This window comes from Eucalyptus grandis, chromosome 7, assembly GCF_016545825.1.
Source record: "Eucalyptus grandis isolate ANBG69807.140 chromosome 7, ASM1654582v1, whole genome shotgun sequence".
Lineage (NCBI taxonomy): Eukaryota > Viridiplantae > Streptophyta > Magnoliopsida > Myrtales > Myrtaceae > Eucalyptus > Eucalyptus grandis.
Genome location: NC_052618.1, coordinates 44,577,565 through 44,687,894, shown reverse-complemented (window position 1 = coordinate 44,687,894; position 110,330 = coordinate 44,577,565). Strand labels below are relative to the sequence as shown.

General features: G+C 39.1%; 8 protein-coding genes, 1 non-coding gene and 1 pseudogene across 10 annotated transcripts; 7 read left to right on the top strand and 3 right to left on the bottom strand.

Moving 5' to 3' along the window:
* Positions 1-4,602: 4,602 nt before the first annotated feature.
* LOC104453654 (hypothetical protein) lies at positions 4,603-5,585 on the bottom strand. The gene is made up of 2 exons (XM_010068264.3): positions 5,184-5,585; positions 4,603-4,950 (listed from the first exon to the last, which is right to left on the bottom strand). The coding sequence occupies exons 1-2, from the start codon at positions 5,526-5,528 to the stop codon at positions 4,771-4,773; spliced, it is 525 nt and encodes a 174-aa protein (XP_010066566.2). The 5' UTR covers positions 5,529-5,585; the 3' UTR covers positions 4,603-4,770.
* Positions 5,586-7,193: 1,608 nt separating this feature from the next.
* On the top strand, positions 7,194-15,983 carry LOC104453652 (two-component response regulator ORR21). Of its 2 annotated transcripts, XM_010068263.3 has the most exons (7): positions 7,645-7,780; positions 8,297-8,445; positions 10,294-10,446; positions 10,524-10,919; positions 11,106-11,182; positions 13,568-14,782; positions 15,534-15,983. In XM_010068263.3, the coding sequence occupies exons 3-6, from the start codon at positions 10,380-10,382 to the stop codon at positions 14,780-14,782; spliced, it is 1,755 nt and encodes a 584-aa protein (XP_010066565.2). In that variant the 5' UTR covers positions 7,645-7,780; positions 8,297-8,445; positions 10,294-10,379; the 3' UTR covers positions 15,534-15,983. The 2 variants fall into 2 exon arrangements, with proteins under 2 accessions (XP_010066564.2, XP_010066565.2); XM_010068262.3 differs by lacking the exon at positions 8,297-8,445 and having other exon boundaries at positions 7,194-7,780.
* Positions 15,984-21,236: 5,253 nt separating this feature from the next.
* On the top strand, positions 21,237-30,072 carry LOC104453651. The gene is made up of 4 exons (XR_005552811.1): positions 21,237-22,448; positions 24,284-26,176; positions 26,920-27,069; positions 28,822-30,072. It is a non-coding gene; the product is annotated as an RNA-dependent RNA polymerase 1 (transcript).
* A 5,827-nt stretch (positions 30,073-35,899) lies between these two features.
* LOC104453649 (RNA-dependent RNA polymerase 1) lies at positions 35,900-46,889 on the top strand. The gene is given in 8 exon segments (XM_039316733.1): positions 35,900-36,158; positions 38,108-38,755; positions 41,049-41,480; positions 41,529-42,495; positions 42,498-42,990; positions 43,712-43,862; positions 45,825-45,924; positions 45,927-46,889. Coding segments are annotated over 7 exon segments (3,387 nt in total). The 5' UTR covers positions 35,900-36,158; positions 38,108-38,239; the 3' UTR covers positions 46,655-46,889.
* A 597-nt stretch (positions 46,890-47,486) lies between these two features.
* LOC120295522 (loganic acid O-methyltransferase-like) lies at positions 47,487-49,529 on the bottom strand. The gene is made up of 3 exons (XM_039316735.1): positions 49,311-49,529; positions 48,423-49,082; positions 47,487-48,130 (listed from the first exon to the last, which is right to left on the bottom strand). Exons 1-3 carry the CDS (start codon positions 49,407-49,409, stop codon positions 47,792-47,794), a joined length of 1,098 nt encoding a protein of 365 aa, XP_039172669.1. The 5' UTR covers positions 49,410-49,529; the 3' UTR covers positions 47,487-47,791.
* Positions 49,530-51,833: 2,304 nt separating this feature from the next.
* LOC104455626 lies at positions 51,834-56,276 on the top strand (annotated as a pseudogene).
* Positions 56,277-59,818: 3,542 nt separating this feature from the next.
* On the top strand, positions 59,819-68,230 carry LOC104430467 (RNA-dependent RNA polymerase 1). Its single transcript, XM_039316662.1, has 5 exons — positions 59,819-59,966; positions 60,527-61,126; positions 62,743-64,640; positions 65,375-65,525; positions 67,265-68,230. The coding sequence occupies exons 2-5, from the start codon at positions 60,614-60,616 to the stop codon at positions 68,141-68,143; spliced, it is 3,441 nt and encodes a 1,146-aa protein (XP_039172596.1). The 5' UTR covers positions 59,819-59,966; positions 60,527-60,613; the 3' UTR covers positions 68,144-68,230.
* Positions 68,231-69,728: 1,498 nt separating this feature from the next.
* Positions 69,729-70,226, top strand: LOC120296168. Its single transcript, XM_039317846.1, has one exon. It carries the CDS (start codon positions 69,729-69,731, stop codon positions 70,224-70,226), a length of 498 nt encoding a protein of 165 aa, XP_039173780.1.
* Positions 70,227-79,043: 8,817 nt separating this feature from the next.
* On the top strand, positions 79,044-89,772 carry LOC104455627 (RNA-dependent RNA polymerase 1). The gene is given in 7 exon segments (XM_039317129.1): positions 79,044-79,213; positions 81,154-81,801; positions 84,056-85,950; positions 86,699-86,849; positions 88,796-89,066; positions 89,069-89,218; positions 89,221-89,772. Coding segments are annotated over 6 exon segments (3,387 nt in total). The 5' UTR covers positions 79,044-79,213; positions 81,154-81,285; the 3' UTR covers positions 89,625-89,772.
* Positions 89,773-90,466: 694 nt separating this feature from the next.
* Positions 90,467-92,414, bottom strand: LOC104453650 (loganic acid O-methyltransferase). The gene is made up of 3 exons (XM_010068260.3): positions 92,256-92,414; positions 91,371-92,030; positions 90,467-91,078 (listed from the first exon to the last, which is right to left on the bottom strand). Exons 1-3 carry the CDS (start codon positions 92,352-92,354, stop codon positions 90,740-90,742), a joined length of 1,098 nt encoding a protein of 365 aa, XP_010066562.2. The 5' UTR covers positions 92,355-92,414; the 3' UTR covers positions 90,467-90,739.
* Between the last annotated feature and the right edge of the window lie 17,916 nt (positions 92,415-110,330).

The window sequence follows — 110,330 nt, the reverse complement described above, 5'->3', positions numbered from 1 at the left end:
AATTTGGGTTATAAATCGCTAATGTAGACGTGAGGTCGTCCTGTGCAACATGGCCCTTGCAAGCCCTTTGCCTTAGGCCAGCAATTGATTAGAGGAGGAAGAAAGGAAGAAAAATGAAAAAAAAATTAATTGAAAAATATAATTAAAAATTATTCATGTCAATACCAATCGTATTATATAGGATGATCGGTATTTATGGTAACGATTTCTAATTAAAATTGACTGAATAAATTTTATTAGGAAAATATGAAAATGTATAGGACTCAATTGACAAAAAATACAATAAATTTAGGATTTTTCAGACAACTTTCCCAAATCAAATTATTAGAGAACTCTAAACGTTACAAGATGAAGCCCGAGCTAGTCGTTTTTTCTTGGTATAACATGTACCTGGTTTTTCGTACAGATGCACGACTTTTGCGCATTGAGAAAAATAAGGACAAACATTCATTTTTCCACCTGGAAGGAAATAAATTGTACACAATAGGGTTTTTATTAATCTAATAATGCTTGCATACCATACTAGGGGGAGAATAACGTAGAAGTCAACCAAACAAATTGCTCCCTATGTGGGCGTAATACATCAATTTTTTATTTTTTTTTATGCTTAGGCATGTAAAAATACTCTAACTATTCCGACAAAGCCAGCTATGACTATCCTAGGTTTCGGTAGAGGTGACAAAATTGATTTAAAATTCATATTATAATCTATATTTAATGGTGCGGGTCATAAATGGGTTGCATATTCTAACCTATATTTAGTAGTGTGGGTCATAAATGGGTTACTTTGAGTTTTGAAGACTGAAGTCGGTTATATGGATTAGTTAACAGTTTATTGAGTTTCTAATGGGTTAGTTATCTAATAAATTTAAGTGGGTCATGGATAAATAAGTCATTTTTTATAATTCTTTTAATATTATAAATTTTCATAATTTTATTTTTTTCTTTTCCTTTTTTTAGCAAATTTGGCAAAGGTTGCTAGCTAGTCGCCGATTGTCAGTCACTGCCTGACGCCATCAATGGCTACTGCCGATCACCAATCACTATTGGGTGTCAATATTCGATTGTTTAGTCGGTCATTGGTCACTGCCACTGTTGCGGATTATCGGTCATCGGACATACAATTAAAAGAAAAATGAAAAGAAAGAAAAATATATAAAATATAAAAAATCATTGTCTTTTATAAAATTATAAAAATTGTCATAGTGTTTAAAAATTTATAAGAAACAAGTTTTTCTAAATTGTATTTAATATTGAAGTCTTTTAACAATATGAGTAACTAGATTGTATTGTATAAAAATTGGTTAAAATGGATTAAATGGGTCAACATGGGTCGGATCATTTTCGACCCAACTTGACCCGGCCCACTTGTTTGACAAGTCTAGTTTTGGGTATTATGTTTTTTTTTAGGATAAGTATACTAGAAGTTTTAAAACTTGTCACAAAAGTTTAATGGGTTAATACTTGAAAAATTCAAAACTATTGCACCTGTGATAAATTTATCAAAAATTAATTTTTTACTAAAAGCCCCAAACTACTATACCTTGACAAATTTACTCTAAACTGATACACTTATGACAAATTTATCTTTTGTTAGTTTTCGTTGAATTTTACTCTCATATTGCTAAGTTTGATGATACGTGACAATTAAATGGTGTATCGGTTTGAGATATTACTCTCCACTTGTCATAATTGTACTAGTTTCGTATTTTTTGTAATACTAATTCAATTTAACGAAGACTATATTTGTCATAAATGTACTAGTTTGTGATTTTTAACGGTCAAAAAAATTATTTTGAGGTAAATTTGTCACAATTGTACTAATTTAGTTTTTTTTTTTGTCATTTGGAATAACTTTATCACAGGCATACCAATTTGGAGTTTTTGGTGGTCAAAAAATTAATTTTGAGTAAATTTGTCATAGTATACTAGTTTAGGGTTTCTCGTGGTATTAAATCAAGTTTAATTAAGTTTTAAAACTTTCAAAGCATGTAATTAAATCTTAAAAGTTATTATAAAAGTACAATTGAGTTTTAAAATTTTCAAAAAGTGCAATTAAATCTTAAAATTCTTCAAGCTAACACTTTTAAACTAGTGTAATTAAGTCTTAAAACATGTTGGTATTTCTCATTTGTTAAGTTGGATGGAGTTAATGAAATGACTTGGTTGCACTAACTTGACAAGTTTTATCATTTGATTGTACTTTTTAAAAATTTTAAGATTCAATTACACCTTCATGACCAATTTTAGGACTTTGAGTACATTTATCCTGTCTTTTTCAATAACTTAACTAGTCATAAAAACTTTGAGAATCAATGTAACTGCATCATAAATTTAGCAATAGAATTGTGTCGGGGTAGGAACAAGTAAGGGTACAAACTTTTGTATACACTTAATGTATATACAATGAATTATTGTATCTTTTAGTTTGATGGATCTCATGTTTAGCATGATTTGCCAAATAACTGCTCTTCTTTGAACAACACATCGAATATTTTGGATTGGCCACATACCTGCATGATTTGTGTAATGACTCTAAAGTTCACCGTAAAATAAAGAACTTTCAAATTAGTTCTAGTGGAGTCAAATGTTTGTTTTTGTTAGGTTTAGAGCTCCCAATCACATAACTTATTTATACTTCTATTCACTTTATTCTAAAACAACTTCACAAAGTTTAGAGTAAAGTTGATGGTCATAGTCCATTATAAAAGAATGTGACAAGTGTATTAAAAGCCTTTAAACTTATCATAAAAATGCAGTTAAGTCCTAAAATTTATTACGAAAATGCAATTGAGTCTTAATTTTTTTTTTAAAAACAATCAATTCCTAAAAATTGTCAAATTGATCCAATCAAGTCCTTCTATTTAGTACTTTTTTTGAAAGTTTTAAGATTTGGTTGCACTTTCATAATAAGTTTTAGGATTTCATTGATCTTTGAAAGTTTTAGGATCCGAATGCACTTTTACGACAAGTTTTAGGATTTAATTGTACTATTTGAAATTTTTAGGACTCCATTGTTTTTTTATGATAAGTTTTGCATTTTCATAATAAGTTTTAGGACTTCTAGTATAGTTATCCTTAAAAAAATTTATATTTACAAAAAACTTGCTTCAATTAGGCTAATCCTTGATCTTGCTTGATTATAACTTTTAAGCCACATAATATATATATATATATATATATATATATATTATATTATAATTGTATTCGTTTTGATCATAAAAAGATTTTCACAAAGGTTGAAGTACAAGGTGATATTCATTGTCTTTTGAATTAGGCATCTTTCGTATTTGTGGAATACATGAGTCATATCATCACAAAACTCTATTCCCACAATCTTTAAATAAGTTAGGAAAAAAATAATAAGGAAATACTCACCCCGTCAGTTCTAACATAAAATGTATTCAAGATGATAGTTTAATAGCTATCCCTATATCAAATATTCTTATCACATAAAAAGGTCTTGCAGAATAGGATCGTCCAATTGACCATAATTGCCTAATTAACGAAGAAAGAAAGACAACAATACATTAAAATTTGCACGGATTGCTCTCGAGTGGATACCTACATGCACGGAAGTGCAGTAGCAATAAAGTCACTATGAACAAGAAAATAACGAGCTTGGAACTATGTCACTCTCAATCTCGAGCCTTGATTACCGAAAATGAATCCCGACTCATTGTTTCACACCATCTCCCACAGTGTTATCCTCTCAAATCTCACAAAGAGCAATCCTAGAAACACTCTCAAGAGGCTGTTGTGTGTAATGTATGTAAAACCCTCGAAAAACAGGCTTTTGAACCGGTCCTTGTCGAATTTACGTCGTCTCTCGAGCACCTGGCCGAGTTTGGCCGGACTTTTGCTTTATGGCCATTGCGCTTGGGCTTATCCAAGCACCTGGCCAACTGCCCAGGCCCTTGTGCCCAGGTGCCTGGCCGTCCTTGCCTCCTTTAGGATCCTAGCCAAACGTCTTTGGGCAAGTCCACATATTCGAGCTTCAATCATCCCTCGAATCATTGGCCGAAGCTCGAGACGAACTCAACAAATCTTCTCCTTGGCTCGAGTTTGCAGCCAAGTCTCGGTCTTGAATTGTCACACCGTATTACCAATCATTTTAGGGTCAAGTTGCTGGCCAGCCTCACAGGCGCATGGCCAACCTTGTGAGTGCGCTAGTCATGAACGGTAGGTGGGGCCGAAAAGCAGGAGCCTTGCCAGGAGCTCAGGAGATGCCGTAAACTTAGTCTCGTTTTAAAGCTTATGTTTCGAGGGTTTAACATATACTGCACATCAAAGCATCTTTTCTTTTAGGGTTTCTCTTTGTGAGTTTGGAGAAGAAAATGTTGTTAGATTATGTGAAACATCGAATCCATTGAGAATTTCCCTTTTCAAAAAGAATTAAACTAGCTCAAAGATGGCCGAATGACTAGCCAAGATGAATGATTATGAGGTTGATTCAATGCTTTCAGATTTATAAGTGAGCCTACACTCTATTGTAGTACTTATCGTGGTACACTCAAGTACAAACTCTTCCTCTTTTACTTTTAGTAGGACTTGTTTTCAAATGTCTTTAACATTAGAAAGAATACCAACATACCCCGTATCTCAAGTGAATACTCCGTACTTTTATATCATGTTTTTCTTTGTAGGATACGGAAATCTATGCTATGTAATATATGGTAATTTTTTTGATCAGCAAAACAGAAGGGAGAGAAAATCCCAAAAGATGCCCATAAAACAAGAAAACAAAGAAATGACATTGGAAGAGTATTTTCATTTGGGTGCGAGAAATTGCTCGAAATTTTCCCATGTCAATCCTTTCTCGATATACTCAATGTTAGAAGGGTCGAAAGGTCCCTTGATTCTATCAATCCACTTGATCTGTGCCTTTGCCGGAAGAACACTTTTTGATGGGTCCGGCGCTGTTCCATAGCTCAAGCTTGAAGAAAATCCCTGAAAATTAGTTGTGCAATATAAATTTTACATATAGCAACCAAGCAAGAATGATTTTATTAAGTATATGCACCACCCCCCCCCACCCAAAAAAAACCCAAAAAAAATATCTCCTAGAAATTTTGCCAAAGGGTGCAATAACACTGCTCTACGCCTATAATTTTCAGAGTGAAATTTATACCTAGCATTATACCTTTTCCTAAAAATTTCTCAGAAATTTTCGATGGACTGACCTTATAGATGAGGACTTCCACTTCCTCTCCGCCCACATCGGCATGCACCACAAGAGCTTCGCCTCTTGCGGACTGGCTGTACAGCTCCAGCATCGCGATCTCCTTGTTGGGGCCGTACTCTTCCCCGTCGCCTTCAGCCTCCTCCTCCTCCTCCTCGGCGCTGCCGCCGTACCGCACTGACCTCCTCCTCGCGGCGCACCGGATGGCCGTGCCGTGGGGACAGCTCTTGTGTCGCTTTCGAGCTTGGAGTGCCGTGGATGCGCAAGGTTGCTCGTGAGTGGTTGGGAGGCGAGGGAGATTGGGCGGCGAAGGAAGGGCCGCCCATTTGCCCAAGTTGTGAAGCATTTCCGTGTGTGTTGAGCGTTTATGGTCAAACGTTGTGGCTCTGAGGATAAGGTCATGTCGTTCGTGACCTAATAGTTGAAGTTGGGGAAGAACCACAACCTACTCTAATTTGACTTTTTATCATCATAATTATTATTATTATTATTTTTTATTATTATTATTATTATTATTATTAGTTTTTTAATTATTTTTCTCCCAAAATTTATAATTTACAAAAATCTCATGACTTTTATAATATCTGAGAGATGAGCTTATATGATTTGAAATGGGAGAATGATATGACATTTATCATGATTCCCGATGAATTAGGTGAGCTTTCATAATTGATGGGGTGCATCTACATAAGATGGGATTGATATCTCATGCCTTGTGTGAGATCTTAACATTATAACCGACTTAAATTAGCCATTGCCCAAATCTAGAAAGTGGCATCATCGAATCAATAACATAACGTTGCAAGTTCTCGACATAGACACTCATTGCCACAATCATGGAATAAGTTTGATCTTTATTTTTTCACACTTTAACCTGATGGCTAAGGCCCTGCTTATAAGCAAATTTAGTTTAGACAAGAATGGAGACCACGCAAACTAGGATTTGCAACTAAAGTAAATTGTCATGAATTTTTCAAGATTTAGTTAAGAGCGTTGCTGTTGTAATAATAATAATAATAATAATAATAATAAATCACCCTTTAGATTTGCCTTTGGCCAATCGAGCCTAGGCCACTGGAGGGCTTGGGAGGTGGATAACGCATTTCTCATGCAAGGCCCAACTTCATAAGTTTATCCAAGCGCAAGCATCAGACCAGCCCGTGGGGTTTTGCTCGGAGTGATTCGATCCAACTGCAGACTTGCACCCCTCACGGAGCAAGCTTCACCCCCTCATAAATGCAAAAGTCCCACAATGAAGTAGGTATGTTACCATAATCTCGATATACGTTGGCTCTCTTTTGTTTCATCAGGTGCATACTATATCGAAAGGTTCTTTTTGAGATCGAAGTCGAGAAGACTTCTCCGTCTCGTGATGAACAGGACAAACCCGCCCCTCGTGGAGTCCGGCGTCGCTAGGAACATATCCAAAAAAAAAGCCATGCGTCAACTTGTATATCCTAGGACCCTAAGATTGTATCAAAAAATGGGGTGCTTTGCCGTCGGTACGGGGCTACTTAGCTGCTCCGAAAACGGCGCCGTAGAGCCGAATTCAAAGACGCAGCAGATTAAAACCGCACGCGAGTGGGCTGCCGCGCGTGGGACTGGACGGCGGGGCCACGATATCCCATCGACTGCCGCGCCCCCCCAATTATTGGCGCCTTTCTCTCTCTCTCTCGCGCAGCCGCGTCAACTCTCCTCAGCCACCTGTCACGTCTTAATTCTTTAATTAATCAAAAAAAATCACAAGCTCGAATCGCGGCAGCAGAATATTAATAATAAAAAAACAAAAAAGAATAAAATACCTTCTCCATGCTGGAAAATAGCCGACTCCGATGACGTCACAAATCGCGACGACGGCGCGTGAGGCGCAAGGAACAAGGAGCTCGCGGCGGCGCGTCGGCCTTCGTTTTCGCTTCAAGAAGAATTAATCGAATGGAATTGAAAAAAGCGCTCCACCGGAAGACCGGAAGAGTCAGTCAGCAGTGATTATTAGTAGTATTTTATCGTCATCGTCGCCGCCGTCGTCGTCGTCCCTCTTCATTACCTCATCATCACCGTCATCTCCTCCCTCCGCTCCTCAATCATCGCGCCGCTTCTGAAGTCCCCGCCGACCGACCGACCGACCGACCGACCGACCTCTCCGATTCCAGCGGCGGCGGCGGCCGGCGTCCCGCCCCCCCTCTCTCTTCTCCGGCTCGCCTCGCTTCGCCGCTCGGAATCCTAGGGTTCCCCGCCTCAGATCCGGCGGTGCTCGGCTTCGCCGTCGGCCTCCGGTTTCCCCTCCTCTGACGATCGCGGGAGCAAAAGAAGAAATGGCGCTCCCTAGCTTCGCGGACACCGGCACGCACTAGAGCTCGGCGGTTCTTTTGGGGTTTTTCGAGCTGGGGGGCGGGGGGTTTACGGCGATGGATGCGTTGCAGAGGGCGGTTCAGCCGCCGGGGGCGGGCGGATACGGCCCGCACGCCTCGGGCAGGGGCGGCGGCGGCGATTTGGCGGTGCCCGATCAGTTCCCGGTGGGTCTGAGGGTTCTCGTGGTGGACGACGACCTCATTTGCTTGAAAGTGCTGGAGCAGATGCTTCGCCGCTGCGCGTATAATGGTAGATTGCTTGATTACTTGCCCCAATTTGTGAATTTTCAATTTTGCTGTCGTCTTGGTGAGTCGTTTTCTGTGAGGGTGATGGCTCCTAGTTCTCAAGTAACCAATTCATGCTCGACTGTGGAGTCCAACTTCCAAGTGCTTGAGTAGGGATCGATAGGGTAATTGATCTCCATGGGAGTGGGTGATTGGGAAAGTTGGCATGCTTTTCAATTTCGCGAAGCAATTGCTTCTAGGGCAGGTCAAGCAATATTTCTAAGTACGTTTGCTAGTTGTAATAGAATTACAGAGTGAGAACAGATGATGGATTGCTTAATCTTAGGTGGACAGCTTCTCTTGATGGATCGAGGTTGAAACTGTGTAGGGAATCTGAGGTGGTGGAGTTATGTGTTGAATAAGTGTGACCAAGAATATTTAGATTTTCATTGGTGATGGCATTTTGTTGGTAACTTCATTTGTTACTACTTATTGTCGGGATTTAGGGATGATATCAGCTCCTTTTTCATATGCTGTGAAGTGCTAGGGCATTTTTGCTGTATGACCAAGAACCATACGATAAAGAAAATGAAACTATTTGAGGAAATGGACCAATCTGAAGCTGTTCTGTGGGCCGCAGGGATCAACTTTCTTACCACTAATTGTTGAATACCAACAATCTCAGCAAATGTGAGAGTTAAAATTCTGTAACTGTTATTGCTAGACTTCTGTAGTTCCATGTATATGTGAAGTTCACTGCATTCATCTATTAGAGTAAATTTGATGACTAAAACAGCCGAAATGTACAGTTATTGTCCCTCATGTTCTGCATAGGTACAAAGAGGAATCATACTGTGATGACAACTGTGGAATAATAAAAGAGTTTGCAATAAAACAAATGGATTTGAAATTGTGATTGGAAATTGTGATTGAGAAGAAAGGGCTATTGTCAAGATAGGAAGTGGGCATTTTGTCAAGGCCTTTTGTTTTCTAGAACTTCCAGAAATTGCATACATGCAATTAGCATTGTAGATGAATTGCAGCCTAGTTAGTGTCTCTTTTTTCATTTGGCAGATTGTGGAAAATTGAGGGAAAGGCGAGATGGATGACAAATGAATAATTGAAATAGTATTATAACCGACAGTATCTTTGGTTGGGGAGATTTGGTGGGAACAGAAGAGATTTGGGGGAGGGACTTGCAGAGTGCATTGTTTAGTTGGTTTAACTTGAAGGAGTTGAATGTATATGGAGAGATTCTTCCTTGCTCTCTTGTTAGTTTTAAGTAACTCGTGAATCCCTCCAAGTCTGTCCAAAAGTGGGATGATTGGGATGGATTGGATTGTTACTTATCATTTAGGTCACATTTGTTTGATCTACGTTTATTTCCTTTGTTGCCATTTTGATTTCTTGATCTCATCCAAACTACTAGAAACTTAAATTAATTCTTTTGTGTTCTCTTCTTTTCTCTAGTTTTTTTTTTTTTTCTCTTGTTTCCAAATCATGGCATCCAAACATATTGTAGGAATCCATAAGTGGTTGATGCAGAATGTTTGAAAGCATCCAAGAATGGAAACAAGTCATGTAGGAAAATGCGAGGAGCATGTTTGGTAATGGTCAGGGCTGGTGGCATGTAGCATTTAATCATCCATTGAATTTGGTTCTTGGTAAGGTGAAGTGCCAAAAAAAAAAAAAAAAAAAAAGAGTCACTTCCTGAAAGTTGCATTGCGTTGGTTGACATTTTGTTACAAATATTTCTTTTAAGGAAGCATTTGAAATTGGAGACTGGAAAACTTATTTGTGGTAATTCACACCTTGAATGTTAATTTTATTTTATTTTATTTAAAAAGATGAAGGTAATTGGTTCCAGACAAGCAATTGAAGGAAAGTAGAATAAGCATGGATATATTCATCTCTTGTTCTTCTACTTGGTAGTGAAATGAGAAAGAGCAAAAGAAATAATGGAAGAATACCTGGTCTAGAAGCAATGATGTTTTGATGGTGGATATACAAGGTATCGAAGCATACAAAGCTTTTCAAAGTTGAGGTTATGATTTTGAGGTGCTTCCCTCGTTACAGTCTATTTAAGAGTTTTTACATCTACAGTACTATGCAGTCATTAAGTTTTGAATGAATTAAATTTAAACCTCCTTTTTGTGGAAACCAATTTGTATCCTAAATATCATGTAAAGAATGGGAGAATTGCTGTATCATAATCTCTACACCACCCTACACCACCTATATCACATCATGGAAGTACTCACTGGGGCATCTTACATGTTTTCTTTTTCCTAATACTGTAGTTAGATGCCCTTTTAACAGACATTGCTTGGAAAAAAAACTATTGTCAAAGAAGTGGTGCTTGGTGCCACAATCCGCAGTACATTCCTTTTTTCTCCTTGATTTTGGCTTGGCATAGCCAAAATCTTCTGGCTGACAATTTATATGATAAATATGCAACTAGTTCACAATTTAGAGGTAGCTGAGATCTTGGTGCTTAAACTCCGGCGAACTCTTTTGATGACCTTTTTTTGGCTGCAGTTACAACTTGCGCCCAGGCAACTGTGGCATTGAATCTGCTCCGAGAGAAGAAAGGTTGTTTTGACATTGTTTTAAGTGATGTTCACATGCCTGATATGGATGGTTATAAACTCCTTGAACATGTTGGGCTTGAGATGGACCTTCCTGTTATTAGTAAGTATATTTTGTTTGCTCGAGATATGGATTTCCCTCTTGTTATGAAAGCCAAATTTGACAGGATCCTATTGCAGTGATGTCTGGTGATGGAAGCACGAATGCTGTTATGAGAGGAATTAGACATGGAGCATGTGATTATCTTATTAAACCTATTCGCCCCGAAGAGCTTCAGAATATATGGCAACATGTCGTTAGGAAAAAATGGAATGGAAATAAGGAGATTGAACATTCAGGAAGCCTAGAAGATAATGATCGGCATAAGCGAGGAAGTGATGATGCTGATGGTTCTGCTGTTAATGAAGGGGGGGAAGGCTTGCTGAAAAACCAGAAAAAGCGCAGCATTACTAAAGAAGAAGACGAACCTGAATTAGATAGTGATGATCCTACTACATCAAAGAAACCACGTGTAGTGTGGTCGGTGGAGCTCCATCAACAATTTGTCAGTGCTGTAAACCAACTTGGAATTGACAGTATGGTCCTAGACCGTAATTTTGTGCTTTGTTTTCTTTGTGTGCTGGTTTTATCGTGATATGAAGGTACTTAAAGTAGAAATAGTAAAGGAGGTATCCTCATTATAGTTTTCAGGACATAAGCATCATCAAAGTTGTAGCCACTGTTTGCTACCTCTGAAATGGTTCCTTTGGTTTCTTTCTCAGAGGCTGTGCCTAAACGAATCCTAGAATTGATGAATGTTCCTGGCTTAACTAGGGAGAATGTTGCAAGTCATCTGCAGGTTTGTTTACTTCTCCTTCCTCACATGCTGGTTGGTTTCCATTGGCCATATATTGTTTCTTCTATGTTGATAGCTTTATCAGGGAATGGTGACTGATATACTCTTATGAGAAACATCAAGGTCTTCCTGTGAAAAATTTAGGGGCCCAAGTAGTCGATGTGTAATACCAAGTTATTTTTCTTCTTATGTCAAAAGAAATTCTTATCCTTTGGCACTTTAAAACAGACTCTAGGTGAAACTGCTAGAAATAAGGCAGGCTTCCAGATAAGCGTTGCATAGGGATAAAGTTGAACTTTGTCTAATCAGTAGGATTTTTGGCTGTTGTAGCTGAAAATCCTTGATGGCAGAGCTGTTTTGCTGATGTTCCTTGTAGCTTCAATGAAATTTTAGAGCCTTTTTTTGACATACCACTTGAGTATTTCTGGCTGCTTGTAGTTCCCTATTGAATTTGTTGCTGAAATGCTTGTAAATTGAAGAGAGGCAGCTTTTGAAAATTTTGATGCTGAAGAACTTGATTTTATGGATTTTAGGTCAGTGTAGGTTTCACTTGGATGAGTCTTTAATTTCTTTGGATATTTTTGATAAGTGAAAGGAACCTATTGCTGAACGTTGCATTGCTGCATTAGATCATAATCTCAGGTTAGCTTTCATTTGCTTGCTGAAGTCTAAATTGGATGGAGATATCTGGGGAAGTTCCTTTTTTCTGAATACAGTAGCTGAACAGACTTGATGTGAGGATTCTATACAGTTCAGAATGTTTTCAATGCAGACGCTTTTTAATAGCTCAACTATTTTTATTTTCTGAAAAAGGACCATTAAATTCCATGTTATCTCTTAGCTGTTCCTCGGTTTTATAAGAATTGTTATCAAGCCATTCAAGCCATTCGGTCCTTGGTTGAGTATTAGTGGTTGGTTCTTGATGAGAAGTTACCATCAGATGAGCTTTCATTTAGTGACTATTCAGTTTAGAAGGAAAAAAGGTGGCATAGAGGCAAGCAAGAATGGTTGTGAACTTGTGAAAGGGGTTGGTGTCGTTGCAGTGATGTGCAACTTACATTATTGGTCAATCACTAAAAAAACTTCGAATTAATTAACTTGTTATTATGCTCGCGATTATTTATTTTAAGGGATAAATGATACAAATCGTCCCTCTCAATATACAATGTGGTCCCTGAACTTTAATTTTGTTCAATGTGTTTTTGAACTTTAGCCCAATGTGTAATGCCCTTCCTAAATTATTAATTTGTTCAATACAATTTCTGGACTTTTGTTACATGTTCAATTTTAGGTCCGTTTGGTTTGGTTTTGGGAATGGGCTTTGGGACTCTAAAGTTCCTTGACCATATGCAAACGTGTTTGGTTCGATTTTTTGGGCGATTTTGGCAAGATGTAATTGTATCCAAAGGACTCTAAGGGTCCTTAGTTCAAAGCAAGTCTAGAGGTTCTTTGGGAACTTGCATTTTCGGAATGCAAGTTCTGGTTATTGTTCATCTTCTCTGGTGGAGAAGTCGATTGGAGGTCGATGACCGCCGGCCAAGGGGTCATGCGCGCCGGCGATCGCCGCCTGAGGGTCGCCCGACCCCGGTGACTGTTGCCAGACCTTAGACAACGCTTGGGTCGCGCGACCCAGGTGGCCGCTTGAGGTCGCGTGACCCCAGGCGACGGTTGCCGGGGTCGGGTGACCCTAGGCGACGGCTGCCTAAGGTCGGGCGACCCCGGTGACGGCCGCTTGGGTTGTGCGACCCAGGCAGTGTCGCCTGGGGTCGCCCGACCCCGGGGGCTAGATTCGGCTGCACAGGGTCGCTCGGTCGCCCGACCCCCGGGGGCTAGATCCGGCAGTCCGGCCGCCAGATTCGGTGGCTAGACTTAAAAAAAAAAAAATACAATTTTTTTTTGTTTTTTTAATTTAATAAAGTCCTTTACAAATGCAAATTTTACCAAATGGTATTTTGGCCAAAGTTATTTCTCAATGCAAATTTTATCAAACGTTATTTGCATTTCGGAAAACCCCCTTCACCAAAGTATTTGCATTTTTGCAAATGCATTCCCCAAAACCGAACCAAATGGGCCTTGAGTCCTTGGAGTCGGGACCACATTGAACAAATTTAAAGTTTAGGAACCACATTGTTTATTGGACCAAAGTTCAGAGACCATTTGTGTTATTTACCCTTTTCTTTTAAACTTCTTTTGATGCTGATGTGGCTTGAATAAGTAATTATTTGTAGAATTCAATGGTTTTGCAGAAACTGCTTACTGTTGTAGCTGTTGTTGAACTGAATATGATATCATCTTTTGTCACTTGCACAGAATGTCTAGTTGATCTAGTTTGCATATGATCATCTTGTCTGGGTACTGAGTTTTGCTGGCTGTGTCAAACAATTTCAGAAATTTAGGTTGTATTTGAAGAGATTAAGTGGAGTAGCTCAGCAGCAAGGTGGGATATCTAGTTCATTCTGTGGAACTGTAGAATCAAATATCAAGTTGGGTCCCCTGGGAAGATATGATATCCAAGCTTTGGCAGCCTCTGGTCAGATTTCTCCGCAGGCATTAGCAGCACTGCAATCTGAGCTTTTGGGTCGACCAACAAGCAACCTAGTGTTACCGTCATTTGATCAGCCAACTCTCTTGCAAGCTTCCCTGCAGGGATCCAAGTGTCTTCCTGTTGAACATGGTGTGGCCTTTGGTCAGCCTCTGATTAAATGCCCATCTAATGTCTCCAAGCAGTATCAACAGTCCATTCTATCGAGTCAGGATGCACCTTCAGGATTTGGACCGTGGCAAGCTACTAGCCTTAGTACAGTAGGAAACAATAACATTGTTGCAGGGTCGAATATTCAGAGTAATAACACTTTGATGGATATATTTCAAAGACAACAGCAGTATCAGCAAAAGCAGCAATTACAGCAGCAGCAGCAGCAACAGCAACAGCAACAACTGCCACAACAGCCTCTCCTAGAGCCTAGCCGTTTAATTAATGTGCAACCATCTTGCCTTGTTGTTCCCCACTCATCAGCTGGTTTTCAAGCAGCGGGTAGTCCTACTTCTGTGAACCAGAGTTCCACCTACAATAGAAGTGCCGTCATTGACTACAGTCTTCCATCATATCAAGGCAATACTGCTTTAAATACTGGTCTGGCCTCGGATAAAGATCTCAAAACCTCTGGCGTACTTGGTGGCTACTCTGTACAAGGTTCCATTTCACCGACTTTGTCGTCTAGTTCAGCGAATGCTGACAGTAGCAATTGCTGTCCACTTCGGAATCCATCTGCAAAATATAACATCATTGGACAAGCACCAGGTGTTGTTTCTGATTTTTCCAATATCCAGGGTTCTTATGATGCTAAGTCAGGTGAAGCCATTGATCAAGGACTGCTAAAGAATCTAGGATTTGTTAGTAAGGGATCGGGCACCCCAAGCCTTTTCACAGTTGATGAATTTGGACCACCGTTGAAACAAATATACAGTGGAAAAGTCCATCTGGAAAGTAGTGCAGGTAGAGTCAAACAAGAACCGAGCTTTGACTTTGTGGATGCAAAAGTGTCTATCCCAGTATTGGAGCAACTTTCGTCGAATGATCTTATGAGCGTTTTCACTGAATAGGTAAAGTTTTTTTCTATTTTGTTATTCTTCTGTCCATTTTCCTATGTGCATAATATTGTAAGAAATCACGACTTCTATTATGTTCTGTAGTTGTGTCTTTACTATTGTTCTGGTATCTCCACCTTCCCCTTCGATGTAGGACCTTGATCAATTTTGTTGCTATGTTATAGACAGCCTTCCAAGAATGTAAGCTGTCTCTGTGGGTGTTCCTGCATCCCTTTGTACTAATATCCACCGTCTCCCTGGACATAGGACCATGTCACCTTGATGGGTTTTTGTTAACAAATTGTGGTTGATAACTTTGTCAAATATGGTCAGCGGTGAACTGGTTATGAGGTGGCAGTAAAATTGAACGAGTGTGCAAAATGATTGACCTTTTCAACAATTTTCTTAAAACAATGTTTTTCCAGCACGGTATGTATGAGAAACTGTGAGGGCTGTTCTCTGCATCTCTGCAGGCACTTGTTAAACTGTGACTGCTGAATCACGGCATGTCCAAGGAATTTCACACAGCAGTAGTTTCTTCATTGTGCTCCTACTTTAGTACAATTGGCATTATGTCTACTATATGCAAGTTGGGACTTGAAAGTCTACCTGTCATTTAATTCAGTTGTATGAATTTGCAGTCAGTATTAGTTGAAACTTAATGCACATGATGGTCATTCATAATTATCTGATGACCTAAGCCTTGACCCTCTTTTACGATAACCGTAGTTACATGCAATTGCCTAACAAATTGCCCTTTCCACAGGATGCCTATGCTGTTTGATTGGTTTGGAGGCTCTGTTCCATTTGATCGAGAAGCACAGATTTATCCACTTCTCGGGGTGGGACGGATTCTGGTTCGAAACTGTAATGTTTTCTTCTAGAGACTTACTAATTGTTGCTGAACCGCGTGTATAAATGCATTTCATTAAACTTATGCACAGTTCCGAGGCGAAAATAAGCTGTATGTAATATTTAGGGGCTTGGTTTCACTTCTCGGACTCACATTTGACTGATGTGTAGTCATTTGGACTAGGATGTTGATATCCATTTATTCATTATCACCACCTTCTTAAGCTGTGATACCGAAGCTGCTGCTGTCTTTCCTCAAGATGCAGAAAACTGTTTGTAACCTTTTGGTGCCTAGGCTGCTTTTGCCGCTGCGACACTCTGATGTGTAGTCATTTGGAATAGGATGTTGATATTTATTTATTGATTTCTCACTCGTTTTCCCCCGAGGAAGGGCGATTTTCTTCCTACTCTGAACTGAGGACATATTTGGTATGTGTGGGAAAATAAAGTGGAATAGGAACTTATATTCAGCATGTTTAGTTACTTCCCTCATATATAATAACTAATTACATGACCGAATTACTAGCTATATAAATACTTCAATGGTTATTATTTTCTAGGGAAAAAGCCAAAGAAAAAAAAATCATACTATGCAAGTGACATTTATTCTTGACTTTTTTTGGTGATACCAAAAATTCCAAATTTATATCTATGGGGCCTAATTTGCCCTCCGTCTAAATTTTAAAAATTTGTCTACATGGATGTCTGATGATTTAAAATTTTTGACGGAAATATCGTTTGATGGAACTTTAAAGGATGGTAAATGTGTTAGATAGGTACAAATTTAAATTTAAGGTAAATGTGTCATAGTGGATATAGTTGGGGTTTTTTGTGGGATTTTTTTTTCTCTTTTTTCTATTGAATCTTATACTTGTGTAGTGAAATCTTTGTAGCACTTATGGAGAAGTTACTGGCAATCTATATATGTGAAGTTGCTTTTCTCTAAATTACGTAAGCGTTGCTTATTAAAGATAAATAGACTTTCAATATTTCTGTCAAAACTTTACTAGGATGTGATTAGGTAGTAGTTCCGCAACTTTTCATTAGGAAAAATAAAGCATCGATAATTGAGTACGCCATTCTTATTTTTGTGCGTGACTAGTAAGGAGAAGGGTATGCATATGTCAAAAACTCATAATTATTTTCGCGAGATTAGTGATTTATCATGGGGACAAATAACTTTCATTCTCTAAATAGTTGACAACTTATTCATAGGAATTGGTGACTTTATGTGCTTGAAGAGTTAGTATGCATCGGTCGCTACTGATATTTTCATGGTCGGTAGATTTTCAATTAGACGAGTATCTTTGACACCATTTTTCATACGATAAAAGTACCAATATGTCATGTTGCCGATTAACTTGTTACATGATCAGTAACTTTTCCATAAATTGATTAGTTTTTGTTGAGAATATATGTCAAGTTTGAGTACGCAAAGAATGTTGATTTTCTAAGGCTTCGTTTGTTTCGTGGAAAATGTGATGTTTCTGGAAAATATTTTCCAAAAAGTCATTTTCCAAGAAAATGTAATTATTTTTCGGTGTTTGGATGAAACCTAAAAATGAAATGGAAAATATTTTTCGTTGTTTAGTAAGGAAAATATTTTCTTACATATACTCTTTTTCATTTATTTTATTTTTTAAAATGGGTTTTTCATATTTTTTAAAAATTGATTTTTAATTTTTAAAATCTTTTATTAATTTTTTTTTCATTTTTCTTTGTTTTCCATCTCCTTCTTTCTTGGCCAGTTGCCGACCATGGCAATGGCCCGAGACCGTTCACCGGCGAGTCTCAAGCTCACCGACAAGCACAAGGCTTGCCGCTCATCAGATTGGCAAGCGCGAGCATCGAGTTCGAGGCTCACCCAGTTGACGAGTGCGAGCTTGAGATCGATGAGCTCGAGGTTTGTCGGTGATGGCCAACGACTAGCTAAGAAATATGAAGATGGGAAACAAAGAAAAGAAAAAAAAAGAAATAGAAAAGAAAAAAGGAAAATAAATAACTCGAATTAAAAAAGAAAAAGAAATTAAAAAATAATTCAAATAAAAAAAAAAAAGAAGAAGAAAAGGGAAGAAAGGGAGGATTTGTAGAGTTGTGAGATAAGAGAGATCAAGTGAGGAAAATATTTTTCATTTTTCAAAAATGGAAAATGTTTTCTCCTAATTTAGAAGACTTTTTTTTTTTTTTTCATGGAAAAAATTTTCCCGAGGGAATTCATTTTCCGTGAAACGAATGCCGAGAGAAAATTCGGAAAACATTTTTCCAAAAATTGTTTTCCGCGAAACAACAGAGCCTTAATTTGGTTAGGTTTTCTAGCTTTAGTAGTGTCTCTTATTTTGGAAAGAAATATCATGATATATATATATATATATATATATATATATATATATATATATATATATTTTTTTTTATGTACATTTTTGAGTGAATTTTCCATACGAGATTACGATATGATACTTGAGGCTTCACTTTGTTCACAATTAATGCTTGGGAAACACTTAAGTAATTGAAAGACGGTAAAATCTATTCTCCCTAGATTCATAGTAGATTTTATGGTAGTTAATTTTCTCACAGGTAGGTATTGACACTTGAAATGAACCATGTAAATCTTTGGTGACTAAGAGCACGTTTGGTAACATTTTTGTTTAAAAATTGTTCAGGGGAATAGAAATAGAAAAAAGTGTTTACGTTAGGGGAACAATTTTGAATAAAAACGCGTTTGGTAAACTTGTTCGGGAATAAAAAAATGAACGAGAAACATGTTTGGTAAATTTGGGCGCGTTTGGTAACGTTTCGTTTAAAAATTGTTTCGAGGAACAGAAATAAAAAAAAGTGTTTATGTTCCGAGGAACAATTTTTGACCAGAAACACGCGTTTGGTAAACTTGTTAGGGAACAATTCTTTTTTTGTTTCTTTTAATTTTTAATATTTTTTTTTTCCTTTCTTTTTCTTTTCTTTTTTTCTTCTTTTGGTCGGTCGCGGCCTCCGGCGATCGGCCGATGGGGTCGGCAGCCCGGCGAGGCCGAGCCTCGCCGGCGTGGCGAGCCTCGCCCGCCTTGGCCGGGCGAGCCGGGCCTTGCCCGATTCGGCGAGGCCGAGGCGTCGCCGACCCCCGGCGAGGCTCGGCCTCGGCCATTTGGGCGAGCTCGAGCTCGCCCGGATCCGGCGAGGCCGAGCTCGCCCGGCCGGCGAGGCCGAGCCCGGCCACCGCCGGGTCGGCGACGCGACGCCGAGCCTCGCCGGCCGGCGGGCGAGCTCGGCCTCGCCGGATTTGGGCGAGCTCGAGCTTGCCCGGCCAAGGTGAGGCCGAGCCTCGCCCCAGCCCGGCCGGTCGCCGGCCATGGCCAAGGCCGGTGACCGGCTAAAGAAAAAAAAAAAAGAAAAAAAAGAAGAAGAAGAAAAAGAAAAGTGTTTCTAGATTTTGTTTGAAACAAGAAACAACTTTTTTGTTTTTTGTTTACATTCCAAATGTGTTTCTAGGAACAAAAAAATAGTTTTGGAACAAAAACGCACACAAACGCGTTTTTGTTCCTTTTTTGTTCCCAAGAACAAAAAAACAGAAATTTTGTTCCTGGGAACATAAACAAGTGGCGAGCCAAACGCAGCCTTTATGTTATTTTTGTTTCTTTTAATTTTTTAATATTTTTATTTTTATTTTCTTTATTTATTTTTTTTTTTCTTTTTTTCTTCTTTTGGCCGGTCGCCGGCCTCGGCCATGGCCGGCGATGAGGGTGGCGGCCTCGTCCAACGACGGCGAGGCTCGGCCTCGCCGTGGCCGGGCGAGCTCGGGCTCGCCCGGATCTAGCCTCGCCGGTGGTTGGTCAAGCTCAAGCTCGCCGGATTTGGGCGAGCCCGAGCTCGCCCGGCCTTGCCCCGTCTTTGGCGAGGCTTGGCCTCGCCGGAGGCCGGTTCGGTGAGGTCGCCGGCCCTCGGGCCGGTCGCCGGCCACGGGCGAGGCTGGTGATCGGCCAAAGAAAAAAAGAAAAAGCAAAAAAAGAGAGAAGAAAATGAGGGGAGAGAGAAAATTTATTCTTAAAAATTGTTCAAGAATTCTTGTTTCTTGTTTTTGTTCCAAATGTGTTCTGGGAACAAAAAAATATATTTGGAACAAAACGCAAACAAATGTTTCTGTACTTTTTTGTTCCATGGAACAAAAAAACAAAAAATTTGTTTATAAACGAAACAAAGAACATTAACAAACATGCCCTAATTGTTCACTTGTTAATTTCTATGGTAATTTTTTGTTCCTCCAAGTGCAAGATCCGTTAGTTTCACAACATTTTTCTTAAGAATAAGTAACTTTCGACTCATCAATAATTAGTAACTAACTTTTCATATAGAACACTTTTAACCCATTATGAATTGCACACTTTGTGTAGTATTATTATTTATATTTATTTATTATAGTTTGAAATTTTTCATAAATATGTAGTTCGATAACTTAAAAACTTATCTACCAATAAAAATCTGAAAACAAAAACTCTTGTATGGTATAATATGAGATTCGAATTGCTACCGCTCAATGAGAAGGATAGGAGGGTCGACCCTTGCCCGCACACAGGCGAGCGGAAGTTGTGTCAATGGTGGAGGGGTGACATGGTCCCTACACATGCCATCCTCCTGAAATCTTCTTTCGATCATCTTAAATTGATCCCACATTATCTCAAGATGTTAAGAGTAAGTTGTAAAAGTGTTATCTAACAAATTATATAAGTTAAAATTCTTCAATGATAGAACGGGATGAAAGATCTTGAGCTTGATCTGAAGTGTCGAAATTTAGAGAAACTAGTCAATTGGTCTTGATTAGAGTCTAATTAACCTCACTGGTTCATCAAACAAGGCAACAGGGTTTTGGTATTGTTAATAAGTTCTATTGCAAATTTAATTTAGGAGGACCTCGTTAGGATACATACGTGAGTTATATTAGAGAAATTCCATCTCAGAAAACTAATATGGTATAGGATAGTTAATATATCTTAATTGGCTCATAACTTATTAATTTAAATTTTTGAGTGAATATCGATCCAATTAAATATATGGATGAGCTTGCACTTGAGCTCTTTTATGGTAATTTCTCTAAGTGAAGGTATTGGGTTTGTGCCGTGCGTACTCAACAAATGGTATTAAATCCTACGGTTGCAGTTTTTGGGTAGGTAATGCGTTGTGGCGTAGGAAGTTGATGCAGGAAGGGAAGCATCGAGTCCACGTCGGAATGTCACCAATGGTGGAAAGGGCAACAAAAAAAAATGAGAAAAAGAGGGTATTTCTCGGAGAACCAGTGGCCTACCGACACGCGGCCGGTACGGTATACTCTATCGTCGTGGGTCCCGAGGCCAATTGCTTCCTTAACTTGACGAGCACGTTGGCTCATGCAGAGCCGTCGCCACCTTCCCCGCGAAGCGATGGGAATCCTGGCTTTTCTCTCTCTCTCTCTCTCTCTCTCTCTCCCTCCAATCGTTACGGAGCAGTGACGGAGAGAATGACTGAGACCAGTGCAATGCAGTGGCATCTTGCAGTGGGGGGTTGTTGACTGAGAGAGGTTGACACGGAGTTGACGACGAAGGAGACGCTCTCCCTTCTCTCCGCCGCTCTCCTTTTCTACTCCCTCTCCCTTTCTCTCTCTCTCTCTCGAGCACCGCTGAGACAGACCATTCCTTCCCCGCTGTGCCAGCTCTTCCGGGTAACCGCGCTTCTTCTTCTACTACTTCTACTTATTCTTGTCAGTCAAGCTTGGGCTTTCGATGATCGCCGTTCTCTCCCGCTGTGACTTGACATCATGTTCGAGAGTGCGAACTCCGTGCGGCTGTCTCTTACGATCGTGCGTGGATCTCGCGGTTTTCCGTGACTGCTTCACGGGGTGAGATGGTGCACGTTTAGAAGGGGTCTTAAGTACCGTGAAGGATTCGTGATTATTAGCACGTGACGTGAGTCTCTTTAGGAAGTCAACTTCATTATCTGGAATTAGAATCCATCGCTGTCGTACGTCCGGTATGGTTGCCTGAACTTGTAGGCTGTTCTGATGTTTTTTTCCGGGTGCCGGTCGCTCTTTTCCTTAACGTGTACGACGCTGATTGATCCCATTGCGCCTCTATATAGTTTTTCTGAGTGCTTTTCAAATAGCAGTGATCAAGCCTTCATTTTGATAATCAATCACGAAGATGATCCGTGGTAGTTTGAGGCAACCATTACTTTATGTAAGTTCTCTTGTTTCCTGTCTCATGGTCCAACTTGTTTTTGAAGGACCACGCTGCTCTGTCACTGCTGGTGACCTCCTCGTTACGGTGTAACAGAGCGCTATAAAGTTCTTGTTAGTAGAATGGGTAAGACTATACGCGTACGCGGATTCTCTTCATTAGTGACGAATGATTTAGTCAGGAAATTCCTGGAGCAAAAGACCGGGAAAGATACTGTTGACGCCATCAAGGTTAGACCAAACAAACGTGGGAATGGATCCCATGCTTATGTCCAGTTTATCGACCCTGAATATGCTGAGTCGATTATTTCATCGGCTAGTCAAGGTTTGTGGTATCAGTGTTCTTGTTTGACTGTTTGCAAGGCTGATTACGATATCGTGCAGAAGCCAAGAACCCTCTGGCATTCGATGGAAGGTATAGCTCTGCATTTTGGCTGCCAGGTATCAGCTAAAAGGTTCTCTAGACTGTGGACAGGGGAGAATGTCACTGTGAATTTCGGAACGAAGCGGAGAAAATTCTGCTTTTTTGTGTCTCATCTCGATGCGGAGTATAAGCTTGAGTTATCCTACGAAAACATCTGGCAGATGAAGCTACACCGTCCGAGAGGCCGTAGGACAATGCATCTCGTGATTCAGGTGAGTGAACTTCATTCAGATCACGGGACTAATTTACACCAATATCGTGATTTATCCTCCGATGCATAATTGGTTTTTACATTTGATCAGACACCGCCTTGTAATGCAAAAACCTCCTAATTCTAATTTTCCAGAACGTTAAAATTCTGATTTTCGGCTCTCTGAATGAAGGGTTGTTTCAGAGCTACTTACAACCTGCAAGGAATTACTTAAAGATTGGACCAGTGTAGTTACTTTTTGTTTAAATTTTGGTTGAATTTTTTTTTATTTTCCAGACGATAACTTAACAGAGAAATGGCAGGCAAACTCAAAATTTTTATTTTTGTAATAGAAAAATAATATGAATGCAAACATTTTTTTGGTGGGCTCTGGTTGGGACTAGGAAAAGGGTTCTAAATTTAGTTGACGTTTGGCCTCGTCTTATCAATTGGGATTCAGCTCCAGGGGTCATTGGGATGGCCATGGTTGCTCAATCAGAAATCGTATTTTTTTTTTTTTTAATTCTTAAAATTTGTGTATTCAATGAATCAAGTTCTGAACATGAAAAGGTAGAGGTATTTTGATTTTTTGACCACAATCAAATTTTAGCCAATTTGTTAATGGGGAAAAAGTTCATCAGAAATCGTAAAATATTCCAGTCACGTTTCAATCAAATTTTCATTTTGAAAAATACATACTCTGATAGCTTGGGATAGGCTGCCAAATAAGAGAAATAAAGAACGTTATAGCTAGGAGTACTTGATTGCGCCAATTGAAAAGTTTATCACCTGGTTACATTTTGTACACAAGATTTATGACTTTCAATACCATTTTCCGTAAATGACAGTGTTGTGGAAGCAAGCAATCGAATAGTAAAATAGATAGAATTGAAAAATAAATAGGACGCTAGATTTATGTGGTTCAGTTAGGTAATCTACATCCATGGTGAGAGTAGCAAAAAATTACATTATAGATTAAATGATATAGCAGAGAAAACAACCATACTCGAGTTGTTCAAACACATTCAATATTTTTAGTTGTCAATTACACCTAATAACTCATACAATGTTTAGTCATACAATTTCTCATGATATAAACTCTTGAATTAGGAAAGTTTCCTTTTAGCTTCAAACTTGAGACATATTTTCAATAAATAATTTCCTAATTAAAACTCTCAGCATATTAAGGACTTACTAACGCACTGTTAAAATCACGAGAAGACACGATAGTGTTTTTGTAAACTTCTTAAAGAATAAAGCTTGGAGGTTCATGGTCAAAATCTTTCATGAGGCTGTTGTTTCTTGATTTTGGGAATCCTGCATCTTGTTATATTAAAAAGTTCCAATCTTCTAAGGCTACGAGTTAATGCTAGATGAAGACTCTTGTCTGATCCGTGTATTATTAGTTGATCTTAACAAACTTCGGGGTCATGGCAAGGTTGGTTAAGCAGGAGGCTAAGCAGGGTACAGAAGTTCCCTCCGGTAATAGAGATTAAAATTCATCTATGCTGATCTTATTCTGGCATCTGGCTAATTTGGAACTTACAAACGTTTTAGAGCCTCTGCAAAGTTAGAGTTTATAACTTTATACTTTTGGCGTAGTGGAAAATTTTCCATGGACGTTCACATACTGATAGACATCATGAATTTTCCTTTATGTAGAGCCAGCTTTCAGGGCTTCAGCCCTTTTTGGATTCTGTATAAGAAAACTTTCACTTTCACTGAGATAAAGAGACCCGGTCCTCATCTTTTTTCTTATGCTTGCACAACCATGCATGCTTTTCTACATGGTATATGCTTCTTATGATAGAGGAGGACCTGATAAATTTCTGTAACTTTTGTTCTCGTGGATGTTAGCTGTATGGGGCTCCTTGTATTCATAAAAAAGTTCAGCATTCGGAATCAGAGAATATCTGGGGCAGTCCTCTCTACAACTTTTTCAAAGATGGTTCTGATGACCAGTGGGTTAGAGCGACTGATTTTACTTCATTGGCTTGCATTGGACAGTCATGTGCTGTCTGTTTAGAGATTCCTCGGGAATGCACGGTTCCAGATTTTCATGAAAACTTTGTCAATTATAAGGAAACCGATGGAACATTGTATATGGAAGTTGGTTCTCCTTTCTCCTCCAGTGCGGATCTGGTTCCAATCGTAGGCCCTCCCAGGGGACTTGACTTGCCGTATGAGATTGTCTTTAAGATCAATTTGTTAGTTCAGAATGGCTGTCTAGCAGGACCTTGTCTTGATTCTTTATTTTATCGAATGGTTGATACACGGAGGATAGACATGGACATGATCCTAGATGCCTTAGACAAACTGTTCCATATGAAAGAATGTTGTTATGAACCCTCAAAGTGGCTGATTAAGCAGTACAAGAAATATCTCACCTCCCGGCATTCTACGAAACTGTCTTCAATAACGTTAGATGCTGGCTTGGTTTATGTACATAGGGTGCAAATAACACCCTGCAGGGTGTATTTTTTTGGTCCAGAAATTAATGTCTCAAATCATGTATTGCGGAGGTATTCTAAGTACATTGACAATTTTATCCGCATTTCTTTTGTGGATGAGGACTTGGAAAAAATGCATTCAACTGATTTATCTCCTCGCACTGATTCGAGACATGGAAGGACGGATATATATGAAAGGATCCTTTCTATACTCAAGAATGGCATAAGAATAGGTGATAAGGAGTTTGAATTTCTTGCCTTCTCATCCAGTCAGTTACGCGAAAATTCTGCTTGGATGTTTGCTCCAACAAATGGTACAACTGCTGCAACTATCAGGGAAAAGATGGGTGAATTCAGAAAAATAAGAAATGTCGCAAGATATGCCGCAAGACTTGGCCAATCCTTTGGTTCATCTACTGAAACTCTCAATGTAGATAGACATGAAGTTGAAGTCATTCCGGATGTTAAAGTCAAATCACATGTTGAGGATAAATATTATAACTTCTCTGACGGAATCGGAAAATATCTGAAAATTTCGCTCGGAAAGTTGCAAGAAAATGTGGCTTCAACGGCTATACTCCTTCAGCATTTCAAATTCGCTATGGCGGATACAAAGGTGTTGTAGCTGTTGATCCGACATCCTCTGTTAAACTGTCACTCAGAGAGAGCATGTCCAAGTATGAATCGAATGAGACAAAGCTAAATGTCTTGGCGTGGAGCAAATATCAGCCTCTCTTTCTGAATCGCCAGTTAATCACTCTTCTCTCAACGCTTGGCGTTCCAGATCACGTGTTTGAGAAAAACAAAGAAATGCTGTAGATCAGCTAAATGCTATTTTAGTTGATCCCTTACGAGCACAAGAGGCTCTAGATTTAATGTCCCCTGGCGAGAATGGTAACATTCTCAAAGAAATGCTAAAGTGTGGTTATGAGCCTGATGCTGAGCCATTTCTATCGATGATGCTGCGAACATTCAGAGATGCAAAATTGTTTCTTTTACGGACAAAAACAAAGATATTTCTTCCTGAAGGAAGATACATGATGGGATGCCTTGATGAGACCCGAAATTTACAATATGGTCAGGTGTTTGTGCAGTATTCTGGTAGAAGGAAAAAACAGATGTGGGATGAGTCAATCATGTTCAGAAGTTCTGACTCAGATCAAACTGTTGTACAGGGAAATGTAGTTGTTGCGAGGAATCCTTGCTTACATCCCGGTGATGTTCGAGTTCTAACTGCCGTAGATGTGCCAGCTTTACGTCATATGGTGGATTGTGTTGTTTTTCCACAAAAAGGAAAAAGGTATGACTCGAACGTGCCTTGTTATTGGCTTACAATGATACAATGACCGTAGTTGCACTGGCACTTGTCAAGGATCTATCCTGGGCTTGTTTTTGCTTTTGGTTGTGGATCTTTGACTATTGTTTTGATTTGGGTTCGATCATAGTAATAAGGTCTAAAATTTCTGATATTATGTTTGTATTAGGTCTGAAATATATGGTCGGATGTGTAACCCAATTTAATCTTTTCCTCATTTTCCATAGCCAAGGATGATTTTGACAGTTCTTTAGGAATAGTTTTGGGCCTTCTTTTCTATCACCTCTGAGTTTTGAGAATAAATACTCAAATGTTTATCCAGTGGGACTTGATGGCTAGATTTGAACTCTTGTTAATCTTTCTCCTGGTGTCTCTTTCTTGAATGTGGTTTGAGTTCAGTGATCCGAGGCTGATGAGTAAATTTTGTGTCCAACCTTGCTAAGAAGCATGCTCTATGTTGTCTATGCTTCTGATAGTTCTGGTTCTGGATAAATCCCTTTAGTTTTTCCCCTTAATTCTACTAGCTATAAAAGTAGAGGCAAGAAATTCCTTCCCCATAATTTGGGTTAACTTTTCTACTTTTAATCCTCCCTAACACACTGTTAGTTGATAAAAGTAGAAAGCAAAACATGATATTGATCTGCACTTATTTTGATTCTCATCTCAGACAATTTCTCTTTCTTAATGCATACTCTCTTAATGCATCTTACACTTTTTGCACAAAATAGGCCGCATCCCAGTGAGTGTTCAGGGGTGATTTGGATGGAGATGGTTACTTCATCTCCTGGGACTCAGAATTAGTTCCACCTCTCCAGAGCGAACCTATGGATTACACACCTGCCCCGATTGAACAGTTGGATCACGATGTCACTATTGAGGTAATGCTTTTCCTGAGCATTTTCAGGGAATTCTATACCCTGTAATAACTTTTTCTGGTACCATGAAACTTATATAACAGATTACAGTTATAGTAGGAAATACATCTAGCATCCATTATCTTCACATTGTCTTTCTTTTCATTCGACTTGGCTTGTCCAACATGATGCTTGGATTGCATTTCATCCTCGCGGAGGAATTAGGCGTGTGAGCATCATGTCATGTCAACCCTGCTATGTTCTTTTGTTTTCTCGCTGGTTCCTTCTGCTTCTAAATTTGTGTGCTTCTCTTTCTTCCTACCCTGGGTTGGAAGAACCCCTAAGTTTGCACCTTTGGCAAGCAGATGATAGCTTAAAAGAAAGATTACTTACTAATCATACAGTTGAGTATAACTGGGCTCATTGATTCAACCATTACGTTGATAGGATTCATAAAGCCAAACCATACATCTTCTGTCCTAAAAGCTATACGCCAAATTTTCTGTCACAACTTCAGACGCCACTTTAAACAAAGTGATAAACATTTGTAGGGAAACAAAAAGCGATTATGGTAAGTAAATAATGAAGCTTTAGATGCTGTGGTGTTATCTAGATGGCTAGGCAACAACGGAAATATCGATCATCTAAAATTGGAGGTACCGTACATCGGTCCATTCAATTTCCTTATTGCGAAGAAACTCTTCCAGAGAACAGAGATTCATCATGATAACTCATCCTTGCTTTTGGGGGAAAAGGGCTGGGGCTCATACTTTGGTGTTGGCTATTTGCTTGTTTTAACTGTGGCTTCACTTAATTTGGGTTTGTTTGGAGGTTATCATTTACGATGGTGATGTATGGGTTTGTATGGAAAAGAATCTTTAGATCTTTATAATAAGATTTTGTTCCAGTGCAAATCTACAAGTAAAATTTCGGGATAATTACCCATCAGTTCTAAATCTATTATATTTTGCCAATGTAGTCCCAAACCTTTGCACAAAATTTCAATATAGTTCCTTTGGCCAATTGTTGCTAGAAATTGCTAAGGTGGAGTCCAATCATCACCGGTTTTCCTATATAACATGCTAACGTGGACAATTTGTGAATCGTGACATCAGCTATTTTGGGCGGCAATTGGCCATAAGGAATAAAAGTGTGATTTTGCACAAATGTTTAGAACTACATCGACAAAGTTGAAAAATTTAAAATTGAATCAAAATCCATACATTAGGTTTAGGATTTAATTGGTAATTATTCCTAGAACTTGGCCTTGATACTTGATTGTACCTTCTTGATGTTGGATTTGGGACCTGCTCTTCACTGCTGTTGAGAATTTCCTTTTTTTTTTTTTTTTTTTGTTCAAGTGTAGTCATTATTAGGCTATACTTTCCCATGCATATTCGCTTTTACTAAGATGGTTGTATGCATTGTTCTGTTGCTATGCGGAACATTTCCTTTTCATGATGATGAAATGAACGGATTATTGGGAAACATTGGGAATGCTGGAACAGGAAATGGTCAACATGTACCTTGAATTACTTACGAGAAGAGTATATCCCAGCGTACCTTTGTTTTCATAAGGTAATCGATGATCAAATACGTGGGAGATCGATAAGTTTGCCTGTCTACCTTTATTTTGTAAGGTAATCGATAATCGATTATGCGGGAGATGAATGAGTTGCATCCAGTTTGAAATTCACCCCTTGATTTCTCTAGTAATGCTTCGTGGATGTAGGGGTTAATTCAACTCTTTTTGTGGTGGTGTTGTTGCTTAAACAGGAAGTGGAAGAGTATTTTGTAAAATTCATGCTTAATGACAGCCTTGGAATTATTGCCGACTCCCACACCGCGTTTGCAGATAGTAAGCCTGGAAAGGCCATGAGCCCTGAATGTTTAGAGCTTGCCAGACTTTTCTCTATTGCTGTCGACTTTCCGAAAACTGGTGTACCTGCTGTGATACCTCCTAATCTGTATGCCAAAGAATGCCCAGACTTCATGGAGAAGCCTGACAAGTCCAGCTACCCATCCAATAACGTGATCGGAAAGCTTTTCCGGGAAGTCAAAGAGCTAGCATATGCATCGAGCTCTATTCGGAAGTTCACGCCGGAAATGGCGAGGCAATCTTATGACCCAGAGATGGAAGTGGACGGATTTGAGGAATATGTCGATGACGCTTTCTATCACAAGGGTAATTATGATTACAAGCTGGGTAATATGATGGAGTACTATGGGATTAACACAGAGGCCGAAATACTTAGTGGCTGCATAATGAAAATGTCCAAATCTTTCACCAAGAAGAGGGACTCTGACAGCATTACCAGGGCTGTAAAATCCCTGAGAAAGGAAGCTCGGAACTGGTTTAATGATAAGGGAAGTGGTTCAGATTCTGAGGCTGTCGATGAATATGCAAAAGCATCTGCTTGGTATCATGTCACATATCACCCGAGTTATTGGGGTTGCTATAACGAGGGTCTGAATCGAGATCATTATCTTAGCTTTCCTTGGTGTGTATATGATAAACTGATCCAAATTAAGAAGAAAAAACGAGGTAGGATAACTGATAATATGTCCACTCTTGAAGACCACTTAACCCGTGGATTGTTCCTGACAAATCCTACTCAGATATTTTATTAGTTGGAGGGAGCGGAGTTATTGTGTTTTTGTGCCTTCTGCAATGTGCAGGCAACGTTCCTCCTAGACTCCTGCTTTTATTTAGCAAAGCTTGAATACTGGCTGCTGTTCGTGCATGCATTACATCTTTTACTACATGATGGTAATGCCTGACGGCTGTTCACAGTTTACAGTCTCTCTGAACGGGACTTTCCATGGTGTCACAATAAACGTTGTGTACCCCGTAAATTTCCGTGAATGACAGTTATTCTTCCATGACATAGGTTCCTCCGATTCCTAATGCTGGGGGATTTGAACGTTATAACATTTCTGTAATTTCAGATGACAGCTCTAGTCCAGATGATGCTGCATCAGATTTAGTTTGTCGTGGACTTTGAGAATAATATTATGCTCTTGCAATGTGTGATGTTGGAAAATTTTGCAGCAGTTTGTGATCACGGGAACGGTACACTATGTAGCAGCACATAGGAGATTTTTGTTTTCTTTTGGTCGAAACAGCACATAGGGGATTCTTACCAAAAAAAAAAAAAAAAAAAAAAAACAGCACATAGGGGATTAGCATTGCACGGAAATCTGCAGTTCGAAAAACAGCTTCTGGTGAAGTAATCATTTAGGCACGCAAGTGTCGGTTTCACAATACAATGCACCTAGTTTCACAAATCTACTTAAAGAACTGGGATCATCTATCGAAGCTACCCCCAGCATGAGGACGAGCAACCTAATGCCTTTTGACTTTAATTTCTTGAAGAAGCACCACATTGATACTGGTCATTGTAAAGGTGATGACTTCTTGCTTATCGAAGCCCCAAGAGTACCAAAAGGTCAATACGTTCAAACTTCTTGAACAAAAGCAATACGAGTACTGTAAAGATCAGACCAGGAAAGATGCTGATCTCCTCACTGTATTCAAATTTTGAGTACATTTTACGCGACATATGAATTAAAATTAGGGAAAAGAAATGTGGAACTCACTCTCAAGGGCGCATTATTTACACTTTAGTATCTCTACTAATTGGCTTCCTTGAACGTAGACTTGAGGATAAGCCGAAACACTATATATTGTTGTGTGCTACTTTCTATCTATTCATTATTGCTTTAACCGCCTGATAGAAGTATCAGCTTACTTATAGTTGTTAATCTATTCTTGCTACTGTCAAAGTACATCATGTTATCTTCCGTGAGAAAAATTGTTTAAGTTTTTAATAGACCTATTCACTCTCTCTAAGTTGTATTGCTAGCCTCAACAATTGGTATCAGATCTTTTTTGTTTGTTATTTGAAGTAAAATCTTATCTATGTTTAACATCATTATTGGTTTTGGTGCTCCTCATGGACAAGCTCCCAGTAAGCTAGCTTACTTTGATGATACAGACGACAACTACTGGAAACAAAAAATTAAAGTGTTTCTTCCAGCTACAGAGATTCCTATGTGGGACGTAATTGAGAATGGATTGGTAATTCCTCCACCAGCAGGACCTCCTATTCCACCAGCTAGAGAAGAACATCCACTAGCTCCACTTGCTGCTAATCGTGACGAAATTAAACTTGCACTAAATGCTAAAACTATTCATCTCATATAATATGTATGTCTCCATCTATATTTAATAGAATTTCTTCTTGTACTACAACAAAAGAAATCTAAGATCAACTCCTAATTACATTTGAACGAACCTTGAATGAAAAGCAGTATATTAACTCTTCAAGTACATAAAGTCACCAATTCCTAAGGGAAATTACCAAAAAAGTCCTAAATTTATTATACCCGTGCTAATTCAGTTTTAAACATTTTAATTTGATCAATTTAGTTCAAATTCCGTTGTAGTTGCACCAATTTAGTCAGAAACATTTCTATCATTTTGCCAAATTAATCATAAATATTTTGACGATTTATTAATTTAGTCATATAAGCTAACTTTAGCTAGAGATTGCTAATGTGATAGTGCAGTCAATGCTACTTATCCTAAGCAACATGGCAGCATTGGCATGGATGATATATCCAACTAAGTTTTAACAGATAACAAAAGTATATTTACCTTTAATTAGCAACGCTTTCACCATCACTACACATGTGATTGATATCCAATAATATTCCATAAGTGACTACAACGTATTTATTGCAAAAGTAACTTATACTAATGGACCGAAAACAAAAAAAAACACAATAGCAAAAGTGAAAAGACGTCTCAAGAGTCGAGATATGCTCGTTTGATGCAATTCCGTCGGAGGGTCATGGTAATATTTCCTACTTGGGCCTCTAAATTTTTAACGCAAAGCCCTAGATGTTTCTCAAAATTGAAAACTCTCTTCCTAATGGGATGAGCTATATGATTCTCGACCTTATCTCCACGCTTTTGCTTTCAGCATTTTTTTCTTCTTTTCAAACTTGCTATTCTTCCTTTTGGTCTAGTGAACTTCTGGTTTGACATGATCAGGTTTCCTGCATTCATAGCCAACTGCATCCTGACATTTATTCTCATTTTATATTTGGAGAACTTCATTATCTTCAGAGGATCCCATTAGTCTCTTGCCTTTGAAGCTCCTTCCCCTTTTCTCATGATGCTCTTGAATTTCCTTGTGAGTAGCGCCATGTCCTCGTCAAATATCAACATGTTGCTGATTAACTTGTCACGTGATTAGTAAGCTTATGTTAAGAATATGACTTAAATTTGAGTCCAATCTAAATAGGTTTCTTAGTTTATGTAGGTTTCCTAATTTGAGTAGTTTCAACAAGTTTCCTAAAAGTTTTTATTTTGGATACAGGCATCAGGTATATACAGTAGGTGGAATCAAATTGGTTAACACTCTAGAGCAAACAAAAAAAGTTTTAAGAGTTTTTCTGAAATTTTTTTAAGTGAATTCTGTGTAAGAGGTTAGTGCTTGGGAAACACTTGACCAATCGAAAGATTGATAAATCTGTACCATGTGGATTCATAGTAAATCTCCTAGTGGCTGGCTTAGGTTCTGAAGCAAATTAGGTATCATTCATTGTTAATTTCTCTTAAAATTTCTTCTTCTCACATGACATTAGAATTGCAAAATTCATTAGTTTTTGACCACTTTCCACGGAGGATAAGTAGCTTCCAACTCATTATGAAAACACAACGGTGCAAATTTTTAATTATTATGAGTTTTTAATCAATATGGGTGATTGGTTCTCAATTGATCAATCCATGGCCTAGAACCGAGAATCAATCTTGTGCCTACCAATTCTGAAGATTGGAATTAGGAACCGGACCAAGTGGTTCTGGAATTGAGAAAAGGTTTTCGGTTTCGATTTGGTTTAATTCTTGATTTTACTCAAGAAATGAACTGAGTAAAATACAGCTGTTCGCAACTATATTTACTATACTCTTTTTAAATAAATCATTAATTTAGCCAAAAAATTGAAAAGACAGGTACTTTACTACTTTTTATTTTGAGTCCTCGTGGGACCAAAGCAACATTTACCTAAGAAAGTGTGCACAGAGGGAATTGACAAGCTACTAGGGAAATATTTTTATGGATGTCCCTTTTCCTTTTATTATTAAAACAGCCGCATCTCTCTCTTTATACTTTCCCTCTACTCTCTCTCGTCGCATCAAGCATCCAAGGGTTTCCACACGAGGAGCTTCGCTGTGATGGTGGTTGCTCGAGACCATGGTGGTGGTTGCACGAAAGAGAGGTGAGCAGCTCAGAGCGGTGAGAAGCTTTGGTCTAAAAGAGAGAGAAAGAGCTCTAATTTTAACTTAGGGTTACCTCTACCTGGTTTTGATGTTTTGGTTCGGTCTAGTTTTACATAAGGGACCAAACACTAGTTTAGTTCCCGATTCCAAAATTGGATCGATTATTCCCAATTTCACATTTTTAGAACTAGGAATTAGACCGATTCTCGTGGAAACCACCCATAATTAATTGATTCAATCCAATCCAATCCAATCTGATTCTTGGATTGGATTGGACCGATATACATTTCTATTAACTAGTACTCAAGTATCATAACTTTCATATGGCTCTTAATACCAAAATTTTTTAAGAGATCACTTGGGTGTCACTTTGGGAAAAAACAATCACTTCATTGTCATCAGTGATTTATATGATTCAAAAATCCGACATGACGTTAATTTGCCATAAATCAATTGACGTGGCTTGCCAAAGAAAATCCAATAAGCAAGAATCATGAAGAAATAAACGAAGTGATTTTGGCCTTATCGGTAAAAAAATAAATAAAAACCAAAATAAGAGAAAAGGGGAAGAGATTTGTTGCTCCGTTTGTCCCTCTTCCTCTCCAATGGTTGAGCGATGATGGTTCTTCAATGGAGCTTAGTCATTTAAAGTTTGTGTACAGTTGACGAGGAAAATACACTCTACAATCTGGAATTGAAAAGAAAAGGACTGAGCGGATTCGGTGGAGGGATTTTTTTGCAAGATAACAGTGTGAACTTGGCAAAAAAATTTGGTAGAAGATGTTCAAGCCATACTTAGATGCAAAAATGTTTAGGAAGAGGCAGGCGATTTTCCACTAATACACCCAACGTGCCATCTCCGTAACCTTCGATTTGTCTGCGATTTGCAGGATTCCGGCAAAGGCACACCGCGATTCATGTCCCAAAAAAAACCAGCAAGTTCTTTGTGATTCATTCAAATCAAGCGCAATTCCTCGTGTCACGTTGTCTCGTCATCATCTCGACCTCACAGAAGCCGATTCGACCGATCCCCACTTGGTCATCTCGTAAGCTCGATCCTCTCCACTGCTCAATGCTCATCTCATCTTGAATCTCTCCGCTGCTCAAGCTTCTCGGGAGAGGAATCCCTTTGTAGAATTTAAGGGTTTCGGTTTCGAATGAATTTGGGTAACAAAAGGGCCAAAACGAGTCATTCTTTCTCATTTTGATCGAAGATTGTCCACCTTAGACTTAAGATTTTTCTTTTGAAAAGCCACGATCGTTCTAAAAAATTAACTTGAAAAGTCACGAGGGACGATTAGCTAGAATAGATAGTGAAGTGAACAATTTTACAAAGACATTACATTTAAGTAGTCGGTCAAAATGTTTTGGCACTAAGATGAGCACCGCATAAAAGTCATGGCACTTTTAATATCATTTTTTAGTATCCAATTAATCTCATGGATTACCAAAATAATGCTTAGCCTCATTTTATTTCATGAATAATGAATGATTTGAAAAATGCATTTCTAAAACTAATCACTTGTTTTGATCGGAATAACTAATCAATGAAATTTTTTCATAAAATATTCTTCAAGTCATATACTTTTTTGTGAAAGATATGGAATCAGGATTATTTTATTTGCCAATTGATTCGGGGGGGCTAGAATTTCTTCAGTAATAAGTCTCGGGAGTGGAAAAGGGAAAGACAAAAATTGAAAAAGGGAGGACAAGCAGGATGCGTTTGTTTGCGTTTGTTTAAAAATTGTTCCGCGAACGAAATAGAAAAAGTGTTTACATTCGGGAACAATTTCGAACAAAAAACGCGTTTGGTAAACTTGTTAGGGAACAAAAAATAAATAAACACGTTTGGTAAATTTGTATAATTTTTTTATTTCTTTTATTTTTTATATTTTTTTCTTATTTTTCCTTTTTCTTTTTTCTTCTTTTGGCCGGGCGGCCTCGCCCATGGCACGGCGGGCCCGGCCGGCCGCCGGGCGAGCTCGGCCTCGCCTAGGCACGGCGAGATCGAGCTCGCCCGGCCGGCGAGCCCGGCCTCCGACGCGCCGATCATCTCGTCGGGGCCGGGCGAGCTCGATCTCGCCCGATCCGGCGAGGCCGAGCTCGCCCGGCCAAGGCGAGGCCGACCCTCGCCCGGCTACGGCGAGGCTCGGCCTCGCGGGGCGGCGAGCCTCGCCGTGCCGGGCGAGGCCGCCGGCCCTCGTTGGCGATCGCCGCCATGGCGAGGCGGCGACCCGGCGAAAGAAAAAAAGAAAGAAAATAAGAAAAAAAAGAAGAAAAATTTCAAAAGTATTTCGATTTGTGTTTGAGAAACAAAACACAAAATTTGTGTTTCTTGTTTCTACATTTCTTTTTTTTTGTTCCTGGGAAAAGAACAAAAAAACAGAAAAAGTGTTTAAAAACAAAAAAGAAATACAAACAAACGCAGCCGCAGTGACCTCTCGAGGAAACACCTTCCTTAACAAGGAACTCGCTCCGCTTCATGCTGAGGGATCGTCACGTTCTCATTCGTCAGCCAGCATGGCCCGCGAAGGACGGAATTGTCGCCTTTTCCACTCTCTCTCTCTCTCTCTCTCTTCCCCCACCTCTATATCAAATGCAGAAGAGCAGGAGCGACTGAGCGTGAGTGAGAGAGAGAGAGAGAGTGATTGATTGACTTTTTAGTGCAGTGTGGTGTTGTTGACTAAGGGGTTGACTCGCGGTGGACGTCGGCGGAGGAGACGCTGCTCCGTCTTCTTTCCTGGGGCACTTTCCTTTTCTACTACACTCTGTGTCGCCGCAGAGACAGACCCTTCTTGCTTCCCTGCTCGGCGAGCTCTCAGAGGTAACTGGGTTTCTTCTTCTTCTCCTTCTTGTCAGTAAAGTTTGGATTTTTGGTGATCCCCGTGTTTTTTTTTTTTGGCTGTACTGGGACATTATATTCAAGAGTGGGAACTCCGGCGTGTGAAGAACGTTTGCGATCACGTGTGGATCTCATGGTTTTTTTTTTTTTTTTTTTTTTTTTTTTGGGGGTGGGGGGTGTTTGGTTCGGAGAGGCTACATTGTGTGGGAATTTGCTTCAGGAGTGAGATGATGCTTGGGTATAGGGGAAAAGAAAAGACGAAAAAACGCAAGCGTGTGCTTGCTGATGGTTTACTTCCTATTGTGTTGATTGGTTCTGCCGTGGCGTGTGGCGCGCTACATTCGCGCTCTTCGTGTCGACATGTGTCCTCTTTTGCTGCTTGCGCTGAAATGCTGAATTGTGACCCTGTCGTTGCCAAGATGGGACTTTTACCGTTTTTGGCTGTTTGATGTGTGTTTTGTGTGCAACTTCTTCGAAAGAATTTTTGTAGCCCCGTCTAAATATCATTAGAGAAGTCAAGTGATTGGAAAAGAAAAGCTCCGGACATTTGAGAAGAATTACGACATTTTTTCTCCGATGATATTTAGATGTGGCTACAAAAGGGAATTTCTGCTTCCTTGTTCGTTTTATGTTCTAGAGTGTGAATGTTAGAATTGCAACCTTTTCTCAACTATAAAATATAAACATTGACTCGGGAGGAATTTTTCAAGAAGCATCGTGGAGAATCTAATTGCAATTTGACATAGTGTTATGGACTTGTGGGAGGTATTCATCTTGGTACTTTACATTCCTAGCGGAATTATCTATTTCTTTTGTATGCCTGTCAAAATACCAGGGGGAAAGGTTTAGGAATTCCTTCTGTTTCACCTCTGTAGCAATTTGTTCGTTGGAAAGCTCAGTTACGTCCTGTTGTTCCATTCATGAACTTGTTTGGACAGCATCCTGAGAACTTCTGCTGCTTGAAATTTGACCTAAGTTTAGTTGGGATCAACACATCTTGGGTTTTCGTGGATACTTTTATCAGCATGGATCCGAGATTGAAGAAACAATAGTTGCGAACAAGTGATTTCTCTCTGTCATTTTGGTTTGTGCCAAGATACAGATTTGGTTCTGCTGCAATTGCTGGCAGCTGACATAAAGTGCTAACTACCCTTTAACAATAATTCTCCTCCAATACTCATTCTCTCCGAATGAGGTTTGCCTGAATGATAAAAGTGCACATGATTTCACAATAGTGAGTTGTTCTGCTACAGTTGCTGGCAGCTGATGTAAAAGTGCTAAGTACCCTTCAACAATAATTCTCCTCCAATACTCATTCTCTCTGAATGAGGTTCGCCTGAATGATAAAAGTGCACTTGATTTCGCAATTGTGAGTTGTTCTGCTACAACTGTTGGCAGCTGATATGAAGTGCTAGGTACCCTTCAACAATAATTCTCCTCCAATACTCATTCTCTCCGAATGAGGTTTGCCTGAATGATAAAATTGCACATGATTTCACAATAGTGAGTTGGTTGCAGTTTCGCACTATTCTCTTGTGGGGTTAAGAAGGACTCGAAGTGCTGTGAATGTCCCAATGATATTCTTATTTTGAATTCCTTATTTTGCTTCGTTGAAGAATTCATGATTATCAACATGTAGATCTTTTCGGGAAGGCATTTTTGTTAATTGGAAATAAAGTCCATCACTGTCATATGTTGATATGGTTGCCTAAAATTACAGGCCGTTTTGATGTTTTTCTGATGCTGGCCGCTCTTGTGCTTACTGTGAACAAAGCTGTTTGAAGCCCATTATGCTTGTAAATAGTTTTCTCGAGATGGAGAAATCAAGTGTTCATTTGATGATCAATCGCTATGATGATTTGTGGTAGTTTGAGGCAACGATCAATTTATATAAATTTTCATGTTTCCTGTCTAATTTTTTCCCCTTTCAGTACGGCAAACTTCATGCTTGGAGTTGAATGTTGCATGTGCTTTTCAAAGGCCCTTGGCTGGCATTCTTCTGTCATTCCTGGTGATGCCCTTGATATGGTGTAACAGAGTGCTATAAAGTTTGCATCAGTTAAATGGGTAAGACTATAAATGTACACGGATTCCCTTCATTAGTGACTGTAGATACAGTCAGGGGATGCCTGGAGCAAAGGACTGGCAGAGGTACTATTTATGCCATCAAAGTTAGACAGGATAAACGTGGGGTTCGATCATATGCGATTGTCCAATTTATGAACGCTGAACATGCAGAGTTGATTATTTTACTTGCTAGTCGAAAAGATTTGTGGTATGGGCGATCTTATCTAACTGCTCGCAGGGTTGAGCATGATATTGTACAAAGGCCAAGAACCCTTTTGCATTCAATGGAAGGTATCACTTTGCATTTTGGCTGTCAGGTATCAAGTAAAAGGTTCTCTACTCTGTGGAAAGGGGTGAATGTCTCCCTAAATTTTGGGATTGGGATGAGAAAATTCTGCTTCCTTTTATCTTATTACAATACGGAGTATAAGCTCGAGTTATCCTATGAAAATATTTGGCAGATCGAGCTACATCGTGCAAGAGGCCATAAAACAATGTATCTTGTGATTCAGGTGAGTGGACTTCGTTCAGATTACAAGAGACTGATTTACTATTTTGCGCTAATATTGTGATTTATCCTACAATGCATGTTTGGTTTTTATATTTGACTGGACATCATTTTGGCTGTGATCTTCTAATTCCAATGAACGTTAAAATTCTTCGTACTGCATTCTTCCCCATAGTGTCGGGATTTGATTTTTAGCTCACTAAATGGTGTTATTCAAGCTCCCAGTTGATGACTTGATGTAACACATTCAGAAGATGTTTTGTTTTTATTTTTCCCCCTGTTTAACCTTCATGGTATTTCTGCCTGGATCAAATGTGTCATGAACATAGACAGCTTGCCAAGACCTTATCCTAACAGAGAAATGGCTGGCAGAACTCCAAACATTATTGGTCGGCTTTGGCTGGACGAGGAAAATTCTGGTACAGCCACTCGTCTTGGGACCCAAGGGTCATTGAGCTAGGTTGTGGCAATGGGTCAAGGTAGTGAGTTTGTGGAAGTGAAGGATGAGTTCTCCAGTATCTACAATCCACAAGGAATTTCTTAAAAATTGGACCTGTATAATGGATGTTGAAGGGAGACTTAGACAAACACAACTTTGTAAATTAAGAGAGAGATTGTGGAAGAGGGCTCTTTAGAAAAGATATGGTTGAAACTTTCACTGTAGGAAGCACACGGATTTAGTTTAAAATCAAGGACGTGTTCTGCTGACACACTAATTACTAAGTGGTCACCATTTACTACCCCCCTCAAATCCCAGATATGGAAAAAATAAACCTGGTGCACGAGCAGCCATGGTGGCTGCGAGCTCAAGGTTTGGTGAGCTCCAGATCTGGTAGCCATAGCAGCCGCAAGCTGGAGCTGGAGCTCGAGCGGCCAAGGAAAGCTCCAGAACTGGTGGCCATGGCCGCGAGCTCAAGGTTTGGGGAACTCCAAATCTAGTGGCCATGGAGGCCACGAGCTCGAGCGCCATGGTTGCATGCTCCGGATCAAGTGGCCATGGCCATGAGTCCGTGCTCCTGTCTCTCTCTTTTTTTTTTTTTTGTTTTTTCGATTTTTATGTTGTCTGATGCGGTTCCTTTTTGGCGCCACATAAAAAATTCCGTGAATCATAAGACAGCATGTGTGCTTTGACGTCCAACTTAGTAATTCGATTATTTATGCAAACAAGAGAAAACACATAACAGAGGGAGTAATGTGGAACTTTTTAAATAAAGGGATGCATATGAATCGGGAGAAAGAAAGTAGAGGGATGAAGCAAGTTCTGCAGGGACCACTGGTGATACACCTATTGGAGATCACGTTAGGGGCCTTGTACTTAGGTTGCATGCTATTTGATTGATAGGGAAAAGTGTATTAGAAGTCGTAAAACTTGAGTATACAATGAAGCAAGTTCTGCACTTGTAAATATGTGCGATCAAATTTTGGACTTTTTGAAAAATTATCCAATTACGTTCTTCCTGAAATGCAGACGCGGTAGCTTGAGACAGGCTGCCAGACAAGAGAACTGCTAGACAAGAGAACTCAAATTGAGTTATGGCTAGGAAGACTTGATTGCAACAGTTGAGAGGTTATGACTTCAGGATTTACGACATTCAATGCCATTTTCCGTGGTTGATAATTTCCTAACTGAAACTCAGTATTTGAAAACTCACTAAGGCACAGTATCACGACAAGAGATGATAGAATTTTGTAAACAGTCTTAAAGGATAAGGCTTGGAGGTTTATGATTATAATTTTTCATGAGGTTGTTGTTTCTTGATTTTAGGAATCGTGCGATTTGTTAAGTTAAATAATTCCAATCTTCTTGGGCTACATGTTAATGTTAGATGAAGACTCTTGTCTGATTCATGTATTGTTAATTGAATTTAATGAGGTTCTGGGTCATGGCAAGGTTGGTTAAGTAGGAGGCTAAGCAGGGTACACAAGTTCCTTTCAGTGATAGAGATAAGAGTTCATATCTGCTGATCATATTCTCGCTTCTGGCTAATTTGGAACTTTTGAATGTTTTAGAGCCTAAAAGGTTTAGAATTTTACACTTTCGGCATAGTGGCAAATCTTCCATGGAGGCAAATATATTGATGGACATCATGGATTTTCCTTTATAAGGAGCCAGTTTCTGGGGCTTCGGCTTCAGTCCCCCAAACCTTCACTTTCACTGACATGAAAGAAACCCAGTCCTTTATCTATTTTCTTATGCTTGCACTTCCCATTCAACCATGCATGCTTTTCTGCATAATATGCTGCTTATGATAGAGGACCTAATATATTTCTATAAATTTTGTTCTTGTGGATGTTAGCTGTACGGGGCTCCCTATATTCGTAAAAAAGTTGTTCAGGATTCAGTGGATGTTTTGGTCAGTTATCTCTACAATTTTTTCAAAGATGGCTCTGATGACCAGTGGGTGAGAGCAATTGATTTTACTCCCTCAGCTTGCATTGGACAGTCTTCTGCTGTATGTTTAGAAATTCCTTGTGAATATCCACTTCCAAATTTTCATGAGAACTTTGTCAATTATAAGGAAACCGATGGAACGTTTTCTATGGAAAATGGTTCTCCTTTCTCCTGCAGTGCGGATCTAGTTCCAATCGTAGGCCCTCCCAGAGGAGTTGACTTGCCTTATGAGATCATCTTTAAGATAAATTTGTTAGTTCAGAATGGCTGTCTAGCTGGACCTTCTCTTGATTTGTCCTTTTATCAAATGGTTGATCCATGGAGGATGGACATGGACATAATCCTAGATGCCTTGGACATGGACATAATCCTAGATCCCTTGGACATAATCCTAGATGCCTTGGACAAGCTGTTCCATTTGAAAGAATGTTGTTATGAGCCTTCACAGTGGCTGATTAAGCAGTACAAGAAATATCTCACCTCCCGGCATTCTACGAAACAGTCTTCAATATCGTTAGATGCTGGCTTGGTTTATGTACATAGGGTGCAAATAACACCATGTAGGGTGTATTTTTTTGGTCCAGAAATTAATGTCTCAAATCATGTATTGCGGAGTTATTCTGAGTACATTGACAATTTTATCCGTATTTCTTTTGTGGATGAGGACCTGGATAAAATGTATTCAACTGATTTATCTCCTCGCACTGCTTCGGGACATGGGAGAACGGATATATATGAAAGGATCCTTTCTATTCTCAAGAATGGCATAAAAATAGGTGATAAGCATTTTGAATTTCTTGCCTTCTCATCCAGTCAGTTACGCGAAAATTCTGCTTGGATGTTTGCTCCAACAGATGGTACAACTGCTGCAACTATTAGGGCAGATAGGGGTAAATTCAGTGCAATAAGAAATGTGGCAAAATATGCCGCGAGACTTGGCCAATCCTTGAGTTCATCTACCGAAACTCTCAATGTAGGTGAAGATGAAGTTGAACTCATTCCGGATATTGAAGTCAAGTCACTTGTTGAGGATATGAATTATATCTTTTCTGATGGAATTGGGAAGATATCTGGAGAGTTCGCTCGGAAAGTTGCAAGAAAATGTGGCTTCAAGGGCTATACTCCTTCCGCGTTTCAAATTCGCTATGCTGGATATAAAGGTGTTGTAGCGGTTGATCCAACGTCATGTGTTAAACTATCACTCAGAAAGAGCATGTTAAAGTATGAATCAGATGAGACAAAGCTAAATGTCTTGGGATGGAGCAAATATCAGCCTTGCTTTCTTAATCGCCAGTTGATCACTCTTCTATCAACACTTGGCGTTCGAGATCACGTGTTCGAGAAAAAACAAAAAATGCTGTAGATCAGCTAAATGCCATTTTAGTTGATCCCCTACGAGCACAAGAGGCTCTAGATTTAATGTCCCCGGGGGAGAATGGTAACATTCTCAAAGAAATGCTAAAGTGTGGTTATAAGCCTGATGCTGAGCCTTTTCTATCGATGATGCTGCGAACATTCAGAGCAACAAAATTGTCTGAATTGCGGACAAAAACGAGGATATTTCTTCCTGAAGGAAGATCAATGATGGGATGCCTTGACGAAACCCAAAGTTTGGAATATGGCCAGGTGTTTGTGCAGTATTCCGGTAGAAGAAAACAACAGATGTGGGATGAGTCAATTGTGTTCATTGGTACTGACTCAGATCAAAGCTTTGTTGTACAGGGAAAAGTAGTTGTTGCCAAGAATCCTTGCTTACATCCAGGTGATGTGCGTGTTCTAACTGCTATAGATGTGCCAGCTTTACATCATATGGTGGATTGTGTTGTTTTTCCACAGAAGGGAAAAAGGTATGACTCTAAGATGCCTTGTTATTGGCTTGCAATTACCTCAGTTGCACTGGCACTTGTCATGGATCCATTTTGGACTTGTTTTTGCTTTTGGTTGTGGATCTTTGGCTATTGTTTTGATTTGGTTTGGTTCAGTTATAATAATAAGGTCTAAAATTTCTAATATTATGTTTGTACTAGGTCTAAAATAAATGAACTGATGTGCAACCCAATTTAATTTTTTTCCGCATTTTACATAGCCAAGGATAATTTTGACATTTTTCTTTAGAAATAGTTTTGGGCCTGCTTTTCTATCACCTTTAAGCTTTGAGAATAAATGCTAGAATATTTATCCAGTGGGATTTGGTGGCTAGATTTGAAATTTTGTTGATCCTGCTTCTGGTTTGTCTCTTTCTTGTATGAGGTTTGAGTTCACCGATCCGAGGCTTGTATGTAGATTCTGTCTACATGTGATGCGACTTTGCTAAGAAGCATCCTCTACTATGCTGTTGTTCTATGCTTCTGATAGTTCTAGTTCTGGATAAGCACTGATAGGTTTACCCTTTAATTCTACTAGCTAAAAGTATAGGCGAAAAATTCCTTCCCCATAATTTCAGTAATTCGGGTTGACTTTCTTCTACTTTAAATTGTCCCAAACACACTTTTAATAGATAAAAGTAGAAAGCAAAATATGATATCAATTTCTCTTGTTAATGCATAATGCGATTCTTGAATGAAATAGGCCTCATCCAAATGAGTGTTCAGGGAGTGATTTGGACGGAGATATCTACTTTGTCTCCTGGGACTCAGAATTAATTCCGCATCACCAGAGACAACCTATGGATTACACGCCTGCCCCAAGTGAGAGGTTAGATCATGATGTCACAATTGAGGTAATGCTTTTTCTCAGGATTTCCACGGAATTATATATATTGTAATGACTTTTTATGATGCTGTGAAACGTTTTGAACAGCTTACAGTTATAGTAGGAAATCCATCTAGCATCCATCATTTGGCATTCTCTATCTTTTCACTTGACTTGGCTTGTCTGACATGATACTTGGATAATTTTATCTTTGCTGAGGAATTTGGCATGTGAGCAAAATGTCTTGTCAAACCTGCTGTATTCTTTTGGTTTCTTATTGGTTCCTTTTACTTATAAATTTGTGTGCTTCTCTTCCTTCCTTCCCTGGGCTGGAAGAACCCCTGAGAAGCTAAAATTTGCACCCTCTGCAAGCAGATGATAGCTTAAAAGTTAGTCACGAAGCAAACAGTTGAGTACGAGTGGGCTCATTAATTCAACCATTAGGTCAGTAGGATTCTTATAGTCAAAGATCTGTTTATGCCTTACATAACATGGAATTGGCTGTTTGACCAGGACTATTCTATGAGAAGTCCCTGGAAAGAACTTGCACTCAGAATTCTCCACATGTAGTTCATTAATTTTTGCTTGTTTGGAGGCTTCCCTAGTTTTTCAATGCCTCTATTCATCTTCTGCCCTAAAAGCTAACTGCCAAATTTTGCTCACTCAACTTCAGGCACAACTGCACACAAAGTGATATGAATCTTTGTAGGGAAACAAAAAGCGACTATGGTAAATAATGAAGCACTTGAGGCTGTAGTGTTGTCTCGACTCGGATGTGGGTTTAGCTATGATTAAGAGCCGCTCATCAAATGTATCTATAAAGGCTAGCAGAGCCATTTCACTGGTTCTGAAACCCTATTTCAACATTTCATATATTTTGCCAAACTTAGAGGTGTATTTGGTCAGGCATTGTGCTTGGATGCAGTTCAAGTGACTGTTGTGGAGGGACATAGCTAATTTTTTAAGTAAAGATGAGGGAATGAAAAAGTAGGCTTACTGAAATGATGCATGGGTTTTGTTTATATTCCAGCTGTTGTGAATCTGTTATGTTAAATTTGATTATTATCTAGGAAATATCAATGCAATAGGAAGTGATGGATTAAAGTGTGTGATCATGGAAAGCATCATTTTCATCACCAAGTGAAACTACCTTACTACTGTGGTATTTTTCCTTATCTAGAAGGCTGGCCATCATGGGAAATATTAATGATCTGAAATTAGATATACCATGGGTCGGTCCATTCAATTTCCTCCTTGTGAAGAAACTCTTCTAGAGAATAAAGATTCATATATGATAACTCATCCTTGCCATTGGGGGGAATAGGATTGGGCTCATGCTTTGGGGTTAGCTGTATACTTGTTTTAACTGTGGCGTTTCTTAAATTGGGGTTTGGAAGTTATCATTACGATAATGATGCATGGGTTTCTGGAAAGAATCTTTTGGTCTTTATAATAAGTTTTGTTCCAGCGTGACTCTATAAGTAAAACTTTGCCTATGTTCTTGACCTTGGATTTGGTACCCACTCTTCACTGCTGTTGAGAATTCCTTGTTCTTTTAGGCGGCAGTCGTTACGAGGCTTCCATTCTCTGAATTGGTATTATTGTTTTTATTAAGATTGATTCTGCTGGAAATACCGTGGGGATAAGCATCTACCTGCAAGCCTATACTTGCCCATGCATATACATCTACTAAGATTGGTTTATGCATTATTCTTTTGCATTACAGAACATTTCCTTTTCTTGATAATGAAATGAACGGATTATTTTGAATCATTGGGAACATTGAAATTGGAAGTGGCCAGCACATATATACCTTGAACTCTTAAGAGAAGATGTATATCTGAGCACACTTTATTTTTGAAGGGTTGTTGATGATCAATTTGCCGAAATCAATGAGTTGCATTTGGAAATTTGCCGCTTGATTTCTCTTGTAATGCTCTATGGATATGTGGGTAATTAAAACCCTTTTGTGATTTTGTTGCTTAAACAGGAAGTGGAGGAGTACTTTGTAAATTACATACTTAATGACAGCCTTGGAATTATTGCCAATGCCCACACCGTCTTTGCAGATAGTCAGCCTGAAAAGGCCATGTGCCTGAATGTTTAGACCTTGCCAGACTTTTCTCTATTGCGGTTGACTTCCCAAAAACTGGTGTACCTGCTGTGATACCTCCTAATCTGTATGTCAAGGAATACCCAGACTTCATGGAGAAGCTTGACAAGTCCAGCTACCCATCCAATAACGTGATTGGAAAGCTTTTCCGGGAAGTCAAAGAGGAAGCATATGCATCAAGCTCTATTCGGAAGTTCACACTGGAAATGGCGAGGCAATCTTATGACCCAGAGATGGAAGTGGACGGATTTGAGGATTATGTCGATGACGCTTTCTATCACAAGGGTAATTATGATTACAAGCTGGGGAATCTGATGGAGTATTATGGGATTGACACAGAGGCTGAAATACTTAGTGGCTGCATAATAAAAATGTCCAAATCTTTCACCAAGAGGAGGGACGCTGAATCCATCACTATGGCAGTAAAATCCCTGAGAAAGGAAGCTCGGACCTGGTTTAATGATAAGGGAAGTGGTTCGTATTCTGAGCCCGTTGATGAATATGCAAAAGCATCTGCGTGGTATCATGTCACGTATCATCCGGAGTATTGGGGTTGCTACAACGAGGGTTTAAAACGAGATCATTATCTTAGCTTTCCTTGGTGTGTATATGATAAACTAATCCAAATTAAGAAGGAAAAACGAGGTAGGATGACTGCTCGTAAGTCCACTCTTGAAGACTACTTCACCCGATTGCGTCTGAATTGAGAAAGCCAACTTGGATATTTTCTCAGTTGAAGAAACCGAAGTTGTTGTATTTGGGTCTTCTGCAAATGTGTAGGCAACGGTACTCCTAAATTCCTGCTGTTTGTGTAGCGAAGCTTAAATAACATTCTGACTGCTATTTGTGTGTGCATTACATCTTTTTGTACATAATGGTAATGTCAAACGGCTGTTCACTGTCTATAGTCTTTCTGAATTGGAATTTCCGTATCGCGATAAACTTTGCATACCCCATAAATTTCTGTGTATGATAGTTATTCTTCCATGCCACAGGTTCCTTGGATTCCTAATGCTGGTGGGTTTGAACATAATAACATTTCTGTAATCTCAGATAATGGCTCTAGGCCAGATGACGCTGCATCAGATTTGGTTTGTCATGGAATTTGAGAATAGATCATGCTCTTGCCATGGCTGATGGGGAAAAATTTGTGGCAGCTGTTATCATGGGGATGGAACATTCCTCAGCACAAAGGAGATTAACAAGATTTTCTTACGAGGAATTTAAAGATCATATTGATGCCAAAAGTACAATATTATCTTAAAAAGTAGGAGCAGAAAAATTTGCGACTCATTATCTCACTGCACCAAAATCTGCAGTTTGGAAAACAGCTTCTAGTGAAGCAATTATTTACTAACTCGATTCTAGGTCTCACGAGACAATCTACCTAGTTTCTTTCTTCTTTTCTCGTGGGACAAATTGAAAGAAGTTATGCAGTCCAGCTCAGTAGAAAAGAAAGCCCAACACATCAAATTTCAAATATTTTAGTTACTTATAGAATCAAAAAATTAGAATTATGTGCCAAAGCTACTCCATGTATGAGGACAAGCATCGTAATGCTGCTTGACTTTATTTCTTGATGAAGCACCTTCTTGGTGCACGTCATTGCGGAGGTGATGATTTCTTGCTTAACGAAGCTTCAAGAGTACCAAAAAGTTCAATACATTGATACTTCATCAAAAGTTGCAGTACAAGTACTGTAAAGATCATACCAGGACAAATGCTAAATATCCTCACCGTATTCAGATTTCAAGTGCCTTATATGGGACATATGAATTCGAAGAGGAAAGTAGATATCTGGAACTTTATTTGAAAAAAGTGCGGAGCCCACTCCCAGGTGCGCATTATTTGCGCTTCAGTATCGCTACCAGTTGGCTTCCTTGACGATATGCAGAGTTTAAACGGTCGGAAAATTCATTGGTTTTCTCGAGAAAACGATCAAACAGGTCGTCAATTATCTCGCTTCCAAAATGTTTGCTGATGATGCCTTCCATTCCAGCTCTTAAGTGCAGCATGCAAGCATGCCCTCCGAACGAGACATCGATCTTCGATCCAGGAGCTGCTAAATCCATCCTCTCTATGCTAAAGCACCCATTGCTCTCTACTAGTGCCGTCATCTCGTCAGGAGAGGGAGCGTACACTGGTAAATTGAATGAATCCACCTGAGCCTCACTTATTATACCCTGTAGAGAGTTACTTTCATCAAGTCATCTGTGCAACTCAATGGGATTGCTTTGAATATAAGTGAACTAACGATGGAATGAAAGCCTTAAGAAATCCGTTAAAGGGTCCACATGCATATGATAAACACATTAAGACATGCACAAATGAGACATGAACTATGGATTATCTATATTTTCGCTAAATTTAAATTTGTGAGACCTGTAAGTGAACTATGCTGATATACACTTGCACACATATTTAACTATTTTTGGTAAGAAAGAAAATTTTGCTGACAATGTTTCCAGTTTTTACCTCCTTTGCCATATCCATCAAGCTGAACCCCAAAAGGTCGAACATCACGCCCGATGGTACACGTGAATAAGGAATGCCATTAGCAATCCCGGGCATGACTAGAACCATGATGCCTCCACTCGCAATTTCCTCACCTCTAGCGTGCAGAAATGTCACCATGTCCTTTGCAAACTGAGATGTATAAGCATCGCTCACTTCGCGGGGAGCACTTGTGTAGTGAACTCTTCCCCTGTTAAATGCTGGGGAATTTGGATCAACCAATTCTTTAGGCACCTTGCAAAGCCATTGAAGCGCATAAGACGAATGCACGAAATGGAGGGACGCCTTGGGGAACAGTCGCCCATGGAAGGATCCTGGCACACCAGCTGCGTAGTACGGTCGGTCAGATGGCAGGGAAGCGAAGAGGGTGTTGAAATCATTGGACGCGTGGTCGTTGAACAGGACTTGGAAATCAGGCAGTTGGGAGGAGAGGCCTTGTGATTCGTACTTGCGTCGGACTGCCTCTATGATGTTTTGGACTGCAAGGAAGGTGTTTGGCCCGACCGAACAGCCTAAATCCGCGATCTGGAAAGTGGTCAGAGCAGGAGAAAATTGCTTTATGTCGAGCTTCTCTGCGATCACCTCGTTGATTGTCTCCCGGGCGACGTTTGTTGCCACTCTCTGCGATGCATGTCAGAGTAGCAAGTTCGATATTTGATGATTTGATACTTGTCTCGTTGAAACCATAAGGGGTCACAAGAGATGAACAACCGGAGAGTAGTTTCAAAAGCTGAATTCAGGCAAAGCTTAGCGAAAGACAGAACAATTAATTCTATCATTTAGCTCTATTCCATGAAATTTAAGAAATGGTTGCTTGGAAATGCATCTACTTAACATCAAATGAAGAACCTGGAAATTAGAGTTCTTGTTGTAGCTGAATGTGCCATCCCCACCGTTCATCGGGTACGATTCCATAACCGCCACCTCCTCCTTGCCGCTGCTGCTCATCTCTCTCTCTCTCTCTCTCGGCTAGTTAAGTTTTATGAGCTAGTGCTCTGGTTAAGTCCTCTTCTTTGTGTGCGTTTCATCTAAAGCCTTTACCATTATATATTCTCCGACTGTTGGCACAGCTATCATAGCCGAACGTGACGTTTCTTCAGTCCGCCCCATTGGCCTTCAGAGGTTCTCCTTGTTTGTCTTCAGTTGGAAGTCACCCTGCCTTCTTTGACTCTTGACATTTCTTTATCTCATGTCCGGCTATTCAAGGTTGCTTCGTAATATTTGACTTTTCAAAGCGGTGCGAGCGCGGGGAGCCTCGCCAAAGAAATATACTTGGTTAACCGTACCCTTAGCTTGGAAAATGGACTGTGAATCCCCAGCCACACATTTTGTGGACTCTATGAAAGAACACAAGCATCCAAACAAGACAAAATTCTCCCTCTCTCTCTTCGAAAATATGTGGGGGATTAATTATAATTTATATGAGGGTACGGTTTACTAAGCATATTCCAAACCAAAAAAAAAAAAAAGAAGAAAACGGAGAAGGAAAGCAAAATCAGGGCACGCTCTTTATCACGTCCGGCCGTCCGGGGTTGACCTCGTATGGGTGGTGGGACCCGAAAAAAAAAAGGAAAACAAAATAAAAAAAGAAAAAAGGAGAAGGAAAGCAGAAACAGGTCACGCTCGGTTTTAAAAGGGGCCGAGAGCTGCCGGGGGAGAGATAGAACAGAGAGAGAGAAAGAAAAATAGGGAAGAGACAAAGGGGATTTCATATGCGCATGCCAAACAAGCCAATTTAACTACGCAACGTAGCGCTTAAACCGCAAGTTTGACAATATCAGTACCTTTTATTGTTGGGTCGTAGACGACAAGATCATAGTACTAACACGTTTTTTGATTTTGTAAAACCTATGTATTGAGGTAAGGATATATATATATATATATATATATATATATATATATATACATATATATATGGAAGTGATGACATATTTGTTGTATAAAGCTGAATAAAATGCTTGATACTTTTGAGTTATTGGGGATGGTTCGATAAACTATTCTTGAAGGGTCATGCGTGCTATTTTGTACATTTGATTTATGAGATAACTCTTGTAAGATGATACGTTTTGGGTTTAAAAAACTACTTGTAATGTGAATTGGTAAATGATTAAGTGTTACATGACAACGAAACTTCGTATGAATCACCTTTAGAGCCTTATAGTCAAGAATTAAGTACTACATGGCAACTTAAGTCATGTGGGAGCCACCTCTAGGGTTTTGCACTTTTAACACGCGTAATAAAGAGCTAAGTATTGCATGATAATGTATTTGTGGGAGCCATCTAGGGCCATGTACCTTTGATATACATTGGGTAAGAACTAAGTACTACATGATAACGTAAAATTCGTGAGTCATTTTTGGAGTACTGAGTTAGATATTGAGCATGGAATGAACTATTGATATGAGATATGACGAGTTCAATTATTGAATTGAACCAATGATACATGTTTTGATTTTATAGATATGAAAGGGAAATGTTGCTTCTTAGAAGTTATATATTACTCATTGAGCTGTGGTTGTTCATTCTACTCATTCTTCATGTTTTTCAGGTCCCTCAGTTAACAGCAAATAGGACGAGAGTACTATTATGGGAAACTTTTGGGAGTCATGCTTTTGGGTATAGCTTAAGGAATAAGTGTATATTATTCTTTTAAGTTTGTTGGGAGAGTTTTGGTTGTACATATTCTTTGTGGTGGATTAAGGAAACTCTGATATTGTAACCAACCAGTTGGTTTATTTGATACGTAAATATGGTTGGAGATATATATTTTGATATCGGGTTGTTAGTTATATTTGAAGCTGCATCTTTCGTGGGGAAGGACGGCCACGTCATCCCCATATTTTTGTAATTTTGGGGCGTGACATCTTTTGGTATTAAAGTTTAAGTTTTAACTTTTATGAGTACATATTTCAAACAATGTGAGATCATATGATAGAATTTAGTGCTTAGGCTTTTAGATACTAAGATATAGTTTCATTCTTGGTTTCGGGTGACCATGTGTTCCAACTCAGAGACGCTTGCCTTACTTCATAGGAGTTGCAAAGGTAAGGGAGTTGCTACCCCCATACTAGAGATATGCCTCAAGCTTCTCGAGGTATAGCTTCAAGGAGGAGATTAGAGGACCAATTTGATGAGAGTCTCAACTTGCATGAAGCCAAGGAAAAGTCCCAAGAGTTGGTTCCTCCGACTAAGTTCATGTAGGCAATGCTTCACTAATATAGTCAAGTGAAATAATTAAGTGAAGATGGAGTAATTGGCTTATGCACATTCATCCAATTGAGAATGGCGGACCCATATAAGTTAAGCAAAATTGGATCCTTTCAAGGCCAACTGTTGGATTAGAAACATGGAGGAGATTTTCAGAGCCAAGAATGTTCGTGATGAACAAAAAGTCAACTTTGCCACTCGATGTTTTGAAGGCAAAGCTATTTGTTGGTGGGAAGGAACTAGACCGGCCTTCGAAGGTAATGATGTAGTCATTTCATGGAAGGATTTTAGTGAAGGTTTTAATGCATAGTTCTTTTCAGAGTCATTCCAAGTAAAGATAAGAAGTGACTTTGTCAATATATCTCAAGGTATCTCAACAATTATGTAATACGTGACCCATTTTAATCAATGAAGTAGATTTGAGGATGGTTTTGCGACTAGTGAAAGAGGTAAGGGTTAACACTTTCAATGCTACTTCAATTGGATATCTGTACTATGCTCATACCTTTTGAACTAACAATGTACAAAGATGTTTTGAATCGAGCGATTACAATCGAGCAAGACACATTGGAACATGGCATACAAGGAGTGCCTTAATTGAATAAAGACGATAATTGTTCATCTTCTCCGGTGGAGAAGCCAATCGGAGGTTGATGATCGCCAGCGAGGGGGTCACGCGCGCCGGCGACCGCCTGACCCTGGCGACCATCGCTGGACCTTAGGCGACGCCTAGGTCGCGCTACCCAGGCGACTGATGGCCTGAATTACGCGACCCATGCGGTCGTTTGAGGTCACGCAATTGTAGGCGACGATCGCCTGAGATTGGGCAGCCTAGGGTTGCTCGACCTCGGCGACCATTCGGGGGCTAGATCTGGCCATCTGACTACCAGATTCGGTGGTTCGGCCGCTAGATCCGGCGGTCCGATGGCCATACTTCAAAAAAAAAAAAAATACAATTTTTTTGTTTTTGTTTTTTAATTTAGGAACCACATTGTTGATTGGACCAAAATTCAGAGACCATTTGTGTCATTCACCCTTTTCTTTTAAACTTCTTTTGATGCTGATGTAGCATGAATAAGTAATTATTTGTAAAATTCAATGGTTTTGCAGAAACTGCTTACTGTTGTAGCTGTTGTTGAACTGAATATGATATCATCTTTTGTCACTTGCACAGAATGTCTAGTTGATCTAGTTTGCATATGATCATCTTGTCTGGGTACTGAGTTTTGCTGGCTGTGTCAAACAATTTCAGAAACTTAGGTTGTATTTGAAGAGATTAAGTGGAGTAGCTCAGCAGCAAGGCGGGATATCTAGTTCATTCTGTGGAACTGTAGAATCAAATATCAAGTTGGGTCCCCTGGGAAGATATGATATTCAAGCTTTGGCAGCCTCTGGTCAGATTTCTCCGCAGGCGTTAGCAGCACTGCAATCTGAGCTTTTGGGTCGACCAACAAGCAACCTAGTGTTACCGTCATTTGATCAGCCAACTCTCTTGCAAGCTTCCCTGCAGGGATCCAAGTGTCTTCCTGTTGAACATGGTGTGGCCTTTGGCCAGCCTCTGATTAAATGCCCATCTAATGTCTCCAAGCAGTATCAACAGTCCATTCTATCGAGTCAGGATGCACCTTCGGGATTTGGACCGTGGCAAGCTACTAGCCTTAGTACAGTTGGAAACAATAACATTGTTGCAGGGTCGAATATTCAGAGTAATAACACTTTGATGGATATATTTCAAAGACAACAGCAGTATCAGCAAAAGCAGCAATTACAGCAGCAGCAGCAGCAACAACAGCAACAGCAATAACTGCCACAACAGCCTCTCCTAGAGCCTAGCCGTTTAATTAATGTGCAACCATCTTGCCTTGTTGTTCCCCACTCATCAGCTGGTTTTCAAGCAGCGGGTAGTCCTGCTTCTGTGAACCAGAGTTCCACCTACAATAGAAGTGCCGTCATTGACTACAGTTTTCCATCATATCAAGGCAATTCTGCTTTAAATACTGGTCTGGTCTCAGATAAAGATCTAAAAACCTCTGGCGTACTTGGTGGCTACTCTGTACAAGGTTCCATTTCACTGACTTTGTCGTCTAGTTCAGCGAATGCTGACAGTAGCAATAGCTGTCCACTTCGGAATCCATCTGCAAAATATAACATCGTTGGACAAGCAGCGGGTGTTGTTTCTGATTTTTCCAATATCCAGGGTTCTTATGATGCTAAGTCAGGTGAAGCCATTGATCAAGGACTGCTAAAGAATCTAGGATTTGTTAGTAAGGGATCAGGCACCCCAAGCCTTTTCACAGTTGATGAATATGGACCACCGTTGAAACAAATATACAGTGGAAAAGTCCATCTGGAGAGTAGTGCAGGTAGAGTCAAACAAGAACCGAGCTTTGACTTTGTGGATGCAAAAGTGTCTATCCCAGTATTGGAACAACTTTCGTCGAATGATCTTATGAGCGTTTTCACTGAATAGGTAAAGTTTTTTTCTATTTTGTTATTCTTCTGTCCATTTCCTATGCGCATAATATTGTAAGAAATCATGACTTCTATATAAAGGTGCAAAACGGGTCTTAGACCCATATATGACCCATTTATGATTTAAATGGGTCATATATATGTCACTTGTTTTTTTGACAAAAAGTAGTTAAATGGGTTTAATAATTAAAGAATTTAATAGGTGGGTCTTAAGTGGGTCTTAAATGGGTTGGAATTAGAACTTATTTTCACCAAAAACCTCACAATCTCTCTTTTTAACTTTACAAAAAAAAAAAAAAAAAAAAAAATATATATATATATATATATATATATATATAAATCGAAATTATAATAATTTTTTTAATTATAATATTTTTTTTTTTTTTTTTTTTTTTTCACTGGCCAAGCGAGCCTTGAGCTCACTTGATCCGGTGAGGTGAAGGCTTTGCCGACGTCCGGTGAGGGGCGAGCTCGAGCTCGCCGGATCCGGCAAGGCAAAGGCCTCGCCGACGACGATCGGTGAGGCTCAAGCCTCGCCGATTTGGCGAGACTTGAGTTTGCCGGCGTTGGCGAGCCGGGCGAGCTCGAGGCTCACCTACGGCTGGCCGCCGCCATCGTCGTGGCCGGCCAAAGAAGAAGAAGAACAAGAAAGAAAAAAAAAAAAAAAATATATTTAAAAAAGAAAAAGAAAAAGAATTAAAAATTTATTTTTAAAAATATAAAATAATTAAAATTTGATTTTTTAAAAATAGTTATTTCAAAAATTATAAAAATTGTCCATTAAATTTGTGTAGTATAAAACTATTTTAGCAATACCATTTTTATATATATAAGAAATAAGCTTTCTTAAGTTTAGTTAAATAGGTCGGGTATAGGTCAAATTTTTTGTATTGCAATAAATGGGTTATAAACGGGTTAAATGGGTCGATTTGAGTCAGACCATTTATGACCCGACCCGACCCACCCATTTAACGGGTTTACTTCTACATAATGTTCTGTAGTCGTGTCTTTACTATTGTTCTGGAATCTCCACCTTCCCCTTCGACGTAGGACCTTGATCAATTTTGTTGCTATGTTATAGACAGCCTTCCAAGAATGTAAGCTGTCTCTGTGGGTGTTCCTGCATCCCTTTGTACTAATATCCACTGTCTCCCTGGACATAGTACCATGTCACCTTGATGGATTTTTGTTAACAAATTGCGGTTGATAACTTTGTCAAATATGGTCAGCGGTGAACTGGTTATGAGGTGGTGGTAAAATTGAATGAGTGTGCAAAATGATTGACCTTTTCAACAATTTTCTTAAAACAATGTTTTGCCAGCACGGTATGTATGAGAAACTGTGAGGGCTGTTCTCTGCATCTCTGCAGGCACTTGTTAAACTATGACTGCTGAATCGCGGCATGTCCAAGGAATTTCACACAGCAGTAGTTTCTTCATTGTGCTCCTACTTTAGTACAATTGGCATTATGTCTACTATATGCAAGCTGGGACTTGAAAGTCTCTACCTGTCATTTAATTCAATTGTATGAATTTGCAGTCAGTATTAGTTGAAACTTAATGCACATGATGGTCATGCATAATTATCTGATGACCTAAGCCTTGACCCTCTTTTACGATAACCGTAGTTACATGCAATTGCCTAACAAATTGCCCTTTTCACAGGATGCCTATGCTGTTTGATTGGTTTGGAGGCTCTGTTCCATTTGATCAAGAAGCACAGATTTATCCACTTCTCGGGGTGGGACGGATTCTGGTTCGAAACTGTAATGTTTTCTTCTAGAGACTTACTAATTGTTGCTGAACCGCGTGTATAAATGCATTTCATTAAACTTATGCACAGTTCCGAGGCGAAAATAATCTGTATGTAATATTTAGGGGCTTGGTTTCACTTCTCGGACTCACATTTGACTGATGTGTAGTCATTTGGACTAGGATGTTGATATCCATTTATTCATTATCACCACCTTCTTAAGCTGTGATACCGAAGCTGCTGCTGTCTTTCCTCAAGATGCAGAAAACTGTTTGTAACCTTTTGGTGCCTAGGCTGCTTTTGCCGCTGCGACACTCTGATGTGTAGTCATTTGGAATAGGATGTTGATATTTATTTATTGATTTCTCACTCGTTTTTCCCCCCGAGGAAGGGCGATTTTCTTCCTACTCTGAACTGAGGACATATTTGGTATGTGTGGGAAAATAAAAGTGGAATAGGAACTTATATTCAGCATGTTTAGTTACTTCCCTCATATATAATAACTAATTACATGACCGAATTACTAGCTATATAAATACTTCAATGGTTATTATTTTCTAGGGAAAAAGCCAAAAAAAAAAAAATCATACTATGCCAGTTTGACATTTATTCTTGACTTTTTTTGGTGATACCAAAAATTCCAAATTTATATCTATGGGGCCTAATTTGCCCTCCGTCTAAATTTTAAAAATCTGTCTACATGGACGTCGGATGATTTAAAATTTTTGACGGAAATATCGTTTGATGGAAATATCGTTTGATGGAACTTTAAAGGATGGTAAATGTGTTAGATAGGTACAAATTTAAATTTAAGGTAAATGTGTCATAGTGGATATAGTTGGGGTTTTTCGTGGGATTTTTTTTTTCTCTTTTTTCTATTGAATCTTATACTTGTGTAGTGAAATCTTTGTAGCACTTATGGAGAAGTTTCTGGCAATCTATATATGTGAAGTTGCTTTTCTCTAAATTACGTAAGCGTTGCTTATTAAAGATAAATAGACTTTCAATATTTCTGTCAAAACTTTACTAGGATGTGATTAGGTAGTAGTTCCGCAACTTTTCATTAGGAAAAATAAAGCATCGATAATTGAGTACGCCATTCTTATTTTTGTGCGTGACTAGTAAGGAGAAGGGTATGCATATGTCAAAAACTCATAATTATTTTCGCGAGATTAGCGATTTATCATGGGGACAAATAACTTTCATTCTCTAAATGGTTGACAACTTATTCATAGGAATTGGTGACTTTATGTGCTTGAAGAGTTAGTATGCATCAGTCGCTACTGATATTTTCATGGTCGGTAGATTTTCAATCAGACGAGTATCTTAGACACCATTTTTCATACGAAAAAAGTACCAATATATCATGTTGCCGATTAACTTGTTACATGATTAGTAACTTTTCCATAAATTGATTAGTTTTTGTTGAGAATATATGTCAAGTTTGAGTATGTAAAGATAGTTGATTTTCTAAGGTTCCATTCGTTTTGCGGAAAATGTGGTGTTTCTAGAAAATATTTTCCAAGAAAATGTAATTATTTTTTGGTGTTTGGATGAAACCTGAAAATGAAATAGAAAATATTTTTCGTTGTTCGGTAAAGAAAATATTTTTCTACATATACTCTTTTTCATTTATTTTATTTTTTAAAATGTATTTTCATAATATTTAAAAATTGATTTTAAATTTTTAAAATCTATTATTCATTTTTTTTTTTTTTTTTTCTTTGTTTTCTATTTCCTTCTTTCTTGGCCGGTTGTAGGCACCGGTGAGTCTCGAGCTTGCCGACAAGCACAAGGCTTGTTGCTCCCCAGATTGGCGAGCGTGAGCGTCAAGCTCGAGGCTCACCGATTGATGAGTGCGAGCTTGAGATCGATGAGCTCGAGGTTCGCCTAACAACAACCGATGACTAGTCAAGAAAGATGTAGATGGGAAACAAAGAAAAGAAAAAGAAAAAAAGAAAAAAAAGAAAAGAAATAGAAAAGAAAAAGGAAAATAAATAACTCGAATAAAAAAAGAAAAAGAAAATTAAAAAATAATTCGAATAAAAAAGAAAAGAAGAAGAGGAAAAGGGAGGAGAAGGTGAGGATTTGTAGAGTTGAGAGATAAGAGAGATCATGTGAGGAAAATGTTTTTTACTTTTCAAAAATGGAAAATATTTTCTCCTAGTTTAGAAAACTTTTTTCTTTTTATGGAAAAAAATTTCCCCAAGAAATTCATTTTTCGTGGAACGAACGTTGGAAAATTCAAAAACGTTTTCCAGAAATTATTTTCTGCGAAATGAATGGAACCTTAATTTGGTTAGGTTTTCTAGCTTTAGTAGTGTCTCTTATTTTGGAAAGAAATATCATGTATATATAGGAGATGGAAATTCTACCTTTATATACACAATAGATGAAGTGTTAAGATTTTTTTTTTTTTTTATGTACATTTTTTGAGTGAATTTTCCATATGAGATTACGATATGATACTTGAGGCTTCACTTTGTTTATAATTAATGCTTGGGAAACACTTAAGTAATTGAAAGACAGTAAAATTTATACTCCCTAGATTCATAGTAGATTTTATGGTAGTTAATTTTCTCACCGGGTAGGTATTGACAATTGAAATGAGCCACGTAAATCTCTGGTGACTAATTGTTCACTGTTCATTTCTATGGTAATTTTTTGTTCCTCCAAGTGCAAGATCCGTTAGTTTCACAACATTTTTCTTAAGAATAAGTAACTTTCGACTCATCAATAATTAGTAACTAACTTTTCATATAGAACACTTTTAACCCATTATGAATTGCACACTGTGTAGTATTATTTTATTTATTTATTTATTTATTATAGTTTGGAATTTTTCATAAATATGTACTTTGATAACTTAAAAACTTATCTATCAATAAAAATCTGAAAACAAAACTCTTGTATGGTATAATATGAGATTCGAATTGCTACCGCTCGATGAGAAGGATAGGAGGGTCGACCCTTGCCCGCGCACGGGCTAGTAGAAGTTGTGTCAATGGTGGAGGGGTGACATGGTCCCTACACATGCCATCCTCATGAAATCTTCTTTCGATCCTCTTAAATTGATCCCACATTATCTCAAGATGTTAAGAGTAAGTTGTAAAAGTGTTATCTAACAGATTAAATAAGTTAAAATTCTTCAATGACAGAACGGGACGAAAGATCTTGAGCTTGATCTGAAGTGTCGTGATTTAGAGAAACTAATCAATGGGTCTTGATTAGAGTCTAATTAACCTCACTGGGACATCAAACAAGGCAACAAGGTTTTGGGATTGTTAATAAGTTCTATTGCAAATTTAATTTAGGTGGACCTCGTTAGGATACACATGTGAGTTTTATTAAAGAAATTTCATATCAGAGAACTGATGTAGTATATAGTAGTTAATATATCTTGATTGGCTCATAACCCATTAGTTTAAGCTTTTGAGTAAATATGGGTCTAATTGAATATATTGATGGGCTTGTACTTGAGCTCTTTCTTGGTGATTTCTCTAAGTGAAGGTATTGGGATTATGCTGCCCACTCCCAACAAATGATATTAAATCCTATGGTAGTGGTTTTTGGATAGGATCGAGTCCTCGTCGGAATGTCACCAGTGGAAAGGGCAAAAAAAGAAAAAGAAAAAAAAGAGGGTTGGAGAACCAGTGGCCTACCGACACGTGGGCGGTACGGTATACTCTCTCGTCGTGGGTCCCGAGGCCAATTGCTTCCTTAACTTGACGAGCACGTTGGCTCATGCAGAGCCGTCGCCACCTTCGCATTCGTCACCAGGAATGGCCCGCGAAGCGGAGGGAATCCTGGCTTTTCTACTCTCACTCTCCCTCCTATCGTTGCGGAGCAGTGACGGAGAGAATGACTGAGACTAGTGCAATGCAGTGGCATCTTGCAGCGGGGGGTTGTTGACTGAGAGAGGTTGACTCGGAGTTAGACGACGAACGAGACGCTTTCCCTTCTCTCCGCCACTCTCCTTTTCTACTCCCTCTCCCTTTCTCTCTCTCTCTCTCTCTCTCTCTCGAGCACCGCTGAGACAGACCATTCCTTCCCCGCTGTGCCAGCTCTTCCGGGTAACCGCGCTTCTTCTTCTACTACTTCTACTTCTTCTTGTCAGTCGAGCTTGGGTTTTCGATGATCGCCGTTTTCTCCCGCTGTGACTCGACATCATGTTCGAGAGTGCGAACTCCGTGCGGCTGTCTCTTATGATCGTGCGTGGATCTCGCGGTTTTGCGTGACTGCTTCACGGAGTGAGATGGTGCACGTTGAGAAGGGGTCTTAAGTACCGTGAAGGATTCGTGATTATTAGCACGTGACGTGAGTCTCTTTAGGAAGGCAACTTCATTATCTGGAATTAGAATCCATCGCTGTCGTGCGTCCGGTATGGTTGCCTGAACTTGTAGGCTGTTCTGATGTTTTTTTCCGGGTGCCAGTCGCTCTTTCCCTTAAGGTGTACAATGCTGATTGATCCCGTTGCGCCTGTATATAGTTTTTCTGAGTGCTTTTCAAATAGCAGTGATCAAGCATTCATTTTGATAATCGATCACTAAGATGATCCGTGGTAGTTTGAGGCAACCATTACTTTATGTAAGTTCTCATGTTTCCTGTCTAATGGCCCAACTTGTTTTTGAAGGACCCTAGGCTGCAGACGCTGCTCTGTCACTGCTGGTGACCTCCTCGATACGGTGTAACAGAGCGCTATAAAGTTCTCGTCAGTAGAATGGGTAAGACTATACTCGTACGCGGATTCTCTTCATTAGTGACGAATGATACAGTCAGGAAATTCCTGGAGCAAAAGACCGGGAAAGATACTGTTGACGCCATCAAGGTTAGACCAAACAAACGTGAGGATGGATCCCATGCTTATGTCCAGTTTATCGACCCTGAATATGCTGAGTCGATTATTTCATCGGCTAGTCAAGGTTGGTGGTATCAGTGTTCTTGTTTGACTGTATGCAAGGCTAATTACGATATTATGCAGAAGCCAAGAACCCTTTGGCATTCGATGGAAGGTATAGCTCTGCATTTTGGCTGTCAGGTATCAGCTAAAAGGTTCTCTAGACTGTGGACAGGGGCGAATGTCACTGTGAATTTCGGAACGAAGCGGAGAAAATTCTGCTTTTTTGTGTCTCATTTCGATGCGGACTATAAGCTCGAGTTATCCTACGAAAACATCTGGCAGATGGAGCTACACCGTCCGAGAGGCCGTGGGGCAATGCATCTCGTGATTCAGGTGAGTGAACTTCATTCAGATCACGGGACTAATTTACACTAATATCGTGATTTATCCTCCGATGCATAATTGGTTTTTACATTTGATCAGACATCGCCTTGTGTGCAACCTCCTAATTCTAATGAACGTTAAAATTCTGATTTTCGGCTCTCTGAATGGGGTTGTTTCAGGCTCCCAGTAGTTACTTTTTGTTTAAATTTTATTGTATTTTCCAGACCTTAACAGAGAAATGGCAGGCAAACTCTCAAACATTTTTGGTGGGCTCTGGTTGGGACTAGGAAAAGGGGTTCCGGTTTGGCCTCGTCTTATCAATTGGGATTCAGGGGGTCATTGGGATAGGTTGCTATCAGAAATCGTAAAATTTGTGTATTCAATGAATCAAGTTCTGAACATGAAAATTTGTGCAATCAAATTTTAGCCATTTTGAAAAATATCCAGTCACGTTTCCTCTAAAATACATACCTGATAGCTTGGGATAGGCTGCCAAATAAGAGAAATAAAGAACGTTATAGCTAGGAGGGCTTGATTGCGCCAATTGAAAAGTTTATCACCTGATTACATTTTGTACACAAGATTTATGACTTTCAATACCATTTCCGTAAATGATAGTGTTGTGGAAGCAAGCAATTGAATAGTAAATAGACAGAATTGAAAAATAAATAGGATGCTAGATTTATGTGGTTCGGTTTGGTAATCTACGTCCATGATGAGAGTAGCAAAAAATTACATTATAGATTAAGTGATATAGCAGAGAAAACAGCCATACTCGAGTTGTTCAAACACATTCAATATTTTTAGTTGTCAATTACACCTAATAACTCATACAATGTTTAGTCATACAATTTCTCATGATATAAACTCTTGAATTAGGAAAGTTTCCTTTTTAGTTTCAAACTCAAGATATATTTTCAACAAATAATTTCCTAATTAAAACTCTCAGCATTTTAAGGACTTACTAACGCACGGTTAAAATCACAAGAAGACACGATAGTGTTTTTGTAAACTTCTTAAAGAATAAAGCTTGGAGGTTTATGATCATAATCTTTCATGAGGCTGTTGTTTCTTGATTTTGGGAATCCTGCATCTTGTTATATTAAAAAGTTCCAATCTTCTAAGGCTACGAGTTAATGCTAGATGAAGACTCTTGTCTGATCCGTGTATTATTAGTTGATCTTAACAAACTTCGGGGTCATGGCAAGGTTGGTTAAGCAGGAGGCTAAGCAGGGTACAGAAGTTCCCTCCGGTAATAGAGATTAAATTTCATCTATGCTGATCATATTCTGGCATCTGGTTAATTCAGAACTTACAAATGTTTTAGAGCCTCTGCAAAGTTAGAGTTTATAACTTTATACTTTTGGCGTAGTGGAAAATTTTCCATGGACGTTCACATACTGATAGACATCATGAATTTTCCTTTATGTAGAGCCAGCTTTCAGGGCTCCAGCCCTTTTTGGATTCTCTATAAGAAAACTCTCACTTTCACTGAGATAAAGAGGCCCAGTCCTCATCTTTTTTCTTATGCTTGCACAACCATGCATGCTTTTCTACATGGTATGCTTCTTATGATAGAGGAGGACCTGATAAATTTCTGTAACTTTTGTTCTCGTGGATGTTAGCTGTATGGGGCTCCTTGTATTCATAAAAAAGTTGTTCAGCATTCGGAATCGGAGAATATCTGGGGCAGTCCTCTCTACAACTTTTTCAAAGATGGTTCTGATGACCAGTGGGTTAGAGCGACTGATTTTACTTCATTGGCTTGCATTGGACAGTCATGTGCTGTCTGTTTAGAGATTCCTCGGGAATGCACGGTTCCAGATTTTCATGAAAACTTTGTCAATTATAAGGAAACCGATGGAACATTGTATATGGAAGTTGGTTCTCCTTTCTCCTCCAGTGCGGATCTGGTTCCAATCGTAGGCCCTCCCAGGGAACTTGACTTGCCGTATGAGATTGTCTTTAAGATCAATTTGTTAGTTCAGAATGGCTGTCTAGCAGGACCTTGTCTTGATTCTTTATTTTATCGAATGGTTGATACACGGAGGATAGACATGGACATGATCCTAGATGCCTTAGACAAACTGTTCCATATGAAAGAATGTTGTTATGAACCCTCAGAGTGGCTGATTAAGCAGTACAAGAAATATCTCACCTCCCGGCATTCTACGAAACTGTCTTCAATAACGTTAGATGCTGGCTTGGTTTATGTACATAGGGTGCAAATAACACCGTGCAGGGTGTATTTTTTTGGTCCAGAAATTAATGTCTCAAATCATGTATTGCGGAGATATTCTCAGTACATTGACAATTTTATCCGCATTTCTTTTGTGGATGAGAACTTGGAAAAAATGCATTCAACTGATTTATCTCCTCACACTGGTTCGAGACATGGAAGGACGGATATATATGAAAGGATCCTTTCTATACTCAAGAATGGCATAAGAATAGGTGATAAGGAGTTTGAATTTCTTGCCTTCTCATCCAGTCAGTTACGCGAAAATTCTGCTTGGATGTTTGCTCCAACAAATGGTACAACTGCTGCAACTATCAGGGCAAAGATGGGTGAATTCAGAAAAATAAGAAATGTTGCAAGATATGCCGCAAGATTCGGCCAATCCTTTAGTTCATCTACTGAAACTCTCAATGTAGATAGACATGAAGTTGAAGTCATTCCGGATGTTAAAGTCAAATCACATGTTGAGGATAAATATTATAACTTCTCTGACGGAATCGGGAAAATATCTGAAAATTTCGCTCGGAAAGTTGCAAGAAAATGTGGCTTCAACGGCTATACTCCTTCAGCATTTCAAATTCGCTATGGCGGATACAAAGGTGTTGTAGCTGTTGATCCGACATCCTCTGTTAAACTGTCACTCAGAGAGAGCATGTCCAAGTATGAATCGAATGAGACAAAGCTAAATGTCTTGGCGTGGAGCAAATATCAGCCTCTCTTTCTGAATCGCCAGTTAATCACTCTTCTCTCAACGCTTGGCGTTCCAGATCACGTGTTTGAGAAAAAACAAAGAAATGCTGTAGATCAGCTAAATGCTATTTTAGTTGATCCCTTACGAGCACAAGAGGCTCTAGATTTAATGTCCCCTGGCGAGAATGGTAACATTCTCAAAGAAATGCTAAAGTGTGGTTATGAGCCTGATGCTGAGCCATTTCTATCGATGATGCTGCGAACATTCAGAGCTGCAAAATTGTTTCTTTTACGGACAAAAACAAAGATATTTCTTCCTGAAGGAAGATACATGATGGGATGCCTTGATGAGACCCGAACTTTACAATATGGTCAGGTGTTTGTGCAGTATTCTGGTAGAAGGAAAAAACAGATGTGGGATGAGTCAATCATTTTCATAAGTTCCGACTCAGATCAAACTGTTGTACAGGGAAATGTAGTTGTTGCGAGGAATCCTTGCTTACATCCCGGTGATGTTCGTGTTCTAACTGCCGTAGATGTGCCAGCTTTACGTCATATGGTGGATTGTGTTGTTTTTCCACAAAAAGGAAAAAGGTATGACTCGAACATGCCTTGTTATTGGCTTACAATGACCGTAGTTGCACTGGCACTTGTCAAGGATCTATCCTGGGCTTGTTTTTGCTTTTGGTTGTGGATCTTTGACTATTGTTTTGATTTGGGTTCGATCATAGTAATAAGGTCTAAAATTTCTGATATTATGTTTGTATTAGGTCTGAAATAAATGGTCGGATGTGTAACCCAATTTAATCTTTTCCTCATTTTCCATAGCCAAGGATGATTTTGACAGTTCTTTAGAAATAGTTTTGGCCTGCTTTTCTATCACCTCTGAGTTTTGAGAATAAATGCTCAAATGTTTATCCAGTGGGACCTGATGGCTAGATTTGAACTCTTGTTAATCTTTCTCCTGGTGTCTCTTTCTTGAATGTGGTTTGAGTTCACTGATCCGAGGCTGATGAGTAAATTTTGTGTCCAACCTTGCTAAGAAGCATCCTCTATGTTGTCTATGCTTCTGATAGTTCTGGTTCTGGATAAATCCCGTTAGTTTTTCCCCTAAATTCTACTAGCTATAAAAGTAGAGGCAAGAAATTCCTTCCCCATAATTTGGGTTAACTTTTCTACTTTTAATCCTCCCTAACACACTGTTAGTTGATAAAAGTAGAAAGCAAAACATGATATTGATCTGCACTTATTTTGATTCTCATCTCAGACAATTTCTCTTTCTTAATGCATACTCTCTTAATGCATCTTACACTTTTTGCACAAAATAGGCCGCATCCCAGTGAGTGTTCAGGGGGTGATTTGGATGGAGATGGTTACTTCGTCTCCTGGGACTCAGAATTAGTTCCACCTCTCCAGAGCGAACCTATGGATTACACACCTGCCCCGATTGAACAGTTGGATCACGATGTCACTATTGAGGTAATGCTTTTCCTGAGCATTTTCAGGGAATTCTATACCCTGTAATAACTTTTTTTCTGGTACCATGAAACTTATATAACAGATTACAGTTATAGTAGGAAATACATCTAGCATCCATTATCTTCACATTGTCTTTCTTTTCATTCGACTTGGCTTGTCCAACATGATGCTTGGATTGCATTTCATCCTCGCGGAGGAATTAGGCGTGTGAGCATCATGTCATGTCAACCCTGCTATGTTCTTTTGTTTTCTCGCCGGTTCCTTCTGCTTCTAAATCTGTGTGCTTCTCTTTCTTCCTACCCTGGGTTGGAAGAACCCCTAAGTTTGCACCTTTGGCAAGCAGATGATAGCTTAAAAGAAAGATTACTTACTAATCATACAGTTGAGTATAACTGGGCTCATTGATTCAACCATTACGTTGATAGGATTCATAAAGCCGAACCATACATCTTCTGTCCTAAAAGCTAAACGCCAAATTTTCGGTCACAACTTCAGACGCCACTTTAAACAAAGTGATAAACATTTGTAGGGAAACAAAAAGCGATTATGGTAAATAATGAAGCTTTAGATGCTGTGGTGTTATCTAGATGGCTAGGCAACAACGGAAATATCGATCATCTAAAATTGGAGGTACCGTACATCGGTCCATTCAATTTCCTTATTGCGAAGAAACTCTTCCAGAGAACAGAGATTCATCATGATAACTCATCCTTGCTTTTGGGGGAAAAGGGCTGGGGCTCATACTTTGGTGTTGGCTATTTGCTTGTTTTAACTGTGGCTTCACTTAATTTGGGTTTGTATGGAGGTTATCATTTACGATGGTGATGTATGGGTTTGTACGGAAAATAATCTTTAGATCTTTATAATAAGATTTTGTTCCAACGCAAATCTACAAGTAAAATTTCGGGATAATTATCCATTAGTTCTAAATCTATTATATTTTGCCAATGTAGTCCCAAACCTTTGCGCAAAATTTCAATATAGTTCCTCTAGCCAATTGCCGCTAGAAATTGCTAAGGTGGAGTCCAATCATCACTGGTTTTCCTATATAACATGCTAACGTGGACAATTTGTGAATCGTGACATCAGCTATTTTGGGCGGCAATTGGCCATAAGGAATAAAAGTGTGATTTTGCACAAACGTTTAGAACTACATCGACAAAGTTGGAAAATTTAAAACTGAATCGAAATCCATACATTAGGTTTAGGATTTAATTGGTAATTATTCCTAGAACTTGGCCTCGATACTTGATTGTACCTTCTTGACGTTGGATTTGGGACCTGCTCTTCACTGCTGTTGAGAATTTTTTTTTTTTTGTTCAAGTGTAGTCATTATTAGGCTATACTTTCCCATGCATATTCGCTTTTACTAAGATGGGTGTATACATTATTCTTTTGCTATGCGGAACATTTCCTTTTCATGATGATGAAATGAACGGATTATTGGGAAACATTGGGAATGCTGGAACAGGAAATGGTCAACATGTACCTTGAATTACTTACGAGAAGAGTATATCCCAGCGTACCTTTGTTTTCATAAGGTAATCGATGATCAAATATGTGGGAGATCGATAAGTTTGCCTGTCTACCTTTATTTTGTAAGGTAATCGATAATCGATTATGCGGGAGATGAATGAGTTGCATCCAGTTTGAAATTCACTCCTTGACTTCTCTAGTAATGCTTCGTGGATGTAGGGGTTAATTCAACTCTTTTTGTGGTGGTGCTGTTGCTTAAACAGGAAGTGGAAGAGTATTTTGTAAAATTCATGCTTAATGACAGCCTTGGAATTATTGCCGACTCCCACACCGCGTTTGCAGATAGTAAGCCTGGAAAGGCCATGAGCCCTAAATGTTTAGAGCTTGCCAGACTTTTCTCTATTGCTGTCGACTTTCCAAAAACTGGCGTACCTGCTGTGATACCTCCTAATCTGTATGCCAAAGAATGCCCAGACTTCATGGAGAAGCCTGACAAGTCCAGCTACCCATCCAATAACGTGATCGGAAAGCTTTTCCGGGAAGTCAAAGAGTTAGCATATGCATCAAGCTCTATTCGGAAGTTCACGCTGGAAATGGCGAGGCAATCTTATGACCCAGAGATGGAAGTGGACGGATTTGAGGAATATGTCGACGACGCTTTCTATCACAAGGGTAATTATGATTACAAGCTGGGTAATATGATGGAGTACTATGGGATTAACACAGAGGCCGAAATACTTAGTGGCTGCATAATGAAAATGTCCAAATCTTTCACCAAGAGGAGGGACGCTGACAGCATTACTAGGGCTGTAAAATCCCTGAGAAAGGAAGCTCGGAACTGGTTTAATGATAAGGGAAGTGGTTCAGATTCTGAGGCTGTCGATGAATATGCAAAAGCATCTGCTTGGTATCATGTCACATATCACCCGAGTTACTGGGGTTGCTATAACGAGGGTCTGAATCGAGATCATTATCTTAGCTTTCCTTGGTGTGTATATGATAAACTGATCCAAATTAAGAAGAAAAGCTTGAATAACATTCTTGAAGACCACTTAAGTAGGATAACTGATAATATGTCCACTCTTGAAGACCACTTAACCCGTGGATTGTACCTGACAAATTCCACTCAGATATTTTCTTAGTTGGAGGGAGCGGAGTTATTGTGTTTTTGTGCCTTCTGCAATGTTTTGGCAACGTTACTCCTAGACTCCTGCTTTTATTTAGCAAAGCTTGAATAACATTCTGGCTGCTATTTGTGCGCGCATTACATCTTTTACTACATGATGGTAATGCCTGAAGGCTGTTCACGGTTTACAGTCTCTCTGAACGGGACTTTCCATGGTCTCACAATAAACGTTGCGTACCCCGTAAATTTCCGTGAATGACAGTTATTCTTCCATGACATAGGTTCCTCCGATTCCTAATGCAGGGGGATTTGAACGTTATAACATTTCTGTAATTTCAGATGACAGCCCTAGTCCAGATGATGCTGCATCATATTTAGTTTGTCGTGGAATTTGAGAATAATATTATGCTCTTGCAATGTGATGTTGGAAAATTTTGCAGCAGTTTGTGATCACGGGAACGGTACACTCTGTAGTAGCACATAGGAGATTTTTTTTTTTTTTTTTATAGTCGAAACGGCACATAGGAGATTAGCATTACATTGAAATTTGTAGTTTGAAAAATAGCTTCCAGTCAAGTAATCATTGCCACACCCCAAAACCACAAAAATAATGGGGATAACACGGCTGCCCTTCCACACGAAAAACATAGCCTCAAATATAACCAACAACCTGATATCAATATATATAAATCAACACGCTGGTCATAACATCAGAATTTTTATAAATCCACCTAAAAGAACAACTAGCAACAAAACTCAGTCAACTCAACAACTATATGCACCACTTTCTTAATCCATACCCAAAAATAGAACTCCCAAAAGTTTCCCCATATCAAAGTCACGATCAATATCGTCACTATCCTCAATATCGTCGGTGCTCTTGCTCTACTCACCGCTAACCGAGGAACTTGAAAAAATTAAAGGACGAGTGGAATGAGCAACAATAGCTCAGTGAGTAGTACATATCTTCTAAGTAGATCGAGCAACCACTATGCATGTATACAAAGTAATGCCAAACTTCATAACTCGAACCCAATATATAAAATACATATTGAATCATATAAGAGTTATTTCTTATTGTCAAAACTTTATACTAATATGAAAAACTCATTTAAATCACCATCACAATTCAAGTATCAATGATCAAGTCTATTGAATAATTTTCGTCAAATATCACATATTAACTAATCTATTGCTCAATACTTTACTATGGTCACATCACAACGCTTGGTGATAAGGTGACCAAGATTACCCCCTTGGCAAGGTCTCTACCTACAAAGCCGAGTGGCTTAGCCCAGAAAGATATCCTAAACTTGGTATGCATACCCCAAAAACCCCCCACTGGATTCATAGTTATATTGAGCATAAACAACTATCCTCCAATATCAGAAATCCAATCTAGAAATCAATATCTTAAACCAAGCAAATAACATTTTGCAACATAGCCCATCATCCATTTCCTATCCATTTCTCAAATCATCATAAACTTTCCATAAATCAGTTGTAAAGCAATTTCATATATATTACTTCACGAACTTTGTGAGATTCGAAATACCCTCTTCTCTCTAGCTCGGGGTAAAGCCCCAGGCTTGGATGGGTTCATGGCAGAATTCTTCAAGGAGAACTGGGATTTGGTAGGGCATTTGGTTACAACAACCGTAGGGGACTTCTTTGCCTCTGGGAGACTCTTGAAGGAGGTCAACAATACCATTTTGGTTTTGGTGCCCAAGGTTCCGAATGCATCTTCCGTTGATGATTACAGGCTTATTGCTTGTTGCAATACTATTTACAAGCTTATTACTAAGGTGATGGCGAATAGGATTGTTGCAGTGTTGAAGGATCTTATTAGCCCGTCTCAAAGTGCGTTTGTTAAAGGACGTCGTATTAGGGATAATATCCTTTTGGCCCAAGAGCTCTTTTCCAGCTTCCATCTTCAGCCGTATACTCCTAAGTGTGCTATTAAAGTGGACTTCAGGAAGGCTTATGATACAGTTGATTGGCGGTTCCTTGAGCGTGTTCTTCTCGCATTTTGCTTCCTTGATCGATTGGTGCAGCTCATCATGACGTGTGTTCGCACTCCTGGTTCTCGATTGCTTTGAATGGGGAGCTTCATGGGTTTTTTCCTAGTGGCCGTGGCCTACGGCAGGATGATCCCATGTCTCCTTATTTATTCACCTTGGTTATGGAGGTGTTTTATGGTATTCTTGATAGAAGCTCATAACAATTGGGGTTCAGGTTCTTTTGGAGGTGCAAACCTACCTCTTTGTCGCACCTCTTTTTGCAGATGATGTCTTCCTCTTTTTGCTTCTTAAGGAAGGCCTTCAAACTTTTTCCTCATGGAGTGGCTTGCAGCTGAATTCTAGGAAAAGCGAGGTTTTCTTCTCGGGAGGCTCGCCTTCCCTTAAAAACCAAATCCTCCTAGAGCTTGGCTTTCAAGAAGGGTCTTTGCCAGTTCGTTACCTCGGTGTCCCGATTATCACGAGCAGGCTGGGAAAAGCCGATTGTGCCGACCTGGTTAGATGCATTACATCGAGGGTGCAATCCTGGGCTCACCGGTTTCTCTCCTTTGTTGGGTGCCTTCAATTAATCAGGTTAGTTCTTCATGCCATTCAAGCCTATTGGGCCATTGTTTTTATATTGCTTGTCTCGGTATTTGATCAAATTGAACGTATTTTGAGACAATTTCTTTAGAGAGGCCTTGAATTGGGAAGAGGAGGAGCCTAAGGTTTCCGAGAGGATGTATGCCTTCTAAAATATGAGGGAGGCCTTGGTATATGTAGACTCCGCGAATATAATAAGGCGGCTATGCTTAAACACATCTGGATTTTGTTATCAGACAATGAGTCACTCTGGTGTAAGTGGATCCATTTGTCGTTCTTGAAGAATAGAAACTTTTGGGTTGTAAAGCAGCCAACCTGCTGCTCTTGGGCTTGGAAAAGATTTTACAATTAAGGGCGGAAGTTAGACTGAGCTTTTCTTGGAAGATAGGAGATGGTTCATCTGTGTCACTATGGTTTGACAATTGGCACCCGTGGGGGCCTTTAAACTTGTTTTTCTTGGATGTGCTCATCTACAATTCTAGGCTATCCAGGCAGGCTACGATGGCTGACCTTTTTTTTGACGATGGCCAAACACTCAAGGAGGAGATTGAAGCTTGGGGGTCGCCTCTTCCCTCCCTGTCCGGTGCCAAGATCGTTTTTGGTGGAGAGGGGAGTCGTTGGGCCTTTTCTCGGTTGGCTCGGCGTGGGAGGCTATCCGTAGGAAGAAAGGCCGTGTCAGGTGGCATTCCTTCATTTGGAACAAGGACATTTTGCCTCGGTATCAATTTATTCTTTGGCTCATAACAAGGCGTAGGCTTCCAACCCAATCTCTCATTCTATCTTATGAAAGAATTGAGGTTGCTTCTTGTCCTTTTTGTAATGATATGCCGGACTCTATTGACCATCTCTTTTTTGGTTGTCATATTACATCTACTCTTGCCTTCTTTTGGGCGACTAGATGTAACTTGCCTTGGCGCAACGGATCTTGGGAGGACAACTTGAGTTGGGCCATTTCTTTACTCTTGGGGAAGGAGTTTTACAAGTGTATGGCCCGGTTTTCCTTTGGTGCGATCTGCCACATCATCTGGAAGAACAGGAACAACATACTCTTTAAGGGAGAGCCGATTTCTGTTTTGGCCATGAAGAAGCATCTTCTTAAAGTTGTGAAAGACAAGGCCTTGTCCTTCAGGAGTGTGGAGGATTCACTTAGAAATAGGAGGCTACAACGCTCTTAGGATCTTGATCCCATTATCTTCTCTTTGGGGGACCCCAATTTGTTTGGTTGATTCTCGGGTGCGATGCTGCGGGTGCTGCCTTGTCTCAAATGGATGCTGGGTCCCTTCACTTTCCTGCATTGCTGGGTTGTTTTGGTTGCTTTTGGCGTGCTTTCTGCCTTTGTTGTTGTCTTGATGGCTGTTTTGGTGCCGTGCCTCCTTTTGTTTAGGACAGCTTTGGTTTTCGCGTCTGTGTCTTTTACATTCGGGCACTCTTCCACTTAGGTTGATTTCTCTTCTTGAGTGTAAGTTTTTTGGTGCTTGAATCTTCTGTACATTTGACTGTCCTCTTTATATTTTTTTTTGGTAAGGTCTGTCCTCTTTATATTAATTACCCTTTCTACCAAAAAAAAAAAACTTTGTATAACACGCTTTTCAAACATTCATAATCAACTAAAGAGTAGCAAATACTCGATTTGGCTTTTATGCAATAAAAATTCTCTTCAATTCAATATATATTTACTTTAAGATATGGTTTTACAAAACCAAAGAAGATATAGTACCACTCAACTCATCGTCTACAACCAAACGACAAACGATACTTGTATTGTCAAACTCACGGCTCTATCAAATAACTGAGGAATAATGTTAAAATCAAATAAAACTCTATCTCAATTATGAAACAACTAAATTACGCCTTAACTCTAACAAAAAGATTCATACGTGTTAACAAATCGCATAACGAAAGTGATTGTTCAAGTCATTCGCAACGCGGAGTTTAAACACAAAACTTAGTTACACTATAATTTCCTCATTCGAACCCCGTTTCGAACATATTTATAGTCAAAAGAAAGCCCTTCAAACATACTATAGGAATCTCAACTTGATTGTCCCAAAATCAAGCCGAAATATGACAAAATACAGGCTCAAAGCTGTTGAACGTGTACTGTTCACTGTGTGCGGAAACTTTGAAATTTTGTTTCAAATAAACCATAACCTCAAATCACGATCCGTTTATGGCTCCACAACACCCTAAACTATGATTTCTATAAAAATACGTGGCTCAACGACTCCAAAATCGGACTTTGCTGCTCGATTTTCCAAAAATTCCAAATTTGATCCCTAAACCTGTAAATTACTTGATTGGATGAACAATGGGCCTAATATCTTACCGGGCGCTGCATTATGGAGTCGAGTGGCTTGGCGAAGCATCTGCGGCACGTGTCAAAGTCCCTTTCCTTTCTTTCCCTTTCTTTTCTTCTTCTTTTCTTTTTTTTTTTTCCTTTCTTTTCTCTTTCTCTCGAAGTGGTTCGGCTCTTTAAAGTGAGCGACCACTGCCCACCCCTTTCTCTCTCTCTCTCTCTCTCTCTTTTCTTCTTTTTGACATTTCAACCCTTCTTTTGTTTTCTTCTTTTGGGCCGCCAGCCAAATACTACAATCATTTAGGCATGCAAGTGTCGGTTTCACAATACAATGTACCTAGTTTCACAAATCGAGGAAGATACACAGTCGGGCCTTAATATCTACTTAAAGAACTGGATCATGTACCGAAGCTACTCCCTACAAGAGGACGAGCAACTTAATGCTTTTTGACTTTAATTTCTTGAAGAAGCACCATATTGCTACTGGTCATTGTGAAGGTGATGACTTCTTGCTTATCGAAGCCCCAAGAGTACCGAAAGGTCAATACGTTTAAACTTCATGAACAAAAGCAATACGAGTACTGTAAAGATCAGACCAGGAAAGTGCTGATCTCCTCATTGTATTCAAATTTTGAGTACATTTTACGTGACATATGAATTAAATTAGGGAAAAAAATGTGGAGCTCACTCTCAAGGGCGCATTATTTACACTTTAGTATCATTACTATTTGTTTTCCTTTAACGTAGACTTGAGGATAAGCCGAAACACTATATATTGTTGTGTGCTACTTTCTATCTATTCATTATTGCTTATAACCGCCTGATAGAAGTATCAACAATCTATTCTTGCTACTGTCAAAGTACATCATGTTATCTTCTGCGAGAAAAATTGTTTTAAGTTTTTAATAGACTTATTCATTCCCTCTAAGTTGTATTGTTAGCCTCAACAATTAATATCAGATCTTTTTTGCTTGTTATTTGAAGTAAAATCTTATCTATGTTTAACATTATTAATTTTGGTGCTCCTCATGGACATGCTCCCAGTAAGCTAGCTTACTTTGATGGTGCCAACGACAACTACTGGAAACAAAAAATGAAAGTGTTTCTTCAAGCTACAGAGATTCCTACGTGGGACGTAATTGAGAATGGATTGGTAATTCCTCCACCAGCAAGACCTCCTATTCCACCAGCTAGAGAAGAACATCCACTAGCTCCACTTGCTGCTAGTCGTGACAAAATTAAACTTGCACTAAATGCTAAAACTATTCATCTCTTATATTATGTATTGTCTCCATCTATATTTAATATAATTTCTTCTTGTACTACGACAAAAGAAATCTAAGATAAACTCCTAATTACATTTGAAGGAACAGACAAAGTGAGAGAGATAAAGATAAATATTCTTCTCTAAAATTATGAAATTTTCCAAATGAAATCCAATGAAACCATGACTCAAATATTCACAGAATTCACTGAAATCATGAATGCCCTTGCCAATTAAGGGAAGGTAAATTTCGATGCTAAAAAGGTGAACTTACTCTTGAGAGCGCTTCCAAAGGAGTGCAATCACCTAAAAACATTTGTTTGTGAAACCATGAGAATCCAACCCATATGGATGAGACGATAGGGACGCTGATGTCTTACGAAACTGAGCATATGAATGAAGAAAACAATAGTAAAGGTAAGAAAGTTATTACCTTCAAAGCTGATTATGATGATGCAGGAGATCAAATATCGTCAGAAGATGAAGATGACGAGGACATGGCGCTACTCACAAGGAAATTCAAGAGCATCATGAGAAAAAGGGAAGGAGCTTCAAAGGCAAGAGACTAGTGGGATCCTCTGAAGATAATGAAGTTCTCCAAATATAAAATGAGAATAAATGTCGGGATGCAGTTGGCTATGAATGCAGGAAACCTGATCACGTCAAACCAGAAGTTCACTAGACCATAAGGAAGAATAGCAAGTTTGAAAAGAAGAAAGAGTGCTGAAAGCAAAAGCGTGGAGATAAGGTCGAGAATCATATAGCTCATCCCATAAGGAAGAGAGTTTTCAATTTTGAGAAACATCTAGGCCTTTGCGTTAAAAATTTATAGGCCCAAGTAGGGAATATCAGCATGACCCTCCGATGGAATTGCATCAAACGAGCATATCTCGACTCTTGAGACGTCTTTTCACTTTTGCTATTGTGTCCCTCCGACGAAATTGCATCAAATGAGCATATCTTCTTGAGATGTCTTTTTCACTTTTTGCTTTTGTGTTTTGTGTTTTTTTTTTTTTTTTGGGTCCATTAGTATAAGTTACTTGTGCAATAAATACGTTGTAGTCACTTATGGAATAGTTATTGGATATCAATCACATGTGTAGTGATGGTGAAAGCGTTGCTAATTAAAGGTAAATATACTTTTGGTATCTGTTAAAACTTAGTTGGATATATCATCCATGCTAGTGCTGCCATGTTGCTTAGGATAACTAGCGTTGATTGCACTATCACGTTAGCAATCTCTAGCTAAAGTTAGCTTATATGACTAAAATAAATCGTCAAAATATTTATGATTAATTTGGCAAAATGACAGAAATGTTTATGACTAAATTGGTGCAACTGCAATGGAATTTGGATTAAATTGATCAAATTGAAATGTTTAAGACTGAATTGGCACGGGTGTAATAAGTTTAGGACTTTTTTGGTAATTTCCCCTAGGAATTGGTGACTTTATGTACTTGAAGAGTTAATATGCATAAGTTCCTAGTAATTTTTCATAGTTGTTAAGTACCTTTAACACTGCTTTTCATTCAAAAAATATCAATACGTTGCTGATTAACTTGTCACGTGATTAGTAAGTTTTCCATACATTAGTAAGCTTATGTTAAGAATATGACTTAAATTTGAGCCCAATCTAAATAGGTTTCTTAGTTTATGTAAGTTTCCTAATTTGAGTAGTTTCAACAAGTTTTCTAAAGTTTTTTATTTTAGATACAAGCACCATGTATGTACATGGAATTCAAATTGGTGAACACACTAGAGCAAAAAAAAAAGTTTTAAGAGTTTTTCTGCAATTTTTTAAGTGAATTCTCTGTAAGAGGTTGTGCTTGGGAAATACTTGACCAATCGAAAGATTGATGAATCTATACAATGTGGATTCATAGTAAATCTCCTAGTGGCTGGCTTAGGTTCTGAAGCCCAAAGCAAATTAGGTATCATTCTTTGTTAATTTCTCTTAAAATTTCTTCTTCTCACATGACATTTGAATTGCAAAATTCATTAGTTTTTGGCCACTTTCCACGGAGGATAAGTAGCTTCCAACTCATTATGAAAACACAACGGTGCAAATTTTTATTATTATTATGAGTTTATAATCAATATGGGTGATTGGTTCTCAATTGATCAATCCATGAGCCTAGAACCGAGAATCAATCTTGTGCCTGCCAATTCCGAAGGTTAGAATTAGGAACCAAACCAAGTGGTTCTGGAATTGAGAAAAAGGTTTTCGGTTTTGATTTGATTTAATTCTTGATTTTACTCAAGAAAGGAACTGAGTAAAATACAGTTGTTCCGTAAAAAAAAAAAAACTATATTTACTTTAATTTTTTAAATAAATCATTAATTTAGCGAAAAAATTGAAAAGACAGGTACCTTACTACTTTTTTTTTTTTTTTAAGTCCTCGTGGGACCAAATCAACATTTACCTAAGAAAGTGTGCACAGAGGGAATTGACAAGCTACTAGGCAAATATTTTTATGGATGTCCCTTTTCCTTTTATTATTAAAACAGCCGCATCTCTCTCTTTATACTTTCCCTCTACTCTCTCTCGTCGCATCAAGCATCCAAGGGTTTCTCCGTTGACGAACCTCTTTCATCTTTCTCACCCTTGGTTTCCACACGAGGAGCTTCGCTGTGATGGTGGTTGCTCGAGACCATGGTGGTGGTTGCACGAAAGAGAGGTGAGCAGCTGGGAGCGGTGAGAGCTTTGGTCTAAAAGAGAGAGAAAGAGCTCTAATTTTAATTTAGGGTTACCTCTAGCTGGTTTTGACGTTTTGGTTCGGTCTAGTTTCACACAAGGAACCAAACACTAGTTTAATTCTCGATTCCAAAATTGGATCAGTTATTCCCAATTCACATTTTTAGAACTAGGAATTAGACCGATTCTCATGAAAACCACCTAGAATTAACCGATTCAATCCGATCCGATCCAATCCGATTCTTGGGTTGGGTTGGATTGGATTGGACCGATATACACTTCTATTAACTAGTGTTCAAAGTAGAAGTTTCATAATTTTCATATGACTCTTAATACCAAAATTTTTTAAGAGATCACTTGAGTGTCACTTTGGGAAAAAAGAATCACTTCATTGTCATCGGCGATTTGTATGATTCGAAAATCTGACATGACGTTAATTTACGGTAAATCAATTGATGGCTTGCCAAAGAAAATCCAATCAGCAAAAATCATGAAGAAAAAACAAAGTTGTTTTGGCCTTATCGGTAAAACTATAAATAAAACCAAAAAAAAAAAAAAAAAAAAAGAAAAAAAGGGGAAGAGATTTGTTGCTCCATTTGTCCCTCTTCCTCTCCAATGGTTGAACGATGATGGTTCTTCAATGGAGCTTAGTCATTTAAAGTTTGTGCACAATTGACGAAGAAAATACACACTACAATCTGGAATCGAAAAGAAAAGGACTGAGCGGATTCGGTGGAGGGATTTTTTGCAAGATAACAGTGTGAACTTGGCAAAAGAATTTGGTAGAAGATGTTCAAGCCAAGAGCTTAAAAAGTGGAAAAAAAAAAAAATCTAACTGGAGAGAAGGAGCTGCAGAAATGTTTAGGAAGATGCCGGCGATTTTCCCCCAATGCACCCAACGTGCCATCTCCGTAACCTTCGATTTGTCTGCGATTTGCAGGATTCCGGCAAGGCACACCGCGATTCATGTCCCAAAAAAACCAGCAAGTTCTTTGTGATTCATTCAAATCAAGCGCAATTCCTTGTGTCACGTTGTGTCGTCGTCATCATCTCGACCTCACCGAAGCCGATTCGACTGATCCCGACTTTGTTATCTCGTAAGCTCGAACCTCTCCTCTGCTCATCTCATCTTGAATCTCTCCACTGCTCAAGCTTCTCGGAAGAGCAATCCCTTTGTAGAATTTAGGGTTCCGGTTTCGAGTGAATTTGCGTAACAAAAAGGCCAAAACGAATCATTCTTTGTCATTTTGATTGAAGATTGTCCATCTTAGACTTAGATTTTCCTTTTGAAAAGCCACGATCATTTCAAAAATTAACTTGAAAAGTCACGAGAGACGATTAACTAAAATAAATAGTAAAGTGCACGATTTTAACTAAAATTTAAATAGTCAAAAGTTTTGCACGAAAGCGCCGCACAAAAATTTCATATCATTTTTAATAACGTTACATAATTTATTTCGTGGATGGAATGATTTGATAAATAATTCTAAACCTAATCACTTGTTTTTGGAATAATTAATCAATGAATTTTTTTATTAAAAATACATTTTTATTGAAAAATCACTTGTTCAATAAAAATATGACCGATTGTCTATTTATTTTTATAATATCGATATTTTTTCATAAGATATTTTTAAATCATAATTTTTTTGTGAAAGATATGGAATCAGGATTATTTTATTTGCCAATTGATTCCGGGGGGGCTAGAATTTCTTCAATAAATCTCGGGAGTGGAAAAGGGAAAGAGAAAAATTGAAAAGGGAGGAGAAGCAGTCACCTGTCGAAACGTGGCAGTACGGCAGTATTCTTCTCTTCGTGCGCGCGTGGGTCCCGTCCGAGGAAACACCTTCCTTCCTTGACAAGGAACTCGCTCCGCTTCATGCAGAGGGATCCTCACGTTCTCATTCGTCAGCCAGCATGGCCCGCGAAGGACGGAATTGTCGCCTTTTCCACTCTCTCTCTCTCTCTCTCTCTTCCCCCACCCCTATATCAAATGCAGAAGAGCAGGAGCGACTGAGCGTGAGTGAGTGAGAGAGAGAGTGATTGATTGACTTTTTGATTGACTTTTTAGTGCAGTGTGGTGTTGTTGACTGAGGGGTTGACTCGGGGTGGACGTCGGCGGAGGAGACGCTGCTCCGTCTTCTTTCCTGGGGCACTTTCCTTTTCTACTACACTCTGTGTCGCCGCAGAGACAGACCCTTCTTGCTTCCCTGCTCGGCGAGCTCTCAGAGGTAACTGGGTTTCTTCTTCTTCTCCTTCTTGTCAGTAAAGTTTGGATTTTTACGATCGCCGTGTTTTTTTTTTTTTTTTTTGGCTGTACTGGGACGTTATATTCGAGAGTGGGAACTCCGGCGTGTGAAGAACGTTTGCGATCACGTGTGGATCTCACGGTTTTTTTTTTTTTTTTCGGGGGGGGGGGTGGGGGAGGTTTGGTTCGAGAAGCTACGTTGTGTGGGAATTTGCTTCAGGAGTGAGATGGTGCTTGGGTATAGGGGAAAAGAAAAGACGAAAAAACGCAAGCGTGTGCTTGCCGATAGTTTACTTCCTACTGTGTTGATTGGTTCTGCCGCTCAAGTGGCGTGTGGCGCGCTACATTCGCGCTCTTTGTGTCGAAATGTGTCCTGTTTTGCTGCTTGCGCTGAAATGCTGAATTGTGACCCTGTCGTTGCCAAGATGGGACTTTCACCCTTTTTTGCTGATTGATGTGTGTTTTTTGTGTGCAACTTCTTCGAAAGAATTTTTGTAGCCCCGTCTAAATATAAGTGATTGGAAAAGAAAAGCTCCAGACATTTGAGAAGAATTACGACATTTTCTCCGATGATATTTAGATGTGGCTACAAAAGGGAATTTCTGCTTCCTTGTTCGTTTTATGTTCTAGAGTGTGAATGTTAGAATTGCAACCTTTTCTCAACTATAAAATATCAACATTGACTCGGAAGGAATTTTTCAAGAAGCATTGTGGAGAATCTAATTGCAATTTGACATAGTGTTATGGGCTTGTGGGAGGTATTCATCTTGGTACTTTACATTCCTAGCGGAATTATCTATTTCTTTTGTATGCCTGTCAATATACCATTGGGAAAGGTTTAGGAATTCCTTCTGTTTCACCTCTGTAGCAATTTGTTTGTTGGAAAGCTCAGTTACGTCCTGTTGTTCCATTCACGAATGTGTTTGGACAGCATCCTGAGAACTTCTGCTGCTTGAAATTTGACTTAAGTTTAGTTGGGATCAACACATCTTGGGTTTTCGTGGATACTTTTATCAGCATGGATCCGAGATTGAAGAAACAATAGTTGCGAACAAGTGATTTCTTCTCTCTGTCGTTTTGATTTGTGCCAAGATACAGATTTGGTTCTGCTGCAATTGCTGGCAGCTGACATAAAGTGCTAACTACCCTTCAACAATAATTCTCCTCCAATACTCATTCTCTCCGAATGAGGTTCGCCTGAATGATAAAAGTGCACATGATTTCACAATAGTGAGTTGTTCTGCTACAGTTGCTAGCAGCTGATGTAAAGTGCTAAGTACCCTTCAACAATAATTCTCCTCCAATACTCATTCTCTCCGAATGAGGTTCACCTGAATGATAAAAGTGCACTTGATTTCACAATAGTGAGTTGTTCTGCTACAACTGCTGGCAGCTGATATAAAGTGCTAGGTACCCTTCAACAATAATTCTCCTCCAATACTCATTCTCTCCGAATGAGGTTTGCCTGAATGATAAAAGTGCACATGATTCACAATAGTGAGTTGGTTGCAGTTTCACACTATTCTCTTGCGGCTTAAGAAGGACTCGAAGTGCTGTGAATGTCCCAATGATATTCTTATTTTGAATTCCTTATTTTGCTTCATTGAAGAATTCATGATTATCAACATGTAGATGTTTTCGGGAAGGCATTTTTGTTAATTGGAAATAAAGTCCATCACTGTCATATGTTGATAGGTTGCCTAAAATTGTAGGCCGTTTTGATGTTTTTCTGATGCTGGTCACTCCTGTGCTTACTGTGAACAAAGCTGTTTGAAGCCCATTATGCTTGTAAATAGTTTTCTCGAGATGGAGAAATCAAGTGTTCATTTGATGATCAATCGCTATGATGATTTGTGGTAGTCTGAGGCAACAATCAGTTTATAGAAATTTTCATGTTTCCTGTCCAACTTTTTCCCCTTTCAGTACGGCAAACTTCATGCTTGGAGTTAAATGGTCCATGTGCTTTTCAAAGGCCCTAGCCTGGCATTCTTCTGTCATTCCTGGTGATGCCCTTGATATGGTGTAACAGAGTGCTATAAAGTTTGTATCAGTTAAATGGGTAAGACTATAAATGTACACGGATTCCCTTCATTAGTGACTGTAGATACAGTCAGGGGATGCCTGGAGCAAAGGACTGGCAGAGGTACTATTTATGCCATCAAAGTTAGACAAGATAAACGTGGGGTTCGATCATATGCGATTGTCCAATTTATGAATGCTGATTATGCAGAGTCGATTATTTTACTTGCTAGTCGAAAAGATTTGTGGTATGGGCGATCTTATCTAACTGCTCGCAGGGTTGAGCATGATATTGTACAAAGGCCAAGAACCCTTTCGCATTCAATGGAAGGTATCACTTTGCATTTTGGCTGTCAGGTATCAAGTAAAAGGTTCTCTACTCTGTGGAAAGGGGTGAATGTCTCCCTAAGGTTTGGGATTGGGATGAGAAAATTCTGCTTTCCTTTATCTTATCACAATACGGAGTATAAGCTCGAGTTATCCTATGAAAATATTTGGCAGATCGAGCTACATCGTGCAAGAGGCCATAAAACAATGTATCTTGTGATTCAGGTGAGTGGACTTCATTCAGATTACAAGAGACTGATTTACTATTTTGTGCTAATATTGTGATTTATCCTACAATGCATATTTGGTTTTTATATTTGACTGGACATCGTTTTGGGTGTGATCTTCTAATTCCAATGAATGTTAAAATTCTTCGTACTACATTCTTCCCCATAGTGTTGGGATTTGATTTTTAGCTCACTAAATGGGGTTATTCAAGCTCCCAGTTGATGACTTGATGTAACTCATTTAGAAGATGTTTTGTTTTTTGTTTTTTGTTTTTTTTTTTTTTTGTCCCTGTTTAACCTTCATGGTATTTCTGCCTGGATCAAATGTCTCATGAACATAGATAGCTTGCCAAGACCTTATCTTTACAGAGAAATGGCTGGCAGAACTCCAAACATTATTGATTGGCTCTGGCTGGACGAGGAAAATTCTGGTACAGCCACTTGTCTTGGGACCCAAGGGTCATTGAGCTAGGTTGCGACAATGGGTCAAGGTAGTGAGTTTGTGGGAGTGAAGGATGAGTTCTCCAGTATCTACAATCTGCAAGGAATTTCTTAAAAATTGGATGTTGAAGGGAGACTTAGACAAAAACAACTTTGTAAATTAAGAGAGAGATTGTGGAAGAGGGCTCTTTAGAAAAGATATGGTTGAAACTTTCATTGTAGGAAGCACACGGATTTAGTTGGAATCAAGGACATGTTCTGCTGACACACCGATTACTAAGTGGTCACCATCTGCTACCCCCCTCAAATCCCAGATATGGAAAAAATAAACCTGGTGCATGAGCAGCCATGGTGGCTGCGAGCTCAAGTTTTGGTGAGCTCCAGATCTGGTAGCCATAGCAGCCCCACGCTTGAGCTCAAGCTCCAGCTCGAGCGGCCAAGGCAAGCTCCAGAACTGGTGGCCATGGAGGCCACGAGCTCAAGCGCCATGGTTGCATGCTCCGGATCAAGTGGCCATGGCCATGAGTCCGTGCCTCTGTCTCTCTCTTTTTTGTTTTTTCAATATTTATGTTGTCTGATGGGGTTCCTTTTTGGCACCACATAAAAAAATTCCGTGAATCATAAGACAGCATGCGTGCTTTGACGTCCAACTTAGTAATTCGATTATTTATGCAAACAAGAGAAAACACATAACAGAGGGAGTAATGTGGAACTTTTTAGATAAAGGGATGCATATGAATTGGGAGAAAGAAAGTAGAGGGATGAAGCAAGTTCTGCAGGGACCACTGGTGATACACCTATTGGAGATCACGTTAGGGGCTACCTTGTACTTAGGTTGCATGCTATTTGATTGATAGGGAAAGGTGTATTAGAAGTCGTAAAACTTGAGTATACAATGAAGCAAGTTCTGCACTTGTAAATATGTGCGGTGAAATTTTGGACTTTTTGAAAAATTATCCAATTACGTTCTTCCTGAAATGCAGACGCGGTAGCTTGAGACAGGCTGCCAGACAAGAGAACTGCTAGACAAGAGAACTCAAATTGAGTTATGGCTAGGAAGACTTGATTGCAACAATTGAAAGGTTATGACTTCAGGATTTACGACATTCAATGCCATTTTCCGTGGTTGATAATTTCCTAACTGAAACTCAGTATTTGAAAACTCACTAAGGCACAGTATCACAACAAGACATGATAGAATTTTGTAAACAGTCTTAAAGGATAAGGCTTGGAGGTTTATGATTATAATTTTTCATGAGGTTGTTGTTTCTTGATTTTAGGAATCATGGGATTTGTTAAGTTAAATAATTCCAAGCTTCTTAGACTACGTGTTAATGTTAGATGAAGACTCTTGTCTGATTCGTGTATTGTTAATTGATCTTAATGAACTTCTGGGTCATGGCAAGGTTGGTTAAGTAGGAGGCTAAGCAGGGTACACAAGTTCCCTTCAGTGATAGAGATAAGAGTTCATATCTGCTGATCATATTCTTGCTTCTGGCTAATTTGGAACTTTTGAATGTTTTAGAGCCTAAAAGGTTTAGAATTTTACACTTTTGGCATAGTGGCAAATCTTCCTTGGAGGCAAATATATTGATGGTCATCATAAATTTTCCTTTATAAGGAGCCAGCTCCTGGGGCTTCGGCTTCACTCCCCAAACCTTCACTTTCACTGACACGAAAGAAACCCAGTCCTTTATCTATTTTCTTATGCTTGCACTTCCCATTCAACCACGCATGCTTTTTTGCATAATATGCTGCTTATGATAGAGGACCTAATATATTTCTATAAATTTTGTTCTTGTGGATGTTAGCTGTATGGGGCTCCCTATATTCGTAAAAAAGTTGTTCAGTATTCAGAGGATGTTTTGGTCAGTCATTTCTACAACTTTTTCAAAGATGGCTCTGATGACCAGTGGGTGAGAGCGATTGATTTTACTCCCTCAGCTTGCATTGGACAGTCTTCTGCTGTATGTTTAGAAATTCCTTGTGAATATCAACTTCCAAATTTTCAAGAGAACTTTGTCAATTATAAGGAAACCGATGGAACACTTTCTATGGAAAATGGTTCTCCTTTCTCCTGCAGTGCGGATCTAGTTCCAATCGTAGGCCCTCCCAGAGGAGTTGACTTGCCTTATGAGATCATCTTTAAGATAAATTTGTTAGTTCAGAATGGCTGTCTAGCTGGACCTTCTCTTGATTTGTCCTTTTATCGAATGGTTGATCCACGGAGGATGGACATGGACATAATCCTAGATGCCTTGGACAAGCTGTTCCATTTGAAAGAATGTTGTTATGAGCCTTCACAGTGGTTGATTGAGCAACACAAGAAATATCTCACCTCCCGGCATTCTACAAAACTGTCTTCAATATCGTTAGATGCTGGCTTGGTTTATGTACATAGGGTGCAAATAACACCATGCAGGGTGTATTTTTTTGGTCCAGAAATTAATGTCTCAAATCATGTATTGCGGAGGTATTCTAAGTACATTGACAATTTTATCCGTATTTCTTTTGTGGATGAGGACCTGGATAAAATGTATTCAACTGATTTATCTCCTCGCACTGCTTCGGGACATGGGAGAACGGATATATATGAAAGGATCCTTTCTATTCTCAAGAATGGCATAAAAATAGGTGATAAGCATTTTGAATTTCTTGCCTTCTCATCCAGTCAGTTACGTGAAAATTCTGCTTGGATGTTTGCTCCAACAGATGGTACAACTGCTGCAACTATTAGGGCAGAGATGGGTAAATTCAGTGCAATAAGAAATGTGGCAAAATATGCTGCGAGACTTGGCCAATCGTTGAGTTCATCTACCGAAACTCTCAATGTAGGTAGAGATGAAGTTGAACTCATTCCGGATATTGAAGTCAAGTCACTTGTTGAGGATATGAATTATATCTTTTCTGATGGAATTGGGAAGATATCTGGAGAGTTCGCTCGGAAAGTTGCAAGAAAATGTGGCTTCAAGGGCTATACTCCTTCCGCGTTTCAAATTCGCTATGCTGGATATAAAGGTGTTGTAGCGGTTGATCCAACGTCATGTGTTAAACTATCACTCAGAAAGAGCATGTTAAAGTATGAATCAGATGAGACAAAGCTAAATGTCTTGGGATGGAGCAAATATCAGCCTTGCTTTCTTAATCGCCAGTTGATCACTCTTCTATCAACACTTGGCGTTCGAGATCACGTGTTCGAGAAAAAACAAAAAAATGCTGTAGATCAGCTAAATGCCATTTTAGTTGATCCCCTACGAGCACAAGAGGCTCTAGATTTAATGTCCCCGGGGGAGAATGGTAACATTCTCAAAGAAATGCTAAAGTGTGGTTATAAGCCTGATGCTGAGCCTTTTCTATCGATGATGCTGCGAACATTCAGAGCAACAAAATTGTCTGAATTGCGGACAAAAACAAGGATATTTCTTCCTGAAGGAAGATCAATGATGGGATGCCTTGACGAAACCCAAACTTTGGAATATGGCCAGGTGTTTGTGCAGTATTCCGGTAGAAGAAAAGAACAGATGTGGGATGAGTCAATTGTGTTCATTGGTACTGACTCAGATCAAAGCTTTGTTGTACAGGGAAAAGTAGTTGTTGCCAAGAATCCTTGCTTACATCCAGGTGATGTGCGTGTTCTAACTGCTATAGATGTGCCAGCTTTACATCATATGGTGGATTGTGTTGTTTTTCCACAGAAGGGAAAAAGGTATGACTCTAAGATGCCTTGTTATTGGCTTGCAATTACCTCAGTTGCACTGGCACTTGTCATGGATCCATTTTGGACTTGTTTTTGCTTTTGGTTGTGGATCTTTGGCTATTGTTTTGGTTTGGTTCAGTTATAGTAATAAGGTCTAAAATTTCTAATATTATGTTTGTACTAGGTCTAAAATAAATGAACTGATGTGCAACCCAATTTAATTTTTTCCGCATTTTACATAGCCAAGGATAATTTTGACATTTTTTCTTTAGAAATAGTTTTGGGCCTGCTTTTCTATCACCTTTAAGCTTTGAGAATAAATGCTAGAATATTTATCCAGTGGGATTTGGTGGCTAGATTTGAAATTTTGTTGATCCTGCTTCTGGTTTGTCTCTTTCTTGTATGAGGTTTGAGTTCACCGATCCGAGGGTTGTATGTAGATTCTGTCTACATGTGATGCGACTTTGCTAAGAAGCATCCTCTACTATGCTGTTGTTCTATGCTTCTGATAGTTCTAGTTCTGGATAAACACTGATAGGTTTACCCTTTAATTCTACTAGCTAAAAGTAGAGGCAAAAAATTCCTTCCCCATAATTTGAGTAATTCGGGTTGACTTTCTTCTACTTTAAATTGTCCCAAACACAGTTTTAATAGATAAAAGTAGAAAGCAAAATATGATATTGATCTGTCCTTTTAATGATTCTCATCTCAGACAATTTCTCTTGTTAATGCATAATGCGATTCTTGAATGAAATAGGCCTCATCCAAATGAGTGTTCAGGGAGTGATTTGGACGGAGATATCTACTTTGTCTCCTGGGACTCAGAATTAATTCCGCATCACCAGAGACAACCTATGGATTACACGCCTGCCCCAAGTGAGAGGTTAGATCATGATGTCACAATTGAGGTAATGCTTTTTCTCAGGATTTCCACGGAATTATATATATTGTAATGACTTTTTATGATGCTGTGAAACATTTTGAACAGCTTACAGTTATAGTAGGAAATCCATCTAGCATCCATCATTTGGCATTCTCTATCTTTTCACTTGACTTGGCTTGTCTGACATGATACTTGGATAATTTTATCTTTGCTGAGGAATTTGGCATGTGAGCAAAATGTCTTGTCAAACCTGCTGTATTCTTTTGGTTTCTTATTGGTTCCTTTTACTTATAAATTTGTGTGCTTCTCTTCCTTCCTTCCCTGGGCTGGAAGAACCCCTGAGAAGCTAAAATTTGCACCCTCTGCAAGCAGATGATAGCTTAAAAATTAGTCATGAAGCAAACAGTTGAGTATGAGTGGGCTCATTAATTCAACCATTAGGTCAGTAGGATTCTTATAGTCAAAGATCTGTTTATGCCTTACATAACATGGAATTGGCTGTTTGACCAGGACTATTCTATGAGAAGTCCCTGGAAAGAACTTGCACTCAGAATTCTCCACATGTACTTCATTAAGTTTTGCTTGTTTGGAGGCTTCCCTAGTTTGTCAACGCCTCTATTCATCTTCTGCCCTAAAAGCTAACTGCCAAATTTTGCTCACTCAACTTCAGGCACAACTGCACACAAAGTGATATGAATCTTTGTAGGGAAACAAAAAGCGACTATGGTAAATAATGAAGCACTTGAGGCTGTAGTGTTGTCTCGACTCGGATGTGGGTTTACCTATGATTAAGAGCCGCTCATCAAATGTATCTATAAAGGCTAGCAGAGCCATTTCACTGGTTCTGAAACCCTATTTCAACATTTCATATATTTTGGCCAAACTTAGAGTTGTATCTGGTCAGGCATTGTGCTTGGATGCAGTTCAAGTGACTGTTGTGGAGGGACATAGCTAATTTTTTAAGTAAAGATGAGGGAATGAAAAAGTAGGCTTACTGAAATGATGCATGGGTTTTGTTTATATTCCAGCTGTTGTGAATCTGTTATGTTAAATTTGATTATTATCTAGGAAATATCAATGCAATAGGAAGTGATGGATTAAAGTGTGTGATCATGGAAAGCATCATTTTCATCACCAAGTGAAACTACCTTACTACTGTGGTATTTTTCCTTATCTAGAAGGCTGGCCATCATGGGAAATATTAATGATCTGAAATTAGATATACCATGGGTCGGTCCATTCAATTTCCTCCTTGTGAAGAAACTCTTCTAGAGAATAAAGATTCATTGCCATTGGGGGGAATAGGATTGGGCTCATGCTTTGGGGTTAGCTGTATACTTGTTTTAACTGTGGCGTTTCTTAAATTGGGGTTTGGAAGTTATCATTACGATAATGATGCATGGGTTTATGGAAAGAATCTTTTGGTCTTTATAATAAGTTTTGTTCCAGCGTGACTCTATAAGTAAAACTTTGCCTATGTTCTTGACCTTGGATTTGGTACCCACTCTTCACTGCTGTTGAGAATTCCTTGTTCTTTTAGGTGGCAGTCGTTACGAGGCTTCCATTCTCTGAATTGGTATTATTGTTTTTATTAAGATTGATTCTGCTGGAAATACCGTGGCGATAAGCATCTACCTGCAAGCCTATACTTGCCCATGCATATACATCTACTAAGATTGGTTTATGCATTATTCTTTTGCGTTACAGAACATTTCCTTTTCTTGATAATGACATGAACAGATTATTTTGAATCATTGGGAACATTGAAATTGGAAGTGGCCAGCACATATATACCTTGAACTCTTAAGAGAAGATGTATATCTGAGCACACTTTATTTTTGAAGGGTTATTGATGATCAATTTGCCGAAATCAATGAGTTGCATTTGGAAATTCGCCGCTTGATTTCTCTTGTAATGCTCTATGGATATGTGGGTAATTAAAACCCTTTTGTGGTTTTGTTGCTTAAACAGGAAGTGGAGGAGTACTTTGTAAATTACATACTTAATGACAGCCTTGGAATTATTGCCAATGCCCACACCGTCTTTGCAGATAGTCAGCCTGAAAAGGCCATGAGCCCTGAATGTTTAGACCTTGCCAGACTTTTCTCTATTGCGGTTGACTTCCCAAAAACTGGTGTACCTGCTGTGATACCTCCTAATCTGTATGTCAAGGAATACCCAGACTTCATGGAGAAGCTTGACAAGTCCAGCTACCCATCCAATAACGTGATCGGAAAGCTTTTCCGGAAGTCAAAGAGGAAGCATATGCATCAAGCTCTATTCGGAAGTTCACACTGGAAATGGCGAGGCAATCTTATGACCCAGAGATGGAAGTGGACGGATTTGAGGATTATGTCGATGACGCTTTCTATCACAAGGGTAATTATGATTACAAGCTGGGAATCTGATGGAGTATTATGGGATTGACACAGAGGCTGAAATACTTAGTGGCTGCATAATAAAAATGTCCAAATCTTTCACCAAGAGGAGGGACGCTGAATCCATCACTATGGCAGTAAAATCCCTGAGAAAGGAAGCTCGGACCTGGTTTAATGATAAGGGAAGTGGTTCGTATTCTGAGCCCGTTGATGAATATGCAAAAGCATCTGCGTGGTATCATGTCACGTATCATCCGGAGTATTGGGGTTGCTACAACGAGGGTTTAAAACGAGATCATTATCTTAGCTTTCCTTGGTGTGTATATGATAAACTAATCCAAATTAAGAAGGAAAAACGAGGTAGGATGAGTGCTCGTAAGTCCACTCTTGAAGACTACTTCACCCGATTGCGTCTGAATTGAGAAATCCAACTTGGATATTTTCTCAGTTGAAGAAACCGAAGTTGTTGTATTTGGGTCTTCTGCAAATGTGTAGGCAACGGTACTCCTAAATTCCTGCTGTTTGTGTAGCGAAGCTTAAATAACATTCTGACTGCTATTTGTGTGTGCATTACATCTTTTGTACATAATGGTAATGTCAAACGGCTGTTCACTGTCTATAGTCTTTCTGAATTGGAATTTCCGTATCGCGATAAACTTTGCATACCCCATAAATTTCTGTGTATGATAGTTATTCTTCCATGCCACAGGTTCCTCGGATTCCTAATGCTGGTGGGTTTGAACATAATAACATTTCTGTAATCTCAGATAATGGCTCTAGGCCAGATGACGCTGCATCAGATTTGGTTTGTCATGGAATTTGAGAATAGATCATGCTCTTGCCATGGCTGATGGGGAAAATTTGCGGCAGCTGTTATCATGGGGATGGAACATTCCTCAGCACAAAGGAGATTAACAAGATTTTCTTACGAGGAATTTAAAGATCATATTAATGCCAAAAGTACAATATTATCTTAAAAAGTAGGAGCAGAAAAATTTGCGACTCATTATCTCACTGCACCAAAACCTGCAGGTTGGAAATCAGCTTGCTGTGAAGCAATCATTTACACGCTCGATTCTAGGTCTCACGATACAATCTACCTAGTTTCTTTCTTCTTTTCTCGTGGGACAAATTGAAAGAAGTTATGCAGTCCAGCTCAGTAGAAAAGAAAGCCCAACACATCAAATTTCAAATATTTAAATTACTTATAGAATAAAAAAATTAGAATTATGTGCCAAAGCTACTCCATGTATGAGGACAAGCATCGTAATGCTGCTTTGACTTTATTTCTTGATGAAGCACCTTCTTGGTGCACTTCTTGCTTAACGAAGCCTTAGAGTACCAAAAAGTTCAATACATTGATACTTCATCAAAAATTGCAATACAAGTACTGTAAAGATCATACCAGGACAAATGCTAAATATCCTCACCGTATTCAGATTTCGAGTGCCTTATATGGGACGTATGAATTCGAAGAGGAAAGTAGATATCTGGAACTTTATTTGAAAAAAGTGCGGACTCCACTCCCAAGTGCGCATTATTTGCGCTTCAGTATTGCTACCAGTTGGCTTCCTTGACGATATGCAGAGTTTAAACGGTCGGAAAATTCATTGGTTTTCCCGAGAAAACGATCAAACAGGTCGTCAATTATCTCGCTTCCAAAATGTTTGCTGATGATGCCTTCCATTCCAGCTCTTAAGTGCAGCATGCAAGCATGCCCTCCGAACGAGACATCGATCTTCGATCCAGGAGCTGCTAAATCCATCCTCTCTATGCTAAAGCACCCATTGCTCTCTACTAGTGCCGTCATCTCGTCAGGAGAGGGAGCGTACACTGGCAAATTGAATGAATCCACCTGAGCCTCACTTATTATACCCTGTAGAGAGTTACTTTCATCAAGTCATCTGTGCAACTCAATGGGATTGCTTTGAATATAAGTGAACTAACGATGGAATGAAAGCCTTAAGAAATCCGTTAAAGGGTCCACATGCATATGATAAACACATTAAGACATGCACAAATGAGACATGAACTATGGATTATCTATATTTTCGCTAAAAACAAATTTGTGAGACCTGTAAGTGAACTATGCTGATATACACTTGCACCCATATTTAACTATTTTTGGTAAGAAAGAAAATTTTGCTGACAATGTTTCCAGTTTTTACCTCCTTTGCCATATCCATCAAGCTGAACCCCAAAAGGTCGAACATCACGCCCGATGGTACACGTGAATAAGGAATGCCATCAGCAATCCCGGGCATGACTAGAACCATGATGCCTCCACTTGCAATTTCCTCACCTCTAGCGTGCAGAAATGTCACCATGTCCTTTGCAAACTGAGATGTATAAGCATCGCTCACTTCGCATGGAGCACTTGTGTAGTGAACTCTCCCTCTGTTAAATGCTGGGGAATTTGGATCAACCAATTCTTTAGGCACCTTGCAAAGCCATTGAAGCGCGTAAGACGAATGCACGAAATGGAGGGACGCCTTGGGGAACAGTCGCCCATGGAAGGATCCTGGCACACCAGCTGCGCAGTACGGTCGGTCAGATGGCAGGGAAGCGAAGAGGGTGTTGAAATCATTGGACGCGTGGTCGTTGAACAGGACTTGGAAATCAGGCAATTGGGAGGAGAGGCCTTGTGATTCGTACTTGCGTCGGACTGCCTCTATGATGTTTTGGACTGCAAGGAAGGTGTTTGGTCCGACCGAACAGCCTAAATCCGCGATCTGGAAAGTGGTCAGAGCAGGAGAAAATTGCTTTATGTCGAGCTTCTCTGCGATCACCTCGTTGATTGTCTCCCGGGCGACGTTTGTCGCCACTCTCTGCGATGCATGTCAGAGTAGCAAGTTTATTTGATGATTTGATACTTGTCTCGTTGAAACCATAATGGGTCACAAGAGATGAACAACCAGAGAGAAGTTTCAAAAGCTGAATTCAGGCAAAGCTTAGCGAAAGACAGAACAATTAATTCTATCATTTAGCTCTATTCCATGAAATTTAAGAAATGGTTGCTTGGAAATGCATCTACTTAACATCAAATGAAGAACCTGCAAATTAGAGTTCTTGTTGTAGCTGAATGTGCCATCCCCACCGTTCATCGGGTACGATTCCATAACCGCCACCTCCTCCTTGCCGCTGCTGCTCATCTCTCTCTCTCTCTCTCTCTCTCGGCTAGTTAAGTTTTATGAGCTAGTGCTCTGGTTAAGTCCTCTACTTTGTGTGCGTTTCATCTAAAGCCTTTACCATTATATATTCTCCGACTGTTGGCACAGCTATCATAGCCGAACGTGACGTTTCTTCAGTTGGAAGTCACCCTGCCTTCTTTGACTCTTGACATTTCTTTATCTCATGTCCGGCTATTCAAGGTTGCTTCGTAATATTTGACTTTTCAAAGCGGTGCGAGCCACCAAAAAAGAAATATACTTGGTTAACCGTACCCTTAGCTTGGAAAATGGACGGTGAATCCCCAGCCACACATTTTGTGGACTCTATGAAAGAACACAAGAATCCAAACAAGACAAAATTCTCCCTCTCTCTCTCTCTCTCTTCGAAAATATGTGGGGGATTAATTATAATTTATATGAGGGTACGGTTTACTAAGCATATTCCAAACCAAAAAAAAGAGAAGAAAACGGAGAAGGAAAGCAAAATCAGGGCACGTTCTTTATCACGTCCGGCCGTCCGGGGTTGACCTCGTATGGGTGGTGGGACCCGAAAAAAAAAAGGAAAACAAAATAAAAAAAGAAAAAAAGAGAAGGAAAGCAGAAACAGGTCACGCTCGGTTTTAAAAGGGGCCGAGAGCTGCCGGGGGAGAGCTGCCGCGGGAGAGATAGAACAGAGAGAGAGAGAAAAATAGGGAAGAGACAAAGCGGATTTCATATGCGCATGCCAAACAAGCCAATTTAACTACGCAACGTAGCGCTTAAACCGCAAGTTTGACAATATGAGTACCTTTTATTGTTGGGTTGTAGACGACAAGATCATAGTACTAACACCTTTTTTGATTTTGTAAAACCCATGTATTGAGGTAAGGATATATATATGGAAGTGATGACATATTTGTTGTATAAAGCTGAATAAAATGTTTGATACTTTTGAGTTATTGGGGATGGTTCGATAAACTATTCTTGAAGGGTCATTTGTGCTATTTTGTACATTTGATTTATGAGATAACTCTTGTAAGATGATATGTTTTGGGTTCATAAAACTAATTGTAATGTGAATTGGTAAATGATTAGGTGTTACATGATAACGAAACTTCGTATGAATCACCTTTAGAGCCTTGTAGTCAAGAATTAAGTACTACATGGCAACTTAAGTCATGTGGGAGCCACCTCTAGGGTTTTGCACTTTTAACATGCGTAATGAAGATCTAAGTATTGCATGATAATGTATTTGTGGGAGCCATCTAGGGCCATGTACCTTGGATATAAATTGGGTAAGGACTAAGTACTACACGATAACCTAAATTCATGAGTCATTTTTGGAGCATTGAGTTAGATATTGAGTATGGAATGAACCATTGATATGAGATATGACGAGTTCAATTATTGAATTGAACCAATGATACATGTTTCGATTTTATAGATATGAAAGGGAAATGTTGCTATTAATATAGTTGGGTTGAAGTAAAATAGAACTCTACTTATTCATGTGAGTTGTTATATTTTGATTGGCATAAATGAGTCATGTCTTTAAGTTCTAAATATGTAATGTGGATGCCCGATCTGCTTAGAAGTTATATATTACTCATTGAGCTGTGGTTATTCATTCTACTCATTCTTCATGTTTTTCAGGTCCCTCAGTTAACAGCATGTAGGACGAGAGTACTATTATGGGAAACTTTTGAGAGTCATACTTTTGGGTATAGCTTAAGGAATCAGTGTATATTATTCTTTTAAGTTTGTTGGGAGAGTTTTGGTTGTACATATTCTTTGTGGTGAATTAAGGAAACTCTGATATTGTAACCAACCAGTTGGTTTATTTGATATGTAAATATGGTTGGAGATATATATTTTGATATCGGGTTGTTAGTTATATTTGAAGCTGCATCTTTCGTGGGGAAGGACAGCCATGTCATCCCCATATTTTTGTAATTTTGGGGCGTGACATCTTTTGGTATTAAAGTTTAAGTTTTAACTTTTATGAGTACATATTTCAAACAATGTGAGATTAGATGATAGTATTTAGTGCTTAGGCTTTTAGATACTAAGATATAGTTTCATTCTTGGTTTCGGGTGGCCATGTGTTCCAACTCAGAGACGCTTGCCTTACTTCATAGGAGTTGCAACGGTAAGGGAGTCGTTACCCCCCATACTAGAGATATGCCTCAAGCTTCTCGAGGTATAGCTTCAAGGAGGAGATTAGAGGACCAATTTGATGGGAGTCTCAACTTGCATGAAGCCAAGGAAAAGTCCCAAGAGTTGGTTCCTCCGACTAAGTTCATGCAGGCAATGCTTCACTAATATAGTCAAGTGAAAGAATTAAGTGAAGATGGAGTAATTGGCTTATGCACATTCATCCAATTGAGAATGGCAGACCCATATAAGTTAAGCAAAATCGGATCCTTTCAAGGCCAACTATTGGATTAGAAACATGGAGGAGATTTTCAGAGCCAAGAATGTTCGTGATGAACAAAAAGTCAACTTTGCCACTCGATAATTTGAAGGCAAAGCTATTTGTTGGTGGGAAGGAACTAGACCGGCCTTCGAAGGTAATGATGTAGTCATTTCATGGAAGGATTTTAGTGAAGGTTTTAATGCATAGTTCTTTTCAGAGTCCTTCCAAGTAAAGATAAGAAGCGACTTTGTCAATATATCTCAAGGTATCTCCACAATTATGTAATACGTGACCCATTTTAATCAATGAAGTAGATTTGAGGATGGTTTTGCGACTAGTGAAAGACGTAAGGGTTAACACTTTCAATGCTACTCCGATTGGATATTTGTACTATGCTCATACCTTTTGAACTAACAATCTACAAAGATGTTTTGAATTGAGCGATTACAATCGAGCAAGACACATTGGAGCATGGCATACAAGGAGTGCCTTAATACAAGAGGTTTAGGCCCATTAATTACCAAGATAGTCGTACTAGCAGTAACGAAAAGTGAAGAGATTTCAATTAGCCGAGATGGTCCTGAAATCAAAGTAATCAAAGCCCTTATGCTACTTTTGGGAAACTTCACGGTGGTTGTTGGTATCAATTAGGAGCATGTTTTCTTTGCTGAAAAATGGAACATATAGTGTGCAATTGTCCCACAAAGAAGGATGTCCCTACATATAGTAAAATATGATTTTTGTGTGGAGAACAAGGACACGTAGCATGCAGATGCTCCATGTGAAAGAATGCCCCTTCAGTTGGTAGGCCTCAAGAGAACCAATAACGATAGAGGATAAGTGGAAAGTTTTTGCAATGACGAAGGAGGACATGATGGCATCTAACGTAGTTGTTGCAGCTAATATTTATTTTACCTCGCAACATGCTTATGCATCGTTTGATCCCGATGCTATACATTCATTCATTTCAACTAAATTTACAAAGAAGTTTAATGTGTTGCTTGAGCCTCTTAGATATGAATTATGTGTTGATATTCCTATTGGTGATTTCTTGGTTGCTAATCATGTATTCAACAGATGTGTGCTTTGGATTAATAATGTTGAAATGCTCGTGGATCTAGTGGAGTTAAATATTCGAGATTTCAATATTATTATGGGAATGGATTGGGTATCTACATATCATGCTATTGTTGATTATTTTTGAAGAAAACGATTTTTAGACTTCTGAATCAATTGGAATTCTCTTTTTTGGGAAGTTATAAAGATATCTTTTCAAGGTTAATCTCAACTTTGCAAGTGATGAAACTTTTGAGAAAAGATTGTTATGGTTATCTAACTTGTATAAAAGACATAAGTAAGGTCATAGTGAAGTTGGAGAACGTTCCTATTGTTAGAGAGTTTCTAAGTGTGCTTTATGAGGATTTACTAGATTTGCCTCATGATAGAGAAGTTGAGTTTTGTATTGAATTGATGCTTGGCATAGTACTGATCTTTAAGGCATCATGTCAAATGACATTTGCTGAATTGAAAGAATTGAAAACACTGCTGCAAGAGCTTTTGGATAAGGGTTTCATCAAACCTAGTGTTTCGCCTAAGGGAGCTCCAGCTCTATTTATGAAAAAGAATTCCACTAGTGCTCTAGTTATGTCCTCTTCTTTGTATGCGTTCCATCTACGACTTTTTCTATTATCTTGTCCGACTGTTGGCAAGGCAATCATAGCCAAACGCGATGTTTCTTCAGTCCACCCCATTGGCATTCAGAAATTCTCCTAGCTTGTCTTCCGTTGGATGTCACCCTACCTTGTTGACCTTGCCATTTCTCTGTTGCATGTCCAGCCATCCAAGGTTAACCTTTGTTTCTCTCTTTGATTTTGCCTTGTTAAAGACAAAATCGAAAACTTAGGGCACGTTTGGTAATGTTTCTGTTTAAAAATTGTTTCAAGGAAAAATAAAAAAAAAAAGTGTTTCTGTTTCGGGGAACAATTTTTGACCAGAAACACGCGTTTGGTAAACTTGTTCCGGGAACAATTATTTTTTTGTTTCTTTTAATTTTTTAATATTTTTATTTTATTTTTTTTTTTTCCTTTCCTTTTTCTTTTTTACTTCTTTTGGCCGGTTGCCGGCCTCCGGGAGGCCGAGCCGCCGAGGCCGGCGAGGCTTCGCCTTGGCCGGGCCACCGCTAGGTCGGCGTCGCCTGGTGGTGGCCCGGGCCACCGCCGTCGGCCTCACCGGGTGGTGGCCCTGGGCAAGCTCGAGCTCGCCGGGCCGGCGAGCCTCGCCGTGGCTGAGCGAGGCCGCCGACCAAAGAAAAAAGAAAGAAAAAAGAAGAAGAAAAAGAGAAGAAAAAAGAAAAGTGTTTCTAGATTTTGTTTTAGAAACAAGAAACGACTTTTTTTTGTTTCTTGTTGCTGTTCCAAATGTGTTTCTGGGAACAAAAAAAGAGTTTTGGAACAAAAACGCACACAAACGCGTTTCTGTTCCTTTTTTGTTCCCAGGGAACAAAAATAGAAATTCTTGTTCCCGGGAACAGAAATAAGTGGCAGCCAAACGCACCCTTAGTGGCCAAGAAAAGTCTAACCCTAGAAGAAAAGGCTGGGCTCAAGGACAAAGATCTCAACCTAAGAGACGGCCCCAAAGAACCAAATGCGTGCGGACGGGCCTGCCCATGACTGGTTTTAAGACCAAGGAAAGTGTGAACTCAATTCATCTCATTTTATATGAACCTTCCTAACATTAAAAAAAAAAAGAAAAAAGAAAAAAAAGAAATTGAAATTCTTAGTTCGTATGATATATTAGTGCCATAGGGATGCGATAAAAGTTAAAAATTCCTAATCATTCTCGTTATATGACATAAGGAGAGTTTATATGTAATCAACTACATTACTTTACTATTACAAGAACATAGTGAAGATTATCAAAGGAAATATTTGATAGAAAGTGTTGACACTCAAAGTCGGCCGCACTATCATGTGTTAGTCACAAAGGAAATGGACGAGTTGGTTACAAAAAAAAAAGGGACGAGTCTAAAGTTGGAAGCATTTACTATAAGGAGGACAACTACTTAGCATTTACCAAATTTCTGTATAAATATCTCAATCATCCAACAGGAAACCCCCCGGGGCCAAACAACACATTAGATGTTATCTTTTTATTTTTGCATTATCTTAGTTTTCTCTAGCAATAGCTTTTAAATTCCCGTCATCGACTAAATTTTGGCGAGTGTCTATATATTGGTGCATCGTTGTTGATTAAATTTCGACGTTGTATCTCTAGTGCAGCGTTATTGATTTGGTTCCGACGTTATGTCTTATATCTAGTCACATTGTGGTTAATTAAATTCTTGCGATGTGTCATATTATCTTAAAGTTTTGCCATCAATTAAATTCCGGCATAGTTTGAGTTGGGTTGTGAGGCCCCAGCACGCCACGACTAACACAATTATTAAAGTCTTTTCATTATTTAAGCATGCAGAAACGTGTATGGATAAAGAACACCCAGGACATAAAATTTCAAAGGGACACATGCTGAAATGCAAACCAGGCACTTTCATTTCTTATTTATACATATATTTTAGGTGCATGGTCAAGATACACTAGGGGATAAGAGAAAGGTACCACTACTCCGTACTACATCCAAAAGCTCTAGTAATTGTATCATCCCAACCTGGATACTATGTATGTACTATGTCATCTGTCTCCCACCCATAGTACGTCCAAAATTTTGGCTTGTTCTTCCCAAAATGCTACTAATATGAGAAATAATGATCAACCACGAGTGATCATAAAGCTTAGCATGCTAATTACTAATCTGTCTACATCACAAAAGTCTATAACAGCACATTTAGGGAAATTTAAATATAAAAGATAGAAGATCATTATGATATCGACTTACCCGAGACCTTTCTCAAAATTAGGATAGAAAATAGAAAATATTTTCTCTAAAAATAGTAATCTAATAAAGCTTCAATGAAATGTGGAAATGCAATTGATCATCTTTACTATGAATTGACTTCCACCATTTTCCGAGAAACCCCGTTACCCCCCGGGCATCTCATATCCATTCCGCATCGTGAGGACATCTGGGGGAATTGTGTTATACCCCAAGACATTTGGAGGAACTCAGTTACCCCTCCAAGCATCCTTACTATCATCGAGGGCATTGTCGTCCCAAGGACCGGCAGTATTCTCAAATCACACTCTCAGCCCATGGTGCAGCCATTCTATAATACAAATGAAACATGTCTTCCAATGAGTTAAAGCATAGAGGTCCATTCAATTCACAATCATCCACCCATTGTCCATTTGAAAGCTAGAAAAATGATGTAGGACGATAGGTTATTTAGTATCCGCCAAAAGATAAGTGCAAAAAGGGAAATTCCAAGTCTCAATTTAAAAAAAAAGGGTAGTTCACCCATCCTCAGATCAGTGGCATTTAAACAATGCTAGCAATGCAGCCACAGCTCCGATGGTGTGGTTGGCCCAAAAAGTCAAGGTCTCTTCATCCATCTCACATTAAATTATAATCAAGTAGTAAAACAACTCGTATACATCTAAATCAGAAGAGATTTTCTCTCTCTCACATGGAGAGTTTATCTACCTTTGGTGTAGCTATGTCTTCCATCTCTTCAGTACCTATCATCTTCTTCTCCAAAAACCTAGCTAATCTCCTCACCATCCCCAGATCCCATGCCTTACATATACCTCTTTGCACGCTCACTCATTAAACCCTAAAACCACACTCCTCAACGAAACCCCTTTTCACTTCCAGAAATATATAACTATCTTTGTGATGGAAGGTTTCCACACAACTACTATTTCATTGCAAAGCTCCCACATCTTCAACCTGCCTTACCCTACCCGCTTGGAATCCCCATAGTCTTCATGTTGTTCTGGGTTGATTCTGGTGGCTTCTTGCAGCTGAATCTTTCACCTATTTGTTGTTTTGCCTAACTGAATACTGAGTTTCAGAACTGGAGAATAGCAAAAGTTGATCCCCGACTAGAGCTACTATGCAAGAAATTAGGAGATATGTGGTCAGAAAATGACATTATTGATCTAGAAGAAATGGATGCCTTTAAACAAGAAAATGACTGTAAACTGATGTTGATCGATAAGTTGTTCACAAGCCCCTCTATTAATTTCCAAGCTTTCCAAAGTACAATGAAAAAGGCTTGGAAAACAGATAATGTCAGTATCACTCTATTAGAACAAGGTCACTTTCTATTTGCTTTCAAATCTGCTATGGATATTAAATGAGTGCTGGATGGGGGTCCTTGGTCTTTTGCCAACCACATTCTCTTGTTGAAACCATGGGAACCTAATACACCTCCTCATTGCTATGATTTCATGAGAGGAGCTTTCTGGGTGCATATCTATGGCTTACCTGTTGAATGGCGTAATGAAAAAGCTGTAAGAAAGATAGCCATGGAGCTATAAAATGTTATAGAAATCAAAACAAAAACAAAAGGCTCTGCGGTATTTGCATCAGAGAGAGTGAAAATGGAGCTCACTTGTATGCGCCTTTGAAACAAGGGAGTGTAATCAAACGTGCTGGAAAGAACTTTTGGGTCGAGTACAAATATGAGAGATTACCCTACTACTGCTATGCATGTGGCAAACTAAGTCATTATACTACCCACTACATTGAAAATCCGGTTGATGAAGACAAAATGGAGAACCTAAGGTTTGGATTCTAGCTGAAAGCAGAAGTTAGGGAGTTTAGCCCAATTTGGAAGCTCTTTTATGAAGATAAATAGGAGGATAGGGCAGCGGAGGAATTCATACCTAAAACTCAAAACCTCTCGAACCAAATGGAGATTATCCAACCAGCATACCCCAACCTAGTCATTCAGACAAAGTTGAGAAGAGAAAGGAGATGGACAGTAAGAGTTCAGGTGGCAGTGAGGCAAGTGATAACCCCCCTTTCTTGCTACTAAAATGGCTAGATAAGGGGAAAGCTCCTATTTCCAAGATAGGAAGAAAATCTGCAGAAACAAACCAGAAAGGAGAAAGAAAAAGAGTTAAACTAAGTGCAAAAATAAAAAAAGATTCAGCCCTTATGCTCCATAAAATGATATGCAGTTATTAATTGATGAAACTCAGTTGTTAGAAACCCTTATTCAAGTGGTGAAAGGAGAGGGTCAATGGGCTTTGGTGGCTAGCTCTAATAAGCCACCAGGGTACCAATGAAAATCTTAAGTTGGAATTGTTAAGGGTTAGGCAATCCCCTGATAATTCAAAAACTCAAAGCCCTAGTGGCTCGAGAAAGGCCCAATATAGTCTTCTGAATGGAGACAAAAAATAGGGAACCAATGGTGCAAAGGATAAAGAAAATGTTTAATTACCAATTTATTTTTGTTGTGAATCCAGAAGGTATTGCTAAGGGGTTTGCGCTAATGTGGAATGGAGACATAACCTTAACAATCGATTCTTTTGCTGTTGATTTTATTAATGCTACTTGCAGATGTGAGGCAAACAAAACAATTATGAGACTTACACTAATCCATGCCCCTTATACTTTTCAGATGAGAATGAGGTTATGGGATGAACTAAGACATATCAGGTCTCGTAACTCTCTTCCTTGGGTGTGTGTAGGTGATTTTAATGAAGTACTCTACCATTGGGAGAAAGTTGGAAAAAGAATGGCAGAACATTACCGGATGCTAGCATTCCAAGAAGTTCTAAATGATTGTTCATTGATGGATTTGGAGGGAAAATGTTGTGCATTTACATGGTCAAACAATCGAGAATGAGATGATTACATCAAAGTACGACCAGACCGGGCTTTATGCAACATGGGATGGAGGGTTTCTTACCCTAAGGTTAAAGCTTTCGCTTTTCTTGTAATAGGATCTAATCATAATCCCTTATAGGTTTCGTTATCAGCTGAAAAGGTGAGACAAAGAAAGGAATTTAAATACGAAGCTTTTTGGCAGAAGACATAGAATATGAGGACATCATTAGATCAGCTTTGGTAGCATCCAATGCAGAAACAGAAACAACAAAAGGTTAAAAGAACCCTTATGGAATGGAGTAAAAAAAATTCTAAAATGCCCATAAATAGATCAAAATTCTCAAAGCTGAGTTAGTATCCATCACAAACAATCAAGAGGCTAATCATGGCAAGGGAAGAGTTCAAAGCATCAAACAAGAAATTGAACAACTATGGAAACAAGAAGAGATGTATTGGGGAATGTGTTCGAGAATCATGTGGTTGAAGTGGGGCGATAAAAACACAAAATACTTTCATGCCACAACAATACAACGTCAACAAAGAAATAAAATCCCCATGCTCTAGCTGCCAAATGGTGAGTGGTGTAGAGACACCATGGATTTAAAAGAGGTGACAGTTCAATTTTTCTTTGATTTATACAACACAGTTGGTCCCCATAATTTCTACCCAGTGATAGACCAATGCCCAACTCTAGTCCAAGAGAAGATGAATGAAGCATTGATAAAAAAAAGTTACACTACAAGAGATAAAGGATGTTGTCTTTCAATTAAAAGCCATCAAGGCTCTAGGGCTGGATGGTTGAAGTGGTCATTTTTTCCGCCATCATTGGATAGACATCCAAGAGGATCTATTGAGATTAGTAGGGGGTTTTATGGAGACAAATCAATTTAACCCAGACTTTAATAGAACCCAAATTGTCCTCATTCCAATGGTCCCAAACCCGGAAACGATGGATCAGTATAGATCAATTAGCCTATGCAATTTTACTTATAAAATTATCTCTAAGGTTTTAGCAAATCGTTTAAAGCTCCTTTTTCCAGAATTGATCGAAATGGAACAGAGTGCATTTGTTAAAGGGTGACAAATCCAGGACAACATTCTTATTGTTCAGGAGGTGCTTCACCAGCTAAGAATAAGGAAAAGAAAGAAGAAATTTCAAGTTGTGTTGAAGCTTGATATGAAGAAGGCATATGACAGAATAGAATGAGACTTTTTGAAGGCTTGTATGTTGAAGATGGGGTTTTGTCAGAAGTGGGTCTCATGGATCATGCATTGTGTGACTTTAGTCTCTTTTAGTGTCAAGTTTAACGGAGAATTGTTACTTTATTTTCAGCCATCAAGGGACTTCGTCAAGGTGATCTCCTCTCCCCTTATCTCTTCACACTAGTAGCAAATGTCTTATCCCTTCTTATGAAAAAAGCAGTTGGGGAAGGGAGAGTGAAAGGCATAAAACTAAATAGCAATTGCCCAACACTATCTCATCTCTTATTTGCGGATGACTCGATATTCCTTTTGGATGGAAAGGTGAAGGAATGCCAAAATTTGGCTGATGTTCTTAACCAATACTGCATGGCTACTGGTCAAGCAATCAATTTGAACAAGTTAGGAATATTTTTTAGTTCGGCTTGTCCTCAGACTTTAAGGAGAAACATGGTATGGAAATTGAGAGTACCAGAAATTGATAAAACGAGGAAATATCTAGGTATTCCGTCGGATTGGGGAACATCTAAAAACAAATGTTTGCTTGGATATTGGCTAGAGTGAATATGAAGGTAGAAGGATGGAAGGAAAAGTAGATGTCCAAAGCTGGGAAAGAAATTCTATTGAAAGCAGTTATTCAAGCATTACCCCAATACGCGATGTCCATCTTCAAGGTCCCAGTCTCCATCTGTAAAGCTATAAAGAAAAAAATTGCTTCCTTTTGGTGGAAGAACACCAAATCCAATGCTGGAATTCATTGGAAAAGTTGGAATATGCTGAAGATGAGGAAGGACCAGGGAGGAATGGGTTTTAGAGATCTAACCACATTCAACAAAGCAATGTTAGAAAGATAGGCTTGGCAATTGATAGAAAACCCTTCGTCTTTATGGAGTAAACTATTCAAGGGTCTCTATTTCCCTTCTACAGATTTCTATCACGCCAAGATAGGCTATGATCATCATGGGGATGGAAAAGTCTACTAAGTGGTAGAGATGCTATTTCTTGCTCAGAACTATGGGCAGTAGGTAACGGTGCATCAATTAAAATATGTGAAGATAGATGGTTAATGCGAGGCATAATCCTTGGCCCGGCTAATCGAGATGACCCCCTGATGGTAGTTGAGCTCATAGATACAAACGGTTCAACATGGAAGGAAGAAAGCCTTCAAAACTTGTTCGAAGACAAAATTGTAAGCGAAATTTTGGCCATCCCCTTACCATCAAATAGAAGGGGAGATAAATGCATTTGGATGGCGACTAAATCAGGCAATTATTCAGTAAAAAGTGGGTATAATCAACTCAAAAGTTTTGAAGACCACTCGGCCCACACATCACCCTCATCTTCATATCAAAAACCCAAAGAACCGTGGAGCAAAATTTGGAGTCTACGCACCCTCACCAAAGTTAGAGTATTTATGTGGAATTTATGTCAAAATACCCTTCTTACTAAAGAGAACCTAGCCAAAAGAAGAGTCTTACCCGGGCCGTGGTGTCCCCTATGCAAAGCGTCCCCAAATCAGCAAAACATTTGTTCTTACTCTGCCCCTAGACCCGTGAAATATGGTCAAATCACGTCCTCCAAATTAAAAAACAAAGTACAGAATTAAGGAGCATATATCGCTGGTTTATGGAGTATAAAAGCCACCGTCTCAAGCTCCCCAACTCGAAATAGTTGCCAAAGCCCTTTGGCTCATCTGGAAACAGAGGAACGCAGTAGTTTTTCGAGCAAGGAAACCAGATCCGTAAGGTGTAGTGGTTGATCTGCTCACATCACAGCAAAAATTAATGAATCAAACTCCATCTCAGCAGAAAAATACCGATCAAACTCCATCACAGCAGCAAAATATCGGGAGAAATAACGCAGAACTTGCAAGATGGAGACTGCTGGACCCGAGATGGGTGAAAATCAATGTTGATGGAGCCTTCACACTAGGGACTAACAACGGATCTGTAACAGGGGTGTGTGGGGATGAGAATGATGTGCTGCTCGATGGTTTTGCCAGCTCGATTAAAGCGCAATCCCCCTTGCATGTTGAAACCCTAGCTGTTTGTGAAGGTCTGGAAATGGCAGCGAAGTGGAGGAAGAAAGAAGGGTCACATGGGGTAGCGGTTGCGTCTTATTGCTCCATAGCAGTTCAGACGATTTTGGGGATAAATCTTCCCCCTTGGAAAGTCAACTACGTAGTCCAGATGGGTCGGGCTACGCTCGTTTCTAATCCAGGTTTAAGATTGATCCATGAGCCGAGAGAGTTAAATAAAATTGCAGATTGAGTTGCAAAAGCCCATCTCCGCCAACCTCTACCTCGGAATTGGGTCTCTTGTTCCCCTCAATATCTTTTGGATGTTCTTTGTTCTGAAGCCTATTTGGGTTGTTCCTCTAATTTTACTACTTGAAATGAAATGAGGAATCTTTCGACAAAAAAAAAAAAAAAAAAAAAAAAGATCAATGGCATTTACCACGTAAATCAATTTTGAAAATTGCTACACTTTAACACGATGTGGACGAGACTCTAAGGAACAATTTTTTTTTTTTTTTGTGAAGGACTCAAGGTCTGGTTTAGCTTGTATGAGTCCCAATAATTTTCTAAAGTTTAGATCAAAGCATAACACGATTCCAGATTGCAACTTGGTCAGTAAGTTGCATTTTGGATGTCTAAATGAGTTCCAAAAATCATGGAAAAATTCCATGTTATAGGATGTGTTCTAAAACTTTTATGAATGACACCAGTCCAAATTGTTTGTCAAAAATTCGGTAGAAAATGGAAACTGAACAAAGGTTCGGAAACAGCTTACAAAATCAATTTTGGACCTGAATAGTTTTTGAAATATATCTTGCACATACAAAGTTCAAAAAATCTAAAATTCAAGTATGTCATAGAACAAGTCAAAATGGACAACTTCGTGAGAAAGTCCCATCAAATTTTGCCACAAAAATCTACACAAAATTAGCAAAATTCAGCCTATAGTAAATAGACCCAAAAAATCGTCGTAGCCACGAATTCATCCACGATTTGTGTCAATTAAGTGTAAACCGATGCACACTTCAGTATCCAGCATTCCAACAACTTCTTAATATACTTGATGTACTAAAATATTAACACTACTCGCAACACATATATTCCAAAACCATCAATGAACACAATTAAGTACAAAAACAACCGAGGCGACTACAATTCGAGGAAATCGACCTTGAAATACCAAATCGACCTATGTAGCATAAATGGGCAGTAATTCACTTGCCTTGAGTCCTAAGCGAGCTGTTTTTCACGGCTTGGATGGTGGCCAAAGATTCCTGAGTTTGCTGGTCCTTAGTTGAGTTGCGGCGGTCGAGAAAGACGATGTGGGCGACGGAACGACGGCACAAGCGTTGGCTGAGCCAAGGCGTCGCCAGTGAGCTGCGGTATTGTACGCGCTAAAAGAAAAGAAGCTACGAAGAGAGAGAGAGAGCTGATGGATGGGGTTGAGGTGAAAGAGATGAAGAAGACTGCATGTTGCCGCTTTTATACTTCCTCGTTTCCATCCACCGCTTGCTGTTGATGCGGTGACTAATTGACTCGGCAACAGGACCTCAAGCCAGCTGGTCTTCGTGCCGTTGATCGTTGACTCCGCATGCCCGAGCTTGCAACAGCTGGATGAGGACGTGATGTTGTCCGGCTGAGGCAGTGGCTTGACGGGCGCGGCGTGGCGGAGTGGTGCGGTTCGCGCGCTTGGGGCTGAGGTGGCGGTTTCGTGTGCGGAGGGTAGCTTGGCTCGGGCGACTTGATGACACGGTCAGGTGACGTTGAGGGCAGTGCGGGCGGGTACGGTGGCTAGATGACAAGGCGGCAACACGGATGGTGCGGTCTGATAACGAGCTTCGTGACGTAGTTTGGACCATTAAGCATTCGAGACTCACTATTCCATCGAGTGAAAATCCGGATGTCACGTGGGGCCTGGAGTTAGTAGATTAATCATCTGGGTTGTGCAGTACTATTTGAAATTGGAAATTCAATCTTTGGATTGCATTTGATATCCTCTATCCGGAATCAACACAAAACATTTCTTCCTATCAAATAAAAGTTGAGACTAACATTCAGTGAAAGATATTTTGTTACGGGATTAAAATTGACGAAGCAGGAAGATTTACATCGATAATTTGCAACATCAAGGCTCATTTAAACCAATGGTATTGAATGAGGCGAGCACATAGGGGAGGGGAGAATAAGAAAAGCTCCCCTTACATGGAAAATGATCGAAATCTGAAGTCTAAATGGTACTTAATAAGGATACTTGTAGAGAGTTCTCTATAATAATATATTTATATAGATTGCAAAGATTATATTTGAGTGCGAAAACATCGATTGCTCTTCTCGCATTTAGTTGGAAAAAAATTACCGTAGTAGTAAAGAAAAGTATAGGAACGACGGTTTATAATAGCCATATAGGGGGTGGGTTCGCATTGATGAAGATTACTAGGTGTGTTTCTACTATATAATGTGAAATTCGAGAAGAAGAAATCTAGATATATAACGTGTTCCTCTTGCTTTCAATTGTAGCATAATACAATATATAAAAATAACTTATCATAATATATTAAAAAGCAAGTATGCTCTTCATTGCTAAAAAATTAGTGTTGAATCAAGGTGCATTGCACTCGTATTATAATTTCTTTAACACGTTTGCTAGACACCAAGACATAAGGAAATGATAGGGAATAAAAACTAATGATAGAATTAATTTTGATTGATGAGTGATGGCTAACTAAATAATTACATGAATCGAACAACTAAGAAGTTATCTAAGAATATCCCACATTCGTCATTATTAAATTTTATTCAAATATAAGTTATTCACAATTATTATTGTAGCATTTCAAAATGCCCCCAAAAATAAGAAAAAGGACAAGGATTAGTGGACTTCAGCTTTATAAGGCCGAGGGCAGCGCTTGGGAGGAAAAGAAAGAAAGAAAGAAATAAGGAAAGAAAAGAAAGAAAAAGAAGGAAGGGAAAGAGGAGTTGTGTGTACATGCCACGAAGATTTCGTCAAATCGAATTTACTACGTATTATGATGCTTGATTAGCGCCCATACCCTTTGCTCTTCCAATTGGAATAGTTTCAGAAAGGGAAATGAGAGGCAGATGGTACGGTCACTCTACTAAGGGTGACCGTGCAGTCTGCACCTCATGTTTTCCCAAGGAAACGGGACAACTTGCTTGTCCAGATTCCCAGGATTGTTGGTTTCTTTTCTTTTTTTTTACGGCTTTTTATTCGTTCTCTTTTCTTTTCATTTTTTGCTAGGTATTGTTGATAGTTATCTAGTCCCGTTGGAGCTCTCTCTTCTCTCTGACCCCTTAAACACCATCTCTGCAACTACAACTTCTAGGGTTTATTTATTTTTTATTTTATTTTTTTACAATTTCCCCATCTGCGACTATGAGTGAGTGGTGTGCCAGAGATCAGAAGCAGAGCAAGCGCTGCTACAAAGAGAAGAAGATTTCCTGAAAATGACCCAAATTGGCGGTTCCTCTCTCTATGCACATCAAAGTGAAGACAGCGTCCCCAGGCTCGTCCTTAAGTCCTTGAACATGATCAGCACGTTGGACAGAGGACCCTAAACCGGCTTGACCCGCTTTGCGACCTCAGCCTCAAGGACAGCTCGATCTCCAGCAATGTCCTCAACCTCTCCGACCTCGTCAACCTCAAGTCCCTCGCGACAATTCCTTCTCTGGCGGCTTCCCCACCTCCCTACCTCAAAGATCCTCGTACTCGTCGGGACCGCCTCTCTGACCAGATATAGTCAATAACTCCATGACTTTCATTTTCTTGGAAATTAGTATATATGTTTCCTTGGACTATACAAATATGCAAAAGAGATTGTCTTGTACAGCAAATTAATGTTCTGGTTGCCTATTATGCACAAAACAAAATGAATGGTCTAAATTGCGTGGTTACTTGTAGGAAGTAACGGTGCTGTTCTCCTAGCGCAATCCATTTCAGAATTAACGCTTAAATTCGAAATTTTGTAAAATTTGAGCCACGAAATCCAATTTTTGAGTTATTGAGTTTTGGGATTTCAGGGAAATGGTGGATTATGGTGTTATAGAATTGTGGGGTTTGATGCCAATTGAATTGAAGCAATGGCTTTGTTCAAACCAAACTTTAGGATTTTGCGTGTAAGTGAGCAACTTGTTGTCGCTTAAGAATCGCTTTGTTAGTGTTTAAATTTAGTATAACAGTTTCGTAGTTGAGGTAGTATTTTTCTTGGTTTCAACGTCAATTCTCATTTAATTATTATGATCATGAGATCGTTTGCACATGTAACTACGTTCTTGGCATTATTAGGTGAGTAGTACTTATATCTTCTTAGTACTTATATCTTCTTGATTTTATAAAAACTCATATCTTGAAGTGGTAGAAGGATATATTATGAGTTAAAGAGGGATCACATGTTTAACATTTCTTTAAGAAGGAAAAGTATGTTTATGGCATATTGGATGCATAACTCTAGATCGGGCATTTGCTATTTTATTTGTTATCTGAAATGGTTTAAGAATAGTTTATGAAATGATTGCAAATGATATTCTAATGGATGAGTTGAGGTACGAAGGATTGTGCGCTTTGTAATATTGATTCTAAATTTAGCTTTGTAAATTGTGGATGTTGTTGTAAGTTAATATTGATGCTCAATGTCTTTGTGAACCAATTGAGAGATTTATGAGTATGCATACTAATGTTAGGATATCCTTTTGGACTTAGTCACCTGCTTTGTAGGTGGAGATTTTCCCAAGAGGAATTTTGGTCATCTTGTCACCAAGCGTTGTTCGTGACTATGGTAGGATATTGAATAATAGATTGATTGATGGATGGATCATTGATATGTGATTTAAGATTAATCGATGGACTTAACTCTTGTGTTGTGTGGTGGAATTAAATGAGTATTTCCAATTTATATAAAGATATGTTGAAATGAAACAATATTTATTTGTCTCGATATATATATATATATATATATATATATATATATATATATTATAAGGTAACTTTGGATTATGAGTTTCTAGTATTGTCTTATATGCATAGTGACTGCTCAATTTGCTTAGAAGAGATTAGCACTACTAACTGAGTTGTAATTGTTCATCTCATTCTTTCTCAATCTTTTCAAGTTCCTTGGTTAGCAATCAATAGAACAAGAGTGATATCGATAGAGACTTTTGGGAGTTTAAGGTTGCGCCTTTCAAGTGGAAGAATATCTATGTCATTATCCCTATCATTGTAAGATTCGGGATGTGACAGTATACAAAGCCCAACGCATCAAATGTCAAATAATTAATTTACTTGTAGAATCACAAAATTAGGATCATGTACCGAAGCTACTCCATGTATGAGGACAAGCAACGTAATGCTTGACTTTATTTCTTGATAAAGCACCATCTTGATGCATGGCATTGTGAAGGTGATGACTTCTTGCTTAAGAAGCCTCGGAGTACCAAAAAGTTCAATACATCGATACTTAATCCAAAATAGCAATACAAATACTTTAAAGATCAGACCAGGAAAGTGCTAATCTCCTCACTGTATTAAGATTTTGAGTACCTTTTATGGGACAAATGAATTGGAACAGAAAAGTACATATCTGGAACTTTAGAAAAAAAT

Coding starts and splice junctions, on each gene's coding strand:
- LOC104453654 (XM_010068264.3), bottom strand. CDS start 5,528: ATGCTTCACAACTTGGGCAAATGGGCGGCCCTTCCTTCGCCGCCCAAT. Junction 4,951..5,183: donor TGGAAGTCCTCATCTATAAG/GTCAGTCCATCG, acceptor ACTAATTTTCAG/GGATTTTCTTCAAGCTTGAG.
- LOC104453652 (XM_010068262.3), top strand. CDS start 7,588: ATGGATGCGTTGCAGAGGGCGGTTCAGCCGCCGGGGGCGGGCGGATAC. Junction 10,447..10,523: donor GATGGACCTTCCTGTTATTA/GTAAGTATATTT, acceptor ATCCTATTGCAG/TGATGTCTGGTGATGGAAGC. Junction 10,920..11,105: donor AAACCAACTTGGAATTGACA/GTATGGTCCTAG, acceptor TTTCTTTCTCAG/AGGCTGTGCCTAAACGAATC.
- LOC120295522 (XM_039316735.1), bottom strand. CDS start 49,409: ATGAGCAGCAGCGGCAAGGAGGAGGTGGCGGTTATGGAATCGTACCCG. Junction 49,083..49,310: donor ACAAGAACTCTAATTTCCAG/GTTCTTCATTTG, acceptor CATGCATCGCAG/AGAGTGGCAACAAACGTCGC. Junction 48,131..48,422: donor TGATGGATATGGCAAAGGAG/GTAAAAACTGGA, acceptor AACTCTCTACAG/GGTATAATAAGTGAGGCTCA.
- LOC104430467 (XM_039316662.1), top strand. CDS start 60,614: ATGGGTAAGACTATACTCGTACGCGGATTCTCTTCATTAGTGACGAAT. Junction 64,641..65,374: donor TTTCCACAAAAAGGAAAAAG/GTATGACTCGAA, acceptor TGCACAAAATAG/GCCGCATCCCAGTGAGTGTT. Junction 65,526..67,264: donor ATCACGATGTCACTATTGAG/GTAATGCTTTTC, acceptor TTGCTTAAACAG/GAAGTGGAAGAGTATTTTGT.
- LOC120296168 (XM_039317846.1), top strand. CDS start 69,729: ATGGCAGAATTCTTCAAGGAGAACTGGGATTTGGTAGGGCATTTGGTT.
- LOC104453650 (XM_010068260.3), bottom strand. CDS start 92,354: ATGAGCAGCAGCGGCAAGGAGGAGGTGGCGGTTATGGAATCGTACCCG. Junction 92,031..92,255: donor ACAAGAACTCTAATTTGCAG/GTTCTTCATTTG, acceptor CATGCATCGCAG/AGAGTGGCGACAAACGTCGC. Junction 91,079..91,370: donor TGATGGATATGGCAAAGGAG/GTAAAAACTGGA, acceptor AACTCTCTACAG/GGTATAATAAGTGAGGCTCA.